This window comes from Lotus japonicus, chromosome 1, assembly GCF_012489685.1.
Source record: "Lotus japonicus ecotype B-129 chromosome 1, LjGifu_v1.2".
NCBI lineage: Eukaryota > Viridiplantae > Streptophyta > Magnoliopsida > Fabales > Fabaceae > Lotus > Lotus japonicus.
Genome location: NC_080041.1, coordinates 99544058 through 99659214, shown reverse-complemented (window position 1 = coordinate 99659214; position 115157 = coordinate 99544058). Strand labels below are relative to the sequence as shown.

Sequence of the window (115157 nt, the reverse complement as noted above, 5' to 3'; positions counted from 1 at the left end):
AGAAGATGACTTTATTCACTGCTTTTGTATACTTATGGAGCCATTAATTAGTGTTCAGAGGTAGATTTCAAATCATTTTTTTCATTATTATATATTGGTAGTCTTTGTGGTGGTTTTGAAAAGATTCACATACTTTTATTTTTGACGCAGCGTTACCTTGATTTTATTAGTATAACTCCACGCGAGAAGAAAATGTAAGGATGCCACACTTTTTCATATCATGAAAATTATTATATAACGCCTTGATTTTTCTTAATTTTTTTGTATATTATTTTGGCATCTTATACTTGTGGTGAATTTTTTTAAAGTTAAATGCAAATATGTTCTAAATTATTGTGCGGAATTGCAGATAAATGTTGGTTGATGCAACCGCAATTTCGTTCTTAATGTTGTAGTAAAAATTCCGAAACACTTTACCTTGTGCTCGCAATTGAGGTTGTGGAACAAAATAAATTAAAACCCTGCCTCTAATTAACAATGCTTCATGTATATATAATAATACATACAATTGAGAAAACTTGATCATTTAGGTGAAAAAATTAAAATATAGAAATGGGTCAATTTGTTGTTCTTCCATGTTTTGTCTTCTACAAGTCAATAAAAAGTGTATTCTCAGGATACACTAAAAAAATTCGCCTTTAGATATAATTCTTAAAATTGGATAGATCCTATTCAAGATTTAAAAGAGTAAAATATCCCTAAAAATCTCTCCCTCCCTCCCTTAATAATAATAATTCAAACCACTTCAATACTCTATTATTATAACCGGCGTCACGATGGGACAATAAAAAATAAAATAAATAATTATAAATATAGAGTCGCCATCAATTTATTAAAGAAAATTAGAACCCTAAAAAAATTCAAACTAATCTGTGATTAGAATTCTGAATTTGGGGCTCATTTACGTGTGGGGAAGGTACTAGCACATCACCACGTCCGTTTTGAAAAACGGTACCTCTAATTAATTTTGAAAAATCTAATAACTTTAATTTAAACCCTCTTATCATACCCAAAAAAGAAGATTTCTATTTTTTAATTAAATAAAATAAAATATTAATTATTAATTGGGCCCGACGAGCTTTAAAGCTTGCTTCTACGTATGGTGTGCATAGGGATGGCAATGGGTCCGAGACCCAGTGGGTACCCGCAAAAAATACCCACAATGGGTAGGGTAAAAACCCGTTATATGGGTATGGGGTTGGGTATGGGTAATTACCCGCAAAATTTAGTGGGTACGGGTGCGGGTATGGGTACTATGGTACCCACCCCGCCCCATACCCGCACACATAATATACATATATAATATACATATATAATATATATATTAATAAAACCTATATACGTAAACCTTTTGTTTAAAAAAAAACAATACCTTTAAAATTTTATTTAAACTTGTTGAGTGTTGACATTTCAAATTTTATTATAGAAGAGATAAAATATTAGAAACTGCAAATTTGTTAAATTAAAAGTATATCTTAAATTTAAATTTGGTTAGAAACCGAAAATCTTAACTACTATGAGATTATGATAGGAAAAAAATATTAATAAATCTGACTTTTGGTTGATATAATCATAGCCTAGAAATGAAAACAAAAATAGTTTTAATTGATTAGTAATTACCAAGAAACTTATTAGAAATTACCAACCTAAGATCATACATTTTCAATCTGCCACTAATTCTTTTCAACTTCAGATACAAACTCTATTTCATCATCATCAGGCCGTTTCTTTCTCATACACTATTTCTTTCTCATACATACGTTATATTATGTTATATTTTGAGTCTAAGGTGTTGAATTTATACTTAATGTATTTAGATGATGTTTTGTATTTTTAATTAATGTGTTTCCATTTTATGATAGCAATCATGTTATTTTTTATTGAAAAATGCAAATACGGAAAATTATATTTTATTTAAGTAAATTGCGGGTATTGGGTACGTGTACGGGCATATATGTACCCATAGGGTACGGGGATGGGCACTGAAGTTGTTACCACACGGGTATGGGGACGGGTACGAGTATATTTTTAAAATGCGGGTATGGGGATGAGTACTATAGTACCCTACCCAAACTCTACCCATTGCCATCCCTAGGTGTGCAATGGGCACGCGGGCTTTCAAGGCCACGTTGGATATTTTTTTAGGTTGGTTTGTGCTTTTTAATTTTAAAAAATGTTTTATTATATTATATGTATATATTTTAATTTTCCCATGAAAATAATATATTTTAATTAGTGGATATTTTAATTATTATTAAGCTTGATAAAGATAATCATAAAGTGATTTTATATTATTTATTGGCTTTTATATCAGATAATATTCTTTTGATTTTTAAAAACTAAGTCTACAATTCGAATGTTAGAGTTTCGTTGAAGAGAATTTTTTTATACCTTTTTTGTTTATATTTTATTATATTTCATCAACTTTTAGGTTATTTTGGATCTTACTAGAAATGCCATGACCCGGTCGAGAGCCTTTCAATTTCTACATCTTATTAAGTAAGAAAACGTTTCTCTACCTTCAAATTAACTAATCTAATTAGGTCTGAATAGCACAAAAGAGAAAGAAACCCTAGCCTAAGGGGAAAGCAGCAACCCTGATCAAGATCGCCAAAAATGAATAGGGGGACCGCAGAGAAGGTGAGAAAGTGGGGAAAGAAAGAGGGAAAACCGAGAACATAGGAGAAGACGGCGTGAAGGCACGACATGATGGTAAACGACTAAACGTTTGAGGGGACATGCCACAATCTATAGTATACTTAAAACTATTATATTTATTTATTCAAAGAAGATTCATCAAATAATACCTAAATTATCATTGAGAGGAAGAGAGTGTTACCTGGATGATGAAAAACGAATTCTCTGCTACCTTCGGCACAATTGAATGAGGACATCACATTTGGTTTGACTTAGTTTTTTACCTCATTCTTAACCTGCTTCTACCACTAAGAACCTCCTCTATTTATAACGGTAGGTTTGGTGCCTCTAACCTCCTTTGACTCACCCCATATTTTATCCTTTGTTTCCTAAATTAAATAGTATATTCAAATTATTCCCCAATTATTTTTTTAGAAGATCTTTTATTTATTTCTTAAACAAATTTTTAACTAAGAAAGAAAATCTCCTATATAATTTTGAGTCCTCTAATTTTATTTTTAACATTTATTTATTATTTTCAGAATCATTTAATTAATTATTATTAAATTTTTTAAATTTTTTAATTAATTTTTATTTTTATTATCAATTTTTAAAAATATTTGTTAATTATAATAATTTTGAGTGTTGAAATTTATATATTTTAAACATATAAACTATATTAAATTAATATTATTAAGGTATGACAAATTTGAATGATGACACCTATGCCACACCTATGCCACACTCTTGATAGTGCAACATATCAATTTAGTTAGGAGTGTGAAATGCACAATTATTTATACCATGTATTGTATAAATTTTACTTCATTATTTAAAAAATAAATTACTTCATAAACAATCCATACTAGTTTTTTTTTTAATAAGCACCATTCATACTAGTGTTACTTATTTTTTTAAAGAGTTGACAAGATTATTAAACTAAAGGATTATTAGATAACCCTTATTAAAATTCGTTTTGAATTTTTTTTCAAACATTTTAACTTCACTTCTTCCATGAAGATAAAAAAAGAGATTTTTTTTGAAAAAAGGTAACAAAATGATAAACAAATAATTAACTATCCTATAATACTGGGTCCTTGAAACCGTTGAATTGAGCGCAATGTTTCTCTTTTTTCTACCACTAGTAAGCGTGGATTACTCTCGTCACGCGAACAAGCCGTTGAGATGCACTATATATACACATATGATAATGAAACAATGCAAGAAAATTTTATAGAACTCCCTAACAGAGAACTCAAGAAACTAAGTTATATTTAATAAGACAATATGGCAGGATCTAACCTAGTCACCTCCCTCCCAAAGTTTGGTCATGCTGGAGCAGCAATTGCTAAGGCTCGTGCATGGAATACTAGGGTCTTTGCCGCTGCCACCCCTAGACCTATCCAAGTAAGTAATCTAGCTTTTGTGTGTGTGATCAATTTCGGGAATGACACTGATTGGTGAACCTACGAATAGTGGTAGAAACCAACACCTCTTGATCTTGTCACAAATTCCAGAGTACATATAAATGCAATTTCAACTGTCACAAAATGCAGGTGTTGGGTGTATGCAATAATTTATATGTTCACCAATCACTTTTGTTTGAAAAAAGGAAAAAGAAAGTAGACCACAAAGACTATTCGATGTATGTATGTATGTTTTATACATTTTGTTCTTGTTGTGGAATTGTATAAGGTACACCAGCAACATAGGTGATATACTTTTAACTTATAGAATACTTTAAATTTTGAGTAGTGCTACATTAAATACTTGGCAGTTAGTAAGAAAAGTTTTTCCGCACATAGTAGTTATACCCGAATCGAACAAGATTGTCACAGTAGATAATATTAGTGGGTCAAACCAATTTTTCTTTTCAATAATGCTTAATATTACGATAATAATTTATGACATTTAGACTTCATGTTAATAGTGTTAGTCCAACATTTGATAAGTTGAAGGACAACAATAGTTTGTAAATGTGAATGTTGGTAGTCCAATTGCTATGATATTTTTTACTAGACTCTACACACATATTCTGCCAATAGCCATCATTCTCCTGAAGCTACCCATAATTTGGGTTATCATTCAACTAGCCTAATACTTAAATAGTACAAACACCCCATAAATTTATGTACCTCATTTTTTTCTGTCTTTCATTTGATCACATTTATTACTTCTTTTTCTTCTTTTTCATTTCTCACTTTATACATTCATTGGGTGTCTACTAAACATTTTCCTAAAATAATTGCTCAAACGATGAATACAAATCGTGCTATTTAACATTAGGAAAATACTATTTGTCATGAAATTTTTTATCCACGAATGTTTATGAATATACATGGCAGTTGAACATTGGTTCATGACAAACCAAAGTCTATGATTTCTGTAAAACATCACTCTTCAATTCAAAATGTTTACCGTGCTCGTGAGTTTCATCAAAACATACTTCGCACCACGTAGCATTAAAGTTAACTTGTGATAAGTTAGACATTTTTTTTAGAAACTACTGTAGAATTTGCAAGCCAATATATATTACATCACCGATTTTATACGATGTAGTTTGCACGTACAATCCATTTTTTCATTCTAATCTTTTGTCTTGAATAATTGTACACTATCTTAATTTGCAGGTTCCAACTTCACATGATCAGGAAGGCTCAGTAACCTCTGATGGCCTGAACACTACAGAAACAATCAATAACAGTTTGAACGAACCACTGCAAGACAAAGCTTACAGCTCCAATGCTGCAGAGCATGTAATATATATTTTTTATAAGCAAAATATATTGATAGCTAGCACAAGGGGTGCTAGACCCTGATACAAAGGGGACAAGAGCAAAAACAGAGCAAAGAATCTAAAACTAACTAAGCCCACAAAGAAACTAACAACCTTAGCTAGGCCAAAAAATAGCAACTCATGTAATATATGCAATCATCGATAGAGAAGTTATACGATGAACCATTTTTAAGTGGTGCACCAGTAATCCACTGTTAATTGATGTTGGTATTATAATTTTTTTAATGAACCAACAACTATTAAATAACTGTGGATCATCAATGAGCCATTGAAAAAATTGATCACCCTATAGCTTCCCAATAGTGGTGACACATTTTTGTTTGGGTGAAATCACATTCATATACTTATATCCCGATGATAGTCACATATGAATATATATTTAGTTTCACATATATAATTAGATTAAATAATTTTTTCTCTGTATCTAATTTTATATGATTCAAGCAGATTAATAACAAGGCAAAAGACACTGCTAATCAGATATCAGACAAAGCACAAAACATTACTGAAAAAGCAAAGCAGACAATGCAAGAGGCATGGGACTCCACTAAAAACAATGCCAATAAGGCTGCAGACAATGTGTTGGGAAAGACTCAAAAGTCTGCTGAATATGTCAAAGAAAATGCAGAGACTGTGAAGGAGAACATGAACAGCAAGAACAGGAACTGAGATTCTCAAACACCATTTTTTTCAATTAATCTATGATGCTACCACATCATATACATTTCATATTTACCATTTAGCCATTGTTTGTCCTTTTTGTTTGTTTAATAATTTTTTATTCATGGAGATGGAGAAGATATGTATCTTCCCAATGACATATGTGAGACACAAAATGTCATTAAATTGTTTCAACAGTCAATAAATACGTTTTTATCTCTCTTTCTCTCCCTCTTTTACTTTTTTATTTATATATATATATATATAGGGTGTACCATATGAGAAAACCTTTCTTACGTGAGAAAGATAGGAATAATTCGTAGGGAATGATTGCAGCGACATGGTTGGGTTTGCAACGATGGAGAACTACGTTTTATAGTGAGGCAGAACGCATAACTACGAAGCAAAGGAACGACGGCGATTTCAGCGACAACACAACACAACTCCTTCTTCGTTTCACTGTGAGGCACAAGAATGAGGATTGAGAACGCACAAGGCGATGGAGAACTTTGTTTCCAGAACAATGAACGCACAAGTGAGTAGAGAAACAAAGCACGTGACTCACTTAAACATATGTTTTAATTTAGTCAGTCTATTTTAATCTAATGGCTGCAAATTATTCCTATCTTTCTCACATAAAAAAAACTTTCTCATATGATATATATATATATATATATATATATATATATATATATATATATATAATGGAACAACTAGAAGCTAAAACAACTGAGTTTGGGTCAGCCAAGTGAAATATAGGCAATTGTCGTCTTGTGTTGATCATCGTTGAAGATGTTGCAATGGGCTGACTACAGTTCATGTAGCCCTTACCCAATAATTTAAGCTTTTCGGATAAGAGGTTATTTGAGATAGTATCAGAGCTCAAGTCTCAAAGTGGACAACTTAAAGTGGTTGGGGAGAAGAATCAACCCCCGCATATAAGTTGCAGCACCAAATGAATCAGAGGAGTCACAAATTCAGGTTTTCACACCGCATTCAGAAACACTAGCTTTATTCCTCTCACCAGACAGCGTTGACCGTTGAATCTTCATGTAGATTCTCTACAACCTTTACTGATTCCTATCTTAGAATAATTGCCTATGGCATATCTAGGCAGGGTTGGAAACACAAGTATATAGAACCGCAAATTTCATGTCATGGACCTTCACAAAATAGTTTGAATGCAGAAGTCAACATGTCAGCTTCATTATATTCTTTGTTTAATCAAGAACACAAGCAAGATGAGAACCCAATTTATGAGGATGTTGATATGCTGAATTCAGATGATCAATGCACACAAGGTCCAGAGATAAGTTTGGAAACACATTCTAAGCTACATAAGAATGCAAACAATATAAATGAACGGCAGGAGAAAACTGTGAATGATCAACGACTACCCGAAATTGTGTGTTAGAATAAGAGGAAAATTAGGATCATTCACAACTTTCTCCTGTTGTTCAATGATATTGTGTGCATTATACGGTAGCTTAGAATGCCTTTACAAACCTATCCTTGGACCTTGTGTGCATTGATCATCTGAATTCATCAGATCAACATCCCTATACATTGGGTTCTCATCTTGCTTGTGGTCTTGATTAATCAAAGAATATAATGAGATTGACATGTCGACTTCTGCATTCAAACTACTATGTGAAGGTCCATGACATGAAATTTACGATTCTACCTGTGTTTCCGACCCTGCCGATATACCTTGGCAATTCTTCTAAGATAGGAATCAGTAAAAGCTGTTGAGAACCTACAGGAAGATTCAACGCTCAATGCTGTTTGGTGAGAGGAATAAATTATTTCCCAATGCGGTTTAAAATCCTGAATTTGTGACTCTTCTGATTCATTTGGTGTTGCAATTTCTACTTCCGGGGGCTGATGCTTCTCCTCAACCACTTTAAGTTGTCTACTTTGAGACCTGGACTCTGATACCATGTCAAATAACCACCTATCCCGCAAGTTTAAACTATTGGGTAAGGGCCACATGAGTGATTTTATACTATCATTTTTTAACAATAAAGCTCCTTGATTTTGTATTTGCTTCAGGGGAAATCGAGAAAAAAACTGCTTCTGGACATAAAAAAAAATTAATTAGTTAGGGTTCACATTTATCAAAAATTTCATTTGTAGAGGTTCCTATTGTTTTATATATAAATAATAATATAGATAGATATTCATATAATTATTAAAATCATAATATGGAGGAATATCTATCATAACAAATAGAATTTTTTTTAGATGAACAAATAGAATTTAAAAAAGTTGAAAATTACAAATAATGGATAATTTCAAAAAATTAAAGACTAAATATTGACAACAAGTCATTTATAAACTAAACTTATGGAAACAAAAATGAAAGGGAACATTGAATCCAAAAACTATTTCTCAACTCACCCCAATCATGCTGAATTAGCAAATCAACATGGCCACCTTTACAAATGAGAAATTTTGTGAGGAATGTCAAAGTGTCAAATCACACCAAAGTCTTAGTAATCAATCGGGTTATTTTCACGTAGAAATTGAAAATCTAAAATATTGCAAACCCTAGACTGCAACTCGAGCAAAAGAATATATATATATATATATATAAAGAAGCGTAGAAGAATGAAGCACATAAAGACACTTACCCCAACTACCCAATTTGTCCAATGATCATGAAATGAATCAAGGAAATCACATTCATTAGAATACTCATTCCAAAATGAAGCAAAAACCCATCGCATAGATACAGGAGAAACACAAGTAATCATTATATAGCTTATCGATCTAAGTAATTGGGATAACACAATTTTTTTAGAAGAGATCAAAGAGCCTAATCAAATGAAAGTAAATGGAATGAATAAATAGATATAACCACCAAGTAAAATTGGCTAATTCAGATGTAAGAGAAGGTGAGTACCTAAATCAAGTAAGCCCTACCAACACGATGTTTGTTGATATCTCTAGCTATCTGAGAGAATGGAAGGAGAGTGAAATGAATCTCTTTGCTGACGGCGCTGGTGAATGGTTAACAGAAAACCCTACTATGTGTTTATGAGGGGTAAGCAAAGGCAAACATGAAATTTAAAGAGGAAGGTTGGGCTTTTTTTGTTCAAAATGGTGGGCTTTTGGCTGTGGGCCGTGACTCTTTGTAATGAGATTAACTGTGTCATTGTACCGCAGTTTAATTTACATGTTATTCTATTCATTAATTTGATAGAAAAAGAAAATTACTTTCTCAAGATAAATTAACACTCTATTATGTAAATCTAGGTATTTTTTTCGAGAGCAAAAATTTGTTTAAGGATGACGGGAAAGAACATAACACTCTAGAGTGAGTAATTTTTGTAAAGAATAAGCCAATTACTCTTTTATCCCAATACAATTCTCTTTTTCTCATTCATAGTAAATTTCACAACATGTGAGAGTGAGATTCCCCTAAGTAAAAATTATTTATGTGAGAGTGTGGATATGATTATTATTTTGAACATAAATTGAAATTCGTTTTCATGTAATTTTAACTTTATAGAATATACTTAATTTCATATTTTATTGTTTAAATTGAATAGTTGCGCTAGATATTATTTCAAAAATTTATTTCAGTTCAATTATACTTTTTATCCAGTTTAAAATTAAATTTCACCGTAAAAAAATAATTAATTATTATATTATTTTTTCTTTTGATTTTATATTTTCTTCAATTTTCAATTTTTACTTTATTTTGCGGAATCCTTAAATTTCTAATATGTATCATGCTCTTTTGAAGAGATGCTAAATTACATCATAATAAATAATAATTATCATTTAAGATATAATTTTAATATATTTTTTTATTTAAACTAATTTAATATTTATATATTTTTTTGTTGCTTCGGAAAAGTAATATTTATATATTGAAGTCAAAGGATTATATTTTTTAAAAGTTATACTTTAATATCTATCTATCTATCTATCTATCTATCTATCTATACATCTATCTATCTATCTATCTATCTATCTATCTATACATTATATAAAAGTAAAGTTTGGCAACAAGGAGGGTAAAATAGTCATGCAATAGACTATGACTCATGAATGAATATTTTACCATGGATTTTTAGGTAATTTCATAGAATATTCTCTAGGAAATCAATCATGACCGTTGATTAGTTTTAATCTTAACCATCCTTACAATTTATTTAAATAGACTTATTATTATTTAGATGTTATTAGTTATGGAATTTCATAGGGCAAACATACTTAGTTTTCATTTATTGAATGGATTAAATATTAAATATGATTTCACTAAAAAACCACTAACCTTTCCCCTCCCACCAATGTCATCATATATCCATTATATTTACAATTCACCTTGCAATTAATTTAAGTTAATTTATTATTACATAAATTTTATATGTTATGGAATTCCATAGGGCACATTGTGATTTCACTAAAAAAACCACCAACCTTTCCCCTCCCACCAATGTCATCCTATATTCATTTACTATTCACTTTGCAATAAATTTAAATGGATTTATTATTACTTAAATATTATATGTTATGGAATTCCATAGGGCACATTAAATATTATTTCACTCACCTTTTACTCTACAATTATATAAATTAGTTTTTGTGCACTTCACATAGTGTGTGTTAAGGTATTTACTTTGGTTTTTTCAAAGGCTCAAACTTTGAGTCGTCTTTGTAAATAAAAAATAATAATTAATGAGTTACACATCCTATAATTATGGGTGTCTCATAGTTGTAGTTTCACCTGCTAAAGATTCTCAACTTTTTGAAGGTAATTTCAAGAGGTGAGTTGTTTCATTCTAGCTCCATTATCTCTATAAATTTCCATTACCCCTAGCTTTCTCATAAGAACTTCTAAATGCCATTGATATTGTTTGTGTTATGAATATTTTGGCGTGTCCTTTCTTCTTTTGAAATTTCTTATTCTATCAGTATTTAAGTGCATGATTTCCATACTCATTCTTCAAGTTCTACAGTCTGGACATGTTAATTAGAAACATATATGGCCTTAAGGTATCAAACCATGATTGATTTATCATAGGATGCATGTTGAGATCATCTCTGATCTCTTGCATTGCTCATTTTTTTTCCAATTTTGAATTCCATTTCGTGATTTTGAATCCCACGACCTGCACTGTTATACAGGTGATTAAGATTTTAGTTGGAAGCTATTGAAGGTGAAAAGACAATCCCTGCTCCATGAGAGGAAATCTTCATAAAATTAAATTAGATCATTATATGTGTAATTCTCCAATTTGTCTATTTTTTTCATTTTATTGATCACTACTTTTAATATGCATTTGTTCTGGTGATTTGAGATAACTCTAAGCTCTAGCAATTTGATCTAAGATGACAAGAGAGGTTGAAACCGGTGCCCCTTATGTTACTCCATTTGTCTACAGGTTTCCTCTCAAATATCTACAGGTATTATTTGTTTGTGTTTTTGAAGGGTTTAGGGGTTCATTTTAGGGTTTCTTGCGGGATTTCATGGTATATTCATAAATATCAGTCTTTCTAATCACTGTTTTAATGTATATGTAATTTTAATTTTATATAAATTAAAAAGTAGTATATGTTATAATTTTTCGTGTGTTTAGGATTTTTACTTCTCTTAGCTTATATAGAACTTCAATTCCCTTATTTCTTTGATGTATAACCACTTAATGTATTTAACTATTTGATTATTATTCAGTTGATTTTGCTTTTGGATGGTTTGGGTTATGTTTTTTTATTTGTTCTAGCATCTCTAATTTTCAGATTTGGATCCTACAACGCCTAAATGATGGTACATGAGAAGTGAGGGTTTCTTTCTTTTCTACTTATCTTTGTGATCTTCAATTTAATGGTATTTAGCTCTTGCCCTGTTAAGTATATTGTAGTAAACTAAATACTCTTTAGCATGGAAGTCTTTTTTAGGAACTCATTTGCTTCTTATTTAGTGTTCCTCCAAGTACAAAGGTTTATGACACATTGACACTATTGGGCATAGCAAATTCAAGAGATGAATTGCACTGTGTTTTTTTTTTTTTTTTTTCTGGTGTGTCTTTTGTTGAAACTTGGGGATGCTATTTAAGGTTTAATGTTGATATGAATGTCCTCATGGAAATGCTATTCTTAATGCTGAGATATTGTCTTGCATTCTATGAAATGAAACTTCAAAATATGTCTTTAAAGAAATAGTGTTTTGCATGCCAAACTTCAATGATGTTAAGGTTTGGGTTGAAGGGAATATGCGGGTAGTGAAGGCACTGAAGATATCCATAGCGCACCATGAAGGGCAAGCAAATGGCACTGAAAACTTTAAGCAAATGGAATTCAAAAATATGATAATAAAAAGTGCAAAGTATACCCGTAATTTAAAATTAATTAAAAGTAAAAAGAAGGAAATTGATAAAAAAAATTGTGCAATTTGGATTCATCATAAAAGGAATTGATAGGCCATATTTTAAATGATGAATTCGTAATCTTTTATTTATAGAATAATTAATTAGATAATAATTAAAATTAATCCTTAAAACTTGAAGGTGGTGGTTTTAATATTAAATATGATATCAATACAAAAAATAACCTTTTCACTATCACTTTCCCATTGAAATTTTATTTGACAATTTCAATCCTCCAATCAATGTCATTTTTTTATAAGCTCCATGTCATGATGTTATATCCTTCTTCTATTTACTTCAAATATTTAAAAAATGTTTTATTTATTATTATTTGGTTCTTATGAGTAAGGGAATATCAAAGGGCACACACATTAGACACCTACAAGGACGTGTGCTATGCGATGAGCTTACTTGAAGACGATAAAGAATACATGGATGAAGTAATAGAAGCTTTGTATTGCGGTATTGTATACAATTTTAGAAGACTTTTTGTTACTTTGTTGTTATCATATCATCTTCCAAAGGTAGACTTTGCTTGGAGAAAACTTTAGAATATTTAAGTGATGATATTTTACATAAACAAAGACTTCTTATACAATGTAGTTGTGAGTTAATTTTTAATCAAAGTTCATAAAAAAGGGGTAAAAAACAACAATGAAATAAAATAATTGTACTTTTATAAAATAAAAACAAACACATCCATGGAGAAAATAAACTTACTAATTTATGTTTTGCTTATATCTAAAAATAATTTTGTCTTTTTAAATCATAAATTTTCTTTTAATAAACATAAAAAATAGCAAAGATTTAAGAAAAATACTCACAAGAAACAAAAATGATTATCCCCGTGCATCGCACGGGTCATAGTACTAATATTATATAAAAGCAAAGTTTGGCAACAAGGAGGGTAAAATAGTCATGCAATATAATATGACTCATGAATGAATATTTTACCATGGTCATATACGTAAATTTGTGAGTAATTCAATATGGAATTAATCTTGACCATTCATTGCTTCTAATCCTAACCGTTGATCCTTTTTCTTATGAAACCCTTTGTATACAACTTTTTCATATTCTTGGCCGTTTTATTTGTTGCCTTTGTAACTCCTGATTATGGATTATGATTACAAAATCACCAAGAGTCTCTTCCTTCTTCTCCCATATATAAAACATCTTTCCATTCCCCTTTAAATTTATTTTCATCTCTCTCATTTTGATCTTCAACATCTTCATTCATGTGCAGGAAATCACTCCGATTTGGACTCTCCATCATTCCAGCACAAGAAGATCTTCCATCAGGTTAGAAAATTTTCTTTTGCGTCTTTTCTTCTCCATCGGTCACTTCTTCTTCATCACTTTTCATTTCAGGCATTGCCGTTTTTCTTCATCATCATCTTTCATCCGGTAAGAGCCCTTCTTTTTTTTTTCACCTTATTTATCCCTTTTGATTTATTTGTTATGATTTCGTCATCATTTCTTATTCAGATTTTGTTCTCATGCTACGCACTTCCCAAACGATCTTATTTTTTTCTCATTCATTCTCCTCATTCGTCATCTCTCACTCCTGTAAGATTTATTCTTTATTCGCAATATGCATGTTGTTATCTTATTTAATAGATGAAAGTTACATATTTTATTTTACTTTTGTAATTTATGCATGTTTTGTTCTTTGCTATTGATTATCAATATTATTATGATTTGTTCGTAACTTCTATTTCGTTTCAAAAATATTTTTTCTTCATAAACGGTTAAATTCATCTCCTTAACTATTTCTCTAATTGTGTTTCATTATCTTTCTTGCACAATTATATGATGTTTGCTTCTATTTCTTTGACAGTTCAATTTTCAACCAATGTATGTTGACCAAATGATAATATTTTCTTCTAATCCAGTATATTGAAGCCTTTTTTTCTCCTTTTACATTTCATTCATTAAACAATGTTTCATATTTTTTTCTCACCTATGAGCTTTTAAGTAATTATACATATTATTTCATATGTGAATTTTCAGAACCCGTTCGATATTCAACAGACTTTTAATCTCAGTCATTCGATATTCCCCTTGAACTTCCTCCATCAATGTTAGTATATAACTTTCAACTATTAAGCTTAAATTATTTAAATAAATTTATTATTATTTAATTTATACGAGTTATGGAGTCTTAGGTCAAAATTTATATTAAATATGATATTAGTTACGAATTCCATAAGACACATATTAGTAGTTTAGGTATGTTGACGTATTAATCAACTAATAATTAATATTAATAATAAACCTTAAAAGTTAAAGGTCACTCAATAAAAAAAACTCATCTATCCTTCCTCTTGAACTTCCTTCATTAATGCCATTTTATAGACTTCTACTATTAATTTAAAATTATTGAAAATAAATTTTTTATTTTTAATTTCATATAAGTTATGAAATTCAAAAAGGTATTTTTATTTATTTATATTTATATTTATTTATTTATATATAATATAAAGGAGAAGTTTAGCAATCTCGAAGGTAAAATAGTCTATCAATAAAAAATGCTTCATATATTTATTTTTACCTACGAGCTTTTAAGTAATTATACATATTATTTTATATGTGATTTCTCAGAACCGTTCGATAGTCAACAGACTTTTAATCTAAGTCGTTTGATATTTCCCTTGAACTTCCTCCATCAATGTTATTATATAACTTTCTACTATTAAGCTCAAAATTATTTTAAATAAATTTATTATAGGTCAAAATTAATATTAAATGTGATATAGTTATAAATTCCATAAGACACATATTATTAGTTTAGGTTTGTTGAAGTATTAATTAACTAATAATTAATATTAATAATAAACCTTAAAAGTTAAAGGTCACTCAATAAAAAAAAACTCTCTTGAACTTCTTTCATCAATGTCATTCTATAAACTTCTACTATATATTAGTTGAAAATTACTTTCAATAAATTTACTATAATTTATTTCATGAGTTATGAAATTCAAAGATGTATGCTTAATATTAAATAAGATCTTAGCAAAAGAAAAAAAAAAGACTATCACTAGCCCTTTTCTCTACCACTATTTAAATTAAAAAGTGTCAATACTCATTCAAAATGTGCACTTCACATAAGTTTTGTTGAAGTATTTGCTTTAATTTTATTTCTTCAAAGGCTCTAGCTTCAAGACATTTTTCCAAGTACATATATCCAACAGCTAGCTATTGATGTACTGACCTAGAATGTTTACATGTGTTCTAACATGCTTTTTATTTCATGATGATCTTCAACTTGATTTTAGCATGTAAAATTGAAACCCCTAAAAAATCAATTTCTCTTTGATTTGCTCAACTTTTTGTTGTGTAGGATGACTCAAACAGTTCGTGTGCTCCATGTGTGGGAAATAAGGGATTTCAATAAACCTAAAATTGTTAATAGTATTGAACTACTCTTAATCGTTGAAAATGTAATCACTTTTTTGTTTTCCCCACTTTCATGGTACCTAATTAAAACTATTTATTGTTACCATAACAAAGTTTATGCGATTCAAAATGTTATGGTTCAAGCATCTGCTAGAAAATATAGAGTCACAAAGCATAAATACAAGATTACTTGAATGAGCATCTCAAAAATTGAAGAGGCTACAAGTGACACTACTCCTACAACAAAATTTTATTTTGTATAATTTAATATAGTTAACATCATTTTCAATTTAATTGATCATCTCTGAAGAAATCAAAGTTTATAGTACTAATTTGTTTTATAAAATGAAGGACATATAATACCACATGAAAACTAATTTCATCTTCTAAATAACAATAATCCATATGAGCTTAACCTCTAACATTGCTTCCTTAAATGAATGGCCCTAATACTATGCTGTTTCTTACTTTTTTTCCATTCTTCATTACTTTACTCTACATTGAATCGTTCTCCTCAATAGCCACTAATACTCAATTTCTCCAAGATGCATATTGCATATATACAAAGCTTTCTTCTGATCTAACTTTCAGATGTACATGTTCACAAATAAGTATTCATAGCTTACACAACTTCTCTTATTTTTTCCTGTGAGAAGGTCCAAATTTACTTAAATTGTGGAAATTTTTATCTAGGCGGGTTTAACTTAATTTCATCCTACTTTATATTAGGTTTAGTATGAACAAACTATGAGTTATTTGTAACCAAATAAAAAACTATGAATTATTTACTTTTTACATATTTATTACTTTCAAGTTTATGTGTCAACCTTAATATAATTATAATATTTACCAATACTTAATTTTATGATAACGAATAACAAAACCTAATATTAACAAAGAACAAATTTTGTATTTAAGCACATATGTTATTTAATTCATATGAGTTATGAAATTCCATAGGAAAAAATTTACATTAAAACTTAGATAATTCCATGACACACATTATTACTTTAAATTTGTTGAATCATTATCAAGTAATAATTAATATTAACAATAAAATTTAAAAGTTAAAGAACATTCAATAAAAAAACCTCCACTATCCATTTCCCTTTGAACTTCCTCCATTAATATTAATTAGGCTATAGTTTTCTATTATTAACCTCAAAATTATTTTAATTTAATTTATTATTATTTAATTCATATGAGCTATAGAATGTCATAAGGTAAACTTAATATTAAATATGATATTGTACCAAAAAAAATATTAAATATGATATCACTAAAAAAATATATACATAATAAATACTAAAATAAAAAAAAAACATGTGACGCAAAAAAAAAACCTCCCTTAAACTTCATTCATTAATGTTATTCTATACTAGATTTCTACTACTGACCTCAAAATTATTTTATATGAGTTTATTATTATTTAATATTAAATAAGATCTTACAAAAAAAATACTACTTCTAAAAAATACTACTTCTAAAAAATACTACTTCTATCTGTAACGTATAGTAAAATTGTTATATCAAAAGAATAATGCAAAGCATCAATTCGATAAATAAGGACAAACAACACAAATAAATAAAACAAACACACTCATAAAAAAAACGTACGACAAAAAAAACACAATTAAAAACATAAATTAATTGTTATATCATAAGAATAATGCAAAACATCAATTAGATAAATAAGGACAAACAACACAAATAAAAAAAACAAACACACTCATAAAAAAAACGTACGACAAAAAGAACACAATTAAAAACATAAATTAACACTTCGACAAAAAAAAAAACATAATTATCACAAATAATATTATTTTTTCTCCTTTTCATACGAATAAATCATAAAAAAAAACCATAAGAAAACACAATTGAAAATAAAAATGAATGCCCCCGTGCAACGCACGGGTAAAATATACTAGTATCTATATATTAACCGTGTCTGCTCTCATAAGATCTCTACATATTTGTCAAGTATTATACGTTGCCATTTTCTCAACTTTATCTATCTCTATATATATATGTTTTATTTTCAAAAGAAATACGTCACCATTTGTGTTCTTATGCGCGCAATTTCAACCTTTGTTCTTATAGTGCCTAATTTATTTGCAGAATGTCACATTTTTTTCAGTAATCATCCAGTTGTCTAGAGCATGTTTGGTGGTTAGGATAAGAATTTAAAATATCTTGCTACAATCCGTTGTTTGTTGCGTCAGCAAAATATATAAAATAATGCAATCATCATTCCTTATCTTATCCTATCTACTCCAAGCACATAATTTTTTTTGGTAAGCTAATAATGAGATTAAATGGAAGTACTAGGAGTACTTCAATCCATGTACAAGGAACAAAAAGAACAAGAAAGACTATACAATAGGGCCCAACTACAAGGGAACCATCACCTAGATAAATCTAAACCATCACAGATTGCTATTCTCGGCTCCTCTTAGTGCAGCGCAGAGCAACTAGCCACCTTGTTTACCAATTCTTTTCCACACAACCAGGGGAGAACGATACCACCAACTCGGCATACCAGTATCCTCAAGGGTTCACCTTACTCCAAGCACATGATATGACCACTCCAAACACATGAAATGATAAGAAACTATGCTCTTATCATATCTTACCACTACAACATTTTGGTTTGACAACAATGCGCGCCTTGCCTTACTTTGCCTTAGACAACATTTGATCCCGTATTTATGTATTGTTGTTTTTATGCATAAAAAAATTCGTATTCTGCGTGGAGAACAGTTTTTTCACATTTTTTTCAGGATACATTTGTAAAACCGTTAGAAATAGGCTGGGATAGATTCAGAAAATAAAAGTTATGGGGAAATATATACACAATATACATGAACATGTAATGTTAAAATTTAAAAGTTTAGTGGGGGCAATTAGTACACTTTATATATATTATAGATGTTCAGTTATCTAAGACATTTATGGGAAATTAGTACATCTTATATACTATATCATGTTCAATTGGTACAAAATTATTGTGGGGGCACTTGCCCCATTAACATATGATTAGATCTGTCAGTTTCCTTGCATATAGGCATATCATTCTCATATATAATCCGTTCCTAAAAATCATTCCTGAATAACCGTTCCAAACTCCATCGTTCCTATACCTTCGTTCCAGGTATTAGATCTCTCTTCCTCTCGTCTGACACTTGTCTCATAGTGGTTTATTATAATAGCTTGTATTTCATGAAGGGGTTTTGATGGCAATGCTTGCTGCAATAGCTAGTATTTCATTTTTTTGTTGTTTTTTTTTTTGGGTAAGCATTTCATTTTTTTCTTGTAATGTGGTTTGCAATTCTATGATGCTAGATTGGTGTGTTTCTCTTGATATGTGGTGTACTTGAAATTCATTTTGTGATTTTGTTTCTATTTCATTTGTATTGCCTCTTTTCTCTTCTATGCAGAACCTTTGTCAAGGATCATGTGTCGTTCGCTGCATTCATACCTCTAAAAACAACAAACAACAAATACTCAACAGAGACCTAACAACGCAGAAAAAGTTGAATGGTAATAATATTGAAATGAACTACTTCAAATGTTTATTTTCCAGGTAGTATTTGACATATTTTCTCTTGAAAATACATTTTTGATAATGAATCATAAATTTATTTAATATTTCTAAATTAATAATGAACATCATACACTTTCGTTTCCACCGGGATCTCCATCGCTTATATCAGATTCCTCCAAAACGCACCTCTCCACCGCTCCCAACATGGAGTAAGTTCTGTATTCTCTCATCTTTCTTCTTTTCCTTACTTCTCCTCTGTGCCAAGTCATTTCTGTTCTTCATTCGTTTGCAGTGTTGAAGTAAATGTCAAACTGCTAGAAGAACTTGATCGGGTGAAACGTAATCGGTAATATATAGCTCTCTTTTACCTCCAAAACGCACCTCTCCAACGCTCCAAAACAGCCTAATGGCTGTTACCGAAACATCAACAGCTACTCCCCTTGACCCCCATAATCGATATCTGCTTGTAACATAATTGAAGAAAATATCAATTACACAAGAGGTAGTGGGAGGGATGAGATTGATGGGAAACGCACGACTCATTATATAAGGGAGTTGTGGGTGTGACTTTAATAATGCTAGCGATGTGGGACTCTAAAGAAATTCACGAAAATCTCTTTTTTTTCATTTTTTTCGATGTGGGATTCTTCCCTTTCAGAACCTTCCCCTGTTTCTCCCATTAAACTGCTAGAAGAACTTGATCGGGTGAAACGTAACCGGTAATATATGCTCTCTTTTTCCTCCAAAACGCACCTCTCCAACGCTCCAAAATAGGAAGTGATGATATTGAACATCAAAGAAAATTGCTAGGAGATCATTGCTTATCATGACAGAAAAGTCGAGATAAATTGACCAATCAGCAAAGGTGGTTGGGGTCTCAGTGAATAACCTTTACAACAATTTGTCAAAAGTACTTGAAAGCAAGCAACATATGTAAACAAAATGATTTAGAGCAACCTCTTAAGTTATTACAGCATACCTAGGTAACGCTTTCTAAAAACGACAAACAACCAATTCTCAACAGAGACCTAACAACGCAGAAAAAGTTAGATGGTCATAAAATTGAAATGAACAACCTCAAATGTTTATTTCCCATGTAGGATTTGACATATTTTCTCTTGAAAATACATTTTTGATAATGAATCATAAATTTATTTAATATTTCTAAACTAATAATGAACATCATACACTTTCGTTTCCACCGGGATCTCCACCGCTTAGATCGGATTCCTCCAAAACGCACATATCCACCGCTCCCAACATGGAGTAAGTTCTGTATTCTCTCATCTTTCTTCTTTCTACTCCTCTGTGCCAAGTCATTTTTGTTCTTCATTCATTTGCAGTGCTGAAGTGAATGTCAAACTGCTAGAAGAACTTGATCGGGTGAAACGTAACCGGTAATATATAGCTCTCTTTTTCCTCCAAAACGCACCTCTCCAACGCTCCAAAACAGCCTAATGGTTGTTACCGAAACATCAACAGCTACTCCCCTTGACCCCCATAATCGATATCTGCTTGTAACATAATTGAAGAAAATATCAATTACACAAGAGGTAGTGGGAGGGATGAGATTGATGGGAAACACACGACTCATTATATAAGGGAGTTGTGGGTGTGACTTTAATAATGCTAGCGATGTGGGACTCTAAAGAAATTCACGAAAATCTCTTTTTTTTCATTTTTTTCGATGTGGGATTCTTCCCTTTCAGAATCTTCCTCTTCTTCTCCCATTAAACTGCTAGAAGAACTTGATCGGGTGAAACGTAACCGGTAATATATAGCTCTCTTTTTCCTCCAAAACGCACCTCTCCAACGCTCCAAAACAGCCTCATGGTTGTTACCGAAACATCAACAGCTACTCCCCTTGACCCCCATAATCGATATCTGCTTGTAACATAATTGAAGAAAATATCAATTACACAAGAGGTAGTGGGAGGGATGAGATTGATGGGAAACACACGACTCATTATATAAGGGAGTTGTGGGTGTGACTTTAATAATGCTAGCGATGTGGGACTCTAAAGAAATTCACGAAAATCTCTTTTTTTTCATTTTTTCGATGTGGGATTCTTCCCTTTCAGAATCTTCCTCTTCTTCTCCCATTAAACTGCTAGAAGAACTTGATCGGGTGAAACGTAACCGGTAATATATAGCTCTCTTTTTCCTCCAAAATGCACCTCTCCAACGCTCCAAAACAGCCTAATGGTTGTTACCGAAACATCAACCGCTACTCCCCTTGACCCCCATAATCGATATCTGCTTGTAACATAATTGAAGAAAATATCAATTACACAAGAGGTAGTGGGAGGGATGAGATTGATGGGAAACACACGACTCATTATATAAGGGATTTGTGGGTGTGACTTTAATAATGCTAGCGATGTGGGACTCTAAAGAAATTCACGAAAATCTCTTTTTTTTCATTTTTTTCAAGGTGAGATTCTTCCCTTTCAGAATCTTCCTCTTCTTCTCCCATTAAACTGCTAGAAGAACTTGATCGGGTGAAATGTAACCGGTAATATATAGCTCTCTTTTTCCTCCAAAACGCACCTCTCCAACGCTCCAAAACAGGAAGTGATGATATTGAACATCAAAGAAAAATGCTAGGAGATCATTGCTTATCTTGACAGAAAAGTCGAGATAAATTGACCAATCAGCATAAGTGGCTGGGGGTTTCAGTGAATAGCCTCCACAACAATTTGTCAAAAACTAATTGAAAGCAAGCAACATACGTAAACAAAATGATTTGGAGCAGCCTCTTAAGTTATTACAGCATACCCTAGGTAACGCTCTCTAAAAACAACAAACAACCAATACTCAACAGAGACCTAACAACGCAGAAAAAGTTGAATGGTCATAAAATTGAAATGAACTACCTCAAATGTTTATTTTCCATGTAGGATTTGACAAATTTTGTCTTGAAAATACATTTTTGATAATGAATCATAAGTTTATTTAATATTTCTAAATTTATAATGAACATCATACACTTCCGTTTCCACCGGGATCTCCACCGCTTAGATCGGATTCCTCCAAAACGCACTTTTCCACCGCTCCCAACATGGAGTAAGTTCTGCATTCTCTCATGTTTCTTCTTTCTTCTCCTTTGTGCCAAGTCATTTTTGTTCTTCATTCGTTTGCAGTGCTGAAGTGAATGCCAAACTACTATAAGAACTTGATCGGGTGAAACGTAACCGGTAATATATAGCTCTCTTTTTCCTCCAAAACACACCTCTCCACAAACATGGAGTGATGATATTGAACATCAAAGAAAAATGCTAGGAGATCATTGCTTATCTTGACAGAAAAGTCGATATAAATTGACCAATCAGCAAAGGAGGTTGGGGTCTCAGTGAATAGCCTCCACAACAATTTGTCAAAAGTACTTGAAAGCAAGCAACATATGTAAGCAAAATGATTTGGAGCAGCCTCTAACGTTATTACAGCAGACCCTAGGTAACGCTCTCTAAAAACAACAAACAACCAATACTCAACAGAGACCTAACAACGTAGAAAAAATTGGATGGTCATAAAATTGAAATGAACTACCTCAAATGTTTATTTCCCATGTAGGATTTAACATATTTTCTCTTGAAAATACATTTTTGATTATGAATTATAAATTTATTTAATATTTCTAAATTAATAATGAACATCATACACTTCCGTTTCCACCGGGATCTCCACCGCTTAGATCGGATTCCTCCAAAACGCACTTTTCCACCGCTCCCAACATGGAGTAAGTTCTGCATTCTCTCATGTTTCTTCTTTCTTCTCCTTTGTGCCAAGTCATTTTTGTTCTTCATTCGTTTGCAGTGCTGAAGTGAATGCCAAACTACTATAAGAACTTGATCGGGTGAAACGTAACCGGTAATATATAGCTCTCTTTTTCCTCCAAAATGCACCTCTCCACCGCTCCAAAACATGGAGTGATGATATTGAACATCAAAGAAAAATGCTAGGAGATCATTGCTTATCTTGACAGAAAAGTCGAGATAAATTGACCAATCAGCAAAGGTGGCTGGGGTCTCAGTGAATAGCCTCCACAACAATTTGTCAAAAGTACTTGAAAGCAAAACATATGTAAACGAAATGATTTGGTGCAGCCTCTTAAAGTTATTACAGCATACCCTAGGTAACGCTCTCTAAAAACAACAAACAACCAATACTCAACAGAGACCTAACAACGCAGAAAAAGTTGGATGGTCATAAAATTGAAATGAACTACCTCAAATGTTTATTTCCCATGTAGGATTTGACATATTTTCTCTTGAAAATACATTTTTGATAATGAATCATAAATTTATTTAATATTTCTAAATTAATAATGAACATCATACACTTAAATTAAAAAGGTGACATGAAATGGAACCTACTGCAATTTTGTAATTGAATGGAAATTTGACCTCTCCATATCTAGAATAAAATCGACCTCTGCTCGAAGCTTTATTATTTGCTAGGATTCTGTAATGGGAAAGTAATGTTAGATTTCATATATAGGAAATAGGAAAATATAAAGAGAAGAAATGAAAACAAACAATCCAATTTAAGGGACATGTAATATATATAACTCATTTTCCTTATATATATATATATATATATATATATATTCTGGGCACTCTTTTTTTAACGTTCTTGAGCGAAGCTTATTTTCTCTGGATGTAAACAAAAAGAAAAAGAAAAAATTTTGGATTATTTTGATCAGCATTTAAACATTTATTTTAAGACATTATGATGTATCCAACATCTCTGCTAGAGAGAGCTGAAGAGAGATACCGCTAGAGGTCTCCACTGTTTCCACCGGAATCTCCACCGCTTAGATCAGATTCCTCCAAAACGCACCTCTTCACCACTCCCAACATGTAGTAAGTTCCTTATTCTCTCTTCTTTCTTCTTTCTTATCCTCTGTGCCAAGTCATTATTGTTCTTCATTCGTTTGAAGTGCTGAAGTGAATGTCAAGCTGCTAGAAGAACTTGATCGGGTGAAACGTAACAGGTAATATATAGCTCCAATGGGTAGCATCTTCCTACAAATTTTTTAGGCATATAGTTAGGTCTCTTTTCCTTGTAATTTTGATTTCAATTTCAATTATGGTTTATGATCTGATTCATTGTATATTTGTATTTCAGGGACATGTACATTAAGGGAAGATGCTACCCATTGGTGACAGAAAAATTGGGGAAGGAAGGGAAGATTAAGAGAGGTGAGGGAGTGATAAAAAAAAGGGGACATCTTTAATTGCTAAATTTAAAACAAGAACATATATTTATTAGTTGGCAAACTAAAAAATGATGTTGGTTGTGTTTTAAACAGTAATCATGTCTTATATTCTAAATTTTGGTCCCTAAACTTCTTATGTTTTGTATTTTAACGCGGTGGTGGGCGTTACTTCACGCGGTCGAAAAAGACGTAGCTTGTTGGAAAAGTCTTGGGGTTAGAGTTTGAGGGAAGCGATTTTGAAGCTATTCGAGGGTTGGAGAAGGTTTATGAAGAACACTTCAAAACTTGATTTTTTGTTTGTGTCTCTCGGGTGTTGTTGGTTAGTCCTAGGGTGTCCTTGCTTTTGTCTTGGATGGGGGTTTTTCGGCTTTTTGGGGTTTTTGTATGCTTGTCGGGGTGCCTCGCTTTTTATTGGGCTTTTCCTTGCTCCATAAGGGTTTGTCCTTATGGGTGTTTTTTGTGGATAATAATATACAATCCTTTATTTTTCAAAAAAAAAATGTTTTGTATTTTAACCTCCAATTATTTATATATTTTAATTATTTTTAAAATTTAAAAAAATAACAATTAAACGTGAAATAAGATTAACATGTATCTCAAGTTCTCTAATCCAAGCCTTCAATTAACTCACATAAACTCTACTTAAATGTTGAAATTGCTTAGTTAGAATAATAAAAGTAAATATAAATATGAGCAATTTTCATACTACTCTTCTGTTATTCAATTATTCTAGAATCTTTTACACTCTTCTATTATTCAATCATTCTAAAATCTTTTATGATTCCTGACAGGCTTAGATGAAAAATGTCTAACATTTTCATTAATAATTTCTTGTTATGTATGACAACAATCTTTTGTAAGACATGACTATCTTTACAAAACTTACTTTCTTGTTGGCTCTAATCACTTACTAACCCCGTTTCTTATTAAGTGTCTACTTTGAAGAAAAATATTTGTTCATATATATCTGTTCACTTAGAATTTCAAGAAAGCATTAAATTATGTTTTTCTATGAAATATCCTTGTAAAAACAATAAATGAGAAAAAATAAAATGAATTCTAAAGGGTGAAATAGGAAAACAAATAATACTTTAAAATTAATTAAACTTCTTAATATGTGTGTTTTTTCTCTTTCTGAAAAGTTATATAAGAACAGAGGTAGTACTCCCTCCGTTCCTTTTTAAGTGTCGTTTTAAAAGAAATTTTTTGTTCCTATTTAACTGTCGTTTTGATGTTTTAAAGTCCATTTTGTCAATTATACCCTTACTAGTAAGTGGAAATTTAATTCCTGTTACATCAATTCAAAGTCTTGTCTAGTAAGTGGAAATTAAATTCCAATGAAAGTACCCAAAAGAGCTTTCAAAGTTACATAGAAAAATGTGTTAACATTAAAAATTGGAGGGAGGTTATAAATTTTTCACTACTAAAAATTATACTTTTCACATCAGGGTTTTCACAACGGTGGAAATAATACCTGATGTGAAAGATAACACAGTGGCAATATTAAAATTATAGTGAACTTTTATGAGAGTTTTCACATCAGTTGGGAATATGTCTGATGTGAAAAGTAACTCGTAAATAGTTTTTACAACGGTTGATATAAAATTCGATGTGAAAGCAAGATGCGGTGGCATTTTTGAAATTTTAATAACTTACTTTACACATCGGTTAGATTATAGCCGATGTGAAAAGTCCATCTTTTCTTTATTTTTCACATCGGTTAGAATATAACCGTTGGGAAAAGTACTTTTCACATCGGTTCGAATATAACCGTTGGGGAAAGGTACTCTTTTCTTTATGTTTCACATCGGTTTTTCTAAAACCGTTGGGAAAAGTCCCTCATTTCTCTGTTTTTGACATCGGTTATAATTAAACCGTTAGGAAATGCCCCTCCGTTCTTTAATTTTTTCACAAACCCTGAAACCCAAACGCGCACAAACTCACTATCAGCTCTCGCCATCACCTCTCGACGCCGCCATCAACTCTCGCTCTGGTGCGTTCGCCACCACCTCTCACCGCCATCAACTCTCGCTCTGGTGCGTTTGCCACCACCTCTCGCCATCAGCGCTGGTGCGTTCGCCATCACCTTTCGCCATCAGCTCTGGTTCGTTCGCCATCACCTCTCGACGCCGCTCCTGGTTAGATCTGGTGTTTATGGAAGCTCTCGACGCCGCTCCTGCTTCGACACTATCAAGGTAGTTTCTGAACTTTTAACTGATTTGTGTACTGATTTGAACTGATTTGAACTGGGTTTCATGCTTAGGGAAATCGGTTTCCATCTGATTTGAACTGGGTCTCATGCTTAGGGAAATCGGTTTTGGGGTTTTGGGTTTTAGTTTCTGAACTTCTAATTTAGTTTTCTGGTTTCGACAGTCCTTTTCCTTCAATCTGCAACAGAGGATGCTGGAAATCGATTTCCATCTTGGGGAAATCGGTTTCCATTTGTTACTGGAATTCAAAATTTCTTGTGTAGGAACTAGTAGGAATTGGGAATAGATTTCGATGTGGGACTCTCATCTGCAACAGAGGATATTGGAAATCGATTTCCATCTTAGTAGGCTATTGATAGAGAAGTTATCATTCCTAAGGGTAGAGCATTGAAAAGAGGATGAAACTCTAAGAATAAGTTTCATTTTATAGATGGATCCATGTAGGAATCCTCAAGCTTTGATCCTAGCAATGATGCATGGGAGAGATGAAATGATGCACGTTTGGTTTATGACCTCAGTTACAGCTTCGATAGCTCAAAGCATCGTGCACATGGAAGTAGCTTCAGAGTTCAGAGGTTCATAAAGATCTAAGGGGAGAGCTTTCTCAAAGGGATATGATTAGAAGCAAGGACATGTAATTTAGCTCTTTACTGGTTTGTATGACAATACTAATGTGGTTCAATCTCAAGAATTGCTCATGAATCCATTTCCTATCATGAATAGAGATTTTTTTCTAGTTCTTCAACATGAGACCAAAACTGTGGTCCAGTTGTGGAAGAATTAAAATAGATACTAATTAGTGTACAGCAATCAAGGAAGATACTAATTAGGTGATTGTTGAAAGGGCTGAGAAGAGTGATGTTCCTAATATTGATAAGAAAAAGTTAGTATCTTCTATTCCTTGTACAGAGAAGTTGTGTCTTTTGGCATAGTTTATGAACTCTGATTTTCTTTTTAGTATGATTACCTTATCATGCTTTACCTGGTTGAAGTTTTGATGTCAGATAGAATTGTACCTGAATTCTGAGTTCTGAACTAGCAAACCTTGTGGTTCTAATTTCATTTGGTTGAGTTGTTGAGGGTAGAAGTTAAACATGGTAGAACCCAATTGTCAATTGGATTTCTTTGTTGTTTCCAATTTTTTGTTAACCTTCTGTAGTGTTTGACACACTGTATAATTCATACTTAATTATTGCAACCTTATGTTGATTCCATGTGTTTTGGGGATGGAGGTAGCAGTTTAGTTGAGTTGTGTGTTCAAGTGTTCATTGATACGACTTAAAAGAAATAATGGCCTGTTGTAGTTAGTGAAGAAAAAGAAGTTTGTTTATGTTAAATATACTTGTATGCGGCCTCTAATAATTACTTCATCATATATAATTGTTATTTGTATTAAGTTGGTATGTACTTATCCAGATTCCTAAGAGGCTAGGATCCTTGATCTGGATTTCAGCTACTTCAATGAAATCAGTTTTCTTTCTTATTCAATGGTTGTTTGTATCAATTTGGTATGTACTTATCAGATTCACATGTAAAGTTCATTTCAAGGGACAATGTTACTGCAAGGGTTGAAGTATATAAAGATCATGCGAGGAATAGACATAGGTTATATTAAATGTTTTGATTGTAAATCTGGTTCCATTGCTTTAAACAGAGTTGTGCTAACACTTAAAAATCATGTTTGAAACTTCTATTACTAAGTCTTGGAATGAGGTATTTTAATTTTATGATAAGTTAAATGTTTGTCTCTTAATTAGTTTGTCTCACTGTTTGAGTTCTTCATCAAAATGTCACAAACCTTGTATTTTAACCCATTGTACAAATTGTAGGTATTCAATGATCCAACGGCATTAACAGAAGAAGAGTTGTATGATTTGCGAAACAGTTGGGCAACTTGTTTTCTAGAGTTGATTAAACCTTAGAATTTATCAGGTTTATGCCTAAACTGTCTGAAAAACCTTAGCTCTCTTTGTATTGTGCTTTTTTCTGCACCTGCATTTGTCTTTGCTGCACTTGATGCGTGCGTACGTACCTTGTTATACTCTAGTTTTTTATTCTCTTTTGTCTTTGTTTTGGCTATATGTTGCTTGTTGAGTTTGTTTAGCTGATATACTGATCATATCATTAGTTTGTTTATGCTAGATTGATTGAATTGCTGGGAATTTTGCTGATATGGACAGTAGATTGGTGGAGAGATGATTGAATGGATTCATATGAGGCACTTTTTCTGCTGAATTGCGTGGCTCAGAATTTCAAGTGGTAGTGAATCTCTTTTTGTTGTATTGGTGGTCTTGGAGGCTTGGTAAAATTTGGGATAGGCACTAACATTTGGGCAGTTTGTTGCCTTTGGATTAGTAGCTTTAGAGTTCTTACTACCTTAGTCTTTTCTTTAGCTTAGCTAGTTTATCTTTAGCTTAGCTAGTTTTGGTTACTTTGTATTTTGGCTTTGGACTGTTTCCTTGGTTTTTTCCAAAAAATATTTGGCAATGCATGATCAATTATTAATGATCAATGAATATTCAGCTCAAATTACTGTAAAAAAACTGAAAAAAAAGGAAAAAAAAGACATTTCACCTCGGTTAGAAAATCAGCTGATGTAAAATATGTATATAAAAAAAAAAAAAGAGTATTCACATCGGTTGCGAAAATAACCGATGTAAAATGTCTAACTTTCCACATCGGTTATTTCCTACCAACCGATGTGAAATGTATACTTTTCACATCGGTTATTTGATTCGCCCGATGTGAAAAATTACTTTTCACATCGGTTGTACAACCGATGTGAAAAGGTGGTGACATACTACATCACCCTTACTTACATCGGTTATGAACCGATGTAAAAAGTGATTTTGGCCCGATGTTAAAAGTAGTTTTTCTAGTAGTGTTTATTGCTACTAGGGAGAGAAGAATGATAAATAGTTTAATGATATGAGAGATAGTGAAACAAAAAATTAATTATCAATTATTTTGGTTGAAATTTTTTATAACTTTATGATTAGGATGTGAGAGGGTAAAATGAGAAGAAAAAAAAACTCCAATAACTCACTATCTTGGTTGGAGAGTTTTTTGCTAGAATGAAACTTAAAAAGGAAAGGAGGGAGTAACATTTATTCTTATATTATTGGCACTCACATTAGCAACAATGATATATACACACCTCATTTTCAAAACACTTCATTTTCACACATTTTTATTTATATATCTCTCCTTTTATTATCTATCACATCCCATACTTTATCTCTAACTCTTACTTTTTCTTATCTTTCTATCTCTCTCTTCATTCCACCTTATTCCACCTCCAAAAAAAAGTGTGAATGCAACATTATTCCTCACAACGGAGGGCGAAGGTGGATGAATTGGAACTCCATTTAGAATCTAACATAACAAACAATAAATTGAGACCATGAATTGAATGAGATTAAAATGAGGCTATGTAACAAAAATTAAATTCATTACAATCTAACATGTCAAATAGCAATTGCATAGCTTATTTCTATCTCCTCTCATTGACAATTCAACCAGGGGGCATGAAATTGGTTTCATTTTCCTGGATTTTTTTTAATTTGATAGTATATGCATCGTAATTATAACGATATGAGTATGTGTGCTTGGGATCAAATTTAATGCTATTAGTTAATTACTACTAGCTAGAACATCAAAAGCACAATGATAATAAATTAAATACTCATGCACGCAGAGACACACACATAAATGTTACTCCCTCCATTCCTAATTATAATTATAGGAACTAATACAAAAAATTACGCTTATTAAGAAAACAATAAATGTGTCTACTTAGTGTATTGACTTCTTAAAAACGCATACATTCTTCTATATTTAGCCTTTGTCATTTTCTCTCACTAATAAATGATAGGTGGTAATTAAAACTTTAGAATTGAAAACACACAATTAATGTGAGGGGTATATATGGAAGAGTAGAATATTTTTTACTAAATTATTGTTAAAGGTCTTATATTTAGGAACATGGAAAATCTAAAATTAGGTCTTATAATTAGGAACGGAAGGAGTACTACTTTTATTCTTTATTAATTGTCTACTGTGAATAAAAAAAATTCTTATAAATCATTGTTTTCACTTTTATGCTTGTTTTAGCTTTTTAAAAAATCATTATTAACAAAAAGATGAAAGTATATTATTTGAAAAAACTACTTTGAAGTGCATGAGTGATTTGGTGAGAATTAGAGCTGAAATAGTTGACTTCATGAGTGATTAATGGTTTTGGGAGTTATATCTGCAAAGTAATTGAGCAGATGATGAGTTATTGTTTTTTTTATAGGCAATGAGTTATTGTTGATTAATGTGATGTTTCATGAGTGACATTGTTGATTAGATGCTTTGCAGGTTTAACATGTTTTTAATGGCTAATGATGTTAATTGAAGGCTAAGTTAAGAGTCTTAATGAAGGAGGAAGAAGGAGTTGAAGAATAGGAAGAGGATCAGAAGGGCCACGCATGTGCGCCAGGAAGGCCACGCACATGCGTGGTTGTACTTTAAAAGCAAGCCCCCAAGTCAAAAGGTTCGCGCATGTGTGGCAATGTTGCCCTCCACTAGATCCTCCACCCATGTGTGGTTAGGAGGGCCACGCACATGCGTGGCAACACTGTCCCATAACATCTGAAATGTCCATCTTCCATGCATGTGCGGCTAGGAAGGCCACGCACATGCGTGAATCCCATATATGAAGGCTATAAATTCAGTTTTTGCTTTCTTTCTTAGGTATCTTGTAATTTTTTGAATAAAGCTTTGAAGTTTAGGCTCTTGGAGCTTGTGAGAGGCTTATGACCTGCCTAACCATGCTTGGCTAGTCCTCTTGTGTTCATGTTATTGTTGTTTTTATTTTAAGATTATGACTTGCTTAACCATGCTTGGCTAGTCCTCTTTTGCACTTTTGGTTAAGTGAATCCTAATTCTGATTAAGATTTGAACTTCGGCTTTCTTATATGAATAAAACCTTCTTTCTATGAATCTTTGCTCTGATTATAATTTTTCTAACATGCATGCAAGATTTTATGATTTTCTTTGCACAAACGGTAGTTTTGTAAGGACTAGGGAACCGAGCTTAGATTGATTGATCATCTCTATCACTTAGGTATAAGGATAAGAGTTGGTTATGTTGGGCTGATTTCAAGAGCTTTATTCTTCAATTGAATTGACTAGGTACCAATGTATTAGGCTTAGCAACTAAAATTGAATGATTTACTTGATTAAGGTATTAACAAGTAGAGGTAAAGACTTTAACATCATAGAAGAAGTTCTAATATATAAGGAATCAATTGTTAAAAGTTTAATTGGACTAGGTGAAACTTTCAAGGTACTTCTTTTTCTGAATTACAATTCTTGCTTTTGATCACAAGTGTTTCAATACAATAAAACATCAAACTTATATTTTTTTTTCCTTTTACATTCTGAACTATAATATCTTAGAACAAATTGATAAACATTTATCCTTATGGTTTGATATCTTTTATATTACTTCAGGCAATTCGTACACTTGCGGATTCGCTATCACTACTCACCCTAACTCTACCTCCATCTTGACTCCACAACCGCCCCCAGTTCCAATGACCTTGTCGTCATCTTTGGCAGTGTCTGTGAGGCGGTGCCAATATGATACGTGCAGCCATGTGAAACCTTTTGGAGAAGCTTCTGGCGCCGATGAGTTCTTTGTAGCAGAGCGAGGATAAGAAATTGGTGTCGTTCTCACATTCATCGTTCCAAACTCCAATGTCTTGGCATTTCGACTCTTTCTCCTTAAAACGCTTTCCATCCCCAAAAGCTACGAGTGTGGTGGACTGCCTATCAATGGTGGAAGTCGCAGTTAGAATCGAGCGATATTCTCAACGGTGGTAGGCCGAGGGCCATCATTTTCAAAAGAGTAAGAAATGAGAGTTCACTTCCTCATGGCGTGGAACAATCCAATCGCAATCGAGTTAGAAAAGTAGTTGTGTGAATGCCCTCCAATGGGCACTGATATCACGTTCATGGCATCTGTGTCGAATCAAGCCATCATGTCAAAGTTGTTGCTCTTGATGCTCAAGCACACCTTGTACATCGTGATGCGTGTTGATGGCACCCTTCATTGACGCCTTACGCATCCACCAATGTCGACGTTGTGTGAGTGTCATACAAAGGACGACGAGGGAGGGAGAGTATGGGGCATGGAAGGGGCATAGTGGACTAGAAAGGAGGGAAGAGAGAGTGAGGATATTATTTTGTTCTAAAATATCATTGGTTCATGTGTGGACTATAATATTAATAGTCCACCCTAAAACTACCCTAAGATCTATTATATATCTTTAATGAGAAATACTAACAACATACTCATTTAAATACACGCTCTAACGTATTCACTCAAATTGCTATATCTTTTGAAAAATCAACCATATCTAGACAAGAGATATGTTGGAGGTGTGTTTGTTGCTCTCCTAATTCTTAATTAATTCATATGCACTTGATGATGTAGTGCCAAAAGAACGTGGCTTACTCTCATACAAACAAATTACAAAACTAGAAAGGGTATCTAATCAAGTTGCTCACCGTTTGATATTCAATAGATTCCATTGGAGAAGCTGACACGATGAGAACGAGACTGAGTGGTCTCGTGCATCAACCACTTATCTATTTCTGAGTTGGATGTTACTTCTGTAACAACAACAACATTTGTGTCTGTCATCTATGGCTTCCCATGCTGCTCTGCTTCAGCTTCATGTTCCTCCTCCTCTTTCAATTCCCACACAACGTTTCTACCACAAACAGATATGCATAAATAGACTCAAACCCTCCACAACCACCACTTCTTCTTCTTCTTCTTGGTTTCCATGCTCCAGAACACGAAGAAGATTTAGCTCATCAGTGATTGTATGCTCCTCTTCAAATGGTAAAAGCTCGGATTCTGGGGATGATGGTATCAAGAGCAAACAACGAGCTGAATTATCTGCTAGGATTGCCAAAGGAGAATTCACCGTGAATAAGCAATCCGGGTATGCTTACATAGCCTTTAAGTTTCAAACTTTGGCTTTTTTTCTCAATTGGATTTTTTCTTGTTAATCCAATGATAGGTTAGTTGCTCCTCTATTTTAGTAGTATAGTGTATAACTTGAACTGGGTATACTTCAAGAGTTGTTTTTATTTATTTTATTCATTTGATTTTGGTTTGCTCTTTTTTGGGGTTGGTCTAGTTTCCCTTCAGATTTGAAGAAGAGCTTGTCACAAGTGGGGGTGCCCAATGAAATTCTGGATTTTTTATTTGGTTGGATTGAAGGGGGTGGCTATTACCCAAAAGTTCCTGAGGCAAAAGGGTCAATCAATGCCGTTCGAAATGAGGCCTTCTTCATTCCCTTGTATGAACTTTACCTCACATACGGTGGGATTTTCAGGTTAACATTTGGACCAAAGGTTAGTTCAGGATATTTTTTTTCAGCAGGAATCTAGCTCATCTCTACTTGAAAACAATGTTTCTTAAGGGGGTAAGTGGTAACCAATGGGGGGTTGATTCACATGCCTTAACTTCTTTCCATGACAATTGCATAACTTGGGATTGAATCCAGGGTAATGTGATCACACTGATGATTTCCATGGCATTGAAATGGGGAGAGACTCCCCTCACCTTAAACTTTACTATGCTGAAAAAAGGCACATTATATGGGATAACTGAGTTTCCCTCTTGGTTATCTTGCAGTCCTTTCTAATAGTATCCGATCCATCTATTGCCAAACACATATTGAAAGACAATGCAAAGGGCTATTCCAAGGTAATCAACTCAACAGTCAGCAATGACTGACCATTTTTCAGTTGCTTTTCTTCTCTGGCCCTTCCTGTATGCAATGTACTTGCAAATTATTTGGTTGATTCTCTGTGTGCAGGGTATCTTAGCTGAGATCCTAGACTTCGTGATGGGGAAAGGGCTTATCCCAGCTGATGGGGAAATATGGCGTGTTAGGCGACGTGCTATTGTCCCAGCACTGCATCAGAAGGTATTTTTTTGTACTTGGACTGATTTATTTGAAGTTGTTAGAAATGTAATATAAGACCATTCATGTGTCATTTACCCAAGAACTTAAGCTTCTGGTATTATTGGTTCATGAAATGGTATAAGAGCTCTGACCAAGTTGTCTAGAGTTCGATCCTTGTTACCCCCAACTATTCTAATAAAAAGTTGAATTTCAGCACATGTTGTTCACACTTCAAGCTCAAGTGTGCTTTTGCGTGTTAGAAATATAATGTAAAACCATTCATGTGTCCTTTACCCAACATCTTAAGCTTTTCGAAAAATATGTTCATGACAGAAGTCATTATAGAATCATATTCTAGATTGATTTCTTGGCTGCTAACATCATGGATTAAAGGGATGCCTCTTTACTTAGGTTGGAAACACTAAGATTTATGTAGGTCAGAATGTTAATCTCCACAAGTATATATTGAACTGGGCATAATTGAGTTATTTGACAGTTACTTAAAACGTTCAGAGGCTAGTTAGCACTGTTATCTAATGAAGAAACATAGATCCATTAACCAGTATTCACCATCATAAAAATGTCATTTATGACAGAAAATGGAAAGAGCAGCATATTTTGATTTGTTCATTTTATGGTGTTGAGAGATGCTCACAAATGCTTCTCTCTTACTCTTTCTTAAATCTCAGCTGTTCTTCTCTATCTTGTTCTTGATTTTGTTCCTTGATTGTGATTACAGTATGTAGCAGCTATGATTGGCCTTTTTGGACAAGCTACAGATAGGCTCTGCAAGAAGCTAGATACTGCTGCATCTGATGGAGAAGATGTGGAGATGGAGTCACTTTTCTCTCGATTGACCTTGGACGTCATTGGCAAGGCAGTATTCAATTACGACTTTGATTCTTTATCCAATGACACGGGTATAATTGAGGTATGACTTTTGGAATATTCCCTTGACCTCTTGTCTTTTTAATGCAGTGTTCCAGTTTATAATTTTTCTTGTTCTTTCTGAATGAAGATGCTTTGTTTACAAGCTTCAGTATTGTTGCACTTTATCTAATTAGATCAGGCTGTTTATAATGTGCTGAGAGAAGCAGAAGATCGAAGTGTTTCTCCAATTCCAACATGGGAGATCCCAATATGGAAAGACATATCCCCTCGTCAAAAGAAGGTTAATGCAGCTCTCAAATTGGTCAATGATACGCTTGATGATCTGATAGCAATATGCAAGGTAATGTCGCCTTAGAGTGACACAGGATTTTGTTACAGCTATTACAAACAGTAGCAAACTTGACAATACTACTGAAATTACATCAGCAAACTACTAACAATCACTATTCTTAATAAATTTTGACAAAATTCATCTGGTGATTAACATTGTCATTGTTAAAAATGAGGTGGCATTTGTCAGACACATTTCATCTCCATTCCATATTTATTTTAATCGATATATTATGAGGTAGTGAAACAGTTTTAATTTTTTTATGCAATAAAAGAATTTATGAATCACATGCTAGGTCCTATATTTTTCATCATCAAAGTTTCATAGAAATTGAAACACTTGACGTCTGATTATTCTTGCTTCCATTTCTGTTTGAGTTAGACTAGAGAAATTATTATAACTAGATCTTCTAGAGTGTAGATTGTGAATCTTTGGGAGTTAACCAAAAATGGATACACTTATATGTAATATCTTGGTCTTTTAGAGTGTACAAACTTCTTCATAAAATAATCATCAATTTGATGATATGATAGTTTTCTGCGGTCATTAGCCAGCTCTTAATTAAAATACAGTCCAGGGACTGTATTATTCCTATTCATGACCTTTAAAAGTAAAGACTGCTAAACTTAAGTTGTTGTTTCATATATATTTTCCAATCTCATTTGCAGAGAATGGTCGACGAAGAAGAGTTGCAGTTTCATGAGGAGTACATGAATGAACAAGATCCAAGTATCCTGCACTTCTTGTTAGCAGCCGGAGATGATGTATATTAGCTATCTCAAATTATTTTAGTTAATGAAAAGCTGGATGTAAGTGCAAAGTATGAAAGTGATGAATCTTTGTAGGTGTCAAGTAAGCAACTTCGTGACGACTTGATGACATTGCTCATTGCTGGACATGAAACATCAGCTGCAGTTTTAACTTGGACCTTTTATCTTCTGTCCAAGGTATTATGTGGCTACCGTTCAATAAAAATACATATATATACATATATATATATATATATACATATATATATATATACATATATATATATATATATATATAGAGAGAGAGAGAGAGAGAGAGAGAGCAGTGTATCGGGCAAGAGGGTGAGAAAACTAATCTTGACCATCCATATGCATGTGCAATAGAACATTGCAGTCATTTCTTCACATCAACACCTGAACTAAATGCGTGCACTTATAATTATTTGTTTCTGGTCACATAAAGTGAGGAATGAATTTGTAATGCAGCAATAGCTAATGCAAGAATATTTCCTTCTCTTTTTTCATTGGCTGCAGGAGCCTAGTGTCATGTCCAAGCTCCAAGAAGAGGTTTCATGAGACTCTTAGCTTTCACATTAGTATCAAAGTATCATATTAGACTTCCGGATCACAAAAATCTGATATTAACTAATTTTTCCTAGGTCGACTCTGTACTTGGAGATCGATTTCCAACTATTGAAGACATGAAGAAACTAAAATATACAACTCGTGTGATCAATGAGGTATAGCGATGGCTTACTATTACTTTTCACATTAAGTTTAAATTGATTAATAGTTACTGGTTGAATTTTCTAAATATATTCAATTTTTAGTCATTGAGGCTTTACCCACAACCACCTGTGTTAATTCGTCGCTCTATTGATGATGATGTTCTTGGAGAGTATCCCATAAAAAAGTAAGTACAATAAAAACTTCATCTTGTTTAGCTGGTTAAGAAACAGTTTTGCTGAAGTTTTTGTCTTGATTACAAGTCTTCTTTCTTTGTTTCATCCTTAATTTTCACTTGGTACTTACCAAGATTGTGAGGCTGTGAGATTTAAGTTCCTGGTTATAAAGTAAAAGTACATTAACCTCCCTGAGGTTTGATGAAATTACCTCGACTTCTAAGTAAAAACATTGACCTCCCTATTTTGAATTTTCATAGCCAGAAAGTCCCCGTTACATTTTATCCAAACCCATATAAGCCCTCTAAGAAGCTTTGTCTGCAGGTGAAAAATCATAGATGTACTCATAATTTCTGAAACAAACAAAGATATGAGTGTAATTTAGGAAAACCTTGATGGATATAAGATACTTTTTCATCTCAATATGCAATATACTGAGACTGAGAATCTTCATATCTGATCTATTGTTAATTTGTTTCATCCTTTCTGATCGATTGTTATTTTGTGTCATCAATTATTGGCAGAGGTGAAGATATCTTTATATCTCTCTGGAACCTGCATCGCAGTCCACATCTGTGGGATGATGCTGACAAGTTTGAACCTGAAAGATGGCCTTTAGATGGACCTAACCCTAATGAGACGAATCAAAACTTCAGGTACATTACCAGTATTTAATCCATTTGCATGGTTTCTACCAATATTCAAGAGTTTATGCATGATATAATGAAATCTGCTAGCTGCTAATACTGTTATTCTTTCTTTTAGGTATTTACCCTTTGGTGGAGGACAACGAAAATGCATAGGTGACATGTTTGCTACATTTGAGGTAATGTTCATGTTAACCCATTGCTGTGTTTTTAAATCTTTTGGTTATCAGCAATTCCGAAGATCTTGTTGGAACCTAAGATGAATCGGTTCATTTTTATCAAGACTTGTTGTGAGTAAATGACTAAATGTTATGCGCATACTGATGATAATTTTTTCTTTGTATGCTTTTGATGATGCTCATTGTAAAGACTGTAGTAGCACTTGCAATGCTTGTGAGACGGTTCAATTTTCAAATGGCAATTGGAGCTCCACCAGTAAGTTTGTTACTGTGTTGTGAATTTTCAAGGATTGATGAAGTCTCAGGATACTATTTCAAAAACTGTTTTTAGCAAAACATGTGATGATCTTAAAGTTGATTGCTTGAACTTTTCTTATTTAGAGTCTTAGTGGTGATGAAGCATGAAACTAAGAACTGATACAACTATGTTTTCTGCATTTGACTTGTTAGCAAGTGCCAATCTTTCCATTATATTAGGATCTAACTGAATCATTGTCTCTCATAGGTTGTGATGACCACTGGAGCCACAATTCACACAACACAGGGGTTGAACATGACGGTAACACGCAGAATACAACCTCCTATTGTGCCCTCATTACATATGTCAACAGTGGAAGTGGATCAGATGAGTCAGAAAGACCAAGTTTATCAGGCTCAGTCCTAATTTCTTGTGTAGCACATTATCAGTCATACAAGATAAAATGAGTGGAGGGGGAAATAATAGGTGTAGTGTCTTCTTCTTTCTTCCAGGTGCTCAGGTGAATTATGTGGTGAGGCTTTATTCCCCCAATAACCCCCCCACATCCATTGACTTTTACCAAGGAAGCGAGTAAAACTTCAAATCCTTCACCTCCTTATAATTATAATTCTTATTGTTTCAAAAAAAAATTCTTATTAAAAAGTACAATTCTTATTACAAAATGCAATTCACGAATTATAAATTTGATGCTCTGTCCACTAATCAGTTCGATAGTATGTAATAGAGATTGAAAAACTATAGGAACAATCATTATTTGAACAAAATGCTTGAATAGAGCAGTGTGCACACAAAAATAACTATAGTCTGCAAATTTCTTGGCATGTACTTCAATGATGTATTCTACAAATTGTTTTAGGGGAAGTCCGGTGTTTGTTTTTTATGAGTGATTTTAGGAAGAGTCAGGTAAGAGAGATAAGTGATTCTAAAAGAAACTACCAAAAGTAATTTTGTGGAAAAGAATATGAAAGATTTATCAGTGGATTTAAACAATCTAATAACATATGAAATCTGCACACCATCCAGGGAAGTTGACATCTCATATTGACTCCAAAGTGTCAAGAAGGCAATATACTTGCAGACAAGAATATGTTTAGATACTCGTTGGCACCAGCGAACCTTAGCAATCACTTTGAAACGAAAAAATGAACGAACTTCTCAACTAGTTTGATACTCGATAAGGCAGTGAGTAAATGAATTTATGATCTTACGTTTCACTGATGTTCACTTATTCTTAAACATGAAAGTTTTCAATTGCAAATCACGGGAACATACTGAACTACTGAAGGGCATTCCATTCAAATCTTACACTAAAGAGGTTAACTTGATCGCTACTGTATCCTTAGGAAATATTTCTGGTGAAACTAAGGGAAAAAAATCACCAGGGCAATTTACATTTCACAATTACTAATATAACAGAATTGGACTGAAGAATAAACATGACTACATGAACAAGGATGCCGTATGATGAAGAATCAATTTATCCAGAAGAGTTATAGCAACCAAAGCATCTTCGTATAGAGAAGCCTTTAGGAACTGAGGCTAATGGCTTAGGCGCCTCTGTATCATGTTTTTGGCTTGGATAATGTTTATAGAAGGCTTTAACTGCTCCTTCCACACCATCTTCGTTTTTCATGGCCTTAGCAAGTTCAACAGCACGCCTTTTCACCTGCATAAAAGCATAGAACGATATATCAGAAACACAATAAATGATGAAAAGCCTCTTAAGTTCTCAAAGAGTGAACATCGCCAGTTAGGAGGTTACCATTCAATAATTAATATCTCATGTGATCTATGAAAGACCACAAAAAGCAAAATTTGTGAAGATCACCTCCATTTGTTTAATGCTCTATTTTGTAAGATTTGATACTGTATTCCAAGGGGACAGAAGTAAATTCGTCCTTTACTTGATTTAGACTCCAAAGAGTACAAGTCACTCACAATATACTAACCGGGGAACACATTGTATATGCTATTACCAATGCTACATTCACAACACTAATTGCTCATATCACAGCTAAATTTACCTCTGGATTCAGCATGAAGCGTATGGCATCAACCAACTTTTCCAGTGTAAACTCCTGCACCGGGATGGGTGCAGGACCTACCCCTCTGGTGTGCACTCGCTCTCCCCAAAATGGCTGGTCCCCGAAGAACGGTACGACAGTTGTTGGGCACTGCAAAAATACAGAATAGAGATGACTATTGAAAGATTCATATAACAGTAAAGTTAGAATGTTTCACATTACACTACATTACTTCAGCTCTGAGACCAGCAGCAGTTGTTCCAGCACCCCCATGATGTACCTGAAACATTTGGAACTTTCAACTAAAACTCAATTTAAATTCAGAGCAATTGGAACTAACACTGAGAAAAAATTTGCAGGTACCACGGCAGTACATCTTGGAAATAGCCAATCATGCGGACAGTTGTCCAATAAGTACACAAATTTCTTATCTTCTGCCACTGAGAAACAGAAATTATTACATGGTTCACAATCAGAGCAGCAAAAACCGCAGTATACTAATGGCATGCTTGAAGTAGAGATCAAGACTCACAATCCCCAAGACCGCCCCAGCCTTTGTTGATGATACCTCTCTGCCCTGTTTGTTCCAGAGCTTGAACAATAATTTTTGTCATTTTTTCTGGAGCCTGTAGAGGCTGTTCAAAACTCAAACAAAAAATTATATCAGAATGGAAAGTTTGCAAATAGTTAGGGATTGTTTGATTACTGTTTTGTAAAACAGTTTTCAGCTTTTAAAAACAAACAAAAGTTAAAAAAAAAAACTCATTTGATATTACCAGTTTTTCTTAAAAATAATTTTTATTTTCAGTTTTTAAAACTGAAATCTAAAAACATGTTTTCTGTTTCTGTTTTTAGTTTTCAAATCACAGGTTTAGTAGTTTTCTTTTCTTTTATTCTTTTGGAAAGCAGGTTTTTAAAATTGTTTCTGAAAACCCTTTTTTAAATTCAGAAAAATTGAAAAGGGAATCACACACAAGTCCTTAATTATGGCATGTATGTGTTCTGATAAGGCACATTAGATTTTATGCCCGAGCATGGTACATGCCACTGAGTTTGGTAGTTGGTACACACACACACACACACATATATATATATATATATATATATATTAGTGACCAGTGATTTTAGGTCAAATGAATCACTGCAAATGTTTCTTGGAAAAGTTAAATTCAGACAAACAGTGCAATCTGCAGATTCATCAGTGTGATCAGATGACTTAAATATGCGAGCATAGAAACTCACAAGGCTACCAAATCCAACATATATAGGTTTTTTGCCTTCTTGAAGCCAATCTACTAGCGATTTTGGGGGTTCATAATTTGAAGCAAGATCGAGGAAACAAAATCCCACAACGTCAATGTTAGGCCCCCAATCTGCAGACCAAACAGAAAACACAATGAGATTATCACGACATCCTTGAAAACACAGCTTGAGTCCCCCCAGAAGCCAAGTCAAGAAAATGGAAGCAAAGAGACTGTTTATGATGTGACAGTAAGAATTAAGTATGAACATGGGTGAGCACTAAATGATATGAGAACACACTAAATATATATCTAACCTTTTGGTTTAGGGACCAAGTGAGGGCTCCATATATAACCATAGGGAACCTCAGGAGGAGAAGTATAAGACCCACTTAGGTAAGTAATAGGCCTTAACTTCAACTTCTTCTTCCTAAAATCATTTATCAGGTCTCGCATTCCCAGCCATACTAAAGAATCAACTATTTGATATGACAGCTGAAAGACTCAACACAAAACAAAATGATAATTTAGAAATGCTATGTAAAAAACTAGTAGCTTAGCTAACTTCAGAACAGAGAGACCATGCAACTCACTCTGTATCCAATTGGTTGCTTAACACGGGAAAGAGGATGTGGGAATTCACCGGTAGGCCTGCAAATTTTGTCAAATATCGTATCATCACTCAGAAAGAAAACTACAAAACTATCCCCAATAAATGAGCACAACTGAAAACTGTCCTAATTCCTATGTCAATTAATAATTTATCTGTGACAGAACACATGATGGAAATGAAGATAATGAAGTGTAGGATTAATCCATATCACCAAACAAGACTTACGTCCATGGCATTGTGAAGAATATGTGAAGGGGAACTCTTAGATACTCAGCAACATGAGAATGCCCTGCAAAATTCATATACATTAAAAGTATAGAAAATATTTTTAGTTAATAGGTAACAGCCATAAACAATCTAAGATTATTAGTTAGTCCTGTAGTCATTTTTGTTCTCTGTCAATGAGCTTTCATTCAACTGGCCATTAGCAGTTTCCATGTTTAAACAAAAAGGAGGAAATTCTTGTTTAGTCGAAAGTATGTTTAATGCTTTAGCAAACATAGACAATGAATCATTAACGTGTATTTGAGTATTACAATCATGCCTATTGTTCCTTCCTTCTCTCTATCATGAGTTACTTCTCACAGCCACTAATAACAGTCACATATGTTTATCTCCCTTATTTTCCGTACATCTACTAGAAACTCCTTGTCATAATGAAATAATGTAATCCTTATAAGCATAGTTATCTTAGCTGTTAGCCATCAATTTTTCCTAATATACACTTGCATTCGATGACTTTGACTAGGTTACAACCTCAATCTTTTCAAACTTACAACTCCAGCAATCTTGCTCTTTAATGTCTCAGAACTCAGAAGAGCCTGATTTTGGAAACTAAAATCTTCTGCAAGGCCACGCCAGAGACATTTCCTTCTAAGGCCTTCATTAGTATCAAAGATTTCCTTGAATCACATTCTCATGAGAATGGAAGGAAACTTAGTTGTCTTTATAATTATTGTGAGGCATAGCTAGACGAAATTGAACGAAAAACTAAATTTAAGTAAAATCTAACCATATGCTGGAGGATTGGCAATTATTGCATCTGCTTCAAATGGAACATTGGAATCTGGGTAAGGACTGATGCATGCAGGAAGCAAAGAATTAATAATAGCCTTGATTTGATTTCTTTGTAAATGTATTTCTGAAGGACCTGAGGGCAAGAAGCCTTTATTCTTGACCATATCTGAAGAAAACATAATGTTAAGTAATTATAAGATGATATTATGAGCAGAGAAGAAATATTACTCATCAGATGACAACATACATTTACATTTGAAAACAGTAGTAAAAGCATACTGGCATATGGGCAAAAGACATCTCTTTGTAAGGGGGATGGGATGCCACTAGACCTAGCTCATTGGCAAAGATGACTGATTTCACCTAAATTATGTTCGAGTTGAATCATAAGAGAGGAGGCTACATAAGAAGTCCTTTTATCCACAATTAAGTTAGACTGTCATGTAAAGCTACCGATTAAACATAGTTATAGAGACAAACACTTAACCTTTAAATGGTTGAAAAGGTTGAAACTAGGAAGATCATATATTGGATAAGACAAGAAATACTTACAACCAGCAAGAACTTTGGGATCTCCACCTAAAGGGTAAAACTCCAAGCCTGCATTCAAGACAAAATCTTCAAAATTTTTATGAGTAGCTAGCCTAACCCTGTGACCGTCTACCTGCAAATAAACTTCAGCCTCAATCAGGTTGAATTGAATTACATAGGATTAACATTGACTTAAGTTACAAAAACTATACTTTTCGAGGAGGAAAGAATGAAAAAAATAAAAAAATAAATACTTAAGGATCTTAGAAAGTATCATGAGTTTGATACAGAACAACACTGTTTAAAAAGTGAAGTTTGAGATCCACTATGAAACACAGGAGAGGATTACTGTCTCAAGTCTCAAACGGAGAGAAAATAATTGGGTGCATGTCAATCAGCTATGATTCCTACGGGGTGGATGGATGAGAACAGTGGGAAACCATACAAAAGGGTAACTTTAGTTGCAAGGTCCTATATTTTAGGTGAAAGTTGTGAAACTATAAAGTCTCTTATCCTATTCACAAGTGGCTCTCAAAGGCATAGACCTGCCCTTTCCTTCGGAAGTGCAAAAGACAACAGTAGTTTCGACTTGGATAATAAGGAGGGAAATAAAATAACGTGATTTTGAAATTGTTGGAAGAGTTAAGGACATCACATGAAAGAACAACAAAAACGCAACAATGAAAGCTTTTTTGCATTAGTAGTATCAGGTATATGGATCACACGATGTTATAATGTCTTGTCATGAATCAACATCACATGAAAGACTGTCTGAAATAAATTGTAAAAGTTAAAACCATAAAGCATATTCCAATATTTAGTCCAGTGATTTATCAAGACTGATAAAAGTGTCCACAATATCATGTTTCTAGCTGTAGTTTCAGGAAAGCAGCTTTCATTAAAAAAAAAAAAATTGCATTGGCGTGCACGGCTGACAACAATATGATTGCAATCACGATTTAAAAAAATGAATATCAAAGTTAGAAAAAAAAAACTAATAGCCGAGTTTCTACTATTCTGAATGTTTTCCAGAGCAAAATCAGGTACTTTAAACCTCGATTATTTCCATAAGCTTGATAAATTTCCTCTGAAGGAAGTCATAATTTCAAGCATGGTTCAAAAATATATGATGTATAACATGAAATTTTCTAGTAAATGATCATCCATACACTAAAAACTAATACAGGAATACTTAAGAAACCGGGAATGCAAAACACCTGTAGACGCTTCCCAATGGCAACAAAAGGCTGAACATCTCCCCGTGTTCCAACTATAAGCATCACAATTTGAAGCGGCTGAACAGGCCGAATATCCTGACTGGGCTTTCTCTTGAAAGATACATCATGAGCTTCATTAGTAATAACCCCAGTTTCAATTGGTGAATGCGACCCTGGAACATCAATTACTACAGTACCATCATCCTTAACCAAGGAAGCCTTTTTTAGCCATCGCAGCTACAACATGTGAAAACAATTTCCAAGGATTAAAAAAATAAAGCAAACAAAAAACTCAAAGATCTTTAGAGTTTAGATCACAATTTTAGAGTCACAGAAGCCATTTAAAGGAACATCATTAGGAGATATATATATAGAACAATAGTCAGCAAGCTAAGCAAATTATGTCACTACAAAATGGCACAAACAAATCAGAGTGCTTCCTATGTGAGTATACGCATTACACATACGCTTGAGACCCCTTTTAACATAAATCCAGACTTCAGGGCAGTGCTTAAACCCTCTAAGTTGATTGATTCATAAACCTAATTTCCCTAACAAAAACTTTCCTACTAGAATTATTTTGATCCCTAAAAATGAGTTCAGTCACTTTAGTCCTGGAAATCACACTTTTCATCTCTGGAAGTTGAAAATCACAATCAATTTAGTTCTTAACCAAAATGCAGGTTTAGTTCTTATAAAAAAAACACTAGTTTGCAAGTTTGAAGATAGTAGTGATTTTGACAAACCCTTTTCTTCATGGGAACATTCTCATCAAGCAACTTCGCGGCCAACCAATTGATTCCATTGGTCTTTCCAACTTTACGATCACCATTCCTAATTACCAAACCCTGATTGGACGGTCCAGTTTCTTCCGCCACAGCCACAACACCCGCCGCAGGAGCCTCTTTCTCAGCCACATTCTCCGATGAATCCCTGTCCACATGCCCTGCTTAACACCAAATCAAACAACAAAAATTCCACATAATCATCACATGAATATCTTTCTACTATCATGAAACAAACAACGAAAAGGAGAAAAAGAGAGGGAGAATGTGGATAACAACCTGAAGTAGAGGCAATGGAAGTAGCGGGAGCGTCGACATACACTGAAATGTCACTGGAGGAGGAAGAGCTTGAAGAACGGTGGTTGTTGTGGTGGTGGTGGTTGCTATCATGCGCCATCGGTGAAGGGAGAGGGAGAGGGAAAAAAGAGGGACGGAAAAGCGAGTGTCGTTGTTTGTTGTTTGGATGGAAAAGGGAATTTATATTGGTGACGGTGATCGAGAGGGGGAAGGAATAATTTTAGTTTTAGTTTCAGATGAATGAATGAAGAAGGTTTTCTTCTTCTTTCTTTTCTCACATTTTCTTTCCTTTCCTTTTCGTTTCTTTTTCGCTGGAAAGTGAGAAGAAGAGAGAAGAAGGCGTGAGAAAATATGTGCCACGTGGAGGAAGGAAAAAGCGGTTAGAGGAGGCCGTTACACGCCACGTCCTAACTGTAACTGCTCCTCTTTTTGTTTTTTTCAGTGTGCCCCGCCGCGAACACCAACGTGCGTTTCGTGTCCCTCTCACACTATTTTTAATTATTAAATTAATATTAATTATTTATTTCTGAAACCAAATCTAGGACTATATCCTGGCGTGCATTCATATCATTATATTATTTCATCTACCATTTTTAATTTTTTTTAAGACCGTAATTGTATTCTTTTAATTTAGCTTTTGTAATAAAAGTGCCGTTTTTTGGAGTTTTCTAATGGAGAAAAAAACATTAGTTTTTGTAATTTTTGAAAGAAAGATAAGAACAGGAAATAAGAGTGACATCAAGGCAATTTTTAATTTAAACTACACGTATTATATGATTTTTATGAGCCGTAAAACTCTTATGGGTCAGTTGATCTACACACTTGATGGTGGTGATGATAATTTAGTTTCTAGAGTTAAAGATAATCTGTCTCTCAAAAATTAATTTTTCAAATTTTCAGAAATTAAGGACTTGTAACAGGGTAAGATATAATGTTGGTGTGGGATGAAGGTAATTTATCTCCTATTTGAGGTGGTGTTTAGTTTATTTTCAAAAAAATAAAAAAATAAAACTAGTTTTCAATCTAATATATTCATTTTTTTTTTGTTTTTCTTTTAAAATATTGTTGTCAACTTTATAGAGTCACAATGGTCACCACTGTTGTTAGACACCTTCTACTAGCTCCACTTGGTAAAGTAGCATGTGTGGCTGGGAAGGGTGGCGATCATGATAGAGTGCGCCAATAGGGGAGCCGGAGGAGAGTATTATTGGGTGGTTGTTGTATAGGTTACCGAGTAGTAATGATGGTGGAGAGGTGGCGATGGTATAGGTGACAATGGCAGTGGTGGTGGGGTGAGGGTGGGTTGTTACGGTGGAGGGTGATGGCAGTGGTGGAGGGTGGTGGCCATAGTAGCATCGATGAAGATGTTTGTTGTGGTGGCCATGGTGGCAGTGGATGTTACTTAATGGCAACAACAATGATGGTGGTGGAGGCCTGGAAGGTATCAAATGTCGATGGTAGTGGATGATACTGGATGGCGGCGATGGGTGTTAGGTGGTGGTCGTGACAATGGTGAGTACTGGGGTAGAGGCGCTAGGTGTTAGGTGGTGGTGTAAATTTCAGCAGCAGAGGGTGTTGGGTGGCGACTGTGGGCGTGAGTACAAGGTGGCAACAACAATGAATGTTGTTGGATGACAACAAAAATGACAATGATTGTGACAATAGTGGTGATTGATAAAGGTGTTACGTAAATGTTATTGAATTAGAAAGTTACATTTTTTTTTTATGCATCTGAGAAAGTTACATATTATTAAAACAAAAAATCCATAATCTCAATAAAAAAGAATTCAATAAATATCTTGTTTTTCAAATTTACATTTTAAAACAATAGAGTCACAATAATAGCCACTAGATATTTATGGCAATTTTTTTGGAACCCTTTCAAAAATGGAGGGTTCCATACCTTTTAGTCATATTTTCTCCATAATAGACTTTTTAAAATTTACAAATATGACATTTGTATGGTAAAAAATGAACTAAAGGGTATTGTGCCCTCTTATTTTCAATGGGTACCGGAGCAATGCCCGATATTTATTTATTTTGAAATAAATGGTGTGAGTAGTAAATATCAGTGGTGCAAAAATTAAGTACGCGAGATCCACTAATAGATGTGGTATTGAGAAAATAAATGATTTTTTTAGTTATACTGAGAAAACATTTGGAAAAAGTGAATCTATAGTCAATGTGAATTTTTGGAATGGAAACAAAATTGTGGAATAATAGTCAACTGGTGATATATAGTGTGTCCAAAGATAAGAAGACTTCACTAGTATTTTTTTTTTTTACATCAAAAAAGGAGACTTCACTGGTATAAAATGAGTGGGTTCATTTTAAAAGGTAGATTAAGTCTCGCATCATTGATTACCTTATTTTTATCAAATTAATAAAAGCAACTTATGATGATTTAAACTCGTTTTAGAAGGTTCCTAAATAATAGCCTCAAGTAGTAAAGAGTTGGAAGACATATAAATTAAGAATGAGAGGTCAAGTTTCAATCCCTGCAAAATGTAATTTATCTTTTCAATGTAAAAAAAAAAGACTTACTTTAGATGAGCAGAGCCGAACCTCTGAGATATGATTTCATTTTTTTGGCTCATAAGTTGTGTGAGTTTCTCTTTGTGGCTGAAATTGGGTTTAGCAATGGGCCTCATGAGAGTGGACACTGCAAGGCCTACACTGTAACCTCACCTCAGTGTAGTGACGTGTACACTATTATTGGAGTGAAAACGCAACAAAAAGGAACAATTTTTGTCACTGATTGTGGCTCCTGTTGTATGTTCCTTATTAAAGTGCAAGAAGTAAAATGGAAAACAAGCAACCAAGTCCATAGCTCAAGTACACACTCCACTGCACTCGTTCTCCTCATACGTTTCTCAAGGTACTTTGCAGTAGACACACACAGACTCTGACAATTCACATAGGAACAAGAGCCTTCAAACTTTGGGGTATGCTCCACTCACTTCTCTATGCTTTCCTATTTTGTAAGCTGCTTCTGTTTTTATTGTTATTATTTTTTTTTTGGGTTCAATCTTTGTCAAAGTTTTCTTTTTTTTGGTAACTGCATGACTTCAAATTTTCTATCTTTTTTTTTTCTGGGTGGTGTAGAAAATGGCTGAACAGTGAATGAATACTTTAGATTCTTTGGTGTAAATGGACCCATGTTCTTGTTAGGTTTATCTGCTAGGAATCTCTTTATAAAAAAGAAGAAGATGAAGAAGATAAATGGTGGGGGTTTGTGTCTGATATGTCAAGCTTCAATTTATCTTTGAAGTTCTATTTTTTTTTTTAAAATTCTGTGTGTGGGTTTTGTTTTTCCCAGTTCTTGTTACAGTAGCCCTTTCAAATGGAGCATTTTTGTGCCTGTGCTTTGAAAAACTTGGACTTTCAATGGTGGTAACTTGGTAGAGGTCTAGTTATTGGAGTGTTAATTGTATGGCTTCATGTGGTAGCAAACTGCTTATGATCTTTGTTTGAAGAACAAAGATTCATTTCTTTTTCAAGAACAAGGATTTTTATTTAGGTTAGAGAACCTCACACTTGCCTTTATTGGTCCAGTTGCTGCTATTGGATAAAAAAGATTCTTTCTGAATTTGTGGTTGCCAAAAGAGAAATAGCTCTGAGAGTCATAGTCCCTTAGAGCTTGTGGATGTTGTACCTTATTCAGAGGTGTTTTGAACATGTCTAGGAAGAAAATGATATTTATTTTAGCTTCTTAATTTCTACCTCATTGTCTTGGCAACAATATGTTCTAAGCTTAGATAGTCATTTTAGTTTTGTAAATTTTAGAATTGTATAGAATATGCAACCTTACATTTTTTTTATCCTGCATATGATAAAACCATTTAAAGATTTTCTACCATTACTATATGCTCCTGGAAGTTTGTAAACTCTAGTGGAGTTTTGAATCCTAATATTTCAACTGCTTGTGGTGAAACTTGTTTATCCTTCTTGCATGCATTTATATTAGATAATGCTAATTATAATCCATGAAAACTTTTTAACTAAATTACAGGTTAAATTAGAAGGGCACACAAAAAAGGACTTAAGATTTGCCTTTTAGACAGGATATATATCAACTACATGAGTGTGGGAAGTCCCTAACCTATCTCTCAATCAAAGGAAGCTCATCCCATGAAGCGCGTAGGATGCCTAGAACTCACCAGTCCAGAATATTATGAATACTGTGAAATACATGACATGCAGATTGAATGTGAATACATCTCACGACTCGCAAGACACATCTCTCAAAAAACTTTGAAACTCTAATAGCATAATATATATTTCCTTTTCTTTAGTGTTTATTTATGAAAATAAATTTGGACATTGTATAGGTTTTAGTATGATGTCTTGACTCTTAACCCATTCAGTTGATCTCTACCAGTGGGAAAAGGCATTGGTGGTTGTATATCTTAAGCCATTGCCATCTGTTACTGTTTATTGTTTTTTTTTTGGTAACTCTATGTCTTGCATTCCACTTTTAAACCTTTCTTATTTTTTACACTATCGATTCTAAGTCTGTCTTCTTTTTGGGTGTTATTTTTGCATCTACAGGGTCGAGGTCATTTACGCACTTGGTGACTTGCATTTGATTTTGTGTTCAGTGCTCGAAGCCTAGTAGCCAGTAGTGCAGGTGTTCTTATCAGAGTTGTACAAATGTTCGGCAGAAAAGTATTTCTAACCTACAAAAGGAAGCGACAATCTCAAAGTAGTAGTTTTATCCAAGGTAATTGCTGCCAAACTTCAGTTTGTGAAGAGGCCTGCGATTGTTCTTTATCTACACCAGTTAAACATGACAAGCTAACTGCTGAGAAGGCATCAGAAAAGGATGAAGAAAAACCAATGGTTAGATTCCAACACAACTTCTTGTTTTTGTTTTTTATTTGTTTGTGGATCATCAGGCATGTCTCTGTTCCTCCCCTACAATTCCATATCTGCCGAAATTTGTCAATCCCCTTGTTACTCTAGGGTTTTCATAAACTACTTGTGGGAAGATAGGTTGATTAATGTATTTCTTCCAAAAATAAATGGTTTTTATGTTTACATAATACTTAATTTAAATGCCTGATCTCTATTGGCTGTGACAAGTATATTACTCCTATAATTTTCTAAGCTTCTTCTGCTACCATGTAGTATTTTTTGAACCCTCTTCGCTAAATTTCACCTCCGATTTAGTTCTTTCTAGAAGCTTTGCCTCTGCTGGGGATGATCAGGTCAAACCCTTTCCTGTTGAGTTTAAGACTTTGTAGTTGTAATATGCTGTATATCACAAGATAGTGAGAAGGCCTAAATACAAATTTAGGAGTGGGAGAAAAAGGAATGAAGAGAGCTAAATACCAACTAATGAATTTCAACAAATAAAAGGTTTACCTTCTTGTGTAAGTTATATAGGTCAGTTAGGTAAATATCTTAGTTAGATATTTTTAGATATGGGAGCTGAGTTATCAGGGCTACAAAGAATACTGAAGGTGAACTTTCTTTTTCTTTTTGATGAATAGTGAACATGCTAGAAGAATCTATTAACTACAAATTTCATGTCGGTACTCTTGGATTTGTTTGATGTGCTTTCACTGGTGATGTGATGCATTGTGATAGTTGTCATCAATCTTATCATTCTCAATTTCCAAATAAATATTATGTTTTCTAGTTGCACAATCAGTGTATCTAATGAAAGACTTCCTGTGTTTTTTTTCCATTGTTTTGGCATGATTTGGCTTAATTTTTCTTATATGGAGAGCTCTTATGATTGTCTAAGGAAAGGCTTACTCATCTGTCTATCTTTATATCTCATAGGATACCAGTGACGGGGAAAATCCGTGCTTTGAATGTGCCAAACAGCCAGACTGTTCATCATCATTTACCATTCAAAAGCCTGATGACCTTAGGGCAGGGGAGCGTGGAATTAGTGACGCTACAGAAAGTATAGTTTCTAAACAGAAATCTCTTGCAACAAGAATTCCATGCGAGGATAACTCGAAAAAGGATTTTGGTGAATCACCCCCAGTAGAAAAGGCACAGAATGGTTGTGACACTCAAAGAAATTCTCATGCCAGTGAAAGCTCTGGTAATGAATTTGACAATTGTTCTAATAAAACAATTATTTCCCCGCCAGTTGAAATGGATGCTGGGAATGATCTCAATTTTATCAACTCAGAAACACCCATTGCAAGGGAATTCCATTCTGCACGTAGTGATGAGTCTCCTGCTTTGAATATTCCAATGGAAGATAATTCACCCTCCAAAGATAATTTCAGGAACCCATCTGGACAAATAGTAACGCAGACCAACTTGACCAGTCCATTAATAACCTTCTATCGACGCTATAAAAGAAAAGAATGTATGGATGGGACTGATAGGAAAAGCAAGTTGCTCAAGAAGGAAAATATTTCAGTGCTGACCAAGTGGAGCAAGCTTGCAAATGCAAATGGTAATTTCTCTTCTTGCGAGGAATCATCGTGTGATGAATGTCCTGTGGATAAGGTACCGGACCTTAACCAATCAGTGGAGCTTTCAGAAAGAGGGAAGCCATCAGATCAAACTGAAGATGAAACATCTTATAGAAACTGTTCAATGCTTTCTGTAACAGACCTTAATCAATCAGCAGAGCTTTCAAAAAGAGGAGAGATTTATCAAACTCAAGAACAGGTATGGCTTCCTGGTGATTCTCTTAAACCTTCTGATTTGTTACTCAAATTTCTTTTTGATTCACAAGTTTTAAGTTTTAAGTTTTAAGATACGCTAAATTTCGGTTAGTTTTTCCAACACATTCTTTTTTTCCTCGTTGCCGATTCTTTACTGGTCAATGCAACCAGTGATATGATTTCTTTCTTCTTCTGTTGAATTTGGATTTTATAAAGAACAATATCTACTTTGAAACAAGGGTTTTATTTTCTTTATTACACTGATTCTTGGTTTAGTGTACTGCAGTGGGACTTTTCATCTCATTCCCATTTAGGTCTGATTTGGATCCCTTCGTTGTTTTCTTTTCCTCCTCCACCTTCGATGACAGGTGGTTAATGCTGACACCTCATGTACTTGTGGAGTTGTTTCTGAAACCTGGTATAATTTCATCAAACTTAATAAGCTTGTAATTTTTTTTTATAACTCCAATAGAAAATCATTTATAGCTGGGGGGAAATTGCATACTAATGACTTCATTCTAACAGTATGACACAGGTGAAAGAGGAACTGCATCATGGGGAAGACATAGTTCAAACTGTCTCTCATACATCTGGAACAGAAGTTCCGAGCCAGAGTTGCCTGATTCACGAGGAAACCCAACATCTTCGTACGGATTGTCAAGGAGTCTCTATCAATACGGATTGTACTCCTGCTGCCACAATTGCTGATCAGGAGCTAGAGAAGTCCCAGCCCTCTGTAAGAGAGGCTGGTTATAATGATACGCATAATGGCTTGAATAAAAGTGGGGAACCCCAACCCAAATTTGACCTGGCTGTTAACTCTGCAGGTATGATTTGTCACTTAGTCTTTAACATGTAACGGATGAATCTGAATATTTTGTTCTGTAACCATGAAGTTGTGATTGATAATAATTATTGCAAAGCTTTAAAATGCATTTTATTTAAAGAGATTAAATGGTATTTTCATGTGGTTCAGAAGAGCGCACTGTTGATTTGAACTCGGTGGCTGACAAGCATCCTCTTGATTTGAGGATAAGAACTGTTGGAGCTAAATTGGACTCTGCAAGCAGTAGATCTGCCATTGCCGAAGATCATGTTTCTCATCCGGAATTTTTGGACTCTAGAGATACACAGGTAAAATAGGTTGCCTTTACATCTCTTTGACTTCAAGAATGAAGATATTTTATATTTTAGAAAGAGCAAATTATAATGTAGGGAAGAATAAACAGATTACTGATTGTATTTTATTCAAGCAATAAAATTATTATCTCCTCATTTCAAGTGAATGGTCAACAGTTAACCAAAAACTAACTGGATTGGACGTTGTTTTTCTCTAATTAGAAATATGAATATTTTGTCCAAATATTTACTAGACTTCCTAAATTGGAATTTTTTTAATGGTTTATGTGTGGTTAATACTGCTCTTGTGTGCAGCATTTCTCATCCTGTTTAGCTTGTCAAATGTGGGTATTTGTGTGAATATCAACTATGAAGTTCATCTTACATGTTACCTTTTCAAGATGACAGTGCTACCCGTTACTGATATGTGGTTCTCCATGTCCTCTTGAATATGCAGCTGGTTTCAGAAGGAAAGGCTATTGATGGTGTTTGCTCAAGTATTACTCAACCACAGTTATCTGGTTTCATGATGCCTGGTGAAAGTGTGAATGTTCAACAAACAAAAACTAATAAGCCAAGACGCGTGCCAATGATTTCTCTTTCTTTGGGTTTGTCTTTACCCATGGAGCTGAGCACCGGAGGCTGTGACTCCACTAATTATTTGTCTCTATTGCCTTTGTCAAATTCGATCACTGATACTAGAGATTTTGTCCAAGATGGATTATATCATTCTTCAACAAACCGGAAACCATTGCTTCCCAGGCACAAGGTAGTTCTTGACAAAATTGTAAACAGAGCAAGAGCTTTAAATGAGAGAGGCAGCTTTCAAGAAAATTTAAAACGGAACCCTTTTATATGGTCTGAAGAGGAGTTGGATTTTCTCTGGATTGGTGTGAGAAGACATGGTAGGGGAAATTGGGTTGCTATGTTAAGGGACCCAAGATTGCGGTTTTCACCATTAAGGGCACCATGGGATCTTGCGGAACGGTGGGAGGATGAACAAATAAAACTTTTGAAAGACACTTGTGTTCCACAACACATGTATCCAAATGTAGAAAGGCCAACAGCGGCATCTTTGCAAGGAAACTTTTGCTTCCGGCATCTGGAATTAGGATCATGGAGACAAAATACAATGGAGGAGACTAAGCTGTCACCTGAAGATGTAATTTCTTATAGGGAGAGCAACCTCTTGAGGCAATCTCTTGCTGGTTTAAATTATCAAAACGACACTGCGTTACACAGTCTTAGGCCAACTATTCATTCCAGGAGGGCCTCTTACAACAATAACATAGAATGGGGATTTTTCAATTCACCCGGAAGCTCGAGTCTTTCCATGGAAAATTCTTATGCAAATGATTATCCCTTTAACTTCTCAACTGCAAAGACTAATTTGCCCCACTGGCTCAGGGAAGCAGTTACTACTCCTCCAATGTCAGTTGAGCCAAATCTGTCTGCAACTGTTTCATTGAGTTCTCATCCACATCCAGAGATGCTGGGTGCTGCAGAGCGTTGCTATCATGCTGATAGGTCATGCTTTCTGCCTCAAATTCGGTTAAGTGGCTCGAGGACGAATGAGCAATTCTCTAGAACATCAAATGGTTCTCCTCACTATTCAACATATTCAAGAAGAAAATATGGGATGATGAAAATGAACAAGCCTCTGCAACAACATCATGTCAGCAAACCAGATGACATGATCATCATCGATAGTGACACGTCTTCTGAAAAGACCATATCTGATGATAACCGTTCGAGTTTGTAGATCTGAAGAATGTTGGATAACCCTGTGTACCAGTAAAAAGGTTGAGCTGTAGAAAGGTTGTAGGTGAATGTTGCATGGTGTTGTGGATTAGTAGATTGTAAACCTAGTAGATGATATGACCCTTCTGCTAAATGAATGCTGATTTTTCATTTCAACTGAATTTATTATGGATCTAAAATTGGTAAACATCTATTTGAAGAAAAAAAAAAGATGACATGCATCATTTATTATTAAGTAAAGGTTGAGAGGGGGAAAACTGGCTGATGTGAGTTTTTTATTATTGCAATAGGTCCAATTTGAGTTTCCCTGCTTATGTGTCCCCAATTTTGACTTAATCAACGCTTATGTGTTGGTTTGCTTGTCTTAGGTGGATTTATTAATTGAGTCTTAGGGGGAAAACGCTTATGAAGAATTGAAGGTGAATTTCACAAAACCCACAAAGCTGTTTTATGAGTTATGATAATGGTCCACTTTATGAGGACCCTATCGCAGTAGCTTCTTTTAATGCAATGCACAAATGGGTGGTGTTTCATCTCCTGCTAGCAACAATGGTCAAAATATTAATGGAACCTTACACTATGAAATCCCCTGGGCCCTGGCTGCAAACACCATAGATCGCTCCTTAGCGAGTTGCATTCGTGGGAACAACCAAACCACTTTAGGTTGGACACTTTCTGCAGCCAACTCCTTGGTGGAAAATTATCAGCAGGTCTACTATAAGAACCAATCTTTATGGATCTAAGTCGAGCTTTTATGCAAAATGGTAAGTAGACAAGTGACCATTCTATGTGAGCTACATAAGCTCTCAAGATCTTTGCTTGTCCAAATTTCGTGCGTCATCGAAGCTCTAGGAGTAGTGTTTGTTTATAAGAATTCTGGATCAATGAAACCAAATATCACACTTCCCTAATTATTGTAATCACCCCAAAGGATGCATAATTTGTGATCAAGAAGGCAAGAATCCATAAGAAGCCTACAACCACCATCAGGATTTAGAAAAATACTACGGGAAACAAGTCAGCACTAGTTGTTTCCTCTTACTCTGCAAGAGGTGTCTCACCTAGCTATCCTTGGGTGCTAAAACCTGACATAATGGCACTTGGATCTTCCATTGATGCTTCTTAAATGTAAAGTAGCCAGACTTAGCACAAATGTGGTATTGTCTAGTGACTAAATCCTCCAGTTTTGGAACTTGCTGTAGTTACTAAATCCCCCAGTTTTGTGATAAGTATTCCTTATTGAGCACTTATTTTGGGAGCATTTCTTGCGCTTGAGGGCAAGCGAGTTGTGTTTACGCTCGAGGGTAAGCTATCGTTGAGTATATTGGTGTGATGACTCTCTTTTAGTCTTGTTTTTAGGGTCATTTATTTGTTAGTTTTGAGTCTTTTCTTTTTGTCTCATGTAGTGTTTCATGCATTCTCATGTATTTTTATCTTTATTTGAGTCTTTATTTAGTTTTGGTAATTTTGTAGTTTTATAAGGACCTTTCTTGCATTTTAAGAAAGTTTAGGGGTTGCATGAAATTTTCACTTGATTTAAGGATCATTGTGCTAAAGTCTTTTGAGCTCCTTGATATTTTTTCCCAAGCTTTATTCCCAAGTAATCAGGTGATAACTGCTGAAGGAGGAAGGCCAAAGAGCTTGAAGAGTTGATGGAAGCAATCAAGTGGAGTTAAAGAGAAGTTGAAGTGGCTTTTGAGCGTGCAACTGGCGCTCACGCGCTCCTGCAGGGCGCCTGAGCGCCAGCCCTGCAGTAACTTTGGAGGCTGCAGATTTTGGATGGGCGCTCAAGCGCCCCTGTGCAGCGCTTGAGCGCCCTAGCTCGACCAATTTGCCTATAAATAAGACTTTTGTGATTTTCTTTTGTACTTTTGATCAATTTCTTAGAATTCCACCAAGTTTAGAAGCCGAGGAAGAACTTTGGGGCTTGTGAGAGGCTTCCACTTTGTATTTTCTCAGGTTATTTTACATTTCATTGTATGCATTTCCTAGCCATGAGTGGCTAGACTCTCTTTTGCTTTGGGTTTTAAGTGATTCTATGAAACTTTAGTTGTTAAATCCTATCTCTAGGCATGAGTTCTTGATTTTACCTTGTATTTCAATTCTAATATGCATGCTTAGCTTGAGTGCACACTTATTATAGGCTAGACTATAATCATAACAGAAGTTTGTTGTAGCTTAGGGACGTGAATTGAAATTGATCCTTCTATGCTTGCTACTATGAATAGAGGAAGGGTTCGGTTTTGTTGGCCTGAATTTGTATGCTATAAACCTCATATGAATGATTAAGTACACAAGAAATTGGGCTTAACTTAGTTTGAGAGAATTGCTTATGTGAGAAATCAATAAGTAATTAGATAGGCTAGAGCAACAAGGAATGAATCAAGATTTCACATGCATAGGAATTGAGGATAGGTAGACTAAGGTGGATTAGATGATCGATAACCCAAAGCATTTTTATCAATTGATATTTTCAACGCTTTCACTATTGCTCTTTTGATATTTCTTTGTCACAAACAACCAAACTCAATTTCAAAATTTTATTGCTTTCAAAACTCACAAGCTTTAAGCTTAAACCAACAATTCTTACTCACAATCTATGTGGTTCGATATTTTAAAACCCGGAGGTATATATACACTTGCAGATTAACTAACAAAATGCTCAATGAAAGTGCATGTGCCTTGCACGTGCATTGAACGTGCATTGCACGAGTTAAAATATTATTATGCCGCAGTCCTCCTAAACTTGTGAACTTTTGATTCTTTGGTGTCATTGCAGTTGTTGAATTCTTGCCCTGCCTCACTGTTGAAAGATTTTTTTACCACTCTACGTTTGAATCTCTCAAGACTCAATTGTAGTATAGTAAAGGGTTTTGTCGTATCCACAAGGAGGTGTAATACTTATGTCGTTCAATAGCTAACAAACTCAAATGATGGTTAACAGAGATATTAGGTTTTTGTTTAAGAACATGAAAATATAAAGAAAGCAGATAAAGTAGTTGGATTCACCAAGGTCGATAGTTTTGCTGGGATTAGAGTTTCGTTGTTTGACCTTGATAACTCCTAGGCAAGTGTACCTATTCGTTAAGTAGTAATAAATTATCGAACTCAAGGATTGCGGTCGTCTAAATCAATTTAACCTATTAAATAACTAAAAAGACTAAGTAAAAAGGTTTGGGGATGGATAATTGTTGTTGAAACGAACTTAATTAATTGCAAAGTAAATGAAAAGCAAGTACGTAGTATTGAAAACAATCAAAAGGGGAAGTACCTGGGGTAGGATTTCATTAATTTCACTTATGTTCTTAATACACTAATTAACTCATGAATTATCTAACTTATTTATGGTGCTTGCCTAAGTTTCTACGTGATAATCTCTTAACTACGCATAACTTCCAATTAAACTGCTAACATTAATCTCTTAGTTCCTAGACGAATTCAATTGGAGAATTAAAACACTTAGTTACTAGCCAACACAATTAGAAGTTACCCTTATCTCTAAGGTGTAGGCGTTCCTAATCAATTCCTCACCGGATCCCTATTTTCTACCGATTTCTCAATCGCATATAAAATAGCAAAGTTAATCTTCATGCATAAAGATTCATAGATAAAAGATGAGAAATTCATAAATAAAAATAGGATTCATGAGTCAAAAAGTAAATCAAAACATAAGGTCAAGAAAATCAAACCGAACACCCCAAGTACCTACGGAGGTTTAGCCAAGCATGACTTTCATGATCAAATAATTTATTAAGAAAAATAAAGGTTCTTCAAAAAGCTCCAATGCTAAGGTTCACTCCAGGAAAAAACTCAAAAACGGCTGCTGCTCTCAATCCTCATCCACTTTCAATATATATTATTGCTCATATATATCCTTGTATCCAAAAGCTGCCACCGCTCACTTTCCCGTCTGTTTTTGTTTTATCATCACGTGACAATGTTCCCACATAAGCCAAAGAAAAACCTAGAGTGCCACGTGTCCTATTGCAATTGGACAAAGGTTCAAGAGGTGAAATCCAGCGCTTCGCGTTCCGCGGTGTTATGGTGGACCTCTGGTATGGTTGAGCCACGTGGCAGGTACAGGAAACGCAGCCGTTAGATCTCTTGCAGGCGCATGGCAGCTCCGTGGACCAACTGTACCGGATCAGCTTCCTTATTCTGAAATTTTGTTTTTCTTTTATTCCGAAAATCCTAAAAAGATTAAATAAATCAAAATAAAATATTAAAAAGATAATAACTCAAAATAAAACACATCAATTAAAAATAAAATAACTTAAATCCTAATAAATATAAATAAAAATCATAAAAATATATAAAAATACTAAAAATCACATAAAAATAGTAAAATGCATGAAATAATCCTAGAGTGACCTAAAATAACCAAAATATCTTAGATAATATATTAAAATGCATGCAAATAAACTAGAAAAATAGTCTTAAATCCCGAGTCATCAGACCTCTATGTATTCTATTGATTCACATACAAATATCGTTATATGCAATTGATTCCTCCCACCATTTCTTATCTTACTACCTAGTCCCCCGGTGTAGAAGATTATCAACTCCCTATATTAACCTTCAATCCCTTGATCGATTAACAATAGTGAGTAGCATTAAGCATGAATGTTTGAATAGACTAATGATCTAACCCTATCCCTAGACCTTAGAATCATTAGATGATTTTACCTAATTCAGATTTAAATAGTTAGTTCCCACCATCCTATTAAATCTTAATTCATGTTCTAGGTGATCAATCCAAAACAAGCATGAAGCACAAGGTAAGAATCATTGAATCATGGAAAAGAAACATATGATTAACTATAGTTCAGACTCAAGACCATGTGAGTTCCCTACACAAGTTTGAATCAATCAAAATACCCAAGGGGATCAACCTAAGATATAGCTTGAAGCATAAGAGAAAACCATTGATTCTTTAACATAGAAACATGAAATTTGCATGAAAGGAAATCAAATATATTACATGAGCATCAAAACAACTAGTTCTAATCCCAACAAATGAGAAATTAGCTATCCATTTCCATGGATAGCTTTACAATGATAAAAGAGAAGAAGAGCGATGAAAAACCGACTCGTGACGGTTTCCCGACGATGAAATCAGCTCCAAAGCTTTCTCTCTAGTCTCCTAGGTCACCCTTGATGATCTCCTTTGAGTTCTCCATTTCCCCAAGTGATGGGTTTGTGTATTTATCTCTGATTTTCGTGAACTCCCTGTTTTGTGCTGAACTTTGAGTTTTATAGCATTGCAGATCTGTTACAGAGTGCTTAGCACTCCACTTTAGGTGCTTAGCGCCCTGTTTCTTCATGCTGAAGGATTCCCCACCGCCAGATGATGCTTAGCACTTCATTTTAAACGCTTAGCACCCTGTTACTTCATGCTGAAGGAGCCTCCATTGCCAGATGGTGCTTAGCACCCTGGAACACATGCTAAGCATGATTGGAACAACAAGGTTAATTTCTTGATATTTCAAAGTTCTTGAGTGGGATTCTTCAAGGCTAAGTGGATTTTTTCATTTACAAGCTTTCTTTCATTCAAATCATGCACTTTCTCTAATACTCTTCACCCTACAACTCAAATTGAGATTGAAATCATTTTCTACATAATCTACATAAAAAGGAGTTAACTTATAAGAAATTTACCATAATAACAATAGATAAGTGCCTAAAATATGATGGAAAACATGGTGAATTTGGCACTTATCACTCACATGTTCCTTTCCACCTCTTTGGTATTTCCTTGGTCATGCCATCATCTTTGAAGCTTTCACTCTCAGGCCACACACCACTGTCAATGACACCAACAATGACCTCATCCCCGAGATTAGAAGCATGCCATAGTCCTCTAGAAGGATCAAGGGAGAGAAATTCAAAGGTGTGAGTGGTGTGAAGATTTGCAGTTATATCCGGGTACGCAGCAACAAATTCATGGGCGTTCTTAAGACTCTTCAGCTCATCTAATGATAGCACAACACTAAAGCCATGCATGGCATGACCGTAGGAGTATACAAGCTTCTGGGTTTGCTTAGATGAGTTCTTAACTGTTGCTGACTTTATGGAATCAATGGTGGAATTAAACCACTCATGATGGGCTTTGAAGACCTGAGGAAAGAGGGCTTTGTCCATGTGAACTATATTTGTGGAAGTGGAAGTGGAAGTTTCAGCAGCGTTTCTATGAAGAAGAGCCAATAGAAACGTTATGATGACGAACATGAATGGAAGTGGAGAAGAAGGAAAAGTCATGGCTTTGGTGTTTGTTGAAGAAACAAGTGTGGGTTGTGTATTGGTTTGATTTTGGGGAGCTTTGAAGGAACAGATATGGAGGAAAACGCACGCAGCTATAAGGTGAGATGCAGCTTTGAAGGGGAGTTCCTTGCCTGTTTTATGAATGCTCTCTAGTTGGTTGTCCTAGTATTGTGGTTTTTTACACTGTCATATCATTTATTGTAGATAATCACTTTCAACCGTTTTTCTTCATTTTTATCTATGCATGATGGATTGTACCTGTATGGACTTATTACCAAATTTTTTAATATAAAGTAATTGTTATGAAAATTGTAATCAGCTTTAAGTATCTTGGCTTCATCCAACCAAAGACATTGAAAAGCTCCATACAAATAGAGGTGGAAATAGGTGAGGTGGCCCGTCAAAAACTTACCTAACCCATTGATTAAAATAGTCATGCTTTAGATTTTTAAAAAGTCTCACTTTCAATTTAAATTAATGAAGCACCTGGGAAGGAAAGGATAGAAAATCAACGAAGGGGGAAGATAAGGATCTAGGGGAAAGGCACAATGAATGTGCATGTGCCTTGCACGTGCATTGAACTTGCATTGCACGAGTTAAAATACTATTATGTCGCAGTCCTCCTAATCTCCAAAGTGCTGCCTCATGTATCTCGGGTATCCATACTGGGTGCACACTGGGGTCCCTGTGAAGTTGTCGCGCGATCCTACTCCCAATTGCACCAGTACTATACATATGATGCATGTCACATAGATACACACAGGTACCATCATCTCCCCCACAACTTTCTCTGTCAACTCTTACGGGCATCCGTTAACTCTATTGGGTATAATTTTATCCATCGTCAACTCTGACGAGCACAACCTCACATACTCTGATTGGCATATCCTCATACCCATTGTCTACTCCAATGGGACAGTCACATATCAGGGGTTATCTTGGTACCTCTCTGACCATCACAAATCATTCCTCCGTGTTACATAGTTTGTCCCATAATATACTACGCAACACTCAAGCAATCTGTTAGTCCAAGGTACATGGTAACCCTGAGCCATATCCTTGGGAACTAGTTTATGCAATTAGCCATCCTTTTTATATCATTTTCATAAAACATAAAAGAAAATCCCCTAAAATAGGCCATTTACTTCTTCAAGAGTTTCACAAAAACCTACATTACTCTATCTTTCGCAAATATGGGATTTCCCTGAAGAAGTTAAACATATTTGAAAACGCAGCTTAATTACATATGCGTTTATCCTAGTGCGCACTTCATATTTTCCCTCGGCTCCGGTTAACCACTATACCACATTTCTCATCTCTTGCCTCCTTGAGGCCAATTGTGCAACTCTATGGTTTTGTCATTTCACAAAGCACCACCATATCCCTAGATGTGCGTATCTCCAGTTGCATTACTCAATGCAACGCCATCATTTTATCTATGGATCACATCAATCATGGATCAAACCGAGGATGGACTCGTTTAATATCACATCATATCATCTCATCAGTCATTCACAACATTACAATATGCAACACAAAGCATATCATTTATATGCATATATTACACTGAATTCATATATCATCAATCATGAAGATAAGGCATGCAAATATTCACATAATAATACACACAACATAAGCAACCATAGACAACCAACAATTTCCTAACTTGGATTCCAATGCAGGTCTTCAAGGAGTTCAGAGGTTCCTCTTCTGAGTCCTGGTTTTCTCAGAACGTCTAGTGCTCGTCTTCTTAATTAGTCGGAACCACTGACCAGAGTTAGTTCTGCAACGAGCTATGATGTCTTAGAATCCCTTTCAGCTACAGTCACACATGATACACAACTTAGAGTTATTTTCACTTCTTTATCACTTTTATTACTTCACTTATATACATACATTTGGTTACATTGTGACCTTTCATTAACTTATTTCATGGAACACATCTCAAAACTCAATGTTATATTTATTTCCAAACAAATACATTTCCTTTCCTCCCTGCCTATATTAGGTGACCCTTCATCCTTCTAAACATCTTATTGCGGTATATACAATATCTTTATATTCGTTCTAAGTGATTTAATCAACCTTTAATTTCAACCATAGCCAATTCCACTTGATAAATTAACCCCTTTCATTCACCTTTACTAACTAAGTTAGTTTCAAAAAAAAAAAAAAACTAAGTCACTTATTTAATGCATGAGTTAACTAAATCACTATTACTTATCTCTTTACTTAGTCATATTTGTGTCTCACTATACTTAATTAGTCCTGTCTTAGAAAATAGTTCTCACATCAATTCTTTATCTTTAATCTCAACTAAGTATAATTAGATTTAAGAGGTCACAAAGCTCCTGCAGTAGCAGCCCATGCTTCCACGTACATGGGCTGCTACTGCAGGAGCTTTGTGACCTTTTAAAGAGAGGCTGACGAACGAAACTTGCGTGGATTAGTAGAGATCAGAATAAGGCAGCTGATTGTCTCGCGAAGCATGCTTCCTCCTCACACTCCCTCAGAGTTTCTGATGTTGATATTCCCTTCCCGGAGCTAGAAGTCATCTTGTTGAGTGACTCTCTAGCAATCCCTTAGCTTTTTAGTTGTCTTGTTAATTTTCCGATGCAAAAAAAAAAAAAAAAATTCAAGAGGCTCTATTTAGTTTCTAATTGACATGATTGAACTCATCTACCACCCAATTAGCATCTTAAACTTACTAGTTACTTCTTGGTTAAATAACTATCCTAATTGATTTACTTTGTCCAAACATTAAATCTTATCTTCTTAATCCCTAATGAACTTAATCAAGTTAGTTAATGACCCAATTAACATATTTACACATATATTTCACTAATTTATCCCTGTTAAGTCTTTTATCCTAATTTCCCCACAATGTCAACTCTTTTAATTTCACTTTTTCTTCATTCCAATTTCTGTACACATAATTATTAAGCTATTAATCACACTTCTTAACCTACTTTTAGCTTAATTACGTTCTAGACTTAGAGTTTTCTTGAGCAAACTTCAACTTTAATTATACCTTCACTCTTCCTACTATATTCTATATGATTTTTATTGATCTAAGCACATCAACAGCGACATCCCAGCAACATCAATAACAAATACAAGGTCCCAACCAAAATCATCATCTTCTTCATGAAGATTACAGGGCCAAGAAGAGGAAGGTGTAATCTTTCCTCCTCCAAGCTCTTTCCTCCATAACAGTTCATTTTCGCTTCACGGAGGTCGCCTGCAGAGATCCAGAGGTTAAGAACTAGATTATCAACGGTGGTAAAGCCTCAGGATTCGCTAGAAATGACATGCATGAAGTGAATTCCTTCAAAAATCAAATAATAACTAACTACTAATTTGATCATTAAATACATTTAATAATTTTCAACATAAATCAATGATTGCATTTTAAAAAAAAAACATAAATCAATGATTGGTTAATTTTACCATTAATACTCTAGTTCAAAAAAAAATATATATATATATAGAGGATGTATCTTATGAGAAAGGTAATCTTATGTGAGAAAATGAGAATAAATCACGATCGTTAGATCTAACCATCAACGGTCAAGATTAAAACATTAAGTCATGTGACTTTTTTAAGTGATCATGTGACAATCACATGACCATTAAATTCTTTTAATCTTAACCGTTGATTGTTAGATCTAATGGTCGTGATTTATTCTCATTTTCTCACATAAGATTACCTTTCTCATAAGATACATCCCCTATATATATATATACCATTAATACTCTCAACTGAATTTTTTAAAAAGTATACTTAAAATATGAAATAATACAGTCAAAACCAATTGTTGTGAAAAGCTTTCAAGCAAAATGTCATCCTTAATTCATGTATCAATGTCCCTCTTCTGTCTTCTTCTTGTGTGTTTCACGAGCTCAACTTTTGCTTACTCTTTTGTCTCAAAAAATAATATCTACACTGACATAAACTACATTTCTGTTTCCATCATCAATGGTTTTCCACATCACCCATTATTGGAATATGGCTTCTCTGTCAAATTCCAATCAACTTCTCACCTTTTGAAACCGGGAAAGGCTTTTGTCACTAAACTGACCGGTTTCGAAAAACCAGAATGTAAATTGGTACAAGAAAACCATGATTATTGCGCCGCCAGATTCAATCAAGGCATAATTAACTACTAATAATATAAGCAATTTGGTGTTTTTATAGCACATCTAGATCAACTTATTTTCCCCTTAAGATTAACTCTGACACTTAAAGTTTACTCACCGAAGCTCCTTTAGAATTCATTGTCTTTCGAATCATTTCCTAACATGTACTTAGAAGGATGTGGATTCTAGTTGTAAGGATAGCGAGAAGCTTTCCTCTCTGGATTCTATGTCACTGTTTGTGTACTTAGTTGATTGACCATCACCTGGTGACTCATGATCATGGTTGATTTGTAAGGTATTTTGTACCTTTCTCAATGCTTCTAGTTCTGCTGAAACCTCTTTCATTGTTGGTCTTTTCTTCCCATTCAGTCTCAAGCATCTCCTTGCAAGACTTGCAATGGAAAGAATGTCATCTATTCTTGCTTCCTTCACCACTACGGGATCTAAAATCTGAGAAAGCTGGTCCTCCTTCATCAGAGAAATGAACTCTCCAACCAGATTCTGACCCTCATCTTCATAAAAGAATGAAATGGGCCTTTTCCCAGTTATGAGCTCTACAAGAACAACCCCAAAACTATACACATCACTTTTATCAGTAAATTGACATGATTGGAAATATTCAGGGTCTATGTACCCAAAGGTTCCTTTCACATTTGTGGTTAAGTGAGTCTTGTCTTGTGGGACTGATTTTGATGTCCCAAAATCAGAAACTTTGGCACAGAAGTTAGAATCCAAGAGTATGTTGGTGGGTTTGATATCTCTGTGGAAGATGGGAATCGAAGCTGAAAAATGCATATATGCTAATGCTCCAGCAACCTCACATGCAATTCGAAGGCGACTCTCCCATGGAAGTGATGATGATGACTCATAATTTTTCATATGGATATGTTGGGAAAGAGTTCCATTGGGAATGAATTCATAGACTAGTAATGGAGTTTCTGTCTCAAGACAACAACCTAAGAGTTTGACAATGTTCCTGTGGTTAATCTGAGATAAAATGACCACTTCATTGACAAAAGTATCTATCTGGCTCCTTTCAATCTCTTTTGACCTTTTAACTGCAACTATGGTTCCATCTGGTAGCATTCCTTTGTACACCATGCCATAACCACCTTGACCAAGAAACCTGCTACGGTTGTAGTTATCTGTTGCTCTTTGCAGCTCCTCTGCTGTGAAAAGCTTTGCCTTTTCTCCATTTCCATATAATGAAAACTTCTCTTGTAACAAGTAACCACCGTTTTGCCTGAAGAGCTTTTCCGTATGAATCCTCTTTCTCTTTTTCTGTATGTATTGATATAACTTGTAGCCTGAAACAAACAAACACAGAAAGCCTGCACCAATTCCAACACCTGCAAATACACAAAGTTTTCAAATTAAATGTTTAGATCAACTTATCCTTCCCTAAAATCAATTTCGGCACCACTACTCACAAGAAGTCTCTCTCCTAAACTGATTTTGACTATACAAATAAAACATGCACTAAAGTGCCATACTTCCATGATAAACATGTATGAAACATATCAATAACAAGTACTCAGTAAGTACTAAGTAGTAACTATAAACTATAAAGAGTACTTTGTTTATTTAAGTGAAAATTTAACAAACAAGTATTAACTTTAAAGTAATCTGTTTATTTAAGTGAAAATTAAACCTTGGCGGTGTCATCACTATTAATTCATTTCTACTCTATATATAACATTGCTTGCACTCAGCACACAAAAATCAAGCCTTGTCTCATTAGGTGCCACATACAAACTACACATGTCATGCTAAAAATCAAAAACAAAAATTTCAATAAAACTATTTGTTTTAATCTTCTTGAAGAGGGTGACAAATTTGTCTCTAAAACTAGAAATTCATGTGAAGAGTTTCTTATGATTGATTAGAAAATTAAGAATCAATTGTAATTATATGCATGCACTTAAATAGGAAATTCGGAAGTTAATGTTTGAAAAACCTATTGATTTTGAAACCAAAATCATCTCTTGAGGGAAGCTCATGTATGAGTAGCTTTAAAGTGTTAGAATTGATTTTAGAAAAAAAAGAAGTTGGTCCAAACATGCTATAAATTTCAAATTGATATTCTACAATTAAAACTATAACTCATTACTTGTATATTATGGAACCCCTCATTTTAATGTAGCTAATATTGAGAAAATTGGATCAAGATTGTTTGTTTCTAAATGGTGTTTCATTTTTCATCTCACTAATGAGATTGTGCTATGTGAATTAAAAATCACTCATATAAGATTATAAATATCATATTCATGTAATTTTTAATAGACATGTCACAATCTCATTTGCTAGAACAGGAAATGAGACGCCATTTAGGGGACAAAGGATATTGGTCTGAGAAAATTACCTAATGGAACAACCAACTTGGCAGGGAATTTTTGACCATCTGATTCATTACAGAAGAGCCCCTTGGAGCTTCCATCATGCAGTGCCTGGGAACATTTACAATAGAATTTATCTGGATTCTCCTTGCAACTCTGGCCTCTCAGAGGTACTAATATAGGTGTCAAGGCATTGAGGGTCACACTATTGTTTGCACTTGATGGCACCACTGGCAACCCATTAGCCTCTCTCATACTTTGTTCATCAACACCATAAGCCTCTCCTATGGAGTTAACCATTTCACCATCCCTCACCATGTGAACCAGCAAGAAGCTCACCCCTTTTGCTATGAGGTTTGAAGTGGGACAAGCACACAGCACTGGAACTGTGAGCTCTGCACCAACTGCAATGCTCACTGCAGCATAGTAATTCTGACCCATCATGGCCTGGCATGTGGTGAGGCCTTGGTAAGTCGTTTTCACAAGCATGTAGTAGGTGTCATTCTTGACCACAGTGTAAGGTGTGCTGTGCTGGTAGATGTTCCCAGAACATGAGCAGAAAACAGGAACAATGACTGATTTGTTGGTAGGGATTTTGCCATTCATTGAGATATTGTTGATTGAGGCTATGGTGGATGCTTCAGAGCCAAGAAGGTAAGCTATGCTTAGAGGGTTGTCATAGGGAGGTTTTGAAGTGAAAACCAAGAAGGAAGTGCATGATTTTTTAAGGCCATTGCATAGGTACCCTTTTGGTGCAGAAGGGTTATCAGTGCAGTCATAGACAGAACTATTGAGGTATAGTTGTTGGGAGTTGAGTGGCTGAGGAAACATAAACAGTAGCAGGGTTGTGGAGAGAATCTGGAGGTGGTAGTGAAGCTCCATGAACAAGTCTACAAAGAAGACAATAAATGAGTTGCACTTCAATTGTTTTCTAAGTTTAAGAACTAGTAGTTTGATTCTGATCAGGATTCACGCGGCATTCTCTTGTTTTATTGTTTGACTTGGTCTGCTGAGTGCTGAGCATTCAGATAAAGTTGTTGGTTGAATTTGACATGATTTTCAAACATCATGACTACTTGACTAGGACATTTATTCATATTGAAATGCTAAGAGTGCCACCTCAATGAAAATTTGTCACTACTCATTGATTGGGACTTAAACTCTGGTATTAACTAGCACTTGCTTCATTTCACCAAAAAAAAAACAGAGTTTCACAAAAAAAAAACTAGCACTTGCTTCAAAGGTACACATTTGATTTAGTAATCTTTTATTTGAATGTTCCGGACTTGAATGAGGATTTTTTTATATAAAAATTTTCTCATGTTAAAATTTGTGTTTTATCTTTTTATTCATAAACATTTAAAGAGACTCCCTTATCTTTATACAATACATACATGTGATTTGAAGTAAGAAATAGATATAAAATTTCAGGTACATAAGAAATTTGTGTGAGAAATCTTGATTGATTGAGACTAAACTCTAGGTATTAACTAGCACTTGCATCAACGGTACATATTTGATTTAGTAAGGTTTTATCTGGATGTTCTAGACTCGGATGAAGATTTTCTCATGTTAAAATTTTGGGTGTTTATCTCTCTATTCATAAACATTTAAAGAGGCTCCCCTATATTTACATAATACATACATGTGATTTGAAGTAGGAGATAGATATAAAATTTCAGCAACATAGTAAATTTAATTTGTATGAGAAATCTTGATTTCCAACTCAAACAAGATTATATTATCTCATTGGAGTACCTGAATTATATTAGGAAAAATAATCTAGCTGGCCCAATCACAAATTAACACAGTTAAATAATGTTGATATTGTCTATTAGGCAGGGGCAAGTGGGCAGTTAGTGAAGGCAATGGTAACGACAATTCCCAAAGGACAATGTTGTTCTTGATAGACATTCCCTTATTCTGACCAAGTTCAATGAAACTTTATGGTTTGACTGCTTCGCCATGTGGGGTGACAAATTAAAAATTACAATACGGCAGAATTATCATTTGTAAAGGGTAGAGTCTCCGATAATTAACTCAAGTGGTAAGAATTATGGAACATAGATTATGTGAGATGAAGGGTAAATGATCCAGCTTAATCAGAGATAACTTACTAATATTACTAACAACTAACATTTATTTATAAAAAAAATTGTAAATCGTAGAGAATACACATGTTCACGTATAATATGCTTTAATTTATTTTTTATTAAAAAAATTGTGATAATATTATATTAGAATTTAAGAAAATTAACTCAACCTAAGAATAAACTCAAAAGATTGAATTGTCTTTTTAGTTTTTATATATAAAGACTATTTAATTAGTCAAAGCATTTTCACCGCTTTCTAGCTTTTAGATTTGTTTATCTGCAAAAGATGTGTTTTAGATTCGTTATAGTGACTTTGTGCCCACTTTTAAGTACAAAATACTACATGAAAACATGGCGAGAGTTCTAGGGTGGAAAAAAGGGTTAAAGATACATTTTATTGCTATTCAATGATAAGGATTTGAGCTTAAACTAAGGAGAAAGGTTGATCTCAGCATTTCAAGTGAGAATTAGTCACACACTCGAAGTCTAATGACCTTGTTATTTAAGAAAAAACACATTCACGAGAGTGCTTACCAAAAAATAACTCACGAGTTGAGTTGACTGCAGATATTGTGTTGAACCTAATCTTATAACGTCTCAAATTAATAACGAAAATTATAGGGTTTTTTATAGGCAAATGTTAGTTGTTAATAGTATTAGTAAATTAGTCATTCTCAGGGTTCGAACCCTGGACTCTTCACCTTTTATCTCACCTAATTTTTATATCTCAAACTCTTACCACTTGAGTTATCATTCGGAGACGACAATTATAGGTGAAATGGTATTAGTTATGAGCTCCTAGAAAACCCGACCAATAATATTATTACATCAGCTTATCTTATTTAATTAAGGAGTTTTCAATTAGGGGAACAAGACTTTTAGGCTCATACTACTTATTATCTTGATCAAAGCTTGACCTTTTAAGTAATTCGCACGAACAATATGCATTTATAAAGATCGTATCACTACAGTAATGTCATAGTTTTTAACTTCTTAGAATAAGTTTTCAATATAAATCATAAAAATAGAATGAAAATTGAATCAAACAAAAAATGATAAAATTTGCCAACCACAACAAATATTAACCCAGAAGTTAAAGGAACGAAACTAATGATCAGAGGAAACCAAAAAGGCGTCGAGTATATTCCCACAAGTTAATGTTTTCGTCTAATTACTTTTTATCAAATCTTACAATTAGTTTTCAAATATTCATATTTTATTTCAAATCTAACTATTTAGCCACAAATCTGCATATTTTTAATTAGAATAGACGTATTTTCCCATTAAATCTATAAGATTTGTCTCCCAAAAAACTCTATATAATGATAATACGTCACTTTGTTGATGATGCACATTCATCCATCATTCTAGTGCTTATTCCAAGGAACAATGTTTTTTTTTCTTTCTCATGGCTTCAAAATTTGCTTTTGTTGTCTTTATAACTATATTAAGGTATTTCATTCTTCCTTATGTCACTATTTATTTTTTATTTTTTTATTTTCGTGTTATACACCCTTATAACCAAATATGAGAGCTAATGAGAAATACCTTAGTGAGGGTGTATAAAACGAAAAAAAATGGTGAGTAAAAAAATAAAAAATAAATAGTGACATAAGGAAGAATGAAATACCTTAGTATAGTATATTCATGGAGAACCACAAAAGGGGATTTTGTAGCCATGAAGAAAGAGATAAAAAAATGAAATTCCTAGGAATAAGTTGTAGAATGATGGATGCACGTGGCATGCATCAACAAAGTGAGGTGTTATCATTATATAGAGTTTTTTGGAAGACAAATCTTGTAGATTTAATGGGAAAATAAGCCTATTCTGATTAAAAATAAGTAGATTTATGGCTAATTAATCAGATTTGAAATAAAATACGGATATTTGAAAACTAATTACCAAATTTGATAAAAAGTAGTCAAATTTGAAAAAAGAGTATGACTGAAAAACGTTAACTTGTGAGAATATACTCGACACCTTTTTGACGGAAAAAACATAATCAAACTTACACGAGAGGATCTTCATCCACCTCCTCATTTACCCTCTCTAACCCTAATGGCTTCACACTCCTTTGTTTCCTTTACCCTAATCCTCCTTATCAGTGTGCTAACTTTTACTTCATTAATGAGCTTTGCTTCACCTCAACATTCCAAGAAAAATTTCAGTACTCTCCATTATTTTGCAGAATTCAATACTCCCTTGTGTTGAATTTTTGTTAAATCAATGAAATAAAAAAAAAAAAAAGGAACTACACAATTCTAGTTGTGTGAGTAATTGATCTATTATATTTTATACTGTTTTTTCTTTTTTTATTCTGAAAAAAAATTAAAATTGGCAAATAATAACAATGCCAGGCCAGGTGTTTTTATTTGTATGGAGTTGTAAAATTTTCCTTGCGCCGCACTCTCCCATCTACTTAAAACTACGCCGCATCGCCGCCACCTCACTCTGTCCCCACATTTCTTCTCGTCGCAGCTACCACCGGCCACGGAGGCCATTTCTGCGCCGTACTCCGTCGTCTCGTCACGGCGGCTACTCACACGATCCTGTTAGTGTTACTCCCTGTCACGGCGGCTCAGTCATCGTCCTCACGAGGTAAAGGAATCTCTGTCAACTACCATTCCCTCTTTGAATGTAAACCTATCTAACATTCCTTTTATCAGGTTCTCCATACTCTGAAAACGCAAAGGCTCTCTAAAACAAGCTGAAATCTTCCCCAGTCTCACAACGAAAATTCCAAGGTTTGTCATTTCCTTAAAAACCCTAAACCCCCAATTCGAAAATTGCTACTGTTTAATTGCTTGATTTAATTGTTCTGTTTCTGCTGTTTAATTTAATTGATTGTTCCTTTGTTTTTGAATGAAAATAGAGGGTGCTGTTTGGTTTAAAGTAAATTCTAATGAGAACATCCATACATGTGTATGAAGCAACATCCAATATGTACCTGTTTAACTCAGCATATAGATAGATGACCTAAATTTCAAGTTTTTCAGACATGATGATCATATGGTAAATGCAAATGAATTTTGAGTATGGTGTAACCGCATAACTATATAAGTTTGTTACGCGTATTAGGGGTAGCACTTGAACAATGTAATAGCTGGTCTTCCTCTATTGAAGCATCAAGGAAAGTAATATTTGAGAACGGCATTCTTGTAGGGACTTTTTTGAGGTGTTGGGGTTGTATTAGTGGGTTTAGTTGTTTCCAAAGTAAGAAAGCTTTGTACTAGTTGTCTTGGGGTCTTTGATGTTGGTCTTGTAATTTGTTTGTCTGCCTCGGGTTTTTGTTGGGATTTCCCTTTGGGTCTCTTGGGTGAGGCCACATGACTATATAAGTTTGTTACATCATTAGGGGTAGCACGGATTTGGATCCTCTCATGTGACATATGACAATGTCAAATGGAGCATCGTGTCTATCTCTCTCATAAGTATTTAAAGGTCTCACATTTGTACATTTGAAGAGAAAGATAGACACAAAAACTCCAAATGATAGCGCATGAGAGAATCCAAGTCCGGGGTAGCACTTGAGCAATGTGATAGTTGGTCTTCCACTATTGAAGTATCAAGCAAAGTAATATCATACAGACCAAGGAAACGCAAGCACTATACAAGTTTTCTAGTATAACATAAGTTGGATGTGCAAAACTGTTTTTCTATTATGAGTAATTAAGGATGTACAATAACAGAAAGGTAACTGCCATGCATCTGAATAGTGAAAGTGGTCCAACATTTTATAAAATATAAGAGTATGACTGCAATTGATTGTTGCAGTTATCAGTGATAAAAAAAAAACTGTATAACTACTGACGTATTTAAGTAGCACATATTTGAGAAATTAGGAGAAGAGAACATTCATAGGGTACATATTGGATGTGGCTTCATATACACACATATATGGATGTTCTTATTAGAATTTACTTAAGATTAGAAGTGCAGAATAAAATCTTTTCTCCTTTTACATGTCTACTTGTGCTTTGGTGCTATTGTATCAGGTTATGAATGTTACTATTCTGTTTTCTCAAATAATGCAGTACCTGAAAATGTCATTGGTTAGTTGGTGTTAATTTTTTTTTATAAATGACTAGAACAATCAAACAGAGGACATGACGAATCACATCAAAAATGAAAACCAGCAAGCAACAAGTTCTGCGCCACCTATTCTCAAACCTGAAGATGATCAAGGGGTCAGAGGCCCTTCTGTTGTGGGCTTGAAAGATTCATTGGAAACACAGTATAAAAAAATCAAAGAGCATGCAGAAACTTATCCTTATGTATGGGCTTCTTATATTGTTGTATATGGTGGCTTCGCTCTCTGGACTACCTATAGATGGAGAAAGCTTCGCAAGACTGAGACCAGAGTACGAACTCTTCAAGAGAGACTGCGCAAGCTTGTTGAAGCTGAAGAATCTGCTAATTCTGCCAAAGTGGTTGAAAAGGGTTCCACATCTTCTGAAAAGCCTTAGCATACAGGCTACAGTCAGAATAATCCTGACCAGGACCAGGTAGTCTAGTTTACTGCCGCTGATATCACTTATATTTACCGCAATGGTTGCTTGGAGCTTGATAAGATTTTTTGTTGCTCCTCTAAGTGATGAATCATTAGAAGAAGTCATCAACTATATTGAGCTTTGTAGAAATTGATGAAAATTGAATCTCATATTTTTCCATCCCATGTTTTGTGACAGATTTCATTTTATTCAATTATTTGAAGCACTGCACTTTATACTGACTGTGTACACATCTTCAGTTTCAATACTGATCAAAGATGGTTCAATGCCTTTTTTTGTAGAGAAGAGTTCTCATGTGAAAATTTAATATGTACTATGGTAGCAAATGCAATTTATATTGAATCAGTTCTGTAGTCTACACTATTGAGCATCATTTTCTTCCTATAAATTCAGATAGAAATCTGTTCACATTTTACGATATCCAAATACACATTTAGTCGTAATTCTTTATTGAAATACATTGTCCAAATCCTTCTGAATCACACTTTAACAAACAGCCAGCTAAATGTCTAATCCTGTGTGACTAAATACAACTAGGATCCTGAAATCGAAAGCTCATATAGTCACACGAAATTACTCACTACCAATTTATTTAATATTTTGGAGGTCTCATTGAGGAGTCCGATTTGATAACAAGAAAAACAAAAGCTCAAACTAGAATCCTACAATTTCTCTTAGTGCCACTACTATGGGGCTCTTCTTCAATCCAAACAAGATTCCTATATGAGATATTTTCCTTCTTGAGCTTGATATACTTAATAACAATGTCATAACTCAGCTTTTCGTTTTTGCATCTAAATGCCAAAGTCTCAAGTGACACAATCACCACAGAGCCCTTGGGTAGTGATGTAGTGTCACCTTGACTTTGTAAGTAGTTGCCCCATCTCCAACATTAGTCGCAGTCCTCCTAAACTTTTTTTTTGAACTAGCAGTCCTCCTAAACTTACTTGCCAATAATTGGACAAAGATTTTTCCTGCATAATTTTTTTTTACAATAAGAAAATGGATGTTTGTTTTTTATTAATGCAACAAGACATGTCACATATCATGCGAGAACTTTCATCAATCAGGATATTAATAAATGCTCATGGGTACATGCATGGACAAGCCGAAAACGTTTTCAACTTTTCATGATGTACACATTTCTATTTTTTTTTTTGGTACATCGGAAAATTAAAGACAACAGAAAGAAACTACAAGGCTAACAAGTCCCTAGCCAAGATGGGAGCTAACTGCTGAGGCGGAGCCTCAAGATACTCTATAGGACATTGGAGCCCTCCCCCAATGCCAGCAAGACAATCCGCTGCTGCATTTGCATCCCTAGAAATATGGGTAAGCTCTATGCACCAATCTCGATCCAACAAGAGTTTAAGATCAAGGAGCTCTGAGGCATACTCATGGAACTGATACCTATTCTTAGATAAAGCCTTCACAATCTCAAGACAATCGACTTCACAGATCGCTTTTCGAATGTTGGCGTTCCATAATAAAACCAAACCATGCTTAAGAGCTCCAATCTCCGCTGTAATGGGATTTCCCCCACTGCTGCCAGCATAAAACCCGGTTACCCAATTACCGGTTCCATCCCTCACTAAGCCCCCATACCCATCCTGGCTCCGGTCAAGTCAAAGGCACCATCAGTGTTGAGCTTGAATTTACCTGCGGGAGGAGCTCTCCAAAACGCACCTCCACCCATGCCCAATGTCATGGACAGATCACTAGAAAGAAAGGAGGAATAGTCATGATGCTCTGTAGAAATCCAATTCACAGTACTAATAGCGTTCCAAGACTTATCACCCAAGATTGCATTGTTACGCCACCGCCAAATTCCCCAAAGAGCTGTAGCAAACAAGGAACCATGAGGACCACACACCTGGTATTTGATCCAAGCCTGGACACTCCCAACTAGAAACCGAGGCCACGTGAGAGCATTCAATCTATTCCAAATTTCCCTAGCAAACCTGCAGTCCCGCAAACAATGTAAAATATCCTCCATAGAATGTTGACACCGCGAGCACGAGGGTGAGGAAGCAAGCTTGCAACGAAACCTCAAGTTGTTAACCTGAATTGCATCGTGCATACACAACCAAATGAAGACACGAATTTTCTCCGGAACCTTAATCTTCCAAATCCAGCGCCAGGTATCCAAACCAGTAAGAGACATCTGTGCATTCGCGTTAATGAGCCAAGAGTAGGCTCCCGCAGCAGAATAAATGCCTTGGCTGTCGAATTTCCAAATCCAATGGTCATGAAGCCTGATATCAATAACAGGAGCAACCGCAAGCATCTTTTGCTGTACCAAGGGAGGTAAAATTGTGTAGAGACTTGACGGATTCCAGTCACCATTGATGATGATGTCTCGGAGGGCCATGTTTGTATCTGTGATGTGGACGTAGGGGATGTTATTAGCCAAAGGCCCATAACCACTCCAATCCTTGTACCAAATAGATGTTGCACCATTACCCAGCTTAAATGCAAACCCATCCCTTAGAACATCTCTAGCCTTCAAAATACCTTTCCAAAGAGGAGAAGAGTTGGGTGCAGCAGTAACTTCAAGAATTGACTTGCTACCCAGGTATTTGTGTGCGAGGACTTGAGTCCAAAGCTTATATGATTCCTGCAGAAAGGACCAAACCAACTTACCAAGAAGAGATGTATTCGCATGTGAAGAATCTCGAACACCAAGCCCACCAGCAATCCTAGGTTGCGTCACCACATCCCATTTAACTCTGTGCCAGCTATGAGTACCAGGCGTGGACGAGGAACTGGACCAGATGAAGTTGCGAGCCGCTTTATCAATCAAGTTGATAGTCCTCCTAGGCATCCATAAAACCTGCATGTAATAAGTGGGAATCGCGGTTATAACAGCTCGAGCAAGACAAACTCTACCCGCTGTGTTTAGAAGGCGGCACTTCCAACCAGCCAAGCGACGAGATATCTGATCAATAATGAAGTTGAAGGAGCCATGCGACACCCGGCCGCTAGCCATTGGAAAGCCCAAGTACTTCCCCAAATTCCTCACAACACGAATCGGGCAAACATTAGCAATAGAATTCCGAGTCGCAGCTGGAACTCCTTTTGAACAAAGGGCTTTAGACTTGGCAGCACTCACAACAAGACCAGAGGCTGCACCAAAACTATCCAAAATATCAGCAACAAGCTCCACTTGGGTAGTAGTTGCCTTGCAAAAGAGCATAACATCGTCTGCAAAGAAAATGTGGGAGAGAGGAGGGCCACCTCTCGACAATGTGATGGGTTGCCATAAGCTTGCATCAACAGTATTTTGAATACGGACAGATAGCTTCTCCATACACATGACAAAAAGATATGGTGACATGGGATCCCCTTGTCGAAGACCTCTAACGGGACTAAACCAAGGAAGCCTCGTACCATTCCAGAGGAGAGCAAGTTTAGCAGAAGAAACACAACACATAATAAGCCGACATATAGAATCAGGGAACCCAAAGTCTCTTATTGTCTCCTCCAAGAAACCCCAAGAGAGCTTATTGTTCTGGGAATGAACATTGAAGAGAGGTATAGTACCTAGAGGTAGAGGGATTGTGCTAAGAGAGAATCAGAATGAGAGAGAGAGTGCTGAATTTCGAGTGTTATTTCATCAAATGAGCCCCCCCTACACTTGATAACTACCTCCTATTTATAGAGCTTGGGTACTACCTATTGGGCCAATTGGGCCTCCGAGGTCAAGGCCCATCTGAAGGCCAGGGCCCCGCCTCAGGGCGGGATACATGCTGGGCGTTGCCCCTCCAGGGGCTCGCCCAGTCCACTAGTCCACAAGACACCGAGCTCGAGGTACGAGAGCTAAGGGTGTCTTTTAAATGCTTTTACATATGTCTTACAGTACACCAGAACCTGCACTGCCAACATGGCTTGAGAAAAGAGAAGTAAACTATATCGCCAACATGGCGTGAGCAAAAGGAAACTTGCATTTTCAGTTACCCAGTCCACTGACTTGACGAGCAACCCGAGCTGGCAAGTCCACTAGTCCACAAGCGGCGAGAACGATTACTTCGTATTGGCGATAAGTTGGAGCAGGCGTATGATCGTTCGCCGGCGGAAAAGGTGGCAGGCATGGGTCATGTGCTGATCATTCAATCACTGACTGGCAGTAACCCCGGCGAGCGACTGAACTTTGTTGTTGGTGTCACCTGTCAGGCGATGGAGTTTGATCTTTATAGTGGCGAGGCTTTTCGCGCTTTCCCACAAACAATACCAATTGGGTTTGACAGCCAAAAGATGAAGGGCGAGCGCCCTTGGTCCGCAAGTCCACAAGCTCGAAGCAGGAGAGCGAAGTGTGTCTCCAAAATGTGACCGTCAATCTCTGTCCCCTTGTGATTCCCCTAGCAGGTCGCCCGTTGCCACTTTCCACTTGGTACGGCGTTCCTCGGCTGGCGGTTTCGACCAACGCGCAGGAACTATTCCCAAGCTTCTAGTTGCAATAGCTTCCCCGCCTAGAAGATCACCTAGCCACGCTACTTGGCGGGATCAACAAAGGATGTATAAAGCGTGTAGGTCGCCGACATGGCGCAAATGAAACACAAACCGCCAATAGCGCAAGGAAATACGCAAATACATGAATCTCCGATTGACGCGGGACCTAGAAAGATGGTGTACAAACGCCTACAAGATTAAGGAGTCGTGGTGGCCCGCCTTATATGACGTGACTCGCTGAATAGAAGCTGGCTCGCCTGGTGACATGGTCTCCCGCCAATCTCCCCCGCATCCGCCCCTCGTAGCATCTTCATGGATCAAGTTGCTTCCTGGGCGAGCCCCCTAATATGGCGAAGGGACTCAACCAGTCCACAAGACACCGAGCTCGAAGCATGAGAGCACAATGTGTCTTCAAGCTGAAGTCGCCGCCGCATCGTCCCTAGGAGAAGATCCGCCCAGCCCGCATGCTCCTTCACTCGCCATAGTCTACAAGTCCACCAGACTCTGTGTCCAAGTCATGAGGAGTAGGAGTGTCCTCACTTGCCGCATCGCCATCACCATCTTGCTTTAGCCTTATAAGAAATTAGTTTGACTTGCTCGCCACTCTCAGCGTAAGGCCGCCACCATTTTGCGGTAGGTCGCTACCCTCATTTTTGGCGGTAGGTCGCAACCCTCTTGCGGTAGGTCGCGACCCTCTTGCGGTAGGTTGCCACCATTTTGCGGTAGGTCGCTACCCTCATTTTTGGCGGTAGGTCGCGACCCTTTTGCGGTAGGTCGCCATCCTCTTGCGGTAGGTCGCGACCCTCTTGCGGTAGGTCGCCACCCTTAGCGTGAGGTCGCCACCCTTTTGGCGACTTTTGTGTGTCTAAAAACTGAGTCTTACAGGTCGCCACCCATAGCGTTTGGTCGCCACCCTTTGGCATGAGGTCACCACCCTAGCGGTAGGTCGCCACCCTTGGTGTGATCGTCCCATTTCGGGACTCAAAGTGCTTTGGGTTCCAATGGCCAGTTGGATTACCAAAGCGGTGCTCAGTAGAATGGGCAATTTGTACCCCACACATCGCCAATGAATCCGGTGGTTACGTGGGCTTTTCCGGGGCTAATTTAGTTCATCGTGAAACTTGTTTCACTTTGTAACTAAATCGCGCCATCAGGAGCTTGTCCCACCCAATAACAAACCGCTTATGGAAGAGTCTTCCAAGTCTTCCAGCGATGGCAGATCGGAGCAACACGATTCAGACCGACAATGAAGAGCGTCAACAGAGGTGAAGCTTCAGATCGAGGAAGCATGTAGGCGAGGGAGAGCAGATCGGTAATGACGAAGAAAAGTTTGAAGGAATTGGAAAATTTGTTGCCAGCGATCTTAACCATAGCAACGCTTTACTCGCCAAACTTCCACGGCCAAAACAAAACGTGCCCGCCAGAATTCCGCCGCCGGAGTAAAACGTGCTTGCCAGATTCCAACGCCAGCGACGTTCTCCCGCCGCCGAACTCCATCGCCAACAACACTTGCTCGCCGCCTAACCTCAAAACGTGCTCGCCAAAGCCAACGCGTGCTCGCCAAAGCAAACGTGTTCGCCAAAGCAAACGTGATCGCCAGAATTCCAACGCCTCATCAAAAAACGTCTCGGGATTGGCTCTGCTCCTCATGTATTGTGCTCTGGACAGATTCCTCGCCTTCGTTCTTTTCTTCGTCATTACCGATCTGCTCTCCCTCGCCTACATGCTTCCTCGATCTGAAGCTTCACCTCTGTTGACGCTCTTCATTGTCGGTCTGAATCGTGTTGCTCCGATCTGCCATCGCTGGATGCGCCTTGAAGAATCTCGATCTGTCATTCTCTCGTGAACGCACCTTGTTCTTTCCCCTCCGCCTTGCCACCGATCTGAAACTCCTCCTTTTATCGCTGCTTGGGCGACGTGTCGCCCTTTTCCAACTTCGCGCGCTTTCTTTTGAAAGCGTCGTCCTCCTCATCAAGAATATAAGTGCTGGCGCGAGCACGCATCTCCTCCATCGAACGTGCCGGCTTACGTGTCAATTTGCTGTTCAACCTTCCCGGTAGCAAACCGTTTTTAAATGCTAAAGCACAAGCTCGAGGCTCCTCGTCCTCAACCTTGACCGACGCTGCGCTGTACCTTGCCATGTACTCTTTCAGTGATTCTCCTTCTTGCTGGCGAATATTATATAGGTCGTTGATCGTCACCGGCTGATTCTTATTCGCCGAGAATTGCACTAGAAACTTGGATGAGAAGTCTCTGAAATTTGAAATCGATCCGCGCGGCAAAGTTGTGAACCACGCCATCGCCGTCGATTTGAACGTCGATGGAAACATCCTGCACTTCACCGCATCTGACGCCGCAATTATCACCATCTTCGTATTAAAATACAGAAGATGATCCTTCGGATCGGAATCTCCGCTGTAAGAATCCAGAACTAACGTTTTCATGTTATCCGGAATCGCCACACTCTCGACATCTTCCGAGAACGGACGGAACTCAGCCACGGAATCTGCTTCTCTGCTTCCATCATCTCGCTGCTCGCGACGGTAGAAATCTAACTGAGCCTGTAGATGCTCATTCCGCTGCTGGATGTTGCCAATGCTGCGCATCAAATGGCGCCATTGCTCCTGCGTCACCGCCGGTTGTTGTTCCGGAGCAGGTGAATTCTCTGGTGAGCGCTCCTGAGATCCCACCTGTGAAGGCGATGGAGGAGGTGGTGGTACAGGAGGTGATGGAGGAGGAGAAGGCGATTGTACTCCTGTCGTTCGTACCGGAGAATCCAGGACCACACGATGAGGCCGCCGAGGCGGCGAAATCCGCTGTCGCATTGGTGAATGATGTTGCCTCCTGCGTCGAGTCTCCATCCAAACCAGAAACGATGCAAACTCGATCGGAAAACCAATCACTAATCACAGAATCAAAATCAGAAAACCAGAGAATTGCCTAATCACAATCAGAGGTAATTTCATGCACAATCAATCCACGTGAATGGGAGTAGAGAGTTTACAGTCCCCACAGACGGCGCCAAATGTTCTGGGAATGAACATTGAAGAGAGGTATAGTACCTAGAGGTAGAGGGATTGTGCTAAGAGAGAATCAGAATGAGAGAGAGAGTGCTGAATTTCGAGTGTTATTTCATCAAATGAGCCCCCCCTACACTTGATAACTACCTCCTATTTATAGAGCTTGGGTACTACCTATTGGGCCAATTGGGCCTCCGAGGTCAAGGCCCATCTGAAGGCCAGGGCCCCGCCTCAGGGCGGGATACATGCTGGGCGTTGCCCCTCCAGGGGCTCGCCCAGTCCACTTATCATAAGCCTTTTCCAAATCAATCTTGAAAGCCATAGACCCCTTTCGAGCCAAAGAATGATCAAGGTAATGAACCACCTCCTGAGCCAGAATAGCATTATCAGTGGTACCCCTCCCAGGAACAAAACTGGATTGAAGGGGCCCAATAAATTGATTCAAGTAAGGACGAATGCGGGAGACCACCACTTTAGTGATGATTTTATAAACCACATTGCACAAACTTATTGGGCGGAACTCCTTCATCTGAGTGGGCACATCAACCTTTGGAATCAGGACAATCAGGGTCTCTGCAAGGGAAGGGTTAATAGTACCAGTAGAAAAAGCATCACTAACCACCCTCCAAATATCTTCCCCCACAATATCCCAATATTGTTTGAAGAAAACTGGCTGAAAGCCATCAGGGCCTGGGGCTTTAAATGATTTCATAGACATAAGAGCACGCTTTACCTCAATCTTGGTCACAGGAGCTAGTAAATCCCGTCTACAATCCTCGGGAATAATGGGAAGATTATTAACCTGAAACTGGTCAAGAGTAGGCGCTATAGCTGTGCAAAACAGGTCCTGAAAGAAATCCTCAGCTTCACACTTAAGCACTTCCTCATCGGAACTCCAAGTGCCATCCCTAAGCTGGAGCCTATGGATCTTGTTCCTCTTCCTCCGGACAACAGTCTGCGTATGAAAGAAAGCTGTATTTCGATCTCCAAACCGGACCCATTGCTCACGGGATTTCTGAAACCAGAGAAGCTCCTCATTACGGAGGATATCACGATACTCATGTTGAAGCTGGGTTTCAAGTTGGACCATACTCGAAGTCACCCTAATATCAAGATCACGTTGAACTCCCCGAAGCCTCCCCTCAACATGTCTCTTCCTCTGAAAAATATTGCCAAAGGTATGCTTGTTGAAGGAAAGAGAATCTGCTTGAACTCTAGAGATCTTTTCCCTAAGGTCACCACCAGGTCCTCTCCAAGCATTCGTAACCACACTCCTGTAGGCCTCATGATTCACCCAAGCTGCAAGGAAGCGAAAAGGCCTCTCCCCGGAGATCACACTCGGAACATTACACCTAACAATGATAGGGTTATGATCAGAGTGCATCCTGGTTTGAACCTCAACAAACGCTTCAGGGAAGGCAAGCCTCCAGTCACTGTCCGCTAGAGCACGATCAAGCCTCTTAGAAATCCGAAGGGCTCCTCTCTCCATACGATGCCAAGTAAACTGACCTCCTTTAGCCTCAAGGTCAAGCATATCACAGTTCTCCAAAACAGAAGCAAAGCGAAGAGCTCTCCCTGGAAGGAAAGCACCCCCCTCACCTCAGAAGGATAGAGAATCTCATTAAAATCGCCCACCGCGAGCCAAGGCTTAATAATACTAGGTCGAAGCTGTGAGAGATGATTCCACAGGACCTCCCGACGCACCACCACTGGGCTCGCATAGACCGCAGTACACGTCCACGCATAAGCCCCAATGGCTATATCAAAAGTAATTGCTTGAGCAAAAACATCAAAGACAGAAATATTAGCTTTAGAGTTCTCCTGAATAAGAACCCAAATTCCCCCACTATGGCCAATAGCCTCCACAATGCACCCAGGAATGTAGCCCTGGCTTTTCCAAAACCTCTCCGTCCTCTGGAATTGACAATGAGTCTCAACCAAAATGACAAGGTCCGGTTTCTTAACGCGAATAAATTCCTTCAGAGCTAGTTTTGCATTTGCATTCATAGCTCCTCTAACATTCCACATAAAGATAATAAAGTCTTCAAACCCTATCATAGAAACCAATGGGGAGATGGGGACAAAGATCATACTAATGAGGTCTAGAAGAGGAGCCTGGGGATAGACTCCTTTCTCTCTCCCTACAGAAACTGGCATCATTCTCCTTGGCCTGGCTTGCCCCTTCTGAGTTGGACTCCTTTGAGAATGGGAACTCAGGGGGTCTCACAAAAGAAGAGAGGTCACTCTTCTTATCTTTCCTGGCAAGAATACCCCCTAACACCACTGGACTAGTAGCAGAGAACGGCAAAATTTTAAAAGGCTGATGCCCAAAGGTGGGTGGATTCATTAACACATTTCTATTTGGGGCAAAGTATAATCATGTTGTCTATTATTTGGATGTAAATACTATAGAAATTCAAAAGTTAAGGGAATAGTCAGGTATATAAAATAAGAAAAAATATTTATAGACACCACATGGGATGTGTGCATCCCACATTATTCATCGATCTTATGCTTCATTAGAACTGGTCAGTCCAGATCATTCATGTTCTAATGGAAGAAAATTCCTGCATTGATGCTTTGGCTAACTTGAAGCCCCAATCAAGATGATTCCAGGATAGTGTGGGACAATTCCCCTCAAGAATCCAAACTTCATTTAATGTTAATTCTGTTGGATCCTTGTAACATTGTTAGCTAGCTGCCATTTCTGTATCCTTGTCTTTGTTTGCTCCAATTCACAAAGAGAAAAGAATCGGATAGTTGGATATTTGATTATTTTAGTAATGTTATGCATAAGACACAGAAAGTTTCAATTTTACTTTTTTTTTTACACCGAAAAATAACGTTTTGATTTTACTAAGTAATAAAGAGATGATCGTGGAGACGGATAGCCGGATTGTCTGGAATGCTTGTTATCATTGTTAGAGATAAATAAAGATCATAATCATTTTTCTTATTTAGCGTCTGTCATTTCAAAATATGTTTTGCTTTCACAATCTTTTCGCGTCTTTCGTTTAACTCACACTTGTTTTGCAAGCAATAGGGTGGCATACTTTTTTGCCGACTTTGCTATTTCAAATTTCTGTATTTTATTTGGATTGAGAATTTAACTCATGGCCTAACAGGTTTATTCTTGTAAGATGTTGCTACATGTGGTTTTCTTGCACCTACCTTTTATGCATGCCTGCCGACTACGGTGGCTTTTTCTTCTTCCGTGTAGTGAATTCTCATTAAAGTGCTAAGAAACGGTTGGATGAACCGTTTCATGAACAACCAAAAGAACTAAATAAATACAACTAAGAAACGTAGCTCTATGCAATAAAGCACCTTCCCAAAATCATCAAACAAAGCGTAACAGTTTTGGCCAGAAATTAAATTTCTTGAGAATGTTAATAAGAATTCTATCAAATATCAATGATCATATATATGAAAACTGATTTCATTAGGAGTGCTAAAAGCCACTTTAACTATCTTACGTTTCGAAATGGATTAGTTTTCTAAGTATCAATTGTTGCATAATGCTAAAAAAATAAACAAATTGCAGCTAAAATTTGGAAACAGAAAAAACTATTGTGGGAATAAACATTATTTAAAGCTTTAATCCATTAATACAATTACTAAGAAACTTCTTTAGGTTAATTTTTAGATTCCATTAAGTGTACAACTTCAATTAGGTACAATCTTCGTTGTGAAACCCAACCCTTAAATTTTCCACACAAAAACCATGTCAAAATCAAACCCTCCTTACCTAAGCTGGCTAGTTCCAAAAACACCACCACCAATTATTTCATGTCCTCCCCAAATTTGTCTTCTCCCGCCACGGCCGCCACAAACGACGACCAACCTCATGGCATGACAACCGTTGATGAGGTAGACGCATTCACAAGGTTGTTCCTCTTGTGCATCTTCCTCACCCTCTTCATTCGAGTATGTTATGTTTACTTTACCTCGTACCGTTTCCAAAACCTTGGTAACACATCAACAAGACATTTCAATGAGAAAAAAGCACCCACAGGGCTTCACATTGATGTTATTAACTCCTACCAAACGTTCCCTTATGCAAAAGATAATGTTGTGATGACAATCACAAATGATCATGACACTGTGTGTTCCATTTGCATTTCGGATTATGTGGAGTCGGAGATTTTGAGGATGATGCCGCAATGTCGCCACTATTTTCATCGAGATTGTGTTGATCAATGGTTGAAGGTTAATGGGTCGTGTCCCATTTGTCGGAGCTCGCTAATATTGCAAGGTAGCAACAATGGTTCCTCAAACTTAGAATTCGTGTAAATTTACAACAGAAGTTGATTCAATTGGTAAATGCATAATTCTCCTTAAACAAGACCTCGATAGGTTTGAGCCTAGCATATAGGTAAAAGCATCAATGGAAGAGTCGCACGAGAATGTGAATATTCAGGATTCGAACACCATTACCTTCTCACGAGAATGTTGATGGTTTGAACCGTTTTGTTTTCAGTCAAGAATACATGTCTTAGATAAAACAAAATCTAGCTGAATTAGCTATATAGTTACGTTAGCCATCTAAGGTGAAGGAGGCAGAGAGAAAGTTTTTATTCTTGCGGTGCTTTTTCTAGTTTTTGTCGTTTGTAACTTTGGTTTTACGTGACATTTGGGACACCATGAATTGTAGAACGTTTTTTAATATTTTGTTGATGATCAAAAGCTTTGGGTTCTTTTTTTTCTTCTCATTTTCTCAAGGCAAAGAAAGGTGCAATATTGTGTATTTTCTCACCTTTAAGGTTTGAATCTGAATTCTGTGACTTTTTTTTTTTTGCTGTAATTCTACAATACCACTGATTGAGAATTTTGAAATGCGCGCATTCTTCCTCCGCAGGCTGAAGAAACTAGATCAAGTCTGGAAATTTTATGGATTTGTTTAGCGGTTGAATTTATTGCGTGTATATGAATGCTCTTTTTCTTTTAAATTATTGTCAAACGAAGTAAATTAATCTAAATTGCACCTTCTGGTTTTTATTACAAGTCATTTTTTATGAGGTTTTTTTTTTCAAAAGTGAAGTAGACTTAAGAGAGTTTTCAATCGGACATTTTTGCCTAACAATTTTTTTAACACTTTGTAAAATGACATATAGTAGAAGAGGTAATTTAGGTAACACTTTATGGTGGGGAAGGAGGAGTATGAGGACCCAAAGAAAGGTAACTTCCAAGCTTTGTTTGAATCATGTGATGTGAGCATCCTCGATTCACGTTGAGGGCTGACTTGACCAGTTCATGATACAATGAAGGTTGGCTACAATCTGTTCAAGCACACCACGACACAAAAAAGAAACATGAACCTCTTTTTCATTTGTAGCTAGCACGAACCAACAAAGACAACAAACCCCAAACACTTTTCCCACTGCAACCTCCAATAGCAACCTCACCACCAACAACAACCATTATCTTCATAAAGAAATTGAAGCAAAACTGTAAGGAACACAACAAAACAAATATTGTTTTCTAGTTGACTCATTATTGTTGATATTGACAGGTTGAAATTGATGTTTAAATTCTCAGCATGGTTCTTAAAAAAGTTGGCGGTGGAGGCACTGATTTTATAATTATTTGTTTTTCATGAAAACGTTAATTTTAAATGATTTATTATATTTATTTGTTTCTAAGCTATTTTTTTTAGTTCTAAGCATTAATTTTAAGAAGCATTTTATACTTTTTATGACATCAAGTATTTTATACCTTTTTTTAAAGAAGCATTTTATACCTTATACATTAGATAAGACTTAAGAGTCTCTGAAGAATACTTTTTATACTTCGTTCAAAAAAAGAATACTTTTTATACAACCTTAATATTAAAGCATTTTTTAAAAATATTAAAAAATTAGCTCTTAATTTTTATTTTTTTTTGGGTACATCGGAAAATAAAACAAAACAAGGAAAGAACTACAAGGCTAACAAGTCCCTAGCCAAGATGGGACAAAGCTGAGGAGGCGGAGCCTCAGGGAAAGTGTAAGCACACTGGAGTCTAGACCCCAGACCAGCAAGATAATCAGCAGCTCTATTAGCATCCCGAGAGATATGCCGAAGCTCGACATCTCAATCACGATCCAAAAGAAGTCGGATATCAGAAGATCTGACGCCAACGCATGAAATTGGTATCTCTCATCAGCGAGGACCTGGACTAATTCAATACAGTCCACTTCACACACTGCACACCTGATATTGGCATCCCACAACAGAGTTAGACCCAATTGTAACGCCTCAACTTCAGCTTTAAAAGGATCACCTCCTATGGAACCTGTGTAAAATCCACTCACCCACGTACAGCAATAACTATGTTTAAGCTTTAAATATAAAATATTAATCAACGGTTTAGATTTCATTGAAATGAAGGATCTGAATTTTTACCATAGTATTTTTTTTTAAAATCCAAATATATTGACTAAGGGACTAAAAAACAAAGATCAAGTAAAAACATGTGTATATAAAGGGGTTAACAAACAAAAAATCATCACTATCCATATGAACATACTCCTAACCGCCCTAAAAAGAAACAACAAAAACTGCCATAAAACAAAAGGAAAAAGCCAAAAATGAAGTAAGTGATTCAAAGTCAAAGACCTATATCAAAATCAAAAACTAAAAATGAAGAGACCCCGACACTCAAGGCGACCACCATTCCTTTATATCATTTTCCAATCCGCGAATAGCCTCTTTGGCCCACAAACTTGCCAACAACCCACGTCTTCTTGGCCCGCGTCCAGTAACCAACACTCGGAGCACTCCCTAGATCAAAAGAAGCAAGAAGAACACATGGCGTGATTGCACCAAAGGCAAACTCTATGTCATCAACCGCAACCAAATCCACACAAATGACACCAAGCGGGGCTTGCGCTCTATCTTGACCTTTATAGAACGTCGTCTCCGATGAGGAAGATAAACAAAAGTGTTCCGGTATGGAACCGTAGACTAAGGCTAACCAATATCGAGAGTAAGCGAGATAAACAAAGCGAATAAAATGCGTGAAAAATGATAGGGTCCCTGCCGCTTGGGCGGTCCTTCTTTATTTATAGTTGGGTTTTGATCCGGCTGGATCATGGGTTACCCGGCCCATTTAATACATGATTCGGTCAGCCTATGTAATATACATATTGATCAGCCCATACCAGACCACAAGCCCTCAAGACACTAAGGCTTAGTATAAGGCGAAAGTGTCTTTGATAAGCCCTCAGCAATTAAAGCCCTCATGATGCAATTAGAATGGGCGTGTAAATCATAACATGTGTTCATTTGAGTAAAAGTAAATAATAATAATAACCACGTCAAACCAGCTCTTTCCCCTTCTTCTTTTCTTGCGTGTTCAACCTAACCTGTCAAATCTCTGAGCCTATTACCTGCTACGCCCTGACTGTGGAAAGAATCATCATTGCTTTTCCTGCTACAATTACATCAACAGATATCCACAAATATTTTGGAACTTGAGCCGCAGCATTACCGCGTCTTTAAATCCCATCAACATGATTACCACCATAAAAAAATAAATGCGATTAAAAGCACATAAAATGAATTCAAACACAAAAGGTTGTGCCGTTCCAGCGACTCCTGGAACGTCATGATTGCCGGACTAAAATGTCCTTTCCACTCAGCCTTTTCAATGAATCACGTCCGTTCAAATTCAAATCCTTGATCGACGTGTCCTCTTTTAATATGAACATCAAACTTGACTCTTGAATACCCAAATGTAAGCACGTGTTCACTCATCTGGTAATTAATGTACCTTTTCATCTCACCCTTTCATCCTTCTTCCTTCTCTATATAAAGCCCCCTATTTTACCCCTCTCATCACTTACCTGCAATTCCTTACTACCAACATTCTTTTCAAGTAAAACACAAACCCACACCCTGCTTCTTCTCTGCCAAACCCGCTTTCCTATTTCCTGCATTCGTCATCAACCAACCCAGCAGAGTCCTTGAAGTTCCAAACTTTCTCTCAGGTAACAATCTTCTTCCCTTTTCTTCTTTATTTCATACTTTCACATGAACTTGCGCATAAAAGTCTCTATTTTTGATACCCATAACTCTTTCTCTACCCAGAAACACTTCATAAACCTTGCATTGTAAACTAAAAACTTATACTCTATTCCTTCTTCATCTTACTTCTAAACCTTTCACTTTCAGGACACTTTGAAAATGGTTTCTAAACGCACCCGTAAAGAGGCTTCTACTCCTAGTGTTCCACCTATTGCCGATTCCCTATGGGTGGCTAGTAAAATCAAAAAACAATTCTCTAAATACTCTACTCCAAAAGCTATTATAGATTTAGTCACTAAATACAACTTTAGGAAAGATGGCCTAGATGCACATTTGGACATAATTCCCTGCGCCCCTGATGAGCCGTGTTGTTTTGGGGGACCAGATAATCAGGGGCGAAATTTCACCTATCTCTTTGAAAACTTATTTTCCGATTTGAAGTATACTCTGCCTTTCTCTGATTTCACCTGTTCCGTTTTGACCCTTCTGAATGTAGCTCCTACCCAACTTCATGGCAATGCTTGGGCGTATTTAAAAGCCTTTGAAATTTTGTGCCTAACTCTAAAAATCGAACCCACCAGTAATAAGTTTTTCTACTTTTTTGAGACATGTGGGCGAAACGTTAGAGGTGAATACGTTTCGCTTGCTACTGCTAGGGGTTTAGGGCTATTCACTTTATTCAAAAGTCACTATAAACACTTCAAAGGAAAATTTTTCAAACTCCGTGAATCAGAAGCCTGTAAAGATATTTTTTACTTTGATGACGGGAGTCCCCGATTTCCGTTCTACTGGACGAACCAATATGAAGGCATCATCAAAATTTCCGAGGATGCCTTGACTGAATCAGAATTAGTAGATTGCCAACTTTTATCTGGCTTAGGATTGAACCTTGCAGATTTTATGGCCGCCCTTTCTAAGAATGAAGTGGGTAAATACATTGGTAAGGCATCTCATTATGCATTTTACCTTTCCACTTTATATTAAAAATTTCTTATATTCTAACACCACTATACTACTGCAGGTAAAATGGCTCGCCTTACTGAAGAAGATCTCCTCCGTTTTCGCCGTGAACAACAGGCCGCCCGTGAAAAAAGGAATCCTTCAAAGTCTGTTGCCGACCAAGACACCAGCCATTCTGGCACAGAAGTTGGTCGCCCCGCCAAGAAAAAGAAAAAGACTGAAGAACCTGCCTCTCAGAAGAACAAAGCTTCGAACCAGACTTCCTTAGAGCAATTTATGAACAGAAATGATTCGCCAGGGGCGAATAAAGGCTGCTCATCAAGCGCTCCGCCTATTTGCTGGAAGAACTTGCTGAAGGAGTTTGAAGAACTGACCTCCACTGAAGTAACTTCACTTTGGGATTCAAAGATAGATTTCAACTCTCTGGTGGAGACAAACTTGGTTTTTGAAGCTGACCGTGAGAAGATGAAGAAGATGGGTTTAAAAGAGGCCTGCCAAGCTATGATGACCAAAGGCTTAGAAATTGCTGCAGTCGCCAAGATGATTGACCTAGAATCTAATGGATTCGATGGCCTCACCAATGCCAAACTTGTTGAAGAAAAAGAAAAAGAAATTGGGAAGCTGAAAGCAACGTTGAAGTTGTTAGATAAATCCAACAAAGTGAATGAGAAAAAGGCTGCTGATTTGGCTGTAGAGATTGAGGATGCGAAGAAGACTGCTGAAAATTACAAAGCTTCTGTTCAGACACTAACTGAGGAAAATGACAAAGTGAAAGCTGACCTCGCCCAAATAACTACTGTTCATAACCAAACCCTGGATGAGAATTCTAAAATGAAAACAGAAATTGCTGAATTGCAATGTTCTGTTTTGGATCAATTTGAGGCTGGCTTCGCCAAAGCACTAAATCAAATCTCCTTTCTCAATCCTGACCTGGCGATCAACTTGGAGGGTGCAAACCCTTATGCTCGTATCGTGGATGGAAAACTGATCAGCCCGGATAACGCGGATGGGAAAGAAGAAGAAGAAGAAGAAGAAGAAGACAAGAATGAAGAAGAAAATGTCAACCGCAAAGAAGGAGAGGGAGAAAACCATTAGCAACAAGTCTCATTCCCTTTTCCTTTTTAGAAAATTATGTAAAAGACCTCCGGTCTCTTTAGTCTTTGTTTATTTATTTTCCTTGCTCTCATGTACCGAACTTTTCCCATATCGTAACGAATTTTCCTTCAGCATTATATGAATACTTCATATTCTAATTGTATCGCCAAAAACCTAAAACTTCATGACTTCAGAAATAACATTATCCCTTTCGCACCCAAACAACTATCACAGTAACTAATTCTATAACTAAACATATCATTACTAAGTCATCTAAGTTACCATACAACTTAAAAATATAAGCATAACTTTACTTAGTTATTGAAGCTATCACATAACTTAAACATATAACTTAACACAAATGACATTTACTAACCTTTCACCGAAATCAGTCCGCCCTCGTCATTTAGCTGAAGACGTTACCCTCTCATTTTACTGTACATGGTAAAATACCCTTGAATGAATCTCTTTAAATGTCGTAAAGTTTAAACTTAACCAACTACTTTGGAATCATAAGGCCTTTGTGAACATAACTTAGTCAAATTTTCATTTTTGACATAGTTACTCATGGAAATCAAAGTCAACATATTTGATTTCATTAGTATGCTCGCGTGGAGACTTGTGCTTAGTTTGGACAAGCTTAAATCCAATTTAAGACTGTGCTTATGAATTCGTGGCCGAATGCTCTTGTTTTAAGAGACTTACTTTTTTCTCAATTGTCTGACGTCGCCCAATTGATAGACCTTAGTTGATAAGTTTCCGCTATGGGTAAAAGAAATAAGTAAAATGATAAGCCCTTGATCATTTTAAAAAGGTTATGCATCGTTAAAAACTCTCCCGCCTGGGGTAGAGAAAAGAGTGCATACCTGTTATTCATTAATAATTAATGCCTCGTTAAAAACTCTCCCGCCTGGGGTAGAGAAAAGAGTGCATCGAATTTAGTCTTACACAACAAACATAGTCTTAAACAATACAACCAACAAACGTAGACTTCAACACACACAAACTGAAACAACGAAACATAGTCTTGGACAAACATACACTGAAACAAACTGTACAAAACCAAACAAACCGAACGAACCACCCTGCACTTCAACTGTAATAATAACGGAGATGCTGTGCATTCCAAGCCCTTGGGACCCTTCGCCCCGATAACTCCTCCAAATGATACGCCCCTTGACCAAGCTCACGCAGAATCCTGTAAGGTCCTTCCCAATTAGGTGATAACTTCGAATCATCAGGCCCCTTTGCCTTCCTACGCAGAACCAGATCACCAACTCTCATTTGCCTCGGAACCACTCTAGAGTTGTATCGCCTTTCCGACCTCTGTTTTACCATTGCCTGCCTCAAACGAACCTCTGCTTGCGTTTCCTCTGCTAAATTGAGATCAACCACTCTATTCATGTCGTTCTGCTCTTCATTATAAGTTGCCACCCTGAAAGTTACATCTTGTAATTCTGCTGGTATCATCGCATCTACGCCGTAAGTCAACTTAAAAGGTGATTCGCCAGTAGTTGATTGAGGAGTAGTATTGTACGCCCAAATGACCGTGATCAACTCTTCAGCCCATAATCCCTTAGCTTCGCCTAGACGCTTTCTAATTCCATTGAGAATGACTTTATTCGCTGACTCCACTTGTCCATTTGTCTGAGGGTGCTCAACTGAGGCGAAACGCATCTCAATTCCCATTCCTGCACAAAAATCCTTCACACTCCTGCTTGTAAACTGTGTTCCATTGTCTGAGACGATAGTTGCTGGAACGCCAAATCTGCAAACCAATTTTCTCCAATAAAACTTTTTGACTTTTTCTGCTGTTATTTTCGCCATTGATTCCGCCTCAATCCACTTAGTAAAATAGTCCACCGCCACCAAAATAAATCTGATTTGAGAACCTGCTGGAGTGAACGGTCCCAGAATATCTACTCCCCACATTGCAAATGGCCACGATGAACTCATTGAGCTAAGAGTCTCAGGCGGCGCCTTATGTAAATCTGCATAAATTTGACATTTACCACACTTCTTCACATATTCCATACAATCCCCTCGTAAAGTTGGCCAATAGAACCCTGCCCTGAGCACTTTCGCCGCCAAAGATCTTCCCCCCACATGACTTGCACACACACCTTCATGAACTTCAAACATGATTCCTTCCGCCTCATCCTTGGAAACACATCTCAATAAAGGTATTCCAATCCCTCTTCTGTACAATTGATCGCCCAATAATGTGTAATGACTTGCCTCGCGAATTTGATCTTTAGAAAATGTCAACAACTCAGAGCCTTCTGCCTCCAAACACTTTTTGATACGCCCCATCCAATCTGAATCCGCTAAAGTTAACACCATCATTGTCTCATCCTCTTCGATACTCGGGCTGCTTAAAACTTCCTGGATGACTGACTTATTGTTTCCCGGTTTCTTGGTGCTTGCTAACTTTGATAGAATATCCGCCCTTGTATTCTCCTCCCGCGGAACATAATTGACCTGCACTGTGTCTATCTGCTTTATCAATCCCTGAGCTTTCAATAAATACTTAGCCAGCTGTGCGTCCCTCGCCTGATATTCACCCTGAATTTGTCTGGAAACTATCTGAGAATCTGTTTTAATCATTATGCTCTTGACCCCCATCTCGATCGCCAACTTCAAACCTGCAATTATAGCTTCATACTCTGCCTGATTATTGCTTGCCTTAAAGTCAAACTTGAGTGACTGCTCAACTGTCACGCCACCTGGCCCTTCTAAGATTATTCCAGCTCCACTTCCCTTGACATTGGACGAGCCATCTACAGACAAACTCCATTCGCCAACTTCCATATTTTTCTCACTGGAAGACATTTCATTAACAAAATCCACCAATACCTGTGCTTTAACCAGACCTTTCCTGTCAAAAGTGATTTCAAATTCTGACAATTCAACAGCCCAGGAAACCATTCGTCCAGCCAGATCAGGCTTTTGCAAAACTTGGCGAAGTGGCAAATCTGTTTTTACCACAATTGGAAAGCCTTGGAAATAAGGTCTTAATTTCCTGGCGGATATGATTAGAGCTAATGCAGCCTTTTCAATTTTTTGGTATCTAATTTCAGCTCCTTGAAGAGCATGACTCACAAAATATATGATCCTCATATCATTTTTATTTTCTTGCAACAAAACTGAACTAACTGCATTATCAGAGATGGAAATAAACATTGATAACGAAATACCTGGAACTGGTTTGGCTAAAATTGGTGGCTTGGATAAATGATCCTTCAAACTGTGGAACGCCCTCTCACATTCTTCAGTCCACTGAAAAGTTTTGTTCTTCCTTAAGCATTGAAAAAATGGTGCTGATTTTTCCCCAGAACACGGAAGAAACCTGGATAAAGCTGCTATTCTTCCTGTTAACTTCTGCACATCTTTAACTGAGGTTGGACTCTGCATATCGAGTATCGCCTTACACTTATCAGGGTTCGCCTCAATTCCTCTCCTCGTGATCATGAAACCCAAAAACTTTCCGCTTTGAATTCCAAACGAACACTTTTCCGGATTAAGTCTCATGTTATGCTTTCTTAGTTCGCCAAAAGCTTCTTCGAGATCAGAACAATGCGCCACCATTTCCTCTGACTTGACCACCATGTCGTCTACATAAATCTCCATGTTCCGCCCCACCTGCTTGTCAAACACCTTATCCATCAACCTTTGGTATGTTGCTCCCGCATTCTTCAGCCCAAACGGCATAGTCTGATAGCAATAGTTCGCCTGATTTGTCATGAAAGCTGTTTTCTCCTCGTCAGGCTGATACATTCTTATTTGATGATATCCTGAGTATGCATCCATGAGGCTAAGCATTCCGAATCCAGATGCCCTATCTACAAGCTTATCAATATTCGGTAAAGGATAAGAATCCTTAGGACAGTGCTTGTTCAAATCTGTATAGTCTGTGCACATTCGCCACTTGCCATTAGCCTTCTTCACCATAACAACATTCGCCAACCAAGTTGGATACTTTACTTCCCTAATGAATCCAGCCTCCAATAACTTATTTGTTTCCACCTTTACAGCCTCTGCCTTTTCTTCGCCCATCTTTCTTTTAAACTGAACAATAGGTTTCACCCCGGGATTTAAAGCCAATTTGTGACATATAAATTCCGGATCGATTCCTGGTAAATCTCTTGCACTCCATGCAAACAAATCCATATTCTCAGATAATAATTTTACCAACCTGTTTTCCTGACTTGTAGTTAAATTGACACCAACTTTCAAGTTTCGCTCACCAATTTGGATCGCCTTAGTTTCCTCTTCTGATTTCATCTTGTACTCACTGAATCCTTCTCGAGGATCCAAAATAATTTCTGACTGTTCTAAATCCACCTCATAGACTCGATGCCCCTCTTTCACTGCTTTCTTACCCATGTGCCCATACTGCTTAAAACTTTCCGAATAACACTTTCGAGCAACCATTTGATCAGCCTTTAAAATTCCAACTCCTCCTTTGCTCAATGGATACTTCGCCGTTAAATGTCTTGTAGAAATGATCGCCCCCAATCTGTTTAGTGATGGCCTCCCAATAAGTACATTGTACGGTGAAGTACATTTTACTACTAAAAACTTAATAGCAAATGCCTCCGCATTCTTCCCTTCTCCAAAGACAGTTTTCAATTCCACATATCCTCGAACAAATACTTTTTCTCCAGAAAAACCCACTAAAGAACCATCATAAGGCAACAAATCAGATTCATTTAACCCCAACTTTTCAAAAGCGTAACCATAAATCAAATCTGCCGAGCTTCCTTGATCCAGAAGTACCCTCTCAATTTCATAATCAGCAATCCTCAGCATTACAACAATTGGATCGTCTTCGTGAGGCTGTATTCCCTCAAAATCTCGCACAGTAAACGTTATATCGGGTTGATTGGTTGCCCAACTTCCCCAATCGTTAGAGTAAACAGCATTTATGGAGTGAACGTACCTCTTACGAGCTGAATTAGTCATTCCTTCGCCACGAAATCCACCAAAAATAGAATGAATTCGCCCCTTTGCTTTTCCATCTGACTGTCTATCTTGACCATCGCCCTCAATCTCTTTTCCATCTTCAGTTCGTCTTGTTGAAGTTCCTGCTTCATCTGAATTGCTTCGCCCTTCAAGCTGCTTCATATACCCAGCCTTTATCAATTTGTCAATCTCCTTCTTCAAAGTAAAACAGTCATCAGTATTATGCCCTGAAATCCTATGATACTCGCACCACTTCTTCTTGTCCACGTAACCCGTTGACGGCTTTGGCTGCCGTGGAAAACGAATAACATTCGCCTCCAAGCACGTGTGCAAAGCTTCAGTCAAATTAACCGCCAAAGGTACTGCACGGTCATTTTGGTTCCGAGTCCACGTCATCGAATGTCCTGGCCCACGCACTCCATACGGTTGAGCACGATTTTTGAAATTAGAACGGTTATCAAATCGGCCGTCATAACGGTTACGATTATTATACCCTGCGCTGCTACTCTCGGTCCATCCCTTCGAATATTGATCTGCAACCGCTCCCTTCTTCGTCTCAAACTGTTGTTTCTGCCCTGGAACCGCTGCATTCGGGCGGTTGTTCTTGATCCGATCACTCTGCTCCTCCCTGATGTACCCTTGTACCCTTTCGCGCAAATGCACCATTGTCTCCACAGGTTTTCTACTCAAATTACTGTTCAAACCACCCGGCTTCAAGCCCAATTCAAAAGCTGCAATGCAAATTTCTGGCATTTTATCCTCCAAATGAACAGATAATTGATTAAAACGCCCCATGTAAGACTGCAAAGTCTCATTTGGTCCTTGACGAACATTAAATAATGTCGCCGGAGTTACTTTTTGTGCACGACTGGTAGAAAACTGAGACAAGAACTTTGTAGATAATTCAGTAAAATTGACAATTGACCTTGACGGTAGAGTGGTAAACCAAATCATCGCTGATTTCTTAAAAGTTGATGGCAACATTTTGCACTTCAACGCGTCTGATGCGCCTACAATGACCATTTTCGTGTTGAAATACACAAAATGGTCTTTTGGGTCTGAATCGCCATAGTACGAGTCAAGTTTCAATGTCTTTAAATTGTCTGGGACGGCAGTGTTCGCTATTTCCTCTGTAAAAGGTTGAAAGTCCACCACCGTCTCAGCCATTCTTCGATCGCCCTCTCGTAAACCCTGAGTCTGATTGATGTTAGTAAGTTGATTCTGTAACTGTTGATTATGTTGACGAAGTTCATTGAGATCGTCCATGATCCGCTGAAGAACATCGGGAGGAACATCATTTTGTTGAACATGATTCCTCTCTCCGTTCGCCCCGGATCGAGTTACCATTGCGGTGAAAATTGAAGCCTAGGAAAGTATCCAGGGCCCCACGGTGGGCGCCAATGTTCCGGTATGGAACCGCAGACTAAGGCTAACCAATATCGAGAGTAAGCGAGATAAACAAAGCGAATAAAATGCGTGAAAAATGATAGGGTCCCTGCCGCTTGGGCGGTCCTTCTTTATTTATAGTTGGGTTTTGATCCGGCTGGATCATGGGTTACCCGGCCCATTTAATACATGATTCGGTCAGCCTATGTAATATACATATTGATCAGCCCATACCAGACCAAAAAGGTTTCTAGAACAATGAAAATCCCCCTCTGAAAGATACAACCACCAACGGGAGAATCAACCTCTGAAGGTGAAACTTCAAACCCCTCCACAACTTTAAACAAATCCATATCAAAGCTGCAGGCACCAGCCACAAGAAGCAATAAACTGCTGCAGCCCGCAACATTGTTTGCTTTACCCCATCCACACACACTTGTTGCAACCACAATGACATCTTCCACCCTTGTTGATGTTATTGTTGTCATCGTCGTATCATTATGTGTTTTTGGTGGATATTGTTTCTTTGCATTAACGACAATCTTATGTATACGTAGTTAAAGAGTTCGAGTTGTTCAATCGGCCAGTTTATATATTTCATCAATCAGACGATGATATGAGTCTAAAATTTTAGCCTTTATTCTTGATTGAACGACTGAGATCCCTTGATCACATGAATTTAGAATTTTCTTACTACAAAACTTCAAATTCGTATTTGATTTACAGTTCACACGTGTTACATAACAACCTCAATGAAAAAACCATTAACGATAAAGAAGCAAACTTGAAAATATTAATTATTTCATTATTTTGTGTGCTTGATTGATTTGGGTTATTTGCAATAACAACAATCATACATTCATGCAGTTAAAGAATTTGAGTCATTCGATCGATCAATTTATATATGTCATCAAAATCAAATGATTAATATACGTTTAAAATTTGAGCCGTCTGATCTTAATTGAACGACTCAGATTCTTAACATGAATTGAGATATTTCCTAACGGCAAAGTATCTAAATTCATGTTTCATTTGCAGTTCACACATATTACAAGTAGACAACTCCAATGAAAAAACATTAATAATAAAGAAGCAAAAACTTGAAAAAATCAATTATTTTCATTGACTTAATTGTACTTTCAAATGGACCTTAACTTGAATCCAAAGACATGTTACTATTTTACCAAGTAAGAAATCATAAATTTGTGAAGAAGACTTTGGGGGGCATACCATTGATTCCCCAATTTTGCTCCGCAGCCAAAGCACCAACCTCCAAAACCAAATGGTGGGGAAAATAGCAAATTAAAGTTGAAAAAACAAAACAAAAGAAAGTGCCAAATGCCAACTCAACTCTACCACTCACTACTCAGTCAACTCAACTCACACTACTACACTCTCTTTCTCTTTCTCTTTCTCTTTCTCTCTCACTCCCACCATTTAATGCATTGCTAACGCCTCCTTCCCTTCTTGAGCGTTGGGTCTCTCCACAAAAACACAGTATTAAATGCAGCAGCTGAGACCCTCACCCACCCTTTACCCCTCTAAACCAAAAAAAAAAAAAAAAACCCAATCAATCTCAATCTCAATTCTCTTTCTCTCCCTCACAAATGGAGATTTTCCCTTCTCTTTTTCCTTCTTCTTCTTTTCTTTCTTCCCATTCTTCTTCTTCTTCCTCATGTCCTCTCCTCACACATACTTTGCCAACCTCGGCCTCGGCTACTCCATAGCCATCGCCCTCGCCTTCCTCGTCCTCCTCTCCACTCTCATCCTCTCCTCCTACCTCTGCTGCCGTTCAAACCGCCACAATTTTAACAACCCCACCACCACCACTACCAACAACCACAACTTCTCCGACGGTGGCATCGTCCTGCCACGTGTGATCTTCGTGGCGGAGGACGACGATGACGAGGAGTCACAGCGCGGCGAGGAGGAGAACACCGCGGTGGGTCTGGACCAGAACGTGATAAACTCGTACCCGAGGTTTCAGTTCAGCAGGGACAGTGGTGCGGGAGGACAGAGCACCACGTGTTCGATTTGTTTGTGCGAGTACAAGGATTCGGAGATGCTGAGGATGATGCCGGAGTGTCGACACTACTTCCACCTCTGCTGCCTCGATTCATGGCTCAAGCTTAAAGGGTCGTGCCCTGTTTGTCGGAACTCGCCGCTCCCGACGCCGGTTTCTACGCCGCTGTCAACGCCGCTTCAGGAGGTGGTGCCGCTCTCTCAGTATGCTGCTGATCGGAGGCGAAGGAGGTGAATTAATTAAATTTTTTTTTTTTTTTTGTAAAAGTGGGTGTTTTGGGCTTCTGATGTGGGCTTTGCACTTTTAGGAAGAGATGAAGATGAAGGTCTTATTTTATTTATTTTCATGAGGGGGAAATGGGAAAAAATTTAATTTAGTTGTAGCTGTTTGATTATGTAATTCCATAGAAGTGCTTTCTATTTCACATAACATCAATTCTTCAAGTAAATGTTCTTTTAGTCTTTGATGGAGAATAGTGTATGATTTTTATTAGTTTAGTGCTGCATTTGCATTTAGAGAAAAAAAAGTTGATGCTATCAGAAATTTTTCTAAACTAAAATCAATTATGGTTGGGGCACTCCTTGTTCTTTCATTTGTTCATTTTGCTTATAATAAAAAAAGGTAATACAAAAATGTTATTACCCTCAATAAACTTCCATGGAACATTTGAGCTCCTTTGCTTTTGATGTTGGCAAAGCTTAGTTAAGCATTCTAAAGTATGACAACGGAGCATATAGGATTGATCTTTAAGTGAGAAGTGGCTAGTTCATAATTTAAGCTCCTCTAGTTAAGGGGTAATGTTTAATATGGATCAATCAACTTGTCCTCCCTCCACCCAAACCCCTCCTCGTCCTCCTCCCTCTTCATCCACTATGCCACCAATTTTCTTGGGTATTTCCTTCTTTCCTTGCTTTTTTTCTTTGATTGGTCCATAGAAGTCTCATTGCACGGGTCTAAGATGATTATGGTGGCTAAGATTGCTGGGGTTTGACGGAATTGGGTTGGAAGTTTGGTGGTCGGAGATGGTGACGAAAACACTGGTAGTGAGAGGTGGTGGAGGAGTGGCTTAGTAAAAGACAAGGGTAAGAGGTGGTGGAGAATTCGTTGGAGTATAGGAGGCCAGTGGCCAAAAGTGGTACTAAGGGTGGCAAGGTGGTGGGAGGTGGAGGAGTGAGTGAACAAAAAGACTCATTTGCAATTAAAAAGCTTTAAATGGATGCATCTGTTACAAATTTTTTTTTTTTGGAATGCATCTGTTACAAATATAGTTAACATGATGAGCTCTCAGACTTAAGAAGCAGCTGCTGTAACAATGGTTAGAGACGGTGGTAGTTACCGGAAAGTTGAGCAGAAACTATCGGGAAGGAGAAACACAATGAGTAAGGCCAGAAACTATAGATAGAACACGATCACCCCTAAGAACAACAAAAACAAGCTCATATTTGGGATATACGAAGAAAGAAGCGATTGTCGGAAAGAGAAACACCCAAAATCGTAAAACCAAAATTGAAAACTAAGATCTTGTGTGGATTTGGAAACCGGGAAACAATGTCAGATCTAGAATGACGACGAAAGTGTGAGTTCAAAGAGACAAATGGCAGCCGGAGAGGAGGTTAGACGCACCACCACTCATGGTGTATGTAGGGACCTCCACACATCAACGAAAAGAGAGGGATGTGAGGCATGGAGTCAATGGTGACGACGACACTAGAGAGGATGTGTTGATCTAATCGAGACGTCTCTGATGGTATGGTTAGAGTTGACTTCTGACAAGCAGCAACAACGGCGGCTAGACAATGATGGCAGTGCTGGAAGATATGTCGAAATGAGGCATGGCTGCGAAGAGGGTTCAAAAATACTTTCAGAATGAGACACGACATGGGTAGAAATAGAAACCTGAATGAGACATGATTTCTCACACAAGTGGACAATGAGTCCGTCCGAAATCACTATAAGAATTGTTTTTTCAAAAATTATAGTGGCTGTCGGAAAAGTAACAAGGGCTGCCAAAAAAGAGTGACACGACAAAGGGAAGAAACGAAATTGGCTTCTCACGTCGGTGGATATTGGGTTCATTGGGGATGATGATGGATTATGATTGTCTCTCGTCGCCCTGATACTGTGTTAACTAAGGAGAAACCGAGAGATAATATTATAGTAAATTTATGCACCCAAACTACACGACGGCGGGTATTTATATATAATAGGCATCATAAAGACACAATAAATACACTATATCTTATTTCTCTAATTATTTCGTTGTTTACATGAATAAGTTGCCTAATGATCATTTATAAAAGATGTCTAACAATTACATGTTTGGATTAACTTTTTTTTCCTTCATGATCAATTTCGTATGCTAACAGTTACTCGCAATAGTTTCTTCTCAGTTGATTTTAACTTTAAAATCAGTGTACATTTAGATACACGGTGAAAAACTACATAAACTAAAATTACAGTGAGAACAAAAGTTTTTTTCCTAAGCTTTTTTTTACTATCCACTGTGATTTTTAGTCAAAAGTATTTCAAAATATTTTCTCTTGGCCCCTACTTCATTCAGAACAAGATATTGCTGCTTTTCATAAACCCATGTAGTATTTTCCGTCATTTGTAGATAGGTAATAGGTTGTATTAGATAACCGTTGCTTCTGTTCCTGCTTTATCAGATGGTTCTTGTTGTATTATATTTACCTACAACAATTAGATGAAATATCGTTTTCAGTGTGTATGATGTCAAAACTCAGAACGATCCCCACACGTTTGTAACTGTGAGCACGGACACGGTAACGTGTGCATATGAATATTCTCTTGTTAGTTATTTATGCAGATCAGGTGAAGTTGTCAAAAATATATATATATTCTTCTTTGGTACGTACATGAGTGGAATAAATCAGTTTGTCTATCCAGATGAAGCCATATTGACCAACTATACAAAAGCATTATGTAGCAGTGAGATTTTGATTTATTCATAATTCACCGATATTTTCTTGTCCATTTTATTTTTACTTATTTTTTCTTTTTATTTTCTGCATTTTTTATCATGTCATATATTATGTATCAAGTATCAAATACAATCCCAGAAAACATCAAATCCTCCCTTCGACTATCATTATTTCTCAACACTAGGTCTCAGAAGCTCAAGTAAACCATAATTCTTCAGAACCACAAAATCTGCATGAAGGTTTTAGCTTCCTTTATCTTTAGAATTAAGGTTTTAAAAAAGAACGTGTTTGGGATTAATGTGTAATAGTAAATTTAAGAAAATGAATGTAATTTGGATAGGATCAATGGAATCACTTTTAGGATTAAAATACTAAAATGGACATGATAAATATGATATATATGTAGCCTCAAAATGGATAATCTTGTGTAAATGTACCTATAACTATACTTAAGCAAATTTGTTTAAATTAAGTTTGAAAACACATTCTCACTTAAAGAAAAATACACAAACAAGATGACATAAATTAGATGTATATATGTTAACACACTTATTCTTGACCGAAATGAGAAAAAATGCTGTCCAAACAAACTCTTAATTGAAATGAAAAGTTATATCTTCAGTCAAACAATCACATGCCTAAGTTAAAGTTAAGAACAAACAAACTTCTCTTTTGAATTGCACTTCATTAAAAGGTAGTTTTACTCTTCTGGCTCTTACCAGGCTTATCAAAATGAGCAAGTCTGGCTCGCTTAATCTAGCTCACCATAGGTTGGAAAAAATGAGTTGAACCGAGTTAGCCAACTTAGTGCCTTAATATTAAAATACAGCTCAACAATTCAGGGTAAGTGTGCAAGCTCACCATAATCTAATAAAAAAAAATCAATAAAATTAGAAAAAAAAATGTAAAAGTAATAAAATCATAAAACTGAAACTAGAGTTACCACTTTGAAGGGAAAGGAGGAAGGAAACCAAACTAATAAAAGACTTAAATTCGTTTTGGTTCATTTAAAAAATGCCTTTAAAACAACATTGACAAAATCCGACTCACATTGTTCCAAACCTGTTTAACCCACTGGATTAGGAGAACCGAGAAAAAGAAAGCTCAAACCATAGCAAAAGAATCGAAAGCAGTTGCAACCTCCATCCCTCCCTAGGGGCTTCCTTCCCTCTTTGGACCCCCTCCATGGGTGTTTCTATGTTATTAGTAGGAATTTTCCCTTCTCTTTCGAGTCATCTATCCTCTAGTAGGATTCTCCTATGTTAGAGTCTATTTGTTTCTTTTCCTTCATATTTTCATACCCTTACCCTTGTCGATGACACACCTTAGCTACTACCTCTTCTCTTCCTCAATCTCTATTTGGACTCGATCACTCACGTCACCACCATCCACCTTCGCACTACAACCATTGACCTCCTATAATGTTCAGATCACAACCTTGCAATTCACTAGCTCCTAAAAAAGAAAGGGCTTTCCATGGGCAAACAACCATGCCTAGCCAGTAAATATTTAGCATTGATGAATGTGAAGTGGTTTAGCACAGCAACCACAACCTTAGCTTATCTTTCACCTAGACAAAATAGATGGGGAAGCTATAGAAGCAAAGGTGGAGGCTTGGAATTTTCCGATATGCAATTTGTTATTTTAATTTTCACAAATTTAAATGGTGTTGTGGTGATGAGTTTTTTTTTTCTTTTTGTTTTTATGTAAAATGTTTTAATTGACTAGAGTAAACGAGTTTGTATTGTAATGATTATTTATAATACTCAGTTGTATTGCTCTTTGTTAGGTTTTGGTTACCCTCTACCTTGTAATTGCCGTTGTGGGGCTTCGCATTGGCATAATACCTTGAGCCTCTACGAGGAACTTTTATGCTAGAATTAGTTCGAGGAAATAAAAAGGTAATATAAACATGTTATAACCTTCAATAAACTTCTATGGAACATTTGAGCTCCTTTTACTTTTGATGTTTACATAGTGTAGTTTTCAGTGTGTATGATGTCAAAACTCAGAAGGATCCCAGCACGTTTGTAACTGTGAGCACGGGCAGTGGCGGAACCAGAAATTTTGGGAAGCCTAGGCAAATTTTAAAAGGTAATTGTTAAACGCACTCTGACATTTAATTCCACCACTTTTTGCACTTATAAGTGCGTAGTTCACGCACCTAAAAGGTGGGGGGAATTAGATGTCAGGAGATGCGTTTAACAGTTTCCATTTTAAAACCGCAAATACACACGCCACAATATATAAATAGTTATAAACCGAAATAAAAAAGACTCACAATTTTACCAACAAAAATATATCTAATTTTGGTTTCATTTTGTTAGACATAAGAAAAAGACGCGTCCAAGAAGACAAGAAAATATAAGACAATAGAAGTACTTGAGGTGTTGCACTAATGGAGGGATCAATAGTCAGCCTTGGGAATTAATACACAAAACACATAGTGTCATAGTGGGTAATCAATACACAATGCATTAATTGAGAAATGCGTTTTAGAAAAGCATATGCATAACATAATGCATTAGAAAAGCATGCATTAGAAAAGCATCTGCATAACATAATGCATTAATTTTTTTTTTTGATAAGCTTAACATAATGCATTAATGCATGCCTGCCAAATCACAATTTCCAAATAGAAAGCATATGCATGCCTGTCAAGTGCCAAATCACAATTTCCATAGCCTCCACAATTTTCAATCTCAAATCAATTCAATTTAACTCAACAAACCGCCCACTCTTTCTCTAATTCTCTTCTCAATCTCACAAACAATACACAAACCTTCCCACAGTCTCACTTCTTCACTCACCACAAACCTTTACCATTCTCTGAATTCCACTCTCTCACCCACTCCTGACTCGCTCACGGCACCTCACTCCTTCACTCTCAATTTTTTTTTCCACAATTTCCACTCTCAAATCCCACTCACTCACCCACTCTTCACACACACACCGCCTCTGGTTTATGGAATTAAGCTTTCTTTCAGTGTGCCGGAAACTGGGTGTGGGAATTGCAGCAAATTTGGTGGGGTAAAATTGCAGGAAATCTTGTGGGTTTGATACTGATACAGAAGGGTAAAGGGTTGCTCTGTCTCTGCTCAGGTTTCAGCAATCCATTCGTCACAGCAAGTTGCAGCGGCAGCGGTGGAATTCGCAACCAGCCGCATTCACCCACGCTTCACCCACCGCCTGCATCTCAACCGTCCACAACCCTGTTTCACTCACCCTCACCCTGTCCCCTTCTTTTCAATTTTGCCCTTTTTCCTTTTTTTTTTTTTTGCTAAAAAACTAACCTGGTCCAAAGAAAAAAATGTTTTTTTTTCCCAGAGCTAGGGCACAGGCCCTAGCTAGCCAGGTGGTAAATCCGCCCCTGAGCACGGGCACGGTAACATGTGTGTTGTTCCTTTGTTCATGATTGTCTGCATTTTAGCTAAGTGTGTTTTTACCAACATGTCGGACACGATGTTGTAACATCTTGACTATGACATGTGTCCATGCGGATCTGATATGAGTTGGCTAAGTTATCTGTGAAGTCGTGCTTTGATTACGTGGTATTCAAGTTAGGGTTGTTGAAGAAGCTTCTGTGTGCTATCTGGAATATAATATAGTGAAATCAAATCTGCTGAAGAGGATTTAATTTGGTTTAAATTGTGAAAGTTGTTATCTTTTGTTCAAATCTTATTTGATAAGATTTGTTACTGGTTTAAAAAGATTTGTTCCAGATCTGTTTTGTGGACTATAATTTCGTGCAAGCCCATTAAAGATCAAGACCTGAAAAACGACTATTTAAAGAGGCTTAACCCTAGTTGCTAAGTGTGCGTTTGGCACCGTTTCGTGGTGTTTTTAGTGTTTGTGGTTGTGAGTCCTTATTGTGTTATTTGTACACCACTCTACTGCCTCCATTGATAATCATATGGCATAGAGTTGGTTTGTTTAGTTGAGTTGTAATCTCTTCATCTTTATCATGTAGTTTATTGTTTCAATCACTGTGGCAGTGATTGTGTGTGAGAAAGTGAGAGGGGGTTCTCATACTTAGGGGGAAACCTAAGTAATAAACCACGGGTAGGAATAGGTAGAAAGGCAGTGAACTGGGGTAGTTCAATTAAGACCTTTTTGTACTTGATTCTCTATAATAGTGGATTATCTTTTTCGGGTTGAAGCCCTCCAGTAGTAGGTGATGTTGCACCGAACTGAGTTACCAATTCTTTGTGTTCTTCATTATTTGTTGCTGGTTTAATACTGTGTTGCACTTGTGATGTATCTACTGTACGTTGTGCAAGATGTCTTAGACATTTGATACGACATCTGTCCCGTGCGTGAACCAGAATTTCTGCTATTTATAAAGGGCGGAGCATACTCACACTTTTACCCGGTCTTTCTGCTATTTCCATAATAAGTTGTTTAAGGTGATGGTCACCAAAAGCTTTCCTGAGCTTGTCTTGGACAAGAACGGGTCATGCAAATTTCCTTTGTACTGGGAATCTAACCCTTTGCCCACAGAAAAAATGTGTGACGATGAGATTTTCACTTGTGAGCTTCATGCAGTTCAGCGATTGCTTTCGCTAGGTCCTACAAACTGTTCAGATCTCGTCCTCTTAGTGTCCCAATCACCGGTTGCGCAAAAGTTTTTGGGTAAATATTTTATTTTTGGTTTTACTCCTCCACTTTCTGCTCAACTGTTGACCCCAACCTTTTTTTGGTGTTTCTCTTTTCTTGCAGGTGATATGGCCAAGATGACCAAATCTGAACGCCAAAATTACTTTGAAAAGGCCAAGGCAGCGTCAAAGAGGCTTCCTATGGAGGCTACCTGCGGTGCGAAGGATGAGACAACCTCTTATTCGGCGACGTCTTCCCGCTGCATCGGCCTCAAGCGCAAAGCTTATCAAATTGCCGAGCTGACTGACCATACTGAAGAGGTGGTTGGTACTTTGAAGGTGACTCGCTCAGCCTTGACCTCCCTGCCCAACGCTTCATTTTCCAACCTGCTTCTCGGGCCGGGTGACTCATCTAAGTCGCTATGGTCCTCAGACTTTCAGTTTGCCCACCACATAGATGCACACCTCTCGTACAGTGACTGATGACCCGATGTTTATTCTATCTTTGTCGAGTCCTTCTTGTTTCTTTCTTTTACCTTTTTAGTCCTTTATTGAGTTATTAGTCAAGTTAAGTCCCTTTTTAGTTCATAAATGCATTTGCATTAGTTTAGTTTTTTTAATCTATTTACTTAGTCTTTTTATTAGTTTCTATTAGTTTTAGTTTGGGGTTAATTCTTTTGGTCAGACTTAAACTGAAACTTTGTGAGATTATGAGTGTTGATGAGCTTTTGGGGGTTTTTGTTTGCTGGATTGAATGGGGGATTGATGAAATATTCATTAATGAGATATATTCAGGAGTTACATGGTTGTTCTCATAGAGTTCTTGAGATGCTTTTCAGGTTTGATAGACTCTTGATGGCTAATGATGATGGTTGAAGGCAAAGTAATGAGCAATGATAATTGTTGAAAAGGAGGTTACAAAGCTGCTGAAAAACTGCTGAAGACCACGCATGTGCGCCCCTTAGGCCACGCACATGCGTGGTGGTTCTGTATGAGGAAGGGGCTGGAACGTGAAGACCACGCATGTGCGGGGTCTTCACCACGCACATGCGTGGTAAACAGTCTTAAAAGCTGAAAATTGACAGATTGGCCACGCATGTGCGTGGTGGAGACCCCGCACATGCGTGGATTACCGCTGGAAACTCTATAAATAGGGATTTTGTTATTTCTTTTAGGTATCTTGTACTTTTTTGAACAAAACTTAGAGTTTTAGTTCCTTGGAGCTTGTGGGAGGCTTCTTGGCCCTCTTCTTTTAGGTTTTTGTTCATTTAGTTTGCATTATGAATTCCCTAGCCATGCTTGGCTAGTTTCTCTTTGTATTTTGGGTGAAGTGAACCTTAGTTCTGATTATGGTTTAAACCTCTTATTTTCTTATATGAATAAAGTTTCTTTTCCATGTATCTTTTCTCTGAATCAATATTCTCTTGAGTGCACACAAGTGTTTTGCTTTCTTCTTGCACAACGGAAGTTGGTGAGGATTAAGGGACTTGGGATTAGATTGATTTGTTTGCTATCACTTAGGAATAAGGGTAGAAACTTATTGTGTTGGCCTGAACTTATAAACTTCATTCTTTAATTGAATTGACTAGGCACTAAGGAATTAGGTTTGGAAAATGAAATTAAATGTTTTACTTGATTAAGGAATTAACAAGTAGAGGTAGAGGCTATAACATCATGGATAAGGATTCTGAACTTTATATAAGAATTTGATTTGAGAACCATAATTGGACTAAGTGGAGCTTTGCCCAGGGTACTTCTTCTCTGAATTATAATTCTAGCTTTTTCTCACAAGTTTTATTCACACAACCAAACTTCAAACATATTTTGCTTTTTCCTTTTACAATTATGAACAGTAAAAGTCTTTGAACAATTTGATAAACAACTATCTCTGTGGTTCGATATCTTTTGTATTACTTCGATCAATCCGTACACTTGCGGAATTGCTATCAAGTTTTTGGCGCCGTTGCCGGGGATAGTTTTTTTTTGTTGATTGATTCTTGAGTTTTATTGTTTGGAAATTTTTTACCATTGCTTCATTGAATCGGTGCTACTAACCTGTTTGTGTGAAAGTGAGTTTTACAAGGTTCAATGGATGCTTTTGATTTGAGTGGATTCCATGGATATGACCAATGCCAATACTATGACCAAGGATGGGAAGGACAACCCGATATCTTTTGGGAAGGTGATGACAATTCCAATCCATGGGATCTACCAAGTCATCAATACTATGGAGAGTTTGAACATCAACCATCTGACCAAGAACAACCCCTTCAATATCAAGAGAGCTTAGAGGAGAAAATAGAAGAGTTGGCACTCACCGTGCAAAGTTTCATGAATGAAACCAGGGCCAGCTTAAGGAATCAAGAAGCTTCCATCAAGAATTTGGAGACTCAGTTGGAACATATAGCCAAAACCATAGCTGAAGGGGTCCCAGAATATTTCAGCCCTCAAGCTTTGGAGGAGGGAGAGCAATCACTTACTATCCATGAAAGTGACATTGTGGAGAAAAGTGAGGAGCCACAAAGTGAAGAAGAATACCCAAAAGAATACTCCACCAATGTTCTTGAGACAAAAAGTGAAAATACAATGGGTGAGCAAATGGAAGATGTGATTGAATGGGGTGATGTTCATGATGTATTCATATAGGATTTTGTTTTTGGACACAAAATTCAGAAAGATGAGGAGGAAACTCCAAGTCTTAGCATCAATATCAAGGACCTGTGGATCAATGGAAAGCCTGGCAAGGAACAAGCAAGAGGGTGGAAGTCTCTTAGAATAAAATGGAACCAAATCAGTGAGAATTTTCTTAAACCCTCCATTTTTAATTTGATTTATGTTGCCATGATATCTGGAAATGCAGGTAATATGATGATGCAGTTGTGTCAAAATTTGCATGATCTAAAGGATCTAATGCAATTTGCTATAAACCCCGGCTAGAACTTTGAGTCCGGGGTAGTCTATCAAAGACTTAAAAATTGAGCTTCTTGGGAGGCAACCCAAGTCCAGGTTTGTTTTTCTTTAATTTGATTTTGCTTTAATTTTGTGTTCCTCTATAAAAAAAACATTTTCTTTTTAGGAAGTTAGTGCATCAAGTCTTTTGCATGTTTTGCTTTTTAAGTTTGAGTCAGTATGAATATCCTTGGGTTTCTTGCTGTTATGCTGAACTTGCTTAAGTGGTTTCACCCTTGACGTAGCTGCTTTTTATTGAAAGTTGATACTTCCATGTTTTTATCTTGTGGTTTTTGTACATGCTACTGTGATTGGAAGGTGAGGTAACTTGATCATACTTGCTTGAGTTCATAAGAAAGGGTGTTCCACTTCAACACCCTATTGTTTTTGTTGAGTGCTGAGTGTCTCAAAGTTTATTCCTAACATTCTTGCACAAATTTAGCTCTGTTTTGAAATGCATTTTGGTTATTGTTTAGTGCTTGAATCTTTGAAGAGACTTGGTAGGAAATTCTTTCTGGCCTCAGAGTTTTGTTGAAATTGCACTTTCTCCCCTAGTTGCCCAAGTTGAGCCTTATAATTGAATAATTTTCCTTGGCCCCCAAACTATGGTGAATTGTGTTGTTGGTGAGTGTCTTATGGTTTTGTTTGAGCATGTAAAATTATAAAAGGACTTTCTTCCTAACAAAGAAAAGAAAAGAAAAAAAAGCTAGCCGAAATGTCAAAAGAAGGGAAAGTGCCTTGACAATTGAAAAAAAAAAATACGAAAAGAAGGAAGGAGTCTCAAAGTCTTAACATTCTGCTCAGGTTGTATTGAATAAAGAAGTCACTCACCCCAAAATGTCTTGAGAGCCCTTTGTGCTATCATTTTTCTTGGTTTCCCTACCTTTACTCTAGCCAAAGTTACAACCATTTTCAGTCTCTCTCTGATTCTTGCTACTTTGCAACTAACTTTGATTTGATTGATTACCAGGGCTGAAGTTTTGTGCTTGTATGTTAGAGCACCAAAATGTGAGGAAAGTGCTTGACATGTGAGGAAGTTGATGAGCTCTTGCTTGAAAGTCTTGCTTACTCTTGCTGACTTCTCATGTTTAGTAGTGTGCATTTGACCTTTCTTTTGTTTTGTGAAGTATCTTGTTTTGAAAAGCTTAAGCAGCTGAAGAAGGGGTGATTTATTCTGTGCTTGAGGACAAGCTACCTTCAGTTTACGCTTGAGGACAAGCTGTCGTTGAGTATAGTGGTGTGATGACCCGATGTTTATTCTATCTTTGTCGAGTCCTTCTTGTTTCTTTCTTTTACCTTTTTAGACCTTTATTGAGTTATTAGTCAAGTTAAGTCCCTTTTTAGTTCATAAATGCATTTGCATTAGTTTAGTTTTTTTAATCTATTTACTTAGTCTTTTTATTAGTTTCTATTAGTTTTAGTTTGGGGTTAATTCTTTTGGTCAGACTTAAACTGAAACTTTGTGAGATTATGAGTGTTGATGAGCTTTTGGGGGTTTTTGTTTGCTGGATTGAATGGGGGATTGATGAAATATTCATTAATGAGATATATTCAGGAGTTACATGGTTGTTCTCATAGAGTTCTTGAGATGCTTTTCAGGTTTGATAGACTCTTGATGGCTAATGATGATGGTTGAAGGCAAAGTAATGAGCAATGATAATTGTTGAAAAGGAGGTTGCAAAGCTGCTGAAAAACTGCTGAAGACCACGCATGTGCGCCCCTTAGGCCACGCACATGCGTGGTGGTTCTGTATGAGGAAGGGGCTGGAACGTGAAGACCACGCATGTGCGGGGTCTTCACCACGCATGTGCGGGGTCTTCACCACGCATGTGCGGGGTCTTCACCACGCACATGCGTGGTAAACAAACTTAAAAGCTGAAAATTGACAGATTGGCCACGCATGTGCGTGGTGGAGACCCCGCACATGCGTGGATTACCGCTGGACACTCTATAAATAGGGATTTTGTTATTTCTTTTAGGTATCTTGTACTTTTTTGAACAAAACTTAGAGTTTTAGTTCCTTAGAGCTTGTGGGAGGCTTCTTGGCCCTCTTCTTTTAGGTTTTTGTTCATTTAGTTTGCATTATGAATTCCCTAGCCATGTTTGGCTAGTTTCTCTTTGTATTTTGGGTGAAGTGAACCTTAGTTCTGATTATGGTTTAAACCTCTTATTTTCTTATATGAATAAAGTTTCTTTTCCATGTATCTTTTCTCTGAATCAATATTCTCTTGAGTGCACACAAGTGTTTTGCTTTCTTCTTGCACAACGGAAGTTGGTGAGGATTAAGGGACTTGAGATTAGATTGATTTGTTTGCTATCACTTAGGAATAAGGGTAGAAACTTATTGTGTTGGCCTGAACTTATAAACTTCATTCTTTAATTGAATTGACTAGGCACTAAGGAATTAGGTTTTGCAAATGAAATTGAATGTTTTACTTGATTAAGGAATTAACAAGTAGAGGTAGAGGCTATAACATCATGGATAAGGATTCTGAACTTTATATAAGAATTTGATTTGAGAACCATAATTGGACTAAGTGGAGCTTTGCCCAGGGTACTTCTTCTCTGAATTATAATTCTAGCTTTTTCTCACAAGTTTTATTCACACAACCAAACTTCAAACATATTTTGCTTTTTCCTTTTACAATTATGAACGGTAAAAGTCCTTGAACAATTTGATAAACAACTATCTCTGTGGTTCGATATCTTTTGTATTACTTCGATCAATCCGTACACTTGCGGAATTGCTATCAGTGACGATATTAGCTCTTATGCGGAACCTGGCTTGGATGCTATGTGTGACCAATTAATCTCCTCTTCCCTCCGTAATGGTTTCCTAGGTCGACAAATTGGGCTGCCTCTTGAATCACTGAAAAGGAACCGAGGGCAAGAACAAGGTGAAATGAATACCTTGAGGAAAAATTGGTTGATCATGTTGTGCTTCATGAAACTTTGGAGAGAAACTTGGCTCTCCTGAAGAATGAAAAGGTACAGTGGGAGGAGGAGCGTGATAGGTTGTCCATCCAGCTTCAAGAGATGGAGAAGAGCAAAATTTCCCTGGAGGATAGTGAGGCTCACTTGTATGTTGAGGTCGATGAATTAAAGCAAGACAATGCTATGGAATTTGTTGTTGGCTTTGACGAAGCCATAAATCAAGTGAAAGTTGTCCATGGGGATCTAGATCTCTCGGCCACCCATCCTTTTAGGGAGATCGACTATGGCAAGATCGTGGTTGTCACTAAAAGAGCATGATCGTTGGCCTGCACCCTCTTTATGTCATCGTATTTATGTACTTTCTCTTTTCATGCATTTACCTTATGCTTTCTTTCTCGGTTTGTAATGAAACTTGACTTGGTTGATTTGACTTGATGGCCAATTCATAAGAGACTTGTGGTAGTTTATGCT

General features: G+C 36.5%; 9 protein-coding genes across 17 annotated transcripts; 5 read left to right on the top strand and 4 right to left on the bottom strand.

Annotated features, from left to right (window-relative positions):
* The first annotated feature begins 3865 nt into the window (after nucleotides 1-3865).
* Nucleotides 3866-6310, top strand: LOC130732320 (uncharacterized protein At4g13230). Its single transcript, XM_057584390.1, has 3 exons — nucleotides 3866-4044; nucleotides 5268-5393; nucleotides 5882-6310. Exons 1-3 carry the CDS (start codon nucleotides 3925-3927, stop codon nucleotides 6101-6103), a joined length of 468 nt encoding a protein of 155 aa, XP_057440373.1. The 5' UTR covers nucleotides 3866-3924; the 3' UTR covers nucleotides 6104-6310.
* A 27080-nt stretch (nucleotides 6311-33390) lies between these two features.
* LOC130728316 (protein LUTEIN DEFICIENT 5, chloroplastic) lies at nucleotides 33391-39460 on the top strand. The gene is made up of 15 exons (XM_057579750.1): nucleotides 33391-33846; nucleotides 34045-34261; nucleotides 34545-34616; nucleotides 34729-34839; nucleotides 35558-35749; nucleotides 35888-36049; nucleotides 36709-36804; nucleotides 36886-36987; nucleotides 37324-37356; nucleotides 37449-37529; nucleotides 37620-37702; nucleotides 38216-38347; nucleotides 38457-38517; nucleotides 38708-38773; nucleotides 39023-39460. Exons 1-15 carry the CDS (start codon nucleotides 33542-33544, stop codon nucleotides 39179-39181), a joined length of 1872 nt encoding a protein of 623 aa, XP_057435733.1. The 5' UTR covers nucleotides 33391-33541; the 3' UTR covers nucleotides 39182-39460.
* A 547-nt stretch (nucleotides 39461-40007) lies between these two features.
* On the bottom strand, nucleotides 40008-46966 carry LOC130728317 (sterol 3-beta-glucosyltransferase UGT80A2-like). Of its 3 annotated transcripts, XM_057579751.1 has the most exons (14): nucleotides 46484-46831; nucleotides 46166-46365; nucleotides 45420-45656; nucleotides 44224-44335; nucleotides 43667-43837; nucleotides 42880-42943; nucleotides 42635-42692; nucleotides 42359-42536; nucleotides 42043-42173; nucleotides 41333-41435; nucleotides 41164-41240; nucleotides 41033-41080; nucleotides 40801-40950; nucleotides 40008-40442 (listed from the first exon to the last, which is right to left on the bottom strand). In XM_057579751.1, the coding sequence occupies exons 1-14, from the start codon at nucleotides 46599-46601 to the stop codon at nucleotides 40254-40256; spliced, it is 1836 nt and encodes a 611-aa protein (XP_057435734.1). In that variant the 5' UTR covers nucleotides 46602-46831; the 3' UTR covers nucleotides 40008-40253. The 3 variants fall into 3 exon arrangements, with proteins under 3 accessions (XP_057435734.1, XP_057435736.1, XP_057435735.1); XM_057579752.1 differs by lacking the exon at nucleotides 40008-40442 and having other exon boundaries at nucleotides 40810-40950; nucleotides 41175-41240; nucleotides 46484-46966; XM_057579753.1 differs by lacking the exons at nucleotides 46166-46365; nucleotides 46484-46831 and having other exon boundaries at nucleotides 44224-44346; nucleotides 45420-45529.
* A 2303-nt stretch (nucleotides 46967-49269) lies between these two features.
* Nucleotides 49270-56175, top strand: LOC130728314 (uncharacterized). Of its 4 annotated transcripts, XM_057579745.1 has the most exons (8): nucleotides 49270-49446; nucleotides 50514-50641; nucleotides 51053-51343; nucleotides 52292-53143; nucleotides 53508-53557; nucleotides 53665-53966; nucleotides 54116-54273; nucleotides 54716-56175. In XM_057579745.1, exons 3-8 carry the CDS (start codon nucleotides 51155-51157, stop codon nucleotides 56018-56020), a joined length of 2856 nt encoding a protein of 951 aa, XP_057435728.1. In that variant the 5' UTR covers nucleotides 49270-49446; nucleotides 50514-50641; nucleotides 51053-51154; the 3' UTR covers nucleotides 56021-56175. The 4 variants fall into 4 exon arrangements, with proteins under 4 accessions (XP_057435728.1, XP_057435727.1, XP_057435729.1 ...); XM_057579744.1 differs by lacking the exon at nucleotides 50514-50641 and having other exon boundaries at nucleotides 49271-49446; XM_057579746.1 differs by lacking the exons at nucleotides 49270-49446; nucleotides 50514-50641 and adding an exon at nucleotides 50687-50711.
* A 4748-nt stretch (nucleotides 56176-60923) lies between these two features.
* LOC130728318 (subtilisin-like protease SBT3) lies at nucleotides 60924-62483 on the bottom strand. Of its 3 annotated transcripts, none has more exons than XR_009015644.1 (2): nucleotides 61678-62483; nucleotides 60924-61602 (listed from the first exon to the last, which is right to left on the bottom strand). XR_009015644.1 is itself a non-coding variant. In XM_057579755.1 (2 exons), exons 1-2 carry the CDS (start codon nucleotides 62275-62277, stop codon nucleotides 61598-61600), a joined length of 537 nt encoding a protein of 178 aa, XP_057435738.1. In that variant the 5' UTR covers nucleotides 62278-62483; the 3' UTR covers nucleotides 60924-61597. The 3 variants fall into 3 exon arrangements, 2 of the variants coding, with proteins under 2 accessions (XP_057435738.1, XP_057435737.1); XM_057579755.1 differs by having other exon boundaries at nucleotides 61746-62483; XM_057579754.1 differs by having other exon boundaries at nucleotides 60924-61464; nucleotides 61746-62483.
* Nucleotides 62484-66423: 3940 nt separating this feature from the next.
* On the bottom strand, nucleotides 66424-69697 carry LOC130728315 (wall-associated receptor kinase-like 2). The gene is made up of 2 exons (XM_057579748.1): nucleotides 68783-69697; nucleotides 66424-67769 (listed from the first exon to the last, which is right to left on the bottom strand). The coding sequence occupies exons 1-2, from the start codon at nucleotides 69636-69638 to the stop codon at nucleotides 66589-66591; spliced, it is 2037 nt and encodes a 678-aa protein (XP_057435731.1). The 5' UTR covers nucleotides 69639-69697; the 3' UTR covers nucleotides 66424-66588.
* A 3520-nt stretch (nucleotides 69698-73217) lies between these two features.
* LOC130728313 (uncharacterized) lies at nucleotides 73218-75706 on the top strand. Of its 2 annotated transcripts, none has more exons than XM_057579743.1 (3): nucleotides 73218-73448; nucleotides 73517-73594; nucleotides 74952-75706. In XM_057579743.1, the coding sequence occupies exon 3, from the start codon at nucleotides 74957-74959 to the stop codon at nucleotides 75314-75316; it is 360 nt and encodes a 119-aa protein (XP_057435726.1). In that variant the 5' UTR covers nucleotides 73218-73448; nucleotides 73517-73594; nucleotides 74952-74956; the 3' UTR covers nucleotides 75317-75706. The 2 variants fall into 2 exon arrangements, with proteins under 2 accessions (XP_057435726.1, XP_057435725.1); XM_057579742.1 differs by having other exon boundaries at nucleotides 73221-73448; nucleotides 74939-75706.
* Nucleotides 75707-76554: 848 nt separating this feature from the next.
* Nucleotides 76555-85177, bottom strand: LOC130714634 (uncharacterized). Its single transcript, XM_057564556.1, has 5 exons — nucleotides 84976-85177; nucleotides 84564-84881; nucleotides 83126-84405; nucleotides 76954-78872; nucleotides 76555-76906 (listed from the first exon to the last, which is right to left on the bottom strand). Exons 1-5 carry the CDS (start codon nucleotides 85175-85177, stop codon nucleotides 76555-76557), a joined length of 4071 nt encoding a protein of 1356 aa, XP_057420539.1.
* A 15444-nt stretch (nucleotides 85178-100621) lies between these two features.
* LOC130728312 (RING-H2 finger protein ATL67-like) lies at nucleotides 100622-101727 on the top strand. Its single transcript, XM_057579741.1, has one exon. The coding sequence runs from the start codon at nucleotides 100748-100750 to the stop codon at nucleotides 101498-101500; it is 753 nt and encodes a 250-aa protein (XP_057435724.1). The 5' UTR covers nucleotides 100622-100747; the 3' UTR covers nucleotides 101501-101727.
* Nucleotides 101728-115157: the final 13430 nt, after the last annotated feature.

What these genes read in the sequence shown, in the direction of transcription:
- LOC130728316 (XM_057579750.1), top strand. Translation starts at nt 33,542, where the DNA reads ATGGCTTCCCATGCTGCTCTGCTTCAGCTTCATGTTCCTCCTCCTCTT. An exon ending in ATGCAAAGGGCTATTCCAAG is followed by an intron (nt 34,617 to 34,728) that starts GTAATCAACTCA and finishes CTCTGTGTGCAG; the next exon opens with GGTATCTTAGCTGAGATCCT. An exon ending in GGAGAGTATCCCATAAAAAA is followed by an intron (nt 37,703 to 38,215) that starts GTAAGTACAATA and finishes AATTATTGGCAG; the next exon opens with AGGTGAAGATATCTTTATAT.
- LOC130728313 (XM_057579743.1), top strand. Translation starts at nt 74,957, where the DNA reads ATGACGAATCACATCAAAAATGAAAACCAGCAAGCAACAAGTTCTGCG.
- LOC130728312 (XM_057579741.1), top strand. Translation starts at nt 100,748, where the DNA reads ATGCAGCAGCTGAGACCCTCACCCACCCTTTACCCCTCTAAACCAAAA.
- LOC130732320 (XM_057584390.1), top strand. Translation starts at nt 3,925, where the DNA reads ATGGCAGGATCTAACCTAGTCACCTCCCTCCCAAAGTTTGGTCATGCT. An exon ending in CCACCCCTAGACCTATCCAA is followed by an intron (nt 4,045 to 5,267) that starts GTAAGTAATCTA and finishes CTTAATTTGCAG; the next exon opens with GTTCCAACTTCACATGATCA. An exon ending in GCTCCAATGCTGCAGAGCAT is followed by an intron (nt 5,394 to 5,881) that starts GTAATATATATT and finishes TGATTCAAGCAG; the next exon opens with ATTAATAACAAGGCAAAAGA.
- LOC130714634 (XM_057564556.1), bottom strand. Translation starts at nt 85,177, where the DNA reads ATGAATCCACCCACCTTTGGGCATCAGCCTTTTAAAATTTTGCCGTTC. An exon ending in TGGGGCTTATGCGTGGACGT is followed by an intron (nt 84,406 to 84,563) that starts GTACTGCGGTCT and finishes CTTTCCTTCCAG; the next exon opens with GGAGAGCTCTTCGCTTTGCT. An exon ending in TCAAGATTGATTTGGAAAAG is followed by an intron (nt 78,873 to 83,125) that starts GCTTATGATAAG and finishes GTTCATTCCCAG; the next exon opens with AACAATAAGCTCTCTTGGGG.
- LOC130728317 (XM_057579751.1), bottom strand. Translation starts at nt 46,601, where the DNA reads ATGGCGCATGATAGCAACCACCACCACCACAACAACCACCGTTCTTCA. An exon ending in TCCCAAAGTTCTTGCTGGTT is followed by an intron (nt 43,838 to 44,223) that starts GTAAGTATTTCT and finishes TGTTTTCTTCAG; the next exon opens with ATATGGTCAAGAATAAAGGC. An exon ending in TGCCAATCCTCCAGCATATG is followed by an intron (nt 42,944 to 43,666) that starts GTTAGATTTTAC and finishes TGAATTTTGCAG; the next exon opens with GGCATTCTCATGTTGCTGAG.
- LOC130728318 (XM_057579754.1), bottom strand. Translation starts at nt 62,277, where the DNA reads ATGACTTTTCCTTCTTCTCCACTTCCATTCATGTTCGTCATCATAACG. An exon ending in AAAGAGGTGGAAAGGAACAT is followed by an intron (nt 61,465 to 61,745) that starts GTGAGTGATAAG and finishes AATCATGCTTAG; the next exon opens with CATGTGTTCCAGGGTGCTAA.
- LOC130728314 (XM_057579745.1), top strand. Translation starts at nt 51,155, where the DNA reads ATGTTCGGCAGAAAAGTATTTCTAACCTACAAAAGGAAGCGACAATCT. An exon ending in AGGATGAAGAAAAACCAATG is followed by an intron (nt 51,344 to 52,291) that starts GTTAGATTCCAA and finishes TATATCTCATAG; the next exon opens with GATACCAGTGACGGGGAAAA. An exon ending in TTTATCAAACTCAAGAACAG is followed by an intron (nt 53,144 to 53,507) that starts GTATGGCTTCCT and finishes CTTCGATGACAG; the next exon opens with GTGGTTAATGCTGACACCTC.
- LOC130728315 (XM_057579748.1), bottom strand. Translation starts at nt 69,638, where the DNA reads ATGGAGCTTCACTACCACCTCCAGATTCTCTCCACAACCCTGCTACTG. An exon ending in CAAGTTGGTTGTTCCATTAG is followed by an intron (nt 67,770 to 68,782) that starts GTAATTTTCTCA and finishes GTGTATTTGCAG; the next exon opens with GTGTTGGAATTGGTGCAGGC.